General features: G+C 30.6%; 3 protein-coding genes across 3 annotated transcripts; 1 reads left to right on the plus strand and 2 right to left on the minus strand.

The window, feature by feature from the left end:
• The first annotated feature begins 2,666 nt into the window (after positions 1–2,666).
• Positions 2,667–3,548, plus strand: LOC143236513 (uncharacterized). The gene has a single exon (XM_076474814.1). The coding sequence runs from the start codon at positions 2,667–2,669 to the stop codon at positions 3,546–3,548; it is 882 nt and encodes a 293-aa protein (XP_076330929.1).
• Positions 3,549–6,650: 3,102 nt separating this feature from the next.
• LOC143236650 (uncharacterized) lies at positions 6,651–11,264 on the minus strand. The gene is made up of 5 exons (XM_076475023.1): positions 10,946–11,264; positions 10,138–10,240; positions 8,274–8,435; positions 7,664–7,768; positions 6,651–7,149 (listed from the first exon to the last, which is right to left on the minus strand). Exons 1-5 carry the CDS (start codon positions 11,056–11,058, stop codon positions 6,997–6,999), a joined length of 636 nt encoding a protein of 211 aa, XP_076331138.1. The 5' UTR covers positions 11,059–11,264; the 3' UTR covers positions 6,651–6,996.
• A 625-nt stretch (positions 11,265–11,889) lies between these two features.
• On the minus strand, positions 11,890–91,198 carry LOC143236514 (telomerase protein component 1-like). The gene is made up of 47 exons (XM_076474815.1): positions 90,965–91,198; positions 89,112–89,400; positions 87,256–87,371; positions 83,272–83,552; positions 82,565–82,699; positions 81,620–81,781; positions 80,638–80,734; positions 78,937–79,043; positions 77,214–77,356; positions 74,772–74,929; positions 70,943–71,052; positions 69,468–69,658; positions 68,697–68,880; positions 66,980–67,141; positions 64,371–64,472; positions 62,995–63,146; positions 62,344–62,406; positions 59,916–60,083; positions 59,319–59,495; positions 58,765–58,780; positions 58,362–58,603; positions 56,669–56,782; positions 55,145–55,265; positions 53,681–53,854; positions 51,328–51,482; positions 49,925–50,075; positions 45,861–46,145; positions 45,337–45,469; positions 44,636–44,822; positions 42,319–42,428; positions 41,175–41,487; positions 39,166–39,322; positions 38,309–38,404; positions 36,135–36,259; positions 34,193–34,342; positions 32,876–32,984; positions 32,442–32,561; positions 30,581–30,679; positions 29,919–30,066; positions 26,782–26,903; positions 25,725–25,873; positions 21,940–22,039; positions 21,512–21,649; positions 17,906–18,013; positions 16,396–16,522; positions 15,019–15,110; positions 11,890–12,280 (listed from the first exon to the last, which is right to left on the minus strand). Exons 2-47 carry the CDS (start codon positions 89,378–89,380, stop codon positions 12,053–12,055), a joined length of 6,846 nt encoding a protein of 2,281 aa, XP_076330930.1. The 5' UTR covers positions 89,381–89,400; positions 90,965–91,198; the 3' UTR covers positions 11,890–12,052.
• Between the last annotated feature and the right edge of the window lie 44,121 nt (positions 91,199–135,319).

Here is a 135,319-nt window from a genome sequence, read left to right on the forward strand (position 1 = left end):
TGGCCAAGTGGGTTCAGACGTTCGACTCGTAATTTGAAGGTTGGGGGTTCGAATCCCCGTCGCACCAAGCATGCTGGCCCTTTCAGCAGTGGAGGTATTATAATGTGACGGCCAATCCCACTATTCGTTAGGTTTCGAGTAGCCCAAAAGTTGGCGGTGGGTGGTGATGACTAGCTGCCTTCTCTCTAGTCTTACACAGCTTAATCAGGAAGGGCTAGCACAGATACCCCTTATGTAGCTTTGCGAAAAATTAATAACAAACAAAAAGTTTTATTCAGTTTAGTTTAGCATGTCTTAAAAATTTATAATCCTCTAAAGTTTTTGTTTATTGTATATTACATATTGAGAATAGATTTAACATCATATTCTTTCACCCCACTGAAAACAGTTAAAAGGAGAGATTTCTTCATTACTTTACTTTATTATTTCCAAGGTTGCATGTAATGTCATATACCTGTGTATTAATCGTACATTATTTTCTCATACCTTGACGACAAAATATCACAAGTGAATTGAAAAACCTACAGCAGGGTTAACAAAATTTGAAATTTCAGATTAAAAAAGAAGATAATACAATACTATTTTTAATTTCTTTAATATAATGAAGTTTAGATAATTTTTAAAATCTTATTTAAACAATAAAAAACACCCAAAAGGTTAAAATTTCTTTACTGGGAGTCGGTCCGCGTTAGAGACAAAGGAAGGTGTTGTCCAATGCTGCCAGAAACATTTTATTTCAATGTTTTTTTTTAAATTTTCCTTCGCATTTTAAGCTTGACCCGACATCTACTATCGTTATTTAAACTAACCATGTGTTCATATGTATGTTTAGGAATCACAATATTTAATATCTTGTTTAACAAAAACGTAAAAAAGGTAATAGCCAATGTGCACTACACAATAAGGCTGAAACTTAAAACAAAAAGATATACACTGCTGGCCAAAATCTTAAGGCCAATAAACATAAAGAAAAAATATGCGCTTTGCGTTGTCAGACTCAACCACTTATTTGAGCTTCGAAAGATGAAAATAAAAAAATGGAAAATAAAAATAAAATACCTTTTTGGCATTTAATAGGGAAAATGTGAACAATATGAAATTAGCCTTAATCGATAAACACGTAACGAAATTCAGTCATTTGTGTTCAAGCATTAGCGTTGTCAACATCTCCTGTGTTACAATTGGTAAAACATGGCAAAGGCTAAAAAGTTGACAGAGTTTGAACGTGGCAGAATTGTCGAGCTGCAAAAGCAAGGTCTTTTTCAACGTGCCATCGCTGGTGAGATTGGACGTAGTAAACCTGCTGTTGCAAATTTTTTAAAAGACTCTGAGGGATATGGAACGAGAATTTCAAGTGGTCGGCCCAAGAAAATTTCGCCGGCGTTGAACAGGAGGATTCGAAGGGTTGTCCAGCAAGATACCATCCTATCATCGAACTAGATTAAGGCCCTTATGAACTTAGAATGCAGATCAAGAACAATAAGACGGCATCTACAAGAGAAAGGCTTTAAAAACCGTAAGCGTCTTCAAAGGCCACGCCTCCTTCCACACCATGAAACAGCTCGGTTAAACTTTGCTGAGAAGCACTAAACATGGGATGTAGGAAAGTGGAAGAAGATTTTGTTCTCTGATGAGAAAAAAATTAAGCTGGATGGTTCACATGTCTTCCAACGCTACTGGCATGATAAGGATATCCCACCTGAGACATTTTCTACTCGACACAGTGAAGGAGGTTTCATCATCATCTGGGGTGATTTATCCTTCCATGGAACAATGGAGCTTTAGGTTATACAGGGACGTCAAACAGCAGCTGGCTACACTGGTATGTTGGAGAGAGCATCCTTATTTACTGAAGGCCCTCGTTTGTGTGGAAATGACTGGATCTTTCAGCAGGACAATGCTGCAATCCATATGCCTGCAGGACAAAGGACTTTTTAATGGAGAATAACGCGATTCTTTTGGACCATCCAGCGTGTTCGCCCAAACCGAACCCTATTGACAATATTTGGAAGTGGATGGCAAGGGAAGTCTAGAGAAATCGATGTCAATTCCAAACAGTGCATGATCTTCGTTAAGCCATCTTCACCACTTGGAATAACATTCCAGCCAGTCCTTACAAACGCTTATATCGACCATGCCAAAATGTATGCCAAATTTCTCAGCTTTATAAATATAAGACAAAACAAAGAAAAAAAGATTTAATCTTTCGAGATTAGGTATTCAAATTAGCCTTAAGCAGGATTACTTGTTTATTCATTCATGATAAAATAGTAAAGGTTTGGTTTGTTTTGAATTTCGCGCATAGCTACTCGAGGATTATCCTTCCCTAATTTAGCAGAATAAAAGTAGAGGGAAGGCAGTTAATCACTACCACCCACCGCCAGCTCTTGGGCTACTCTTTTTACCAACGAATAGTGGGATTGACCGTGATATTCTAACGTCCCTATGGCTGAAAGGGCAAGCGTGTTTGTGTGACGGAGATTCGAACCTGCGACCATCGGATTATGAAAGAAATGGTATGTACTGTAGTAGTTTCTTCTTTCAGTTGGTTAACTTACACTAATTTACTTTGTACTTTATGTTTCAATGATTTTATCAAAAGTAAATTTAAATTATTCCATGTTTTAAGGTCGATTACTCGAATAAATACAAGAGATTTGTTGGCGATGGAATCCAGGTTGACCAAAGAAGAAGCCCTGTATTTTGCATCTAAAGTTCTTGAGATACCAGAGGCTAAGAGAAAATTGGCAACAGATCGCAGTGCTTTCCTAGATCATCTTATAGAGACGATCCACCAAGTAATTCCTTATCATAATATATCTTTCCTTTCACTGGAACCGGAACATCGTTACATACCAACATGGGCTGGAATTAAAGAAGCCATGATGGCTAAACAAGGAGGATCGTGTTACATTCTCAATGTCTTTGTGAAATATTTGCTTCAAGCTTTGGGGTTTGACGTGTATCATACTGCATCTGCGTTTGGATTTCCAAACAATCATATTGCCACAATTGTTCGAAACTTGTCGGCACGTGGCACTAAACATCTGGTGGATTTCAACGCCTTCCCAACGTTCAAGGCAATCCCATTAGATTTCGAAGAAGAATCACCAGTTTATAGCATGTCATATCTCAAATTTAAGTTTGTTCGTCAAGGAAATTTAATAATACGAGTTCATAAAACTTTAGACGTTCTTGTACCCGAGAATCGGCGTGATAAAGACGGTTGGTCTGATTATTTTATTTTTGATCTTGAACCTCGAGATCTTTCTTACTTTGAAGAACACATGACTAAAGCATACCTCGTTGCAGAAGTGAACCCTCCAGTCTTAGAAAATTTATATTTTATTAGCTTTCCTGGACTCAAACTCTGCGGTATCAAAAATAAGTTTGAGCTCTCAGAAGGAGCCGATCAGAAAATTCAATACCAGCAGCTTTCATCAAAGTTCGAAGTGGTTCAGTCAATTATTAACAAATGTCCACAAATTCCCGAAGATCAAATCATCTTAGCGATTGACAGAATAAATTTGTTCACTGTTTACAAGTAAAGACGAAACGTGTTGCTTCATCCTTTTATTACTTCCTGAAGAAAATAAAAGATTCAACTTTCTTATTGTATTAAATGTTTAAATCATGTGTCGAAATGAAGTTGCGTATTTGTAGCCTTAGGCAAAGTTTTATTTTTTTCTTATCAATAAAAGAAATGTTTTAACCGTTTTATTATATAAATTGTTTAGCATTACATTTAAAGGTAACTGTATTTACCATTCCTTAAAGTTGTAAACTATATGAACGATATACTGTAATTTTTTTTATTTCCAATAAACTCGAATATTTTTCCCCAAAATAGTTTCTTTTCGCATTTACTTCGATCCTGTGAACATCACTTTACTCTTTTGTGAAGACTGGGTGGTACAAAACACTTATATAAATTGATTTATTTTTGGGCAAATTATCTCTTCGACGTTTTGTTAACATAATAATTACAGCGCTGGACGGTGAATCGAAGGCTCGAGACCAGTACTATTTTACCTGCTTTATCATCCTTGGATAAGTTATGAAAGTAAATGTTTATTCTGGTGTTTGGTTCCAAAGGCCTAAAAAATCCACTGTACTAGCTGATTCTACTGGGTTTTTGGTTAATAAATCAAATTAAGAACAGCTACTAGTACGTGAACTCTAAAGGACTTTTTTAACCTGCCCGTTTAACCCACATGCTCAAAAGATGGGAGTTCAGGTTGAGAATTCCAATTCCTTTCTTTGATAAAACGTTTTCATTGGACTGTTTGTTTCTTACAAAACTGTCAAGGTAATGAAAGAATGCTTTTTATGTATTTATCTTTACCATAAAAAAGAAATGATTTAGCTAACCCAGAAATCACTACAATCAACCATCCGCGATGCTCGTTCCAGTCAGCACTGGTCCCTTCCCAAAAATAATATAAACTAATTGGTGATCATACAAGCTCGAACTTATAATTTCTTGCAAAGTTACTATTGGATGTTTGTTTTTAAATTTGCAGTAGTCGTCCCTAATTTAGCAGTGTAAGACTGGAGGGAAGGCAGCTAGTCATCACCCCCCTCCCCAACGCCAACTCTTGGGCTACTCTTTTGCCGCCAACGAATAGTGGAATTGACCATGACTTTATAACGCCCCAACGGCGAAAAGGGGCGAGCATGCTTGGAGGGATGGGTTTCGAACCTACAACCCTCATATTGCGAGTAGAGAGCCCTGCAAAGTTATTTTATTGGTGGGAGACTTTTGGAGCACACTGACTGCTAATTAGCAGCATATATAAAACCCAATTCAGAATCATTTTGACTAAAACAATCAAATAAACAACAAGCTAACGTTTAACTCCATTTTGTTTCCAACTAACGTCTGGCTATCTGTGCTGTATCCATTACAGATATCTTACACAGATTATAGGGTTAAAAGCTCTCAAGCTGATAGGTTAACTATCAGATAAAAGTTTTGTTTGACAAATAATAATTTTTGGTAACGTTTTTACGAAAATTTCTGTTACACACATGTGTGTTTTATCTGTTTTCGCGAAATGCCTCAAAACTGGTAATATTCTATTTTAACTGTTTCAAATACAGGATGGGGCCATTTGATTTCGAGCTCAAAGGGCACCTTAAATTTAAACACTCGTTAAAGATTTTAGCATTAGTCAAGTTTCTCGACTTATTTTTGGCACCCTTGGCAAACCAAAAAATATTGGATGTAACTTCGTAAACATACACATATGATCACTGAACCATGGCAACTAACTGTACCTCTCCTATGTATGTCGTATAATTTTATATCTTTTGGACAACAGATACCATCCAGTTTTGAATTCTGACCACAATTTGTCATTTTTTATAGAAGAGTTAACACAAAAGATCACAAAATCACTATATTGAGAAATGGGAAGACAACTTGTGACAAGAATACAAGGACACTACAAGATTAATGAAAATGGAGAGATTAGCCATTGTTGAACATACTACGTAAACTGGACACAATAAAGACTCCGCCAAAAATAGAATAATCTACTCAGACAACGTTTGGAAAACAAGAAAAATAAAGGGCTCTTGTTGTATCAACAAAATAAAATGTTAGTTAAACAAAAAACTTTAGCGAGCCTAGAAATGAGAAACTTATGGCTACCATTGGTTGAATTCACATTCAGTTGCTCCACCAATCAAAATCAAGAACGAACAACCAATTAAAGCGCATCAACCTGAATAATATGTAAGGCCTACAGTACTTTGCATATGGGTCACTTAGTATGTCAAATGTACAGGATTTGTATAGTTGATGTTTATGAAGATATTATGAGCATATTGTAAGTTCTGTTTTTTGTATAAAGTTTATCACTATGCAACTGACTTTATGAAAAATTGTAATCTGTAAATGTGATGAAACAAACGCTGGGGCTGGCGTTATGTCTTCTCTAGAACTGGAAGCACTGACCTACTGATGCAGGTCTCTGCCGTCTGATTCTGCTGATTGTAATTAGTTCATCGGTTGTCAGATTAAAAAAGTCTAAAACATCTCATTTCAAACCAACATCATGAAGACAACTGCTCCTCTGGTTTTCTTTAAGGCTTTTACTTGCATCTGTAGAACGAAAATCCAACTGTCCAGAGAAACCACTATTAACTGGTCAAAATTATCAAAAGCCTAGGATATGGAAGGAAGTTAAGGGCACCCAGGTTGCTGACAGTGTTGAGATCACAATACTAATTTAGGGGTTACATGCACAGTACTGGGGCTCTACCCTAGAGCAGATGTAAGGCCCATAGATACCATGCATACTTACCAATAATCTGGAAGCTTAATGTTCATACCCCATAATTAAAACTTTGTATATTATCTTAAGTTTTATTCACTCTGGTACACTTTATGAATTCACCTACAAATAACTTTTAATTCTGCTATTACGGTGAAGAGGAACAGAAGTTTCTGAGTGCCCCCTGGTTGTCTAATAGTCCCTTTATTAGATTTTACACCCATAGTAACTGTCAAGTCGATATAATATGCATAAACCAGTACATTAATTTTGTTCCTTCACACAGTGTAAATGCCCAACCAAGTCATAGGGTAACCTTGGTTAAACTTACTGAATAATTTTTGGATTAAAAAATGAAATTCACATAACTTTATTTAATTCTATTATTTAATGTGTCATGAAATTTCCATAATTTTACTCAGAGATTTTTCAACTAAGAAGCCGAGTCCAAAAAGCAATCTACAAGTGATTAAAATGTGGTTCAAAACAAAATCAAAATGTACATCGTCATCAACTGAAATTATTGGAGATTTTATACAGTATTATCTGTTCTAATGTAAAATACAGATAATTTACAAAAAAATATTTTTTATATCACGATATTTAATCTAGTATCACATAAATAATTTATCACAAGATTACTGAAATCAAATTAATTTATATGTATATCTGAAGTGATGCAGTGCCTAACAAATAAGGGTTTTTTCTCCTGGTATTATTCCAAACTGGTTTTCCACAGAAGCAGATGAACGTGACCACTGGCTGTGCCACAGACAATACGAATGTTGTCCACTGTTCTTAACATTTTACGGCCAAAAGTATGTACAGAAACTGCACTGATAGGTACTGGCATGTGAAACTGTCCCAGCTGTAAAAGAAATTAGGTGAGAACATCAAGTGGATTTCTAGTCTATTCTTCATTTTGAAGTTTTCCATGTGAAAGCAAAATTCTCATCAACAAGAGAAAACTGTACAATTAGAGCAAATCATTTGTAGTATTCAGTGATGTTGAGAAAACCCACTTGTAGAGAATATATATAAAATCGGTTAGCGGTTGAGAACATTTTTACTTAAGAGGAGTGAACAACGTTTCAACCTTCTTCGGTCATCTTCTTCGGAACCTGATGTTGACCGAAACATTGTTCACTCCTCTACTGAACCCAAACGAGCCGACATATAATATTTGTAGTATTGTTTTCAAAGAACAACATTTCTCATGAAAATGTAATGTGACTTTAAATTTACCATTTTCAAAATCTGTAGTGATAAATGACATGTTTAAACAATTAAATAATTTGTTCTTAGAGAATGAGAGTACGGCTATTCAAAGTGTGCCATTAAGACAAACATATTATAAGAGTACAAAATAAACTAGACAATACCTGTTTCTGACTGAACAGATCCCACACCTTCAGTGTTCCATCAAGTGAAGATGTAAATAAAAACATTTCTGTACAGCAAATAGCTGTCACAGACTTTGTGTGCATCTGTAAAAATACAATGCAGATAACAGACTATATACAGTCAAATCATAAATTATGTTACGGCTAATAAACAAGTATAGGTCAACTGGGTCTTGAAGACAAGATTGTACTGATGATTTACAGAAATTAAAAGTTTTTTTTACATTTTTACAAGTAATGTTAAACCAAAACATAGATTTCTCTCAAAAAAACGTTTTTACTACAATTTCTCTTGTTTGTCATGGAAACAAAGCATCAGAAGAGTTAGTTGTCTCCCAAAGACCAACCTGTACAAAAGTATAATTACTTCTCAAACAACATCCAACAAAACAGTTGCTACCATACATTTTTATAAATGTCTTTCAAAGCTATACTAAACAGAATTTCTTTTCAATGTTTATGTCTCCTAATGATGTTGAAACAGATTATTTCCTCCAAATGAGTTTAATTAGGATTTAAAGAAATCTCTCGGTGTTTGAGAATAGAATCAAAATATAAGCTAATATATTTAATAAAAACTATAACGTACCCTAACAACTGTAGTGCCACCTTCCTTGATTATTGTGACAAAGCCGTGCACATCTCCGACAAACACAGCTCCATCAGCAATGGTCAAAAGTGCTGTTGGCCATACACCTACTGTAACTTGGTCTTTTGTTGAAGTTATCTGTGACACCAGTTTGCACAAAGGCTACCAGAAAGGTTGATTTTAAATTAAGGAAATAGAATAATTATACAAAATCAAGCGGAAGCAACAGATACTGCAGTTAAAATCTTATATAGCCTTTCCACACAGAACTAATACAATTAGGAAGGATGTTGTGTTTCCACATCAAAAATAACAATACATACAAAACAAACTTAAAGACTTTTACTTCAGTTAGAGAAATAAAGGTTAAAGATAAGTGTTAGAGAAATAAAGGTTAAAGATAAGTGCAACTAAAAACCTAAATTAGCTAAAAATTCTGAAAGACTGAAGACATTTCTTTTAAAATTAAATTGGTTTATAATCATCTCTACCAACACATTAATTATATCTCATTATAGCTTCATTTTGAAACAACATATTTAACTGACCAATGTCTAGATAGTTTTACTTTACTCTGACTGAACATACACATCTTTTAAAATAAATGTTTTGAAAACCTATAATAGCTAAAATTCTGAATAATTGCTTTCTATAAAAATCTAAAAGTTCTAATTTCACAGCCTTAAATTAATAAAGAAAAAAAAACGTGTATTAATTTACAAAGGTTTTCTTTCATAGCAGAGAAACCTGATTGGGTTCTAAATTGGAAACGTAATTAAAACATATGCATATACATACATTTTATATACTAGTGGATAAACCACAAAGTACTTAGTTACATCTATATGTATCACCATGGTTATCAAGCTTCTACAAGAGTTAATGCCCATACCAGCCATCCTGAGATACATTTTCACTTCAAGTGGGTTCCTTGTTATAACAAATCACTGATAAATTATCATCATATGAGGTGAACGAACAGTTGTAGATGCCTGTATTTTTTAGTATTTTGTGTTTTATATCTGAACAACAACTTACATGACACTTGTTAAACAAGGTCACAGACCTTAAATATTCAGGAACAGACATCCCTTATTAAAACTGCTAATCAGATGAAGGTTAACTGGCTGTTAGCACCTGCCACCTACATAGCTACTTTTAACCAAATCACAGGGCTGACTGTCATGGCTACAACATGTCTACAGAAGATGATTAATGGCATACTGTGACTCAAACCTTAGTCCTCACAACCCATACCTCAGTGTGATAACTACAGAAGATTAATGGCATACTGTAGCTCAAATCTTAGTCCTCACAACCCACAGCTCACTGTGATAACTACAGAAGAAAATTAAAGGCATACTCTGTCTCAAACTTTGGTCCTCACAACCCACAGCTCAGTGTGGTAACTACAGAAGATTAATGGCATACTGTGGCTCAAATCTTAATCCTCACAACCTGCAGCTCAATGTGATAACTACAGAAGATTAATGGCATACTGTGGCTCAAACCTTAGTCCTCATAACCCATAGCTCAGTGTGATAACTACAAGGTCATATTAACCAAAATACAAAACATGGATCTAGAAACTGTCCAAAACTTTAAAGGATCTCGGATATTACTAACAGCTTTTCTTATAACTGCATTTAAATAAATATAATAAGTAGTGGTCAACCTTCAGCTCAGTTTAAACTTATCACCTGTTGAACACTAAATCAAATCTGCAAGGCAAAGATGTTGAGCAACCATACCACTCAAAGATTATTTTAGTAGGTTACTTCTATAGCAAGTCTTCTGTGAAAAGAACAGATGTCAAAACACATTTATTTTTTACAATATATCATTCTGTTAAATTTCTTTTTACCTGAGGATTACTGCAGATGTCATCACAGGATAATATGTCACCTTTTTCATCAGCAAAGAACATACCTAGGGTGTCTCCTGGTACTAAACATGAAGCTGTGAGCCTGATAAAAAGAACATACATATATCACCAAGTTTCTGCACAACTCAGCAGCTTGTTTTAGAATTTTTCTGCCCAATCAAAAGCACATGTAATTATTATGAAATTATTACTCCTTAAAAAAGTAAGTATTAATGTTTTGTGTCTAACTTAATATTCCTTCTTTTTACACATATTTTATTAAACATAGCCTACAATTCCACCCATTTATCACCTCCTACTGTTGAGTAGAGACCTGTGAATAATATTTGTGAGTTTTAATACTTGCCCCAATAACCTTAGTTAGTGTATTCAAATTAGTTGTTTGTTTTTGATTCTGTTTGGAAGAACGACTGAATGTGGTTTCAACCAATGGTAGTCACAGGTTTCTAATTTCTAATGATCCTTAGGCTTGATGTGGTTAACTAATATAAGCTGCAAAATTTGAAAACAACACCATGAACTTAGTGAAAACACTTAAATCCAAATGAAAATTGTAAGTTTTGCAACTATAAGGTCAGATCCTCTAAAGATGGAATTGAATGTTACTTAATAACGTCAACCCTTAATTAATTCACACTGTACAATAAAACTTTGTTCATTTAGCATGAAGGATAACAATAATAATATCAAACAAATTTAATATTGTAATTTTTAACAAGATATTAATTTATATGTATTTTGAGGAAGTATTTTCACATAAACAGCAATAAAGAACAAGAAGGTATACCAGTTGTCCGTTAAATGGACTATTCTTAGACTTCTACAAGTTCTGTCTGTCAGATAGAGATCACCTTGTTGGGTGCCTATGGCAACACAATCTCCCTTTGATGCATAATTCATGGTGGTAACTTCACCCAATAACTTGTGCTGATTCTGAACTCTACAGTAAAATAAACACTGAATTAATCTTCAAGTATAACACAGTCAAATAACAAAATAGTTGTTTATTCTGTGAAAATTATTAATAATTATAATTAATTTTCAATTACTAATTTGTTCATTGTTTACTGGTGTACATATAAATAATTTAAACATTTCATCCAACACTACTTTCCTGTATATTTATATTAAACAATTTTACATAAATCTATGAATTAAAAAAAAATAACTGAAAACTATAACACCTTTGAAGAGTTGACTATATTTCTTCTTCCCAACCAAAAATAATCAATTATTTGAATATTCAAGTTTTTAGTCAATTTTGAAATTCTCTTTCATATGTGATCTTGTGTGTTAAATCTTCTATAAAAATAATATAAATCCAGATCAGAATACCACACAGGGTTGTCCAAAAGTAATGACTCTATGACACACACAAAAAATATACATTTTCTGAGAGCAACACCTATTCACAGTTTAAGTACAAACAAATATAAATAAAAAGAAATAGATCAGTTAGAAACCATCTTTTTTTCTTATGGGAATTCCTTATGACACCTTTCCTTTACTGACTGAAAAACCACATAGTAAATGAGTACTATTACTTTTGGGCAATTCATATATTACATATACATGTGACAAAAAGCTAAAAATTATAACAAGACCTATGTAAAGGTTAGTTAATGTTGAAGAAAACTACAAGATATTATGACATGATGGAATAGGTTTAAATTGTATGAAATATCAATGTAATAATTTATCTATTTATGATCCACACTCCATTAACCATACAAGTCTTCTGTTTTCTTAGTGACATTTAGAGATTCATTCTTTTACTTTCATAGTGAGTGTATCATAATTATTTTTTTGTTTAACTGAATCTGAACCGAACCTACCTCTTCATGGCCACAGTAACTAATGGCAGATAAGCTACCGTTTATGGTCAACTCCCATATTACCAGCTTTCCCAACTCATCCCCACTGAGAATGTGACGCCATTGTCCGAAATCCTAACTATGTTCACTCGACCCTTGTGGTGTTTAGAATTATCATCTGTTAAAGTCTTCAAGTTCCAAAACTTCACGGTTCGATCTTGAGAAGTTGAGATTAACTGTTCATTGTTTATCACAGCACATCCCAGTACTGGCTCACTATGTCCATACAAGGTGCACTTTTCTATTCTCTTATAATATGAAAGGATATGAAACAACTTATTACCTAATTCCTTAATATGTGTAAGAGAGTTTAAAATTTATGAATTACTTTATAACTGTTTAATTCATTAAATATATTGAACATTTATAGAACAAACTCCAAATTGTCTGGTTACGTTTTTTTTCACATGATAAGAAAGAAACTTATTTTTAATAGGACTTTTCTAAATATAATGAGAAGTCAAACACAAGTGCAGTTTAAAATACAATTACTAATGAAGCAGTAAAATAGAATCAGTATATAACAATTAAAAAAACCTATAAGTAACGTGTAGAGAAAGACATAAGATTTAAACTTCTTTGCAATCACAATAATTAACCAGTGAAGCAAAGACAACGTCAATTACAATGCTCTAAATAGTCTTATCTGCTACAATATAGTGAATATTAAATGAATAAGAAATAAAAATACCACCTCCCAAGACTCAGAATATTTGATTTATTACATCACACTGGATATGCATGATGTTTATATTTTCCACAGAGGTTCATAATATAAATTAGCTTGTTAAGTATTATGTGTGAAAAGATTTGTAATTTAAGTCATTAGAATAAAGATAATGTGTCTAAATTTCCAAATAAATATACATCAACAATTAAATATCATGTGTGTATTGGTATGTAATACAGATAGTCGAGTACATTATATCAAAATGATTTTGGGGCTACTTCATCTCAATAAAGCACACATTGCCATGTTTGTTTATGATTTATCTGAGGACCATGCACCTTGACAATGGCTCAGAAGTGTAGTTGCTATTGTAAAAGGCTCTGTTGTAATACTTTCATGTCAACAGTACACCATTCTTCCTGAAAGTTTCTTGTAAGATGTTAGTGTACAAGGATGATGGTTTCCTAGTGTCTGTTCAACAGACTGGTCACATGTAAATTCACAAGCATTGCATTGGCATGTCTTCATATAGAATAGCAAGAATGCTGTTTTATTCCTTAGGTGCTTGAAGTATAGAACCATTAAATGGGAGTTACAACTGGAAACCTTATATTGATGAACTTACAACCTGTTGCCCTTTCCAACGAAGATACTTCTTGATTATGTTGTGCACTGTTGCCTGGGGCACATGGAAAGCTACCCTCATTAGTCTTTATGTACTTGGATTCTCACCTGTTACAAGAGACAACACACTTTGCTTTCCATGCTTAAAGAATGATTTATTGCAGGTCTTTTTCTAGATGGTCCTGGTACCCCAAGTTGATCAATAATTTTTTGCTTTCTGTGTAGTTAAGTACATGGAATATCTCTGATGTAAGTACATATTGAAAAGGACTGTTACATACCCTTCCCCAAAATTATTTATTTTTGGTGGCATCACACTACTTACAAAGTGTCATGCAATGTCAAAATGAAATTCTATTACATGTCATTCCACCACAATTTTATATCAACCACGCTTGTCACAATTTTCTGATTTAAACATTCAAAGTCATTTTAACATAATGCACTCAATCCTTTATCAGCACATTAAATACCAAGTGTGAACATGATTGTGATGTGAATCAACACAGTATGATATATGAACTAGTTTGTAACATACATCAACATATTAAGTATCATTCAAGAAAGAAACAGCTATTATCATCCCTAAATTATGTAATAAACAACAACTTTAAAATACATTGATAAATAAACAATAAAAGAAAAAATGTATCAGGTACTTTTTTATATTTAACAGGCTGAGATATCCTTCTTCATTCAATTTACGGGATTAAAATAATGTGTTGGTGGGTTTATGATAAATAACATAAAAATTCTAACTTTCACACAATTTATTTATTAAATATTATTACACTAATCATTATTAACTGATCAAACGTTTTGTATTGGCTTTAAGAACTCAATATATATGAGGTAATAGTCTAAATATTTACGGGAGGTGTGATTTCTGTTACATGCTTTCAACACTTAACTTTTATGTCTCTCCACAGTGTTTCACATGCTTAATTAATCTGTGGTCATTCACTTCAAATGTGTCTTATGGGACAAAGTTGAAAGGTCATGGGTTAAAACAGAAAGTGGTCATAACTCAAGAAATGTATTTTTCATATCGGCATTATGATGGGTGTTGGATTAGAAACTTCATCTGAGCTGACATATTATTGCAACAGTGATGTCCATTGTTTTTTCATTCCATTCTTCCATTAAGAGTGCTAGCACACTCTTTTAAATATAAGACATTCTGTGCCTTCCCCAACACTGTATATTGTGCTAAAAAAAATATTTTTTTTTTTCAGGTGTAAAGATGTGGCACTCCCTACGAATGTAGTTAACATTAATTTCTCCCAAAGATAACAAGTGTTTAATAACATCAATGTTGGGGGGTGGAGGGAGTTATAAACTTTACTAAAAAGTTACAAGCTACCATTCCACAAAGTTTGAGATTGGGCTATTGAACTAGTAGTAGTTTGACAATGGACAGAGAAACAAAATGTATATACACACACACACACACACAATGTTTTATAAGTGTGTGTGGGTGTATAAATATCAAATCTTAAAATGGATCATAACTGTAGTTTTGAAATTTAAAAAATGTTTTATTTAATAGACCACATCCCTCTTTCCATAAGAATAATTTAGCTTGCGTTTATACTCTGCTGTTACATGATCTGAGAAAATAAAAAGAATAGATTTTACACCATGCACTTGTCATGCCATTAATAGTAATATATAATGTTTACAATTACTTACTGCAAAAGGTTTTCTGATTGTAATAGAACCATCTTCTTCTTCTGTTGCAATCAGGCCCCTGAATCGACTTTCTTTGCCCAAGTTTTCATTCTCTATTAAAGGAAGAAAAATACAACAGTAAACCTGATGTGATAACATATAATAAAAACTGCTGAGGAATATACAGATTCATAATATTTTAACAACTTCTTTCTAGAGTTTGGGAAACAAAATACTAAAACAATACATTATAACAGGCTGTATCCCAGGACGACTGGTATTAACAATTTTACAAAAAGAAAACAGAGAATAATATGAAGATGACCTAAGAAGGTCAAAATGTTGTTCTCTGTTTTATTGTGGTAAAAGTGTTCACACCTATACAAGAAGTCAATAGATTCATTTTTACTTCAAGTGAGTTTCTCGTCATTATGAATCAAAGCAGACTTCTACAAAATACACTGTTTGTCTTATTACATCTAATAGAAATAAGTATGAAATTGCATAGTATGGGACTACCAATATATGTAAATTTTAATGTAACTACTGCATGGATATCACCAAAACACTAAGGATCTTGAAAGAACATTCCTATAAAAACCATTTAGAAAAACAATTAACATCCAATATACATCATTCATGGTATATAAAATTAGTGTATGTCATCACAGGTAATCTAACTGATGCAGCTTCTTAGGCTTATGCCATCCCAGGTAAGTATTTACTAACAGAGTAATCGCAGGTTTTATTCTATAACCCCTACATTCAACAACCTGTGGTCTTTTTTGTGGGTTTTTGTTAATTCGTGGCACATCTTGCATAGGAACTTGTCACTGATGGTTTCAAGAGGTTCATTATCAAGAAATTATAAAATTCAAATATGATTTAGAATATGTGAGAGAAAATACCACTTTGCTACGAGCTGAACAACACAAAATATGAAAGATACCTACAGGTTAAATGGAAAAATTCACATTAACTAACAAGCTCAACAGTCACTAATTGTATCTGATGACCATAAGATAACCACTGTATCTTCTCAGTGTTATTCATGTAATATCCAGGCAATTTGTACATACACATCTTTTATGATTTTCTCTGAATCAATCATCTCTCCTTTAACAGTAAAGCACCAAACTGATGAAACAATGCATTGTAATCTTTGTAAGCAAGAATATATTAACAAATATATTTGATTAGCTATGCTCATTTAATCCAGGTTTATTTTTAGATTTTAGTTCTTCTCCAAATAGACAGCTTGCTGTAACTTAAGTTAATACTAAATCTTCAATTGTTATAAATATATTATTGGCACATTTGTCATTGTATGACATTATTAAACCTTTGGAAAGTAGAAATCATAACAAAAACAAACTTTGAAGAATGAGTACAATTTACCTTTCTGCAGGGTAAAAGCTGGGTAGCTTTTGTGGGAATGTAACGCAGGTAGACTGGTAATCAAATTTCCATTTATATTCCACAATGCAGACGAACCATCTACACATCCAGCAAAGATGTAACCTCCCTGAGAAACAGATTTATTTATATATTTACATTTGAGTTATAGCTTATATATCTGCCTGTCTGTATCTATATAAAAAAACACAAGTCCACATTATAAATATAATAAAAATGTTCTGAATTCAGCTTTAAGCCATGATTGTGAATATCTATTCTGTCATTTCTTATTTAATCATACCAGATTTCCTGTAACTCAAGCCATCTGGACAGTCAAAAATGACTGTCTCAGATTCATACCTAAAGAAAAATGTTTGGCAGAAATAAATAAATTATAGACTATACATGATTTCAATAATATAATTTTTTTTTTACTGCAAAGTTAGACAACAGGCTATCTCCACTCTGTCCATTCTGGGAAATCAAATCCCAAGTTTTAGCACTATGTTTGTAAACTTACTGTTGAACAACTGAGAGAAGGCTTAAGTTATGGAACATTTAGTAGTAAGTAAAATAAAACAAATGTTACTGTAACGACTTTAACATGGATTGAAATAATGACATTTATCAAGTAATGTGTTACACATGGCAAGATAACTTTTAAGTAGATCAGTTACAGCTCTCTGTATTTGAAATAAATCATACATAATTACTTTATCTAAAATATTTTATAAATGGTTAGAAAGACAATCTTATCAATAAGATAAAACATTTAATAATACCAGTTGTTCCACTTTAGTCAGTATATTTATTGTACTTTCATATCGATTCCTGTCATCTGCAGAAATGTAATTTACTTTTAACTAAACACTGTTTATTCATGAAAAATCTCATGAAACTGAAATATATATATATATATTGTATGTCTTACAAGATTCATATTATTATTATAAAATTAATGCAGTTTAAAAATGTTGTGACTATAATTCCAATCTCAAAACTGCATTACAGAGTTTTTAATACATAAAATTGGTATCTTAACAGAAACAACTATATGCTCATATTAAAAAGAAAACAAGTATTGGTTATGGGTAACTAAAGTTAATGCATCTCAGTGCTAATTTAATTAACTGGCATTTTCTACCTGTTTAACAATTTAAGCAACACAAGATAAACGACCAAGCTAAAGACCTCAAGGTTCAGGTAAAGTCATCCCAAATTTTGAACTTCAAATTGGAGAAAAGGGCAAATTAGAGCTGTGGCATGCATTTTGAAACCTCAAACCTTTAAATATGAAGCACAACATGCTAACCACTAGGCCATGCATGGCCCATTCTTACTGACATATACCACCAATATTACCTTCTTCAGTTTTACTATATGATACAGAAACAAATGTGACACTTGTATATTTAAGTAATGTATTTCTTATACGAGATATTAGTAGCCAAGTAAACATGGGTAATCATGTCTGAAAAACAGCAACATGGAATACACACAAAATCAGCACCTCTTTTGTTACATAGACAATAGACGATTGAAGTCCATACAACACACGGGGTTCCTTTTCTGTTTTAATATCCCAAACTCTCACAGTAGCATCTGCACTTCCAGTAACCTATTAAGAGAAAATGTGTTATAGAGTGGAGAAACAAAACTAAAAACATACTTTACTAGATTAGACAGTTTAACAGTAAATGCTTCAAAACAGACACAACACGTTATAATCAGTAGGCCAAGCTGATTAGCAATAGTCCTAGCACTATCAATTCATGTTCTTTACTAATTGTCTGCTGGTAAATTTAAGAAACTTGCTTACTGATTTATAGTTAATAGTATAAATACACTATGGCACAATGGCTGTATGACAGATATACATTTTTGTGTTTACGAAGCCAATGTAAATTCCTTGTTCAGGTATAGTTCTTCAGTTTACAGAAAAATATGTTTATAATATGTACACGAATCTTAGCTAACGATTACAACTCATCTAACAATGGATCATTACGCACACAAATAAATCCTACCTGACAATAACAACTTCACTGGCAGTGGGTCATAATGCACACAAGTGAATTCTACCCAACAATCACAACTCAATTAACAATGGGTCATAATGCACACAAGTGAATTCTACCTAAAATTTATCACAATTTGACTAACAATGGGTCATAATGTGCACAAGTGAATCCAACCTAACAGCCACAACTCAAGAAACAATGGGTCACAATACATACAAGTGAATCCTGTCTAGAAACTGTAACTCAACTGATAATAATTCTGAAGATACATTTACACATGCAAGTTAAAACATACTTATGTATCCATGCATGCACATATATATTACTCTTTTGTAGCTAATACTTCTCTCGTCCTGATGTAAGGTATAGAAAAAACTAAATCTTCCTTTGAAACATTTACAAAATTTCTAAGTAAATACTTCAAGGGTTACCATTAAACAAAAGTAAAAACACTTTAATGCCTTCAACACATTTGTCAATAAACCACAAAAATAAAATTAAAAAATAAAAAGGATTTATTGGAGAGCAGAGATACCAGTAGGGGATATATCAACAATGGTGATAGTTCCCAACTCTTGGAAGGAGCCAATCACAAAATGTCTTCAAGTTTTCTTAAGTGCAGAAGTTAATATGTATTTTCATTGACAGTATTTAAATTTGAAAAATTTAATACAGTTTTTGAAACAGTATTTAAAAGGCATACATTTTATAATCACACTTTTTCTAGAGCACTCTATCCAGTTAAAGTTATACTATAACTACATCACAAACACACTTTTTTTTACACAATGAATTTTGAAGAAAGGAAAATAAAGACTTCATAACTGCTTCTGTTATACTGACTGGAAAACAAGATCCCAGCATGAGGTGCAGCTTACCAAAATTGTTAAATTTTAATGATTTTAAACATGAATTATTTCAATATTATCTGAATAAATTGTAAAAAGAGAACACATTTAAATAGGGAACCATAGATATATTTGGTACTAGGTCCACTAAAGAGTCTATCTCTTTATTAACATAACTTAAAGTTTCAACCTGCAGAATATGAGATGAACACCCTAACCACCAGGCAATGCCAGGCCTAGGAGGCTCGAAAATAAAATCTGAAAAGAATGGTGAATTAAAACATTAAATACATATATAACTCTAAGAATTCACCAAGTTTCTCAAATCAAGGTAATGAGCATCTAATAGTAAACAAAGCAACATAATGGTACCAGAAATGGCTTATATGGCTCAGGCATCTTTCAAACAGTGGCAAAGCATTTAGAAGGAAAAGAATTACATTACACGTTATCCTTTAGTTTTTATTAATGAAGATTTAATCAGTGTTTCTCAAACTAAACAGTTTCTAGATTGAAACAAGGACTGAATTAGAATGATCACATCAATTCTAAGCTTGTTAAGAAAACATTTGGAAGTTTAAAGAATGATAAAGCTCCTGGATACAGATGTTTCTTCAAGAGTTTTGAAAGAGATTAAGTCATGATCATGTGAGCCATTTTCTTTAAATTTTTGTAAATCTTTGAATATAAGATTTCAAGTTGGCTAATGTCACTACCCTTTTCAATGGAGGTAATAGAAATTGTTCCAGTAATTATTAATTATAAGTCTATTAGTCATATGTCAGTGGTGATAAAAGATGCTTTGGAAAGTCACTTAACAAACTTAAAAATTTTGTTGAATAGTCAGCATGGTTTTACTGGGGAAAACCTTGCCTTAATAAATTTTTAACATTATATGAAGAGGTTACTTTTTGTGTAGATAAGGGTAAGATGGTGTATCTGGATTTTCAGAAAGCATTTGACAAAGTGCCACATAAAATGGTTGTTGAAAAATGTTATCTCAGTCGCTGTCGGGAATAGGTTGGCTCATTAGATAGAAAGCTGGCTAGACAGAGGAAAGCAAATAGTTGTTAAAAATACAGCTAGGTCAAACTGGACTAATGTCACAAGTAGAGAACATCAAGACTCAGTGTTAGCACATTTGTTGTTTTTTATTTACTTCAGTAACATAGATGAATAAATAATCTCTTGATATTTTAAATTTACTGACATTATTAAAGTTTTGGGTGTTGTTAACTGTGAGAATGATGCTGTTGCTTTACAAAAAAAACTGGATTAGTTAGTGAGCTGGGCAAAGAAATTGCACCTTGTTTTTAATTCTAATAAATGCAATGTAGTACATATGGTGTATCACAAGCTGAAATTTAATTTAACATTAAAAGTATTACAGAAGAAAAAGACCTCAGTGCCTTCCTTATTGATCATTAATTTTTTAAGCCATCCAAACACTGTGCTGTTGTTAACAGCAGGAAAAATAGGGTTTTAGACTGTATCTATACTAATTATAAATACATATATAAAAAGGTTATAATGTCATTCCACAGGTCACTGATTAGGCCACATATTGAGGTCTTTACTTCAGTAAGAATATTGAATAGTTGGAAAGGACATCAGAGGAGAAGTACTACTTTCAGATATAAATGCAGTTAACATCAGCAAGTTTAAGGGAAAGCTTAAAATATATTTGAGCGATAATGGCTAGATTTGAGTTTGAATCTTTTTTAAGGTTTTAGTTTAATTTAGTGGACAAGACAGTCCAGATGTATCAAAAATTTTCTCCTTGTCCTTTAATGTTATAATTAATATATAGAGAAAAAATACTTTCCATTCTATTCAAAGGTAGAAACGTGTTTGGTGGTTTATTTTTAAATTTCAAAGTTCTTCACTTTTGCTACACATTTTAAGCATTATCACTTATAAACAGTTGGTTATTGGTGATAACACACTTAACCAAGTGTTTATAACAACACACATCAAAAAGATAAAAATTAACCAAATGCTTATAAGTAATAATACATATTATAAAGATAACAATTAACCAAATGTTTATAAGTGATAATACACATTAAAAAAGATAACAATTAACCAAATGTTTATAAGTGATAATACATATTAAAAAAATAACAATTAACCAAATGTTTATAAGTGATAATACATATCAAAAAGAGGCAAGTTTTAACTTGTTATCCTATTCATCAAAGTATAGACAATCTAAAGCAAAGCAAAAGAAACTTGTTCTGTACTTACCAAGAAATTATCCTTAAAACTGCAGGATGTGATCCAATCTAAGTGGTAGTCATTTAAAGATTGTTCTAAAACAAGGTTTACAGATGCACTTCCTTTTGCATCAGAATTAGCTACAGCCACCTTCCATTTCTTCACTGTCTAGAGTAGGGATAAAGCATTTTATCCTAGAGACATTCTAACAACACATTTACCTGTGCTATAAGTTTATAAATCTAAACATTCCTTAACATAACACCAACCATAACGTAATGCATACACTGTTTCATCTAAAATATATGAGAATACAAATTGTGGCTTTCTCCACAGAAAATGAAAAATCTATATATATAAACTGTAATAGTCATAAAAAACAATACTTTGATATTTTTACTTTAAAAATTATTTCAAAACATCTCTAAAACTTAAGATAGTCTAAAAACATTACTCACTCGATCTAAGCCTGTTGTGAAAAACAAGTCATCGGTCAGCACAGCAAATCCTGAAACATGACCTTCGTGTGCAGTGACATTACTGAGTAGAGTACCCTGACTAAAGAAAGAAACACCCCAAAAGATGTAACTACCATGTGCACGTATACAAGTATTTCATACATAAATGATGAAATCAAGTTTATTTTACTATCAATCTGGTGTTCTCAAGTATGACCATTCACTTCCCTACAGTCAGGTCCAGTAATCACTAACAAGAAGTTTTAGCAGAAGACTGGACAACAATGAAGTGCTGAAATAAAGTACCTTATATACAAACAGCCTTGGATATCATTCAAACCCCAAATACAGCTATTTCTTACAAAGATCCTCACCAACCACATCACCTTTCAAGAGAAATATGAAAGATTGAGTATTCCATACCTCCATATTACCATATGGATAATGTGGCCATAACACATGTTAGGTCAAGTTCACATATACAGGGCATCCTGATATGAATGCACCAAATATAATGTTAAATAGGTTTTTAATTACTTGGGATAAGAACAAAATTGAAAAATAAATTTCTGAAGACTTCTAAGTTTTCTAAGTTTATTATTATTCTTATTACTTACATTATTTACAAATGTATTTTATTACAGATTTCAGAACTAAACTCTGTTTTTGATTAAAATTATAATACTTGAAGCATTCCTTCAGCTTAACTTTGGAAACAAAAGTCTACCACAATAAACCAATGGATCTTGAGAAAATGAAATTTCGTATCCACAATGCTGTTGTATTCATCCATACAACCGTGTTAGAAAATGTGTTCTGAGAATGTGAACACAAAATTAGATTAATTGTAACTAATGATGAGAGATGTGTACAAGTTTATTAATTAAATAAAATAAAATTTATGAGCATTTAGAAGACATTTTGTTTTGAATTTTGTTGTTATCTTAAACAATATAAATATTATTCAACTTTCCTTTTGGTATATGCATTTTGGGACACCCTGTATTTCCCACTATCATCAACCCTGGATTAACTATCACCAATGTGTAATTGGGCAGTTTGTTTTTCACAAGGGCTATCTCCACTAGCCCTTGTGAAAAACTACAGGAAAGACCAGCTAGTCATCACCATCCACTGCCAACTCTTAGGGTACTTTTTCACCAATAAATAGTGTGACTGAAGTCACATTGTAACACATCCATTGCTGAAACGGTGAGTATATTTGGTGGGATGGGGATTCAAACCCACAACCCTCAGATTGCAAGTCAAGCACCCTAATCACTTAACCATGCCGGATAATTAGTCAGTAAATGGTAATAATAACATCAACATATTTTAAAGCTGGTTATTTATAAATAACCATGGTGAAACCAAAGCATATACTTGTGAAAAATATTCACCTTTCTTTTCATGTTCAAAGGAAATGAAATACATGTTGTTCTTTTTTAATTCAACACTTACAAACCTAATACTGGATATGTAAACATATATATATATATATATATGCATGACACAGTGTAAGTTTTAATATTTGTTACAGGTTAACAAAAATAAATATGTAACTTTTTCTTCCCTAATTCTGATGGCTTGATTAATTTATAAAATTTCACAAGCATTGGTTAGTATTAATTAAAAAAAATATTTTTTAGTGGTTTTAGTAGTGGTTAATAAATTAAAAGCTAGAATAGAAAATAAAGAAATAATTTGATAACATATGATAACATTACTGGTTGGATCACATTTTCAGTCTTAAAAGTTCTTGTGAATTTTATATGTGTATAATGATTAAAGGTAAACTTTTTAATGAATGTAAATTTTCTTTTTAAAATATAATTTAATTATGATATTCTAATAAAGGTTTGAGATCCAGGGTACAAATGAAATCCATCTGATACTATCCAGAGACATATGATGGTACCATTCAATAAACACAACAATAAACAACAAGAGAGACTTTTACAGGTGCTTTATGTATGTATAGTAATTTCTTAAGATTCACAATTCTATCGAGATGAAAATGGATAAAGGACCTGAGCACTAGAAAAACTACAGTAAGTTTCACTCACATGTACAAGATTAATAAAGAACAACAGTCAAGTTCAATTTCTCTCTTACAGTTTTAGTTTAGTTTCAATACCTGAGACATTCCTGTATTAGTATGGGTTGTTTTAATAATAAAAAATTCATTATGCACAAATAAATATATACGAAACTATTCTTTCACTTGAATATATTGCACCAGCAGAACTACTTTAACTTATTCTTTCACTTGAATATATTGCACCAGCAGAACTACTTTAACTTATTCTTTCACTTGAATATATTGCACCAGCAGAACTACTTTAACTTATTCTTTCACTTGAATATATTGCACCAGCAGAACTACTTTAACTTATTCTTTCACTTGAATATATTGCACCAGCAGAACTACTTTAACTTATTCTTTCACTTGAATATATTGCACCAGCAGAACTACTTTAACTTATTCTTTCACTTGAATATATTGCACCAGCAGAACTACTTTAACTTATTCTTTCACTTGAATATATTGCACCAGCAGAACCACTTTAACATATTCTTTCACTTGAATATATTGCACCAGCAGAACTACTTTAACTTATTCTTTCACTTGAATATATTGCACCAGCAGAACCACTTTAACATATTCTTTCACTTGAATATATTGCACCAGCAGAACTACTTTAACTTATTCTTTCACTTGAATATATTGCACCAGCAGAACTACTTTAACTTATTCTTTCACTTGAATATATTGCACCAGCAGAACTACTTTAACTTATTCTTTCACTTGAATATATTGCACCAGCAGAACCACTTTAACATATTCTTACATCTTCTCAAGTAAGAATATTCCTATATTTTTGAAACGTGTACACAAAGAAAGTTATATTGAACAAAAACATTATAAAATAAAATTTAAGAAAACAACAAAATCCCAGGTTTGAGGCTTGTTCCTAAGTTTGTAAACTTCACATTAAAATCCTTTCTTTGATACCATCACTAGTCACTTCTCAGAGATCATACACAACTTTTTATGTAAATAATATTTATTTAACACTGAGTTAGATAGAAAATAATCTTTTCTATCCATTCATGTTTAGCCTATGGTTTTATCTTGTTTCAAGATAATATATACAAAAGTAGAAACCTCCATCAGTTGCCACGTATGCTAAAGTTCAACCACAATGCCCATGAGAAGTGTGTTTTTTGACCAGTGAGAACCCCAGTATAACTGGCATGGGAAAAGGTATTCAATCTTTAGTCTTGTTATGTAATACTGCCAGTGTATAAAAACAAAAATAATAAATATCATAAAAACAAAAGTTTCACTCATCAAATTAAGTGCAAATGAGAGAAAAAAAATGACATATCCGTTCAATGCAGTGCTAAGAATGAAGTTATCACAAGTGCATTGGAGGAGTTATTGCACATGAAGGATGTGTTGTTTTCCTGCTGCTGAAGGACTGTTTTTGCATGATGACATCATAATGCACCAGTGCAGTTCATATGAGTAAGTTCAAGTCTAGTGTCATGAAAACCTCATAGGAGATGCAAGAGAGGAACAACATTTGTGTGTTTGTGTAAAGACATAGATTACCATCTCATAAATATCATTATCGAATTAATAATCCAGCTACTTTCTGAAACAGTATAAACAGTGATAAAACTAACTATTGTAGTTATTCTACTAAAAAAATACTTGAGTTTTTCTAGTGCTTTATAACCTCAAATTTAATAATCATAACAAAATAAACCATACTAACTTTTTGCCTTTACAACTGAACAAGCAAACAGTTCCATCCTGGTAACCCACTAGCAGGTTGCTTCCAACCTGACTCAAACTAGTTACCATTCTTTTCATTTTCAGAGCTTTTATGTCTAGCATGTCCAAGCCATCTTCTAGCAAGACCACCTAATAAAGTAAACACAATATTCATTCACATAAGTTTAATGTAGTTCTCTACCTATTGCCTCAAAAAAATGCTACAAAAAGGACATTCTAGAATTGTTGTAGAATTTGTAATTTGAAACAAGATAAGAATCAATAAAACAAAATTTGTACTTTGATTTTAAATCCAAAAACCTTAGAAAAAGCATTTTAAATTTTGAAACAAAATTGGCGTTCACTAAATGTCTGTAGTTAATATTAGGTTGAGGAATAATTCGTGAGCGTTTTTAAATAATTTCATTCAAGCATTACATGCAAGACTATACAACACTTCAATGCATGAACACATTACACCCAAAACATTTATTATGATACTTTATTTCATGTAATACCTAGGTATATAGTATGCATTGTTTTAAACGAAATTGCAAGAAATTAAATGCGAAAAGCAGATGGTGTCGAAAATGCTCAATTTTGTCCACTTGACATTCCATTTAATGAGCTGAAAATGAAAGCAAAAATTAAAGACATATGAAAATCAAACACACCGTCTATTAGAGCAAAAAATTATCTACCAAATGACATGAAATATTTTGCGAAAGCGTTTCATTTATGAATATATTTTGTTAACTTAAAAAAACGCCCACGAATTATTCCTCAACCCAATATATTTCAACCAAATATAATATACTTTTCACATTATACAGCCTTATTCAGTATCACTTATTACTCAGTTTATGGAAGGTTAAATCTTCAGCCAAGCAGGTTCGATGCTTATATTTACACAACAAAAACTGAATGGATTACAGACTTACATGTAGTTTTTGTCACTGAGCTTAAAAGGTAAAATAAATTATAAGTGGAGGTATATAAACAACTTGATTTTACACTGTTGATAAACAAAACCAATATTTTTATTATTCGAACCTCACCTTTATATCTCCAGTTTTGGATGCAACACACATTCCACATAGAGCTCCAGTAGAAGGTTTCTTAAAAGAGCTGATGCAACTGACAGAGTCTCTAACTATCATTTTTTTCCAAAACAGAGCACCTGGTAAAAATTTATTACACATAAAAACCTTGAGTTGTGTTTTATTTTAAAGGGAACAAAAACAATAAATGTATTCACATAAAAAAAAGAATAAATTAATTTAACTTTATTATTACACAACAAATTACACCTAGGACACCAAATATATTATTGTAACAAAGTAAAAAAATAGCTCTCAAAGTTTCACTTAAGATTTATAATTCTTAAAAGTACAAATTAATTGAAGAATTTAATTTTCACACAGTAACCTTTCAGAGAGATACATGTTTAAACTAAATTATATAAGCATTTCACACACCTACCCAGGTATGGGGGTTTGGTTGAACTCTCAGTTTTTATGATGCACAAAAATTATGCTTATATAATTGTAGCACGGCTGTTTATAACATTTAATGATTTTTACACAGTCATGTTCTGATGAAGCATTAGAAGTTTTCGATTTGAAACAGCCACATAAACCCAAACTCCTGTAGAATTAGCATGCTTTGCAAGATGGTTGTGTTTTGCACAATGTGTATTGGCTCTTGATCTCACAAATCAGACCCCTTCATTCAAGTGTTCTGCATATGCACCTGCACTTTTAAAAAGAAATGCCAACTCTTTCTATACAGAGTTAGTCATAGTAACCAATCTTTTCATCTCAAAGTAACCATCAGAGTTTCCATACTATAAAGTTTAACATGTTTTATGTATGTTTGCAAAATGTAGCAAGCTTTTAGTAAACATTACAGACTTTTTGTATAAAAAAAAATCATATTTTTTAAATTAAGTGTTTTTATTCAAGATTTATCCTTGAGTATATATGGAGTCAGAGTTTTGACTACTCAGAATGTATGACTTTCATGTTAATATTAAAAATACTCTTCTTTATTTGAAAACTGTAAAATGTCCTTTGCATAATCTTTAAAACCTCCAAAATTAACATCCAACTTTTTTCCATAAAACTATATAATTTATCTGAAATTTTTTCTACACAAACTACAAAGACTTGGTCAATTTAACCAATCTTGTAACCACCACAGATTGGAACATATAACTACAGTTTTTACATGAAACAGTTTAAGGCTTGTAACATTCTACACCCATTTACATTTATTGTTTTGTTTGTATATACTACCCTGTGAATTGTATCTAACAAATTAATCCTGCCATACAAGTTGTAAATTGCTCAATGAACACATGGCTCACACTGCTATTTTAAATAAAGTAATGCACAAAGTGGTAGCAAATCTACATCAAGAAGACTTATGATATTGTTGTTCAATATCTTATCTCATGTAGTCTAGAAAGTTTCTAATTTTTACATCTTAGTTATTTTTGTTACAAAATGCGAAAAATGTGTAAGAAAAACAAAAAATATAGTGCTTACCTTAGCACACATTTTTTGCTATTAGTTGCAGATGAAATTTAAATCTATTTTTTTTATATGTAGTGATGGAACTAATACCCTAAATAATTCTTATTTACTTAAATAATACATCTAAGAACATACAATAACATTCACAGAGCAAACAAATGTCTTATAACTATCATAACATAACTAACTTTCTAACTAAGGCATTAAAGCCTTAAATAATTCTTTGAGCTTCTATGGCTGAACATTGAGAGAAACTTTTAAACTGAAGACAACAGAATATAATACATAATTTCAAAGACTAAAACATTTGTTTTGTTATTGGTTATACATTATATTGCATAAAGAGCCAGAAAAACTCATTGGTAATTTGTGAATAATGTTTGTGATAACAGGTTGGAATGGCAATTGGATGTGATTTTCTAGTTTATAACATTCTAATCCAAATTAGAAAGCACAATTTTTAGTAACTGAATGTGAACCCATTGGATTCATAATCCAGTACACTAAGCCAACTCTAACCAAAACATAACTTCAAAAAAACATGTTTTTTTAACAATATTGGCTGATCCAATTTTTCAATAGAAATAAAATTTAAGTAGGAATAACTACAACAAACAATAATTAAATATAATGTATATTTCAAAGTTGCATGCACAATTTACTCATGTATTTCGAATAACGAACTAGATTTTGGGTCATCTGAGATAAGCCTACAAAAAATGAAATTCATAAAATCATAAACTCTTGAATATATACAGAAGTTTAATTTTTGAAATAACAAATAAACTTTATTGATCAAATGACATTTTAACAAGTTAGGGAAACGTTTTGTTCTAACTCAATAAATGACATTTTTAATCAAACGAACTTTTCATCTTAATTTCTTCAGAAACATTAAATCCATTGTTTTCTCTACAACTGAAGGACAGAGTGTTAAAACATACAGTAGTCTCTCTCTCTCTTTCAAGTAAAAATTAATAACGGTATATTTTAATTAAAAGTAATAACAAAGATGTTAACACAAACTATTATTCCTACATCTATAGAGGTTGAGAAAACAGGGGATGACATCAACATCACATAAGTAGAAACACTAGGCACAAAGCTGGACGTATCAGACAAGTTAAGGGGAACGTCTTGAATAGCTCTCATATGCACGTTCAAAAATTATGAAGCAAGTAGTTAGAATAAATATTAAATAGATAACTTTTATGAAACTAAAACAAAAATAGAATGAAAAAACTGAAGACGAATTTTAAGAAAATTAAATATTATGTCTACAGAATAAAGTAAAAAAAACAAACAAATTATTTAAAGCAAATTTATCAAATATAATCTGTAATTTTACGAAACTAAACACATAAATGTTATGCACAAATATTTACAACACAATATGTTTTAACAGTATTAGAAAGAAATGTGGTTACTTCAAATTTATCAATTTTTCAACTTGAATTTGGATACTAGATTTCTCTTATGCAAGGTAAATGGCTCAACCAATTGAACTAAACGGTTAACCCATTAGTGTTTGATGTTAGATGCTTTTTAACAACTCAGATCACCAAAGAATGTTTGGTGAGCTACATACAGTACCAAAGTAGTTATCCTATTATAAGTGTTTTCTTCTTAATCTAATTCTCACTTTCAATGATTTTTACCTTTTTGTATATCAAACAAAAAGACTTCTCCAGTTTCTTGTCCAATAGCAACATAAGAAATATCCAAAAAGATCATGCAAGTTGGACTTGAAGATAAAACTGATTGAGATATGGTGTGTACAACAGCCTTGCTGTAACTGATCCATGCCTGCAATTATAGCAGTTTTAAAACGTTAAATACAGAAACTCTAGGGAGGTGACTTTATAATAATATGATAATAAGCTTATTAGAACATAGCAGTTATTTCTTCTTCTGATACAGGTAAAAACAAAAACTCAGCACTTTAGGAAAGACAATACTATCAAATTATTGGGTGTAATTTTAAAAGACAAATGAACAATAACCAAAGCTCTAAAACAACAGTTGTAACATCATAAAATCTTTACTAAAAATATTGTAAAGTTACAATCTTTGAGCACTCTGCCCTCCCACCCCTGAAAAAAGTTAAAATTTTCACATAAGCAAGAAATAAAACTTTTTTAATGTAATATTTACAAACATGTAAAACTAAATAACCCAGCAATGAAGCAATATTTCAGAGTATGTGTAACGAATAAATTTAAGTCTCTGTAAACAAATTTGAAATTAATTAAATAGTTAACAGAATTTTGATAGTAGCATGTAAAAATATCACAGTTTTAAATATATTAATATCAAATACCTTTAAGGTTCTATCTTTACTCCCTGTAATCATAATATCCTCCAGAACTGAAAAAGATGCACATGTGACAGGAAGAACATGTCCTTCCATCTTACCAATCTGAAAAATGCCAAAACATGAAAATTATAATTTAAATTTTGTTTATTAATAACTTTTATTCCAAGTTTGTATAATAACCTTACAAAACTTTTACTTCTAGCTTGCAGAATTAAGTTTACTGGAATAATTTTAAAACATTCAAGTAATACTAACACAATAGTGAATGTAAAGACAGACAAAAAGATCAGAAACACAGATTCCGGAATTACAAATTTAACATTTCTGAGATGCAATTCTATTCACTGGTCACTAACCAACCATGAGAACATAGAGGTACAGCTGGTAATAAACTGAACAAATACTTTTTCACCAGATGATAACCTTACAAAGAAACAATGTAAGGAGTGAGAAAATGCACATAACATCAATGTAAAATATGCCCTATTTTTCACTTAGTCAAGTTTTAGTTTTCATAGTCCAACAAAAACAACTTTCATTCATCAGGCAGAAGGATAAAAAAAACAAACCTGGCTGCTAATGGTGAACAATAATACAACTACTCAGCACACAATCCATAAAATTAACGAGTAAATCTGAAGAAAAATACAAAATGTCAGAGGCTTAGAATACAATACAAACACACTAGTTTACAACGTGATGTAAACAGGGGCGTAGATCCTGGGGAGATGGGGTATACATCCCTCCCTTCATTTTAGGTGGGGGGTTGGTGCATACAATCATCCCTCCCCTACAGTTTGGTCTGTTGAATTGTTTTATTGCATCACAGGCCTACAATTTGTGTGTTTGTTCTTGAGATTCTCGTGATCTTACCAATCAAATTACATAATTAGGCCTAGATGTAGGCTTTTGCAGTAGCCAAAATGTACATCTTTAATATAGGCGTGCTTCTAAGCTTTTCGATCTAAGCGATAGTTCGTAAGTATCAGTCAGTAGGCCTAAGTATACATGCAAGTATCGTGGCAACAAGATTACTCTGTGACTGCATGTTTACAGCTTTCAGATTCACGTAATCAGAGATTACCAATTTGTAAATTGAACAATCCACCCCATCGGGTGTAAAAAATCTACGCCCCTGGATGTCAACCAAACAAGTTAAAAGTCCTATCACATGGTGAAATTGATGTAGAAAGAAGTTTAAACCACGTTGTCCTTGACACTGTCTGTAATACGTCTATTACAGAAATACAAAGAATGGTAAAGTCCACATCATTCGAACTATACTATTTCAACCACTTAATCAGACTCACTAATCATAAGAAAATAATGTTTAGATTCAACACATGACACAGCTGACATGTGAGGGCTACAGGAAGATCAGAATAAAAGTATTACTAACATCTATCCTAGCCTAACTACTTTGTTTAATCACATGCAGAAGAGTTCAAGACATGCAATTTAGAATTATTGGCTACATACATTTGATAAAAATAACAAGTATATCTTCTAATGCAGTACATTCACCAAAGATAAAGTAAAAGGTTCAATATCAGAGCTGAAAACAAAATATAAGCCAAAACTGTGGATTTTTGTTTAGTAGTATTAATGCTATTGGTTATATGAACAGATTATGCAAATCACATAGCAGATGAAGTACTAGAATCTCATTTAACAAATTTGCTGTAAATGGATTTATTACTAGTGAAGTCAGAAATATTTCTTATTGTTGTATCTATATGTTTCAGAAAGCCTAAAATTTAAGTACCTACACAACACCTTTAATTTAAGAATAGCCCACGATTTATTTAATAATAATAATAGTGAGCCATATAAAACTAAAAAAATAAGTTATAAGTTCACTAACCTGAGTACCTTGAGATGCTGACCACAGGAACACTTCCATCCTGGACGATGATGACACAATCTGTTGACCACTAGTGCTAAAAGTCACAAACTGCACTGACCCTTTATGACCATGGAGGATCTACAAAAATTATATAATACTTTAATAACAACAATGCCCCAAGAAGACTACTGATTTTATACTCAGACAAAATGTGTCCAGAAAACTATACTAATTACTATATTCTTTGGCATCAGTTCCATATGTTTTATCCAACAAATAACAAATTGGCTCAGAACTGCTTTTACAGTAAATACATACAAGGTTAAAAAGGAAGTTAATATGTATGCTTTAAGAAACTGAGTTTAAACTATACATGAATAAATAATTAAGAAAACAACTTATGCCACTTTTCAATCTGATTCTCAGTAATTTCTATAAGAACAATGACTCACTGCTTTTCTTCTAACTGTAACAAGATCCCATAATTTAACTGTTTTGTCCCATCCTCCACTAACAAGTAACTGCTTCTCTGGATGAAAATCTATACAACTGATTGGTTTCCTGAAACATAAGTCAGTTGTATTCTTATCCTATTATAATGTATTTCAATATTTTTATAAAACAGAAGTACTTTAACTGACAAGGATTTACAATTCTTCATACATGTACCATGACCAATGAGGATTGAAATTTCAAACTATGTTAGTTCTATAACTATGGCCATCTCAGCATCAACCTTCTTATGTCTTTACACATATAGTAATAGAATTTATTCATACATATTTGTAATCTTGCAGTTGGAATGTGACTTCATACTGCAATTCACATAACCAAACATGTTGGATTAAGTCTTAATAAACACTAAGGAATGACAAAAGTATTTAGCTAGTATGTACATCTGTAAGAAATTTTAAGTACTTATTTAGCTTATAGATGATTCTAACCATCTGTAAGTTTCAAGAACAAAACAAAGGAAGTGTTCCGATAATCCACATAAGTAACTAAAAAAAGTTAGTTTTTATTCAGTGTTTCTGTTTTATGCATTGAATGTAAGCTTAAACTCAATATTAAACAAATAATTCTGATACGTAAAGAGTCTGCATCTCTTATTTTTCACCCAAATTTAAGAATTAAGATCCAACCTGCATTTCTAGTACAGTGAAAACTATGTAATTTTGAATGTACATCAATATTTTAAATTTGACCTTAATGTCAAAGTATACAAATGATTAAATACATGTGCTATCATATTATGCCTTATTACTTCAACTGTAATAGTAAATCAAAATCTATGCACCAAGAAGAAAAGGAAACCAGTGCACTTTCAACAGCTGATTATTGATTATTTTTATGAAATTAATAAATGTCATTTGTTTCTCAAGGTAATTGATAAATAATAGTATAAAGTTCACTGCTCAGTTGTAACTGTATATAGCACTGAAAATATATATATACTTCATTTGAAAACCTTACTTTGACCATAAGTTAATGTCTATAAACCACATGTAATGTGTAATGTTTTTGTTACTCTGTTTGATATTTTTACTCCTTACTTAGGAATTAAACACACCAGAAAAGACTGAGTAGTTTGGGGCAAATCTTTAACAGCTCGGTCTATTATGTGGCTGGAATGCATTTTTGACTATTTGGTTTTAATTCTACTTTTAGAACCTCACAAATTACTAGTTTACATGTGCCTAATACATACATGTTTTCATAATTATTTTACTTCATTAAATCTTACTTTTACTTGTGTACTACAGCCTTACTTGTTCTGTCTAATACAGGTAATTTCTCGACAATCTTTCCCACTCCAGATTCTTATTGTTTTGTCCCATCCTGTAGAAACAATGGTGGTTCCATCAGGATCAGAAACACAGGATGTTACACTTCTTACATGGCCCTCTAAAACACCAATTCTGTTAACACCAGAAAGTTAATTGAGTAACTCAAATTATTTTAATTATGTCTTTTAACAAAACAAAGCAATACAAATGTAAAAAAGAATTCTTTTGGAAACCTTAGCAAAATATTCAACAATTTTTAAAGAGATGAATCTGCAATGAATAATTAAACATTACATATGAAAACCTCAAGTATTATACAAGACATATACAACACTTGGAAAACAGTTCTTTCTGATCATCAAATTTATCAATTAAAATAGATCTTTACAACACGAAAGTCTCCAAATTGCAAAAAGTAATCTTGCAGCTTGCATATAATTGCTGTTTTCAACCTGAGTGGCAACTTATGTAACATATGTTATACAGACAGGACAGACATCAAAAGGTTTAGTGACTTCTAATTTAACATTGCAAATCCAGAAGAGTGACAACCAGTTAGAAGCACCTACTGCAATGGTGTGACAGTCAAAACCAGTTTACCCACAACTGAAAGTGCAGAGCATTCAGAGAGGCATGCCATGGCTAAAGCCTTGAACTTTCCAAACCACATCCTGGTATACTAACTACTAAACCATGCCAATCCTATGATCCTTAAATAAGAATTTCTAAACATACACTAAAAATACAGGAAAAGAACCACAGTTAAATGATTTCATCAGCAGCTATCAGAAATCATACATAAATTTCTTTATGTATTCTAGATATCTTTAAATTTATCAAGGTACGTTAACTACATGAATAGTCTAACCACTGAAGGATGCTAATGGCACTTGGCTTTTATATACCTTTATTTACTTTGAGCAATAACTACTGTAAAAGCTTAACAAAAATACATTTTCTGTTTGAAAATTAGTTAATTATGAGGAAAAATCTAAAAGCAATAGAAGTAGAAATTTTAATACATGTTAACATGTTGGCTCCCACACGACCCATAGGTAGGTCATGATAGTCTTCCAGTAAGACCCACATGACCCACCAGTGTGTTGTGCTCTATTTTCTTTTTAAAGGACCACTTATTGGCTGGAACACAACAGATACATACACACTCTTCCTAAAAAAGTAACTGTACAATGACCAGTGGGACCCTGGAAAGCAAAATTATTTTATCTGTAATTATAATTTATGTGCTTAAGGTTTATGCAAGTTCTAACATGCAAATTGTTCCTATGGTCAGATGTCAAAGGAGATGCCATCACATCTGTAGAGTTACATTTTGTTTCAATTCATCCAAATCTAATTTATCACAGTTACACACTATGCCTGGTCTTTACAAAGCCTTCTAGAATACTGAAAATTAACAATTTTTAAATAATGTTCTTATCCTAAAAGTTTAACCTCCTACAGCAAAGTTTCTAAAATGGCTACTTATTTCACTGAAATGTTTTGTAATTCAAAAGTAATGTTAGACTCTGCTCATCTTTTCTTACACATTTCTAAATATAAAAATGATTTAATCACATTCACGTGCAAGCCTCTATAACTAAGAACCATTTGCAATGTAAAGAAACATATGTACAAACACTGAGATCAATACAGCTTATTGATAATATAATATTCTATTTAATTACTTTTGAAGAGAAGAGAATCAAAAGAACCAAATAATCATTATTCTTCTCACAAAGAATTCAATTTCCTACTTCAAAGATGGAATAATATTTTGCAAATTATTCATAGTAAAGCACAGTGGTTGAGACTATAACTTTCTTTCTGATCAACATCTTGTCTTTTGTTAATTCCTTTTAATAGATATTACTTCACAACAGACAATTTTCAGACACTGAGTAGCTAAAAAAAAAATTCTTACCTATACCCTTTTGCTATGTCCCACAAACACAAGTTTCTGTCTACTGAAGAACTGCATAACTTATCATTTCCAACAAAACAAATACTTGTTACCTTCTGAATGTGGCCCGTTAATGTACGTTTTATCTGTAATAAAGACACTGAAGATATAAGGAACAGTAACTATTTCTACAGGAGAGCAGCATACACTCTGCTAACCAATTCCAAACATCAGGTATTAAGTGTTGAATTAAACCAATAACAATACACACATCAACATATGTTTAATTTATTTCTTTATGAATGATCAAATTCATATGTGTCTGGAGAAAACCTCAAAACGTGAAATAACCAATTGACCAACTAAAAAAAAAAAAGAGCAGTAGGTGGCTGATCCAAGTCAGCCTCATGAGAAGTTGATCTAGTATATGAAGGTGATGGAAAAAGAAACTCCAGATTCTCTCCATACTATCACAAATCATCGCAAAACCCCTGGAGAGATACCTCAAGACCAAATATATATCTCCATCTCTTATGAATAATATTACAGACAGCATCCACTGAGTGTAATGTATCATAACCAAAATACTGTTTCATTAGAAAAAAACCATAGACAGGTAAATTTCTAAAGGCCAGGTTTATACTAATGGATACAGTAACATAAGTACACATGTACCACATCATTGCATCTACTACAATATTAGTTAGGCATGAAAGAAAGTTCAATAAAATAAATATACAGAGATGTATAATAAATGCTATGAGATTTAAGCTATTTAGATGAAACATTTGTGGTTTCTTATTATAATTTGTAATCACTCAAAAATGAAAAAAATGCATAATTTATATCTCTTTCCTAATTTTTTATGTTCATTATGAGGTTGATCAAATTGATTAAATCCACATACGGATATAACATGAAAATAACAGATAAAATGCTGTTTTTCCGAATAAAACATTGATAATTATCTGGTGGTTATTAAGAGATTATAGAGATTTTGCATATGAAATGTGACAATTTTCTGATACAAAAACAAATATTTTCAATCTTAAAACCAAAATTACTTTGGATGTTGGATGGTCAACATTTGAAAAACAAATGCATGGGCAAATTATACCATAAAAAAATCTTGAAACTTAATAACAAATATCTGATATTTTGTGTACTAAATCCTTGTAATGTTTACTGATAATCTGAAAATTTTGTGAAAATACACATATTGCATTAAACGTTATAGTATAAAAACTGTAACAAACACAAAATGGTTATAAGTCTCTACGACTGAGCTGATAGTTAGAAAGTTAATTTTGAACTGAAAGACTAGATGGATGGCAGCTCATGGAATTATCCACTGCTATCTTTTTAGTTACTCTCATCAAAGTGAAATTTTAAGTTACTTTTATAATGCATTTGTAACCTCAAAGTTAGAACAATTTACTGCAACTGGATAATCCAGAAAGGTAACCACTTGACCACTGCTGGTGTTATGTGAAAAATACCTCACAGAAACACTCATAGTGGTACCAAGGTTTAGCCTATATAACTGTATGATATGCAAATTCTTTTCTAATGCCAAATAGTTATGATGAGCACTTAAGAAAGAAATTCACAATGAAAAGATAATTAATAAATGTGGGATTGTGAATTTGTTTTTGTATCTTAATAGCTTAACATTATTATTACTTGTCATATTGAAACATTTGATTACAAATAATTTTTTTGTTTTACTTCCTATATTACAATTATTCACGAGAGCAGTCATATCAATAGGTACTACAATAACCGGAAAATAATAGTAAGATCACAGTATGGGCTAACTGTTGTGTAATCTCATATTGTCATGTCTACAAATCTATATAAATGATACACTTGTATTTGTCTGTCCAGAACTTTTCTTGTAAATTTCTTGATCAAACAACAACAAATCTCATATTATTAGAAAAACCATTATCCTAGCAGTCTACTTTTCCACTCAGAATCAGCTTATGTATGTATTTTCTTTCAGCAAAGCCATATCATGCTGTTATGTCCACTAAGGTGGACTAAATCTGAGTTTAGCAATTGCAAGCACAAAGACTTACTGTTGTCCCACAAGGGATCCTGAATCACTTTACCTGTTTTACTATTACATTCACCTTAAAAAGCTGCACATTTGACACAGTTCTCAAAATCATAAAAAAACAACAAAAACTTACAAAACCAGTTTGGACATCTATAACTCTTATCACACCATCCTGTCCTCCTAAACCAGCTATATCACCCTTCCTTGAAACTGCCACACACTGTACTGGCTACAGAAGGAGAGAGAATATATGAGGTATAAAAATAAGAACCAAATGCAGAGATTTATTTACTATGTTAGTGTTTTTATACAAACAAACAAAGCTTTATTACCAAGTTACAAAATAGAAGACAAGTATTACGATGTTAGTGTTTTTCTACAAACAAACAAAGCTTTATCACCAAGTTACAAAATAGAAGACAAGTATTACATGTTAGTGTTTTTCTACAAACAAACAAAGCTTTATCACCAAGTTACAAAATAGAAGACATTTATTTACTATGTTAGTGTTTTTATACAAACAAACAAAGCTTTATTACCAAGTTACAAAATAGAAGACAAGTATTACGATGTTAGAAAACATTAAGATTGTCAAACGAGTATTGCTTTATACTTAAAAATAATGATGGAAAAAATCATATTTACTATAACTGTAACATTGCTTCTTACTCTAATGAATGTATAGTAAAATTTACTTCCATGACTTCAATTCTGTTTTACTGGATCAGATACATTATTATACTATTCCAAAAGGCATATCAATGCACATGTGTGAATTTCACCAAGTTAAAATGTCAATTATATGTTAACAAGGCCACTTAGTTTCTCATCTTCTTTACCTGATTTACAACTTTATATGTCACATTTATTCCCATAAAATATGACTCTGTGAGGAAAAAGCCTTAAAAGCAATATTTCCATCACCATCTTAAAGTATTAATGGCAAGACATAGAAATAAGCTTAAATGCACAGAAGTATCAACCATGTACCTCTCTGAATTCAGATAATGTCAACCTAAGAGGTCCATGACACTGAGGTCTTGTTAACCAGTGGATGGCACAAGCAGATGTATTTTGTATTGCTTCAATATATACGGATGATGAGAATGGTTCGTTCAGGGCCTGTTGTCGTACCAAACTGTGGTACCTTTCAACACCAAAAACAAATACATATCTTAATATATAATATATACACACACACACACACATATATATCACAGTTCTTGTCAGTGTAACAATTTACTACTTAATAGTTGCTTTATATAACAAAACCAAGCTTAACAGCCATTGTTGTTAAGTTATATATAAATAATGAAATATTCAAATGTAAAAATTTTCCCAACATTATATAGCTGTTCTTTTGTTATTAACTGTACAACATTAATAACGTTACAACAGCAATTACAAATATTCTAAAAACATTATTTTAAACTAGTTTTTTGACAACACATGGTTTTACGGTTTGATGTTTCTAACATAAGACTCTTCTCCAAGAGGCTTTTGTGCAATTATATATGTAATAAAGTCTTTGTAATTGATATTTCTGATTTCATTATAAGTAGTCTGGTACATACAGAAATCACACTGTGTGTGCAGTAGGCAGGGATGCTTGTGTGTCCTACATATTAAGTAGGTAGCGCTTGCATCATTAGAACAGTAGTATTATCATTTCACGTACAAAACAATTTAATTTCTTTAGAAACAGCTTTGGTTTTAGATTTTATGTTGTTTTTTTTGTTCAATGTACTTTCAAATTTGCTTCAGGATTATCTGCACTATTCTTCCCCATTTGCAAAATGACAGACTATATTAAAGACAGATAGTCAGCACTACCCATTATCTCTTGGGCTATTTTAATTAAATACTGCCATGGAATATTAAATTATAACAGGATGAACATATCTGGCAATGGGATTTGAGCCCCTTACCTGCACAATAAGAGTTAAGATAGACTAGATCATTTTGTTTTTTATTTAATGCTTTTTTTATCTGAAATCTTTGCTTTAAAGGTGTCACAAAATATACTTTTAATTTGATTACTTTGTTTCAATATTCAGTAGAGGTCATTTCAATATGTTTCATTATGCATCCACTCTTTTCTTTAAATTTAGTTGAGATCAGAGAATTCAGACTCACACTACAATAGATTTTCTGCTAAAACCTCCTGATATCCTATGGCTCTTACTAAAATAATCTTAGATGGAAGTCAGTGAACTTCAAAATACACACATTTCTTGAAATTTACTGGACAAGGACAAATCAAAAGGGGTAATGATGAGGGTTAGAATCCCCCATAATTGATATAAATTAGTGACAACTGGTAAATCAAATGATAGGTTAAGCTTCAGATATATTTTAGAATATTTTAAGCAGTTTGTCAGCTAAATAATTCAGAAGACTAAATTAGTAGCACCAATGATACTTATGCTTGAGATTCCTCTGTAAACATAAGATCAAAAAGAAAAAAGTCATATCATACATATAATGCTTTTTCTAATAAAAAACAACACAAACATGATAAGTATCCAAGAAATGGAAGTAATGGAATATTGAGTTTTCAGAAACAATTTGCCATCTTTACAATTTTTCTTAAACAGTAGGACAAAACACCTTTCATATTTTATTTAAAATTAACATGCAATGGTACAAGGACTATAACCGTAAACACAGATATGAGTTTGAAGTTGGAGGTGCATACTGTAAATATTATATCCTTGATGACTGAGAAATGTGATAACATCTCTTACACCACAATTCCCACCTCCCTGCTTCGTAGTCAAAAAACAATTTATTATTGTGTTTGAGAATGACAAAATCACAGGTTGTAGAACTTAATAATTAAATATCACTAGAGCGTTAAACACAAAATGTACTTGTACATCTCTAAAAGTAATGCATATTTCTATACTTACTCAACAGTCACACTGGAGAGCATATAAAATGATCAACATTACATTTTTATCAGAGTGACAGCCGGAAGTAATACTGAAACTACTAACCTCAACAAAATGTGAAGGTTTCGAGATATAAACTGGTAGTAATCTTCAACCTTTTTGTTCAGATTCTCATCTCTATTGAACATTTCTACTGTTGATATCCTAGTGTTAAATAAAGTGTTGAAACTGTCCAGCAAACATGCTCCTTGACCAAGTCTAAAAGAAGCCTCAATAAAGCTGAGATCACAGAGAATTTCTGATAAATATCTAGTGCAAGAACCTCTGCTTAGATGGTAAGGAAGGGCCTGAAAAGCTTCTGGCCATTTACCAGTCCAGGTTTTAGAGCCTTGAGGGTCAGCTTTATGTAGCATTAGAGCTACAAAAAATATATCAAATATATATAGCCAAATTAACTAATGAATATAACTACAACATGACAATCTTAATTTGAAGATCACTCAGTTACAAACTATAGAAAAAGTTTTCAAGACATGAAAAGCTAATATTAATAAATAATTTCTCATTTCACTAATCATGGCCTAGATTTCCAAGTTTTTGTTCAAAAAAGTGTAAAAATAGCAACATGTGATATAATTTATACACAATCCTGTCAACAGTTGGTACACAATATTTATTACTGTTAAAAAATGAAAAATACATTCAAATTACAAGAAGGCAAAGTTTATATACAGCTACAAGTCACATACTAATAACAAACGTCAAGTAAAAAGATGTTACAGTATTATTACATGTCCTTTTAAACATACGTAAGATCTAAATGACAAATGTAGATTAAATCTGTGTGTGTATATATATATTAATATATATAGTGAAATTAAATAATTACATTTAAATGAAGTTAAATAAGTAACCAAAATCATGAGGAAGGACTGTGTTAAAAACAGCAAATCCCATCCTCTGATTAACTATATTATAAACATAAATTTTTAAGCCAAATCAAAACACATTAAAATTAAACAAAATATACTGCATTAAAAAAAACACAAAAAAACAGGGTACAAGCTACAATGTGGGATTATAAAATGTATCCCTGGTTTTAGAGATGACCGCAGAAGTAGGACCGTCTATCAGTCTTAACCTCAATTTCGTTAGTCTCACATAAGATTAGAAATTAGGAGAGCAAGATGTGGGTGCTCAAGCCTACAATGTCCCACATCTATATCACCCTTCACAGAAAAAATCTTACCTGCTAGAATAAAATGGAGATTAACATTCTGTTGTTTTCTAAGAGAGTTTAGGTATCGAACTTGTAAAGCTTTTTTAATTTCCACGTGAGACAGACGTAGTGCATCTCCACTAACAGTAGAAAACAAGTAGACTAGATTACAATCTGTCTCTTTTAAACAGATAACATTCAATACAAAATTCTTTAAAAGAAATAATGACATGTAATAAGTAATAGAATACATACCAGAAAGATATGATGATCAACATTAAATTGTCTTTCACTTGATGTAAAAACAAAACAGACCATTGATCAAAATTAATTACCTGTGCCCAAAGTATTAAAACAACCATAGCTGACAAGATTTAAACTTTCACAGTGAACAATTTAGAAACATAGCATCATCAGAAAGAAATCACTTATCAGTACAGCAGCAGCAAGAAATCATTTGAAAATACAGCAGCATAAGAAGAAAATCATTTAAAAACACAGCACCATCAATAAACAATCATTTAAAAACACAGCATCATGATAAAGTAGTCATTTAGAAACACACAAGTTGAGAGTAGAATCGTTCAGAAGTATGGCAGCACCAGAAAGAAATCATTTAGAAGCAATGCATCATCAAAAACAAATTACATCAAAGAACAACATCAGAGAAAGCAGTTTTTTTTAAACACACAAAACCATAAGAAAGCAATCATTTAAAAGCACAGAATCATCAACCAGTAAGTTAGAAACAAACAGGTATCAGAAAGTGTCTAGTTATGTATAAAATTATGTATTTAAAATGTTTTCATTTAGGAAATTTGTTTATAGCAAAGCTACTACTTAAGACTCTCTGATGCCACTATGTAATTCTAAGCTGTAGACCACAGGGAAGGTAACTGTTTATCGACACCCACCATCAACTTTTGGAATATTCTTTGTCAATGAACAGTAAAATTGACTGTAAAATAACAACTTCCTAATGGCTGAAAGGGAGAGCATGTATGCTGCCAGATGGAAAGTACCACCAGGCTATGCCAGGTCCCCTTATCATTTAATAGTTGTACTAGATATACAAATTATACTGTATTATAGAAATTGATAAATACTGCTAAAATAAAACTTTTGATACTCATCAGAACAGATTAATTCCTTTTTTGCTCATAACATAAGCTAAACATAATTTTTTTAATGTTTACAGTTCAGTTCTAAAATATACATATAAGCAGTGGTTATTGCTATAGAAAACTAGATTAATACATACAGTTTCACAAATATTTATGATTCCACTGTAATAAACAATATACCAATCTAGTATCAACAGACAAGAGGTAGTGAATGTACAAATTCTTATCACAAGTTATTGTCACAACTTAAATGATGTAAAGACTTACAAATTTGACAAAAAATTTCAAATCTATAAAAATGTAACATACTAATGAAAGTTTACAAAAAAAATCAAAATATCCACTTCTATTATACTACCCTTTTTATCGTGGGTATCCTTCACTGAGCATTCCTCAAAGTTTCAGTGTCTTACATTCAAAATTATATATTCAAAATATATAGAAATAGGGGGAGAAAATAACAGATAAAATATAAAATTTTATTGAAAAGGAAAAAAAAAACCGTTTGAAATGTACTTATGTAGTTTCAGAGATTACACAAACAAAATTTGAGATTTTTGAGGTGAAGAAAAGTATTTTTATTCTTAACATGAAAATTACTTTGCATATGGACCATTCAAAACTAATAGTATATATATTTATTCATAGGTAAATCTATTTTTTGTTTATTAAAACCTTCACTAAAAATAATTTTCTTGTATGTGAAAGAATTATAATGTCATCTGAAAGACTTACAAATTTTGTAAAGATATACATCCACTATATAGAAAGTTTGAAGTATTAAACCTATAGACTTTAAATGAGTACAAGGAGCTCATATGGTCATTTGAAAGACTTAAACATATGAATAAATAGCAGCTACAGAGAACTATCACACAATAAAGAAATTTTCTTTTTAGTGTGGAAGTGGGTCATTCTTTCTTCAATTCAGTCAGTATCACACACTAACTACTTTTTAGGTTAATATGGTATTTTCCATCTACAAATTTTGAGTCATGAGACATGATAAAGAAAGAATAATTATGCTTTGTAAGGTACCAAATTTCATAGAATATGTACATGTAGCATATATTTTGACAAATAGAAATGTTAATTATCCTGGAATGTACTTAAAAGAGTATCTCTTTGGAACCTACACTGATTGAAATTTCAAACAAATATTGGAAGAGACAATATAAAAACATTTTTAATATTGTTTGGTAATCACTGATAATGCAACCTACCACTGGTCTCCTGTAGGATGCAAAAACCTATGTAGTGACAAAACCAACTTGGAAAATAATGCAGGAGGAATCATGGCATCTGGTTTCAGTGTACTAATTTTCTGCTTAAAGGCATCCACATCCTGACCAATTGAAGGTAATGTGCCTTGGATGCTGAGCAGAGTATGAAGGTCTCTCTCTTCCAGACCTGGAAGTTTGGTGAAAGAAATTATGTTCATTCAGAGACATAAAAGAAAAACAAGTAAAAATATTAACCACAACATAAAATAATTGTGCAAATTAACTGTGTAATATTTTACAAAACAAATCAAATTCAAATGATTGTATTTATCAAAAGCAACACATTAAAAAACATATATACTAAAACAAAATGTGACAACTTCTTCTGTTAATCCTGCATATCTTAATAAACCATAGTAAAAACTATGTCAATAATGGTTTTTATTTCACATTAAACTGTAAAAGTACCAGGAAAATTTATGTTAGGTTAAAAAATTATTCAATGGTTTCCATGTTTCAGATATAGTATTGTTTATAAGCTATAAATTTTTACAAATGCAGAATGGGCCAGAATAATACCTCAAGATTAATAACATTCCACATAAATAATGAAGTTCTTTCAATCAATAAGAACAGAAATGTAACATATTAACCACATACTAACTAATTATACAAAACATGTAAGATATTATAGTTCTGACCATAAGGTGTCAATGCCAAGTACAAAAAAGCCATCTGAACCAGTTGAAAACCATGTTCTTTCTCTATGTTCTGTACCATTTCTTGTAACAATGATGGTAATGTTTGAGGCAAGCTCCTTAACTGGGCAGTAAGCTAGGAAATTAAATATAATAGTAAATACATATCCTTCTCAGAGGATTAACACGATTAATTATTAACATGAACAAGAAAACAGTATGCCCTTAATGACCGTATCTGCAATGTTAATTTTCATCCTTTATGTACATACACACACACTTACTTCTCCGTATTTTCTTAACTGTTTCACTATGAACTATATAATCTTTGTTTTGGCTTTGAAATGTGTGATATTAACCACATGTAAGCTTGTAATTTTGTCCCATCATGAAAAAATGGTATTCCTCTAAGTTTCTCAGAGTTTACAAGTTTCAGTTTTGGGATAAATAATAAAAAATTAAGCTATCTTGTTTGTTTTATTGTGTGTCTAGAAATAGAGTATCTGTAAAACTTTTATTTCACTTACATTTTCATAGCCTCCAAAAGCTCGGAGCTCCTCACAAGCTAATGAAAGGTACAAAGGTTGTGATGCATCACTCTTACTAACTAGTAGTAGCATTTGATTATTAAATGGGCTTTCATCCAATGACTTACGATGTGGCTGAAGTAGCACGGTAACAACACTTTTACGTTCTGACAAACAAAGCTGTTTCAGTGAAATGAACCTAACAGAAGGACCTGCTTTCATTCTATCTAAAAAGGTGCGATATGTAGAAGAATCTTCTGATACACTACAGACTATCTTCACTCCCTGCCAAAGAAAGTCAGAGAAACACATTTGGAATAAGAAAGAGCATAAATTCAAAACATTTGAATGTTTTTAACAGGAACAAAATACATATCAAATGCTTCCTTCAGAGTTTTACAGATTTATTGACAGATTAGTCCTATTTGTAAGTAACGATGAAATAAAAGATGCGTATAATCCAAACAAATACTTTCTTTGTCTACCTATCTATATGAATGTATGTATAATTCTTTTTACATTAGTTTACAATTAATATTAAAGTGCTAGTATTAAAGAAAAAATTTAAAAATTCAAACTGCAAAAATACTAAAGCTATTAGGCAAATCTTGAACATATAGATAATTGCAGCATCTAAAATACACGTAGAGTTCACAAGCACTCCTAGTTGTACAATACTGATATTAAACAACTTAATGGGATAGTGGATAGATTCCATATACAAAAGCTCAGTCAATTTGAAACCATTTCATTCTCATTGAAGTAAATAACAATTTACTCAAGGTAACTGTACACTTATATGCACTGCTGCACATTTTGTTCCTCGTGTAAAACTTGAAATTAACACCAGTCCTGTCATCAGTAGTGAGTAAAAGTTTAATATAGACAAGACAACTTTTGTTTCTTTAACACATCTAAATAACGAAGTAACTACTTCCAATGTAAATTTTATGTTTATTGTGGACCTTTTTAATAATCAATTATGTTTTGCACAATTATAAACAAAAACAAAAATCTAAAAATTTTCAACAATGACAACAACAAAAATAAAAATTACATTACCCAATACCAGAGACAGTAAACTTATTGTTTTTTTCTTGGATGATACAGTAAACATATAAACATAATATAGTAATGTCAGAGTTGAATAAAGAAGGGTAAAAATGTCTTGTGATTAATCGTCCATCTCAGGTCAAGACTGCTGAAGGGAATGAGATGATACACAGATCGTTATAATACTTTACTAAATATATAGATTTTATGTGGTTTTAAAGTAAAGTTCTAAGCAAAAAAAAATAGAAATAAAAATAAATTTTTGGGATATTAAAAATACTTTGAAGTAGCTATAGAACGTAATAAGTGTTACTACATGAGCGTTTCTGAAGAGAGTTATAAAATAAGGCTCTAAAGACACATTCAAGTATGTACACTTTTTTCCTTCTCTGCAAGACTATTACTTATATCTCTACTGTTAATATGGCTTAAAAAACATATAAAGTGATTATTCAACTGGAATTAATTTCTTGTTTGACAGAATCATAATTACTTCACAAATTACTAAAAACTATGTGTTGCAGTTATATTTAAGTAGAATAAACAATTTCAAGTTGTTATGGAAACAAGGGTTTGTATTTATTACCCACAACGGTTTGTTTTACAATCACTTACTACTTACTGAGATGTACTCTTTTCATAAAATACTGTTTTCATGTACTATGTTATCTCATGTTTTGGAATACAAGTTTTGCTTGCAGATAGTTGATGGTTTCTCTTGCATTAGTTCAAATTATGAAAAAGTAATAATGTTTATACTTACTGTATCATGACAAAGTATGAAAAATACAGCTTTGTTGTGAAAGTGTTGCATGTGTCATATTTTCAATATGTTATGAAAAACTAAAAACATGATTTCATTATAGATTTCTTCATCACAAAATCATACTTTACAACACAGTATGTGTTTTGGAATTTATATGCATAGTTAATTTTGAGCTACTAACTATCATAGCAAATAGCCTAAAAATATAATAAAAATGCCATATTCTTTTAACAGTCCAGTTGAATGATTTGGAGAAGGTTCAGAGAAAAGCCACTAGGATACCTAGGTTGGTGGGAGTGTCCTATGAGGAGCAACTACAGTCTCTAAACTTGTTTTCTCTGGAGAGGAGAAGATAACTCACGAGGTAATTTGATTGAATGTTTAAGATTATTATGGTATTGATAACACAGATCCATCAAAATGTTTTGTTTACCAGTGAAAACAATAGGACAAGCTCTCATAAGTTCAAGTTTTGGCAGCATAGCAGTCGTCCACAGTTTAGATAATATTATTTTTCAAACAGGGTGGTTGGTTTTCAAAATGAACTGCTTTCAAGGGTGGTGGAGGCAGAAAACTTGAATACAGTTCAATAACACACTGGATGAATACATGAATAGTAAGGGTTGGTTATAGTTGGGAGATGGAAGGGACATCCTTGATGGGCTAATAAGCTCATTTTTGTCCCTTTAAAATTATAGGAAATTTATGAACAGGTTTCAATATAAACAGATAATGCAAGCACTAGCTATGTACAGAAGTGTTGTCAAGAAACTACTTTTTGTATTAGAAAATACAATTATTATCAACAACTTATTCTCTTTCTTCTATGGATGGATGTGGCTTAGTGGTTGATGTGTTGAACCATGACTCCAAGCATCATGATTTGTGCCCCACTACCAAAAAACAGTATTCCTTGTTTTGGGATCACAGATACATTTTAAGAGGAGGTTTCAAATCTCACATTTTATTAGATTAATGGGTGCTGTTGATTTCTTGCATTTCTTCCAGTCCATCAATTCAAAATAACTGATAGCTAGTGTACATAGTCCTTGTGTTGCTTTTAATTAATATCAGAAACTATTTAACTTTCACCAAACACACTTTTTCATTTTAGAATTTTATATGCATTCACATGGCATACCTGTTAAAATTATCATACACGCTTGTTTCATTGAATAAATTAACTCTTTTTTCTTGACAATCTATTTGAAAATATTGTTCAGATGCAATAAAAATACTTATTCATTAGCATAAAAATATACTCATGAAAAACTACACAAAGGCTGACTGCACCGACCATCCCTACTTTTGAACTTATGTACAAGAGGAAAAACAGCATCCACCATCCACTCTCAGGTATTCTAACTGAATAATAGAACTAAAAAGTAACTTTAATAATCCATGTCTCCTTATTCCAAAGTGCAGCACCACAAACCATTGACCTTCCTATTCACACTTGACATATTCACCACGATTCCACATTGAGCCTTTAACAGAAATTAACTGGTTCAAGTAGTTTATATTTACTGTATAAAAGTGAATTCGTGAGAGAAATTTGGTGAAACAGCCTACAATGTTGACTAATGCAGAAATTCACTTTATAAAATATTATCCCTATTTATTACAAGTAAAGGAGGAACAAGTTCTAATTCTAAATGGTGTCAATAAAGTTCTTACACTTTAACGAGTTTGGAGATTTTAAGAGAAAAATAATTAAATAAAGGACAATTTCCAAAAGAAAAAAAACTATTTATTTTCCTCTTGTATCTGTTAAATAGCTAGTTATTTATTTATAGCTATATGAAGAAGGTTTCAAAATCCAGGTGCACAATCTATAAGGAATAATTTATATGAAGCCTAACTGAAAAGTATTTTTGAATACAAGAAAACAAAAAGGTGTTTACTGTGTATGGCACTGCTTCTATGTCATTACTTAAAAGTTTTGTTGTACATATACAAATATATATGATAAATGTATTACTTTCACTAAGCTAACAAAAATTTAAATGAAGTTCAAAGCTAAACAAGATACCTACTTATATTAAAAGCAAGATTTAAAATCAAGCCAGTAATGAGTTCAGTTAATTAAATGAAGATACAGTAATTTTAATTAAAGTTTGGCTGCATGTTGTCATGTTTAAAACTACTGAACATGTAAATGCCTTGCAGAAGTGTAAGCAGCTACTAAAATGAAATATTCTCATAGGTGTGTCATTAAATAAAATAAACATGTAAAGCAACTTACAGTAGGTAAGTCATGAGGCAGCCAGTCTAAACTTGGAGACTGTCCTTCATCTGATAATTGGTCTAAACCATCTATAAGGATTAGAAGTGTCTTACTTGAAGAAACAGAAACTGCTTCTTGTAGAATTTCCAGGAACTGGTGTTGTGCTTCTCTGGTTATTAAAATTGTGTAAAAGAAAACAAACAATTACAGCAACACATATGATCAATATCTAGTCCTAAATAACACCTACACTGTATTATCTACAGTAGCATTAACAGATAACCAAATACACAGTGCTGTAGAATTAATGAAAATTAAAAACTAAAACATGGTATTTTACTACTTAAATATTAACTATTCAAGTTTCAAACTCAGTAATATTTGGTTTAAAAAGAAAATAAAAGCACAGTTTTTGCTCTCTTACCACAAGCTATATTTTAAGAACTGTACTGATATAAATATAAAAAAATTATCTTCTAATGTCCAAGTATAAACAACAACAAAATTCAAAATGCAAAAGTGATGACAACATCATTTAGAAATTAGCTTTAATATTAAGTATAGGAACATTAATACGAACATTTTATAAAAATTAAATTCTAATAAAACAGAGCACAAGTTTAGACAAATATTAATGAAGCAAGCTAGTATTCAAAAATATCAGTTATGAAATATGACATAATGTGTTGAAAAATCCATAACTGTGATAATTAAAAAAAAGTTATTACAAATGACATACAGTGATGCCAATCTCAGTTTCATGTCATAATCCTTACAAAAAAAAAAAAAGAAATTTTTGTAAATAAACTTTATTAATTCAATATTTCACTATTGCACCTTTGAAGCTGGAGATATAGGTAATGATACAATTTACATTTATAAAAGTGTCTCACCATAAACCCAGCTTGCATTGAACAAGTTACAGTTTTAACGAGAAATGAATAATTAAGACATACAAGGAATTTTCATAGCATAAAAATGTCCAAGAGAAGTGTTTTACTATATTACTTGCTGCTATTTTTTATGTGTGAAACAAATCACATACCACAGCACGTTTGAGACTCGTAAGAACAATCTTAATGTTTCTGTACTGATACATAACAAACTCAAATCAACTACTAAATTAATATAATACAAAATTTATAAACCCTACAGGAGCTATTCCCAAACATTGTTTAATATGTGTAGCAAAATTGACTTACCTTAAACTCAATATAAATAATTTGTTTTATTATGCTTTAAAAGCAACCTGAAACCCATTTACATGAAAACATTGGAAAAAATGAAAATATTAAAACTAGCAAAGTTACAACTTTATGGGTTCTTAAATATACACACCCAATACGAGGTAACTGTAACAATACATTGTGCTAGTAAAGTAAAGAAAAATAAAGTACATCCAGTAACATTATGAACCCTACTCTTTGTTTTTGGGCAGGGAACAGGTGAGATTCAGCTTGGAACAGATGCTGTTCAAAATATGCAGAAGAGTGTTGTCCAGAGCAGCAGACTGGGTATTTGTGTCTACAAAATGCGTCACGATGGGATGACCTTTGATCTTTTTACTGAGATGTGACTGGAGTAACAAAAGAAAAAAAGACGAAGTTTACTTCAAGTTCATCTATCAAAAAGAGGAAACATTATTATACAAGGTAATAGAATTTAATAAACCCTTGATACAAGGTCTTTTCATGTGGCCAACCTCTTAATGACAGTGTAAATACCAGAGTTTGCATACTATAACTTTTAATATATTTTGCATGTCTCCACAAAATTTTGCAAGTTTTCATTACACATTACAGCTCTTTTGTACTCAAAAAATCAGATATTTTTAATTCAGTATTTTTACTAAAGATTTGTTTACGAGTACATGGAATTAGTGTTGACTGTTCCAAGTGCAAAGTAATTTTCACGTTAAGATTAAAAATATTTTTCTTCACTTAATACTTTTTATTCACATAACCTATAAAACCATCTTTAAAAAAATATTAAACCTTTTTTTTTTCTTCAGTAAAACTTTTAATTTTATCTGTCATTTACTTTACCCAAACTCTGCATGTACTCAGTTGATTTGACTGACCTTTTAATCAAAATAAAAGAGAACCCAAATTATCCTTTATTTCTCTCTCAAATAACTGCAGATTATAACAAAAAAATACAATTGTTTGTTCTGAATAACTTCAGGCTGGTAACAGTCTACATCTAATTATAATTAACTTCTTTGTTTTACTGCCATTTGAACTGTAACTGATGTTCCCACCATACAAGCTACACAATAATTGGCTTATGTTACTGAATTATATATAATACACAAGCTGTTCACAAACATGTCTTGTGAATAATTTATTTTTTCCATTTTCTTACCTAATCTAACCTAGCAGGTTTCTAATTTTTACATTTTAGTCACCTTTACATCACAAATAAAGAATTACATGAAAAGCAATAAAAATAGTACTTATCTTTAACTTTTTGTTAGTTACAAATGAAATTTGTTTTTACAGTGATAGTACTAGTACACTAAGTAAATTTTGTTACTTAAATGGTTTGCTTAACAGCACAGAATAATAACACAAATAAAACATACAATGTCCTGTAACTACTATAGTTTAACTGGTTTTCAACCCAGGACAAGAGGAGTTTACATTGATTCCTTTTGCTGCTTGATTTGAAAAGCACAAGATAAACTATCAAACTGAAGTTAATACAAGTAATATTACATACTGAAAATAACACAGCATCATACCTCATTCAACAGTTTAAAACTTTGTCTTTCTATTAGTTATAAATAATATAACAATTCTGAGAGAATCACCTGTAATTTAAGAATGAAAGGATGCAACAGGTGAACATGGTAAGACATTCTGTTTTTCTAGTTTATAAATCTCTAAAGAAATATTATTAAAGGTTATGAACATTAGACTCTGTCTTAGTAATAGTTATATTATAATAAGTAATGTATATTAACTTCCATACTTCAGAGAGAGGGAATACCCAGAGAACAAACATCACACATTCTCATACTAGGAGAAATCAAGGAACTTTTAAATATTTCCTCACAGACATAACTTAAAAATTATATTAAAACTTGATTTATCAACTGTGTTTTGATACCAGGTTTATTTGTATACGTTGCTATTTAAGTAAATTAATCAAATTTTAAATGTACTGCAGTGAAAAGTCGTGCACTTTGACCTATTCATTGCAAGAAAGTTAGTAATTCCTGGAATACACTCTATTTAGAAATGCTCTGGAAATAATTCTCTATCAACTGCATTACAACAAGTAAAACATAAGTGAGTAATGCATAATTTATTACAAAATTTGGAAGTTAAATTATGAAAGTATTGCTTTATGTTTTAATCGGTACCAGCATTATATTTCCAAGATTATACAATTAGAAATTAAAATTCATTACTATTATGATATTGTTCTACATGTTCATTTATTCTTGAATACATGAATAAACAAATGAAACTTACGGATTATCTTTTATTGTATGGTTTAGTAAAAGGTTCTCATAACAGCTGTATTATTTTAAAAATTAAGCAACAGTTTTTAGTTGTGTGTGTGATTCAAATTGAGATAAAAATCATATTTATCTACATCTTAAAAAGAAATACCTCATAATGCTAAAAAGTACATCCTTATAAACACATTATTTGAAAAGTTGAATTTCCACAACCTTTACAGGAAATTTATCTATTTTATGGTAGATCCAAATATATAAGAAAGTCCTCTAACCATATTTCTGAAACCAAAAACTATAACATTTACCATAAAAGTTGTCTTTCCACTTCCAGGCTTCCCAGAGATAACAAAAATTCCATCAAAACTTTTCAGTTCATCAAGACACTGTTTAAATTCTTCTTTCCAGCAAGCTGGGTACCTGAGGTATCTCTCAGCAAAACACTCATGAATAACATCTTCACTTGATTCTTCTAGTGTATCCTAAAGCAAAATGAAATAAAACAAAATTTTATAATGGCATGAAAATAGTGGTGTTAATAAAACTGCAACCAAGACGTCACATGGTAAGATTAACAATGTCCCCTGTTGTTAAAGAACGTGAAGGTCACATACAGATGAAAACAAAATGATAAGCAATCAAAATGGAAAACTCTTTGATAATCAAATGTGTATGTTTGCACAATTACAAAAATTAACTTAAACAATCAGTTCTAAATAACATAATTCAATCATCTACAATCAAATTAAGACTTTCAACATTCTTGTCATTAAATAAACCAATTTTTAAAACATTCTAAGTTAAAAGTATGTTTCTAATATACAAGTTTAAATTTTCTATCAGAAAAGTGTTAATTATATTAGCACAAGTTAATTACAGGCTCAAATGTGAATGCCTGCAACAAAAAAAAAATTTATTTGACTCAAGATTAAAAACTAAACAAAAAGTAATAGAAAAATCACAATAATCAAGCATTCACAAAACACTCAAAGAACCCTTATTATAAAAATCAATTTCATGAAATTCTGATTACATTTGGAACACATTCAAAGTTAATTATGTTTTCAACCATTTCTTTTTATTTCACCAATGCATGATAATTTACTCCAAGAATGAACTTAGCACATACAGACTGGTGGTTGATGTGATAATGACGTAATTTATGAAAGAGGTGCTGCTATATATTTGCAAAGACACTGAACTACATGATTCAAAAGTAAAAACAAGAAAATACACAGTCCTCAGAAACTACGTCACTTCAGAAGCATAGTTTTACAGAGAATCTTTCTCTTTGCAAACAACTGAACCAATATGAACATACAAATTTTGCCACTTTTTTGATACAGTATTGCACCAAAACAATGTTACAGAACTACAACATAGTATATCTGATAAGTTCAATACAATAAAAGATGTGCTTTAACTGCTCTGGCTGTCAATTAACAAAAGATGAGAATAACAACCAATTACAGACTTTATGACAGAAGAAACATGAAAAATTTGCTTTCACATTTATAGTTTACCTTTTCCATTCCTTTGAACCAGCGAAGCATTTTTCTACAAAACAAGCATGACAACTGAGACTACAAGTTTGACTTTAAGCATTTTATAAATGACACTAATCAGGAATTTTGTTTTTCTTGTCACCCCTGATTAAACTACTTTACCCATCAACAATTACCATACATTATTTAAACATTAAAAGAAGATTTGTAGAGATTCTATCATAAACTGAAATAAAGAAAACATGTTAATACACAAAATTATTTCACCTTTGGTGAGTAGAATTTTCCCACTGCATTCCACAAGTTATCCAACACCCTCTGTCCAAATTCTTCTAGACTAGCAACTACAGGGAAGTCACCCACAACTCCACCCCATCTACATGGGTAACTGTGAAACAATGTAATGTTTTGAATTTCACACAAAGCTACATGAGGGCTATTTGCTCTGTGAAACAATGCATATAGTAATTAAATATCATTGAATATTCAAATCTTTATGGATTGATATATTTCATCATATATTATTCCAAAGTAATTCTCCTGCTTTCACATATTGTACTTCAAAGAAAAGAATGCTGTCATACTTAACCCTTTCCCAGTACGTCAGTGTTCAAAGGCCATATCGTGTTTGTCGACTTGCATTCAAAATTTTATTGAACTACTATTTTATGAATTTATGTCAATAAGTTTGGAATCAAACTGTAGATTATAGTTCAAATTTGATATTATATACGAGTTATTCTCAATTTAAAATTTCACATTAAAAGAACACATATAAATATAAATTTTAGTGAATCACATGTTATGTTGAATGTAACACTGTTTCAAATTAAATGTTTGTGATGTCATAATAATAAGTCCTATAATTTCATACAAATTCAGAAATAAAATTATTAATATTGACAAGCTAGAATATAAAATAAGAATCTCATATCTTTTTACTTTGCTAAAATATTGTTTATGTATTAAATCAAACACAATGGCCCTGTTCAACTCTTTCAATTTTTGAAACAGTCCCTTATACAGTACATGACATATGAATAACCAATCAACAGCTTACAGTGTCCCAAATGTGGGTTTTTCAGCCATTTTAGTCTTTGAAAAGGCCATCACAATCTTTTGTTCCAAATTTTCAAAGAGGTAAGTTGTTTCTTTAGTCCAATCGAAGTTTCATAATTTTTAAAATCTCAATACATCACTGTTACTCAATTTAATAAATTATAGTGGAATTTTATGGTATCAGTGTAGTTATTTATGGTTTTTTTTTTTATTTAACTCTATATATAAAACCTATAAAAATTTTGTTTGATATCTTACATATACTAAATTGTAAAAGGCTTAACAACCTATGTCCAGCAAAAACAGAGTACAAAAGTCACAGCAATCTTGTTTCAACTGTGATCCACCTTTCATTTTACTTTGCAAGTAACCTGAAATCTAATTTTTTACTTTGTTCTAACACTTTTGCACACTACTGAAAATAAAACTCAAAACATACAATCTCAGAAGGAAATAACAATTGCAACACAAGGTTTTATTTCTTATAAACTTATTGCATATCTTGTCAGAGATATGAATTTGTTACATATTATCTGCTTGTCTGTGAATAACAAAAAAAGCAGTATTTATCATAATATTTTAATTATTTTAAATGAAATCAAAGACATAAAACAGAAGATAAATATTAAATTGTTGTAAGTAATTTACCTGTATCATTCTTGAAATTAAGAGCTTTCAAATTAGTACAATAACTTATCATCATTATTAGAGCTAAAATAACAAAAGCCTGACCTATCAAATACTTCAAAACCACTTTTACGGATGTTTGTCTTTAGCTGTGCCATCTTCTCTTTAGAGATTGAATCCTCAGCTGTGAAATCTTTTTTCCAATTATTTGGTACTGTACTATAATAAAAAAAATTAATATTTCGAGATATAAATTTTAAAACAAGGTGACCAATAATTACAGTAAATAGTATCAGAAATTCCAAGTACACCACGAAACAATTTTGAAGTAACTAAAGTATCTGAAATCAGCGACAATGTTACGGGATGTTCAATAATAATTAGCAACAAAAGAGTTTAATTTAAAATTGTTGGGATCTAAGAATGAAAAAAAAAACAAAAAATAAACTAGGGAGCATTTGGAATGGGAGGAAAATAAGCATTATTCATTCAACCACTCACAGGGTGGATACATATATAAAAGTTAGGTGGTTGAACTCCCAAGTATTTTACTATAAAACCATTAACTATTACTTTCTGGATTTTTTTTTTTCTTTTATGATTAGTATTTATGATTAGTGGTGCCATCTGTTGATTGATATACATATTGAGCTATTTTAAACAATCTGTATCACTGCATATATTTTGGGCTGTGACTAACCTATTGTGGATCACTACAGGTTTTAGATTCAACAGGTTATCTCAAGGAATAGTGAAGTGTTTAGGTATAGAGGCTGGAAGTAGACACTATGGTTTACAAGCTATAACTAATGTAAAGGAAGAAAGAAGAAAAGAAAATGAGAACTGGACTCATCCCAACAAAGACATTGGTGCTTTGCTGCCTGATAATAAATAATCATAAAGATATAACAACACTGATACTTTAACCCATTGAGTTCCTAAATTCATGCACCTTACAATATCTCAAATAACTGGAAAATTAAATACATATTTCTTGATGATGAGAAACTCACTTGTAATAAAAATGTATCTCAGAACAACTGGTATGGGTATTAACAGTTTTATTGATAACTGTTCGACTGAAGATGATCTAGGAAGGTTGAAACATTGTCCTCTGCTTTTCAGTAAAAGTATTAATACCTATATCAGATGTTCTAAGATACATTTTTAAATACATATTTATTATGAGTTAATGATGATAATATGGACAAATAATAGAAAAAGTGCATTCTCACTATGAATGTTTCAGATTTGTATTAATTCAGTTAGCTTTTAGTGCTGATTTGATCATCTTTTTCAAATTAATTAGTTTAATAGTATCAGAACTACCAACTTGTGTGTATATCTCATACTCAGAAATTAACAGTATCATAAATTAGTTTTTATTAGTCATTTTGCAATTTTAAAATTATTCAAAATACTTCAAATGTGCATCAAACTTGTCAACAAAAGTAAATTTTTCAAGCCAGTTATACAAGAAAGATAACTCAGAATCAGAAAAATTGTCTCTCAGGAATTTCTAAGAACAATAAGAATAGAACAGGATAAATCTTTACAGGGGTAGAACCATCAGAATGGTTAACAAAAAATAACACAAAGCTTTATAAAAAGAAGGTAAGATAAACTTCACTAAAAATTAACAGTATCTCTCTCTATCATTCTACTACTACACAATAACTCTGTTCTGATATGTCAGGATGCAAAGTTGAAGAACACAAACACACAAAACAAGAATTTCTTTCATTATCATTGTTATATAAATTTAGCATCTTAGTAAAATGGATAAAGGAAATTATACCTCTGAAGCTGAGGATCTCTGAAGTAAAAGAAAGCCTTTTCTCTTGCAGCAGTTGGATTAGATAGTGCAGCACAGTATATTTCTAGTTCTGTAACAGAAGCCCCTTTAGGATACTTTCGAACCCAATCAAATGTTGGATCTTCTGGGACCTTATAGGAACGTGGACACCATCCGTAACGTTCTCCCAGTATTGCTACAAAAAGTTGACACTGGCTGGCTTCAGATAAGCAGACTCCAAAGAGCTATCCAACAAGAAAAAAATTTAAATATGTTAAACATAAAATGCAAAAAATGCAGCTTCATGAGATATGAAAGTTCATAAAAGTCAAAATAATTTTACAACTGCAAAAGAAAAGTCAGTAAACAGTGAAGTATGCTACTTCAAAATTTAAATAATAGTAACTATAATTCCTTGAGCACTGTAAAAGTATAACATAAATCAAACTTAACAATTTTGTTCCATTTTTTAGATTTTGTAATTTTAAAAAGGGAGATTTTTATGCCATATTTATTTATTAATAATTAGTTTCTTCAAAGCTACGAGGGAAAGTGAAAAAACAACTGGAAATAACCTCATTCATGTTACAAACAATTTAAAAATATGGTTTTCACTAATAAAAACTCAGTTTCTTGAACTAAAATATTACTTTTCCTGACAATTTTGACAGTTGATCTTTTTTTTAAATATGTTATTCATAAAATTTATATATATTATACATATATATACACATGTAAATAAGAAGAATGACTCCTTTTCACAGTTCCGATAAAATCTCTTTACTAGAAACATGAGAAACATAATTTCAAAAAAAGAAATTATATCATTAAAAATTATGGTTTTGCTAATAATGGAATTGCTAATAGTTACTCTTCTGTTACGTAGCTTCATATCTTCAATTAGGCTTAATGTTTTGACAATGTAAAGTGAATTAGGTGACAAATTTAAATATTTTTTACCTTTCTTTTGTGGCCTCAACTTCTGTGATTCCCCATCGTAGGTCTACTTCATGGATGTTAACAAAAAGTGACTGTGCTCGAGATCGAAGTTCTGGAAAGACATAACGAACCAACAAATCCCTCTCTCCATGCATGTCTTTGAATGTTGATGAGATGAAAACTTTGACTGTTTTCCATCTGGTAGAGAAGCAATAAACTTTAAACATTGCAAACAATACTTGACAAGAATAAAAGCCAGTAGTTTTACTCATTTGATAAATTTGATTTACATGCATTAACTATACATCCATCAATTTTAGTATTTGTTTCTCTTCTTATTAATTACAATTATACAACTTACAGTTCGATAAATATATTTTTAAAAATATTCAGTGGTAATTTTTTGGTAGATTATACATTTTTTGTTCAGCACTAAGTTATACCTTAAAATATACTATTTGGTGCTATTTGAACTCAGAATATTGTTATGAAATAATTTTGGTACATTAAACACAAGTTAGGCTAAGAATCCCACTACTAATCAAATTTCTTTGATACATTACTCAGTTTTGGATGTTATCTTACTTTGGAGTTATGTGTTTTTGAATACTAACTCACTTTGGAATGTATGCTAGATATGGAGTGCTTAATGTATTAAGTTGTTGTTCAACATGATTCTCAGTTCTTTTCATTAGTGCTGGCTTTGGAAGTGATCTCAGATTGTACTTTTTGTCAATGTTTTCCACAAACGTCAGCTGTGATCCATTCCTTCTTTCTGCAACAAAACTAAAGAAAATACAGGTGTAATAGCTTGCATGTAGAAAAATTTGAAGCAAAAACTGAAAAATGGAGGATATGTAATAATCTATAACCAACACTAAATCTGTTATATCCAGTGAGGCTTTTTGCCCATTACCAGCAGGGCTAATCAGATGATATTAAAAAACACAAAAATTATTAAAACAAAAACATTGATCAGTAATAGAAGTATAAAAAACGTTGCTTGCACATTTGATTTATGAATATATTACGATTTCATAAAACAATTTATACAATAAAATATGTTAAGAATGCTTAAAACAATAATTTGGACAAGTGCTAAGTTTAAGTATTAACCATTTTAAATACCATAAAACGTATAACACTGGTTTTAGTATTAAAATTAGCTTGCTTCAGTCTTGTCTGAAAATGTAGAAAATTAGCAACTGAATGTATTGTTTAAATATGATGCTAGGGCCACTACATATAAACACATTTGTTTCAGAGTGAGTAAATAATTACTCTATTCTCTGTTTATCAAGTTAATAGTAAATAATTACTCTATTCTTTGTTTATCAAGTTAATAGCAAATAATTACTCTATTCTCTGTTTATCAAGTTAATAGTAAATAATTACTCTATTCTTTGTTCATCAAGTTAATAATTACTCTATTCTCTGTTTATCAAGTTAATAGTAAATAATTACTCTATTCTTTGATTATCAAATTAATAGTTAATAATTACTCTACTGCTTGTTTATCAAGTTAATAGTAAATAATTACTCTATTCTTTGATTATCAAATTAATAGTTAATAATTACTCTACTGTTTGTTTATCAAGTTAATAGTAAATAATTACTCTATTCTTTGATTATCAAATTAATAGTTAATAATTACTCTATTCTCTGTTTATCAAGTTAATAGTAAATAATTACTCTATTCTCTGTTTATCAAGTTAATAGTAAATAATTACTCTATTCTTTGATTATCAAATTAATAGTTAATAATTACTCTACTGTTTGTTTATCAAGTTAATAGTAAATAATTACTCTATTCTTTGATTATCAAATTAATAGTTAATAATTACTCTACTGCTTGTTTATCAAGTTAATAGTAAATAATTACTCTATTCTTTGATTATCAAATTAATAGTTAATAATTACTCTACTGCTTGTTTATCAAGTTAATAGTAAATAATTACTCTATTCCTTGATTATCAAATTAATAGTTACCCAATAATCACATATTTGCTATTTTGCAGTGTTAGTTACTACGTTTAATTGGGAAAAAAGAAAAATATATGACAACATTCATAACAAATGCAACTATAGTACATATGAATAGCCAAATTATATTATGACCTTTATAACCTATTGCTTACTTTGAATATGTTAAAAGATGACTTATGATGTAGACATTCAATAAATATTTTTCATAATTAAATTTTACCAAATTTGATCGAGAAGCATTATATTTTTGTACTTACATTAAAATGTTAGGCTATAAATACACATGTTCAAGGAATACTGTAAATTATAAACTGCTAATAGTTTACCAAATTAGAAATTAAATGAAACTTCTGCTCATATTGAACTCAATTGGAAAACTGTTTCTTAATGGTTTGAATTATTGAAGTTTCATTATATGCAAGCTAGTTGTGCTTTCTTTATAAAAGGGTTTAATAAATTCACATCTTAAAAGAATGCTACAAAAACATTCACACTAAAAGTACTTGGAAAAGTATAAATATGTTTAAACTAAGTGACTACAAATTATAAGACTTTGAAAGAAAGTACTATAACATAACTTTTCAAACAGAGGGTCATATAAACTGAATTCCAAGAACAGGGTCATGGCTTTTGACCTCTCTAGTCACAGCTAGGCACAAGTAAGTGACTGAAAATCAAACTAAGCACGAAAAAAACCTTTGGTATAATCTACTAGAAATAAAGTTATTTGCTCTATGATAACTATCATTAATGTGCAAAGAAAGGTAAACAGGAGTTCACTGTAAAGACCCTCAAGTCTCTGTGTGCTATTCATTTTAAGGTTGAAGTTTTACAATAATCAAAGTGTATAACCAGGTATGTCTTTCAGCAGCTGTGTGTGTATTTCTTATAGCAGAGCCACATAGGGATATTTGCTGTGTCCACCAAGCAGAATCAAACCCTTGATTTTAGAGTTGTAAATCTAAAGATCTACTGCTGTCCCAGCAGGGAACTAGCAGTTATTGACAATTTATAAAATATCTAATACATCAAGTACTTAAGGAAAATTAATACTACTTACCGAAGTAGTTGGTCACTGAATCCAGAAATGTAAACATCATTTTGATGGGCACTTGGAGTTAGACTGTTAGAGAAACAATAGAATTAAATATTTTCAGTATTCTATTGTTTAAAATAAAATCTTACAGTTAAACATATAATTATTTTCTTCTGTGAATCTAACCTTCTTACAGCAGATTGTTTTACTAATCCATGAAGGAAAACATAAAGAAGTAAAAATACAGTACTGAATTTAATTCAGACTCAGAACCTCAAAAGAACAAGTATTTTTTAAGAAATCTTTAACCCTTAAACAGCAGGAATGTTGTAGGTAGCAGCAACAATTGCCATTTAAGGGATAATACATGAAAACAATAATAATATTTAAGTAATGTAGGTACTTCTAAGTTACACATTACACTCTGGCTGATTGTGGAATAGGTTGTCTTGTAAAAGTAAAATCACTCACTCATTGTTTTTATCTTTACATTAAAATTACTGCACAAGAGTTTGGGTGGATTCATAACACAAATATACATATCACTTTGTGATTATTATGAACTGATTGTAAATATTTAGTTACAGAAACAAGTTTCCTATTCTTTCACCTCTAAAGTCAAATAGAAGTACATTAATAAATAAAAAAAAAGCCGTATGATGAGGTTAAACATACCAAGAATGCGAGGAACCTGTTAAATCAACTTGGACATAAAGAAGATCTGGGTTTACCAAGTGACGGTACCTATACAAGAATTTCTGAATCACCTTGTGCCCAGAAGTTATTTCAAAATGTTCTCCATTTGTCAAGAAAATAATGTTATCTAGCTGTATGAAAGAAAATATAATTAACACAATTTAAATACACATGTAAATACTGCTTAAACAAACACAAGCAAACTTGTTTTGGTACCATGTTGACATTTCTGCATAGAAAAACTGTACAACTTTCTTTCTGTTAAGCTTCTCAGTCACCTACAAATAACATAAGTTATGAATTTTTCAAAATAGATTTATTCTGGTGATAGCAACTACCAAATTATTTTTAACTTGATTTAAACAGCAATAATAGGTATGAACAGCTGAACTTATGTTAGCACAACAGGTCACTATGTGCATAAAGATGAGACTTTTTTTTCACAGTTTCATATTCTAGTTCCTCAAGTCTGAGTCTAATACCAAGTGTATTAATTACAGGTAAATATTATTTTGTCTTAAAAATGCAAGTAAGAATTTTAAAATGTGGCCTTTTGAAACAAATTAAGCAGGAAACAATGTAATGTGTTTTCATGCTTTGTTTTTCATAAAAATTTCAGTAAACAGTAAGTGAATTATTTTTATATTGAGATACAAGAATTGATACTTATTTTAGGAAAGTTATTTGTACGTAATTAGAATGAACAACTCAACTTATAACTTATATAAAATAATGATGAATCAGTGACATTTAAATTCTACTAGCTTAATATCCCCACACTCTTCTACAGGGTTCAAAGGCCCTCTTCAAGATTTTCAGAGCCTCCAATGTACCATTCATTGCTTCTTTGTTGTCCACAATTATTTCTACAGCTACTCTATGTGGACAAACATCTGTACTTGCAAAAAAAAAAGATTATATCCCATCTGTGGTACACGAGCATTTGTGCCGTGTTATGTCCCATTAGCTTCTGAGTCAGGTATGAAAACAATTTTAGAAACAGTGCTTTTGAGATGCCAGATTTGGGTACCTTGAAACTGATGACCTACACCTAAAGCCCCATCATGCCTGGATGACCAAACAGGTTTCCTGCTTAATTTGTTTCAAAAGGCCACATTTTAAAATTCCTACTTGCATTTTTAAGACAAAATAATATTTACCTGTAATTAATACACTTGGTATTAGACTCAGACTTGTTTTTGCATATAAAGGTTAATTTTATCTTCCCTTACAAAAAGAATGAGAAGTTCTTTATTATATCTTCAAAAGTTATATTATTAAAAAAACATGTATATTCATTCATGGAAATTAAACTCAAAATCCTAACCATAGTAGAATGTTTTAAATATACTAACCCATGTCTTCTTAGACGTAGGAGAAAACAAGTATTCTCCCAGTAGCTTCTCAAAATGACAGTCATAAAATTCTTCTGGACTGCAGGTATCTTCATCTTCATTCTGGTCCAATTAGAAGTGTTAATACATTCTTTCATGAAACTAAACATTTATTATCACAAGTCACACAATCTTACAGAAGAAGCTTTTTCTTTATTAGCTGACATTTGACCTCTGAGTATCTTTACATGTGTAATAACTAAAAAAAACAGTAACTTTTAAACAAGAGACAAGATGCAATTTTAATAATTATGTTAAAAACAACATTGTAATTAACAAAATCAAAGCTTGCCCATTGTAAACATCACTGTTATTGTATTTTTAACTATTTTGGTTCATTGAGTTTCTCTACAAAAACTAACTTTGTGTTTGTGTGCTAGAAGCTGGAGTTATAGGTCATTACTGCCATAGGAAGCAATTTGGAGTGGAGGGCCATTGCCATCTTGCTATTTCTAGGATGGTTTGGGGCATGCTCTCTAGAAAATGTTTGAAAATTTAATGTTATGAGATTTTATCTTGAACCATTTTAACTACAAACACTACATACCTATAATTAATGTACTGAATTAAAAGAGGTAAGTTTTAATACAACAGTTGTAGCTAAACATATCATAAAAAAAAGTAGTCGGGCCATGGACCAACAGGCCTTAGCACTTCCTATGGCTCTGGAGATTTTTGTTGTTTCTATTTACATAAAAATTAGCAAAATACAATAATAATTGTGAAGTACTTAATTTCTTCAGTTTGAGAAAATAATTTCCTTTTAATTTTGGAAAATGACATAAATATGGAATGTTTTCACACGTCAATTCTATGCAAATAAAATATTAACTAATATTATCACCTGTATTTACATAGTAAATTAATTACACTCTTCTAAGCACATCATAATATTTACTTAAATATTTCTATTAGTTGTTTGTTTGTTTTGAATTTCGCACAAAGCTACATGAGGGCTATCTGCCCCTAATTTAACAGTGTAAGACTAGAGGGAAGACAGCTAGTCATCACCACCCATTGCCTACTCTTAGGCTACTCTTTTATCAATAAATAGTGGGATTTACCATCACATTATGATGCCCTCACAGCTGAAAGGGCAAGCATGTTTGGTGTGATGGAGATTGGAACCCACAATCTTCAAATTACAAGTCAAGTGTCTTAACCACCTGGCCATGCTGGGTCTATTTCTATTGAGATATCAAATTAAATACTGAAGCAAAACATGTCATAATAAGTAAACATTGTAAGAAATGGAGGAAATTCAGCTGTTAAAAGTATTGGAACATACACCAATGTATTAATTTTTCCTTTACTCTAATACAAAAGTTAATTTTTAATAACAAAAAAAAAAGTTTCAAATATTAGCCCTAATTCTAGAAAATAAAAATTATACTTATAAGGATGAGATTAGAAAATATCAGTACATACAGATCTTATATCATAACACAAGATTTTAAAATTATATTTGGCTATTTTTAAAAATCTTCAGTCCAAAAGCTAAAAGTTATAATACAAACATAAATAATAGGCAGACTTAATATACTTTGTTTATTTGTATGAATTGCACACAGAGGCATTTAGTATCATTATATTCACTATAAAAGCTCCAACATTATAAGAAAGTTTCAATGGATGAATATACTCTACTGTGTGCATGTATAATACATTTTTTAAGATATGAAAATGGATATAATGCAAATTAAATAGAATTATACTGTGCCTCAAGTTTGTGAAACTAAGAAGCCAGGATTTCAGACTACCTGTACATATGTAGGACCTGAAGCATGATAGTCAGAGAAGCAATTACCCAGTTATTCACAGATCCACATAATGGAACATTTGAAACTTTTACAACTTCATAAATCTATATAAACTGTTTCTAAAATGTAATTCCCAATATATTGTAAATTAAATGCATAAAGAACAAAACATGTAATAATATCCACCATGTTTCAAAATTGTATCCCAATTTTATCCACTGAAAATTAACAACGATTCTTTTCTCCATTCAGTTGCAGGTAGCTATTGTCAAATGCCTTTGTATACCTTTCTTATATCCTCATTGTTCTCTCATTTCAAAATATTGTTAGAATTGTCAGGATTTCAATATTGTGACCTCAAGTAGTACAAACTAAAATCATCAAACCTGTTTATAAAAGTAATAATAAACTTCTACAATGGTTGTAAAATAAGATGAGATTCTTACATTGATATCACAAACAGTAAATCATTCCAATTGTGTCAAATAGTGGAAACTGTTTATTTAATTTCTTTTTACTGTTCTGGTCGTTTTTAAACTCTTATTTCCCAAGGCTTTGATCACTAATAATAACTAATTTTTACTTTAAAAAAAATAATAAACATATATACAGACACATACTTTCTCCCTCTTTTAAAGCTTTTGTTCTCAGATTATCACTGATCTCAAAAACGCCATCAGCAAAGTAAAAAAAAAAAAAAAAAATTCTAAGGGTCCATGAAAAATTCACATTTGTGATATGTAGCACTGAATAGTACATTTGTTTAGTAATTTAATTCATAGCCTACCATCTATAACAAACAACAACTACCTCATAATATTTGGCCATATGAAGAACATTTTCTAGTATGGATGTATCCTGTAAAAATGCAGTTTCCCAGCCTTTGTTTACAGCACCAGTAATAATTTTCATTTCACACTCTTCACAAGTAAATAAGCACATCAGCCCTAACAACAAAGCTCCATGGTACACCTATAAAATAATGCACACACTTTAATCATTTACAAAACTCTCAAAAGGAAATGTAATATAACTAGTGCAGAGGGATAACTCAAACAATTTTTTGTTGCTGGGTTATTCACTCTTGGATAACTACTTACAAAAACCTTCATTTAGTTTTGTTGTTGGTTGAAATGGTTCTTGAATGAAAAATTATTATAAATATTTTTTATGTTTGATTTCTGAGTTACTAAGTAAGTTTCAGATTTTTAAAAAAATGTTCAAGTAAATACAGCTTCCAAAAGTAGAAAAGATTACAGTGTAACATTATTAATGGGTTAAAAATCATATGAATGTGCAAGAAGTACAAGGTTCAGAAGAATATATTTATAATATAAACACAATACACATAAAAGCAAAAAAATGCAATAACCTATTTTATTAGCTCTTAAAAAGATGAAGAACCTATGAATGATAAAGAGTTATGTAGTTCATCTGTCATCCAGATACCAGATTTAAAAATTAGGAAAAATGTCTTTTCTGAAACTGCTGTACAAAATGACACTTTTGACATCACTGCTAGAATAAATTTATATGTATAGCATCATCAGTCATCAATGAGAATTCATGTTTGATATCTAATAAGCTGTATTTCAAATCTAAACATGACAGAAACACAAGTTTGCAAATAAATGCTCAAATATTTAAAGTAAAATTTATATTATTCAAATGAATTTTAGAAAATTAAAACTAACATTATGGCATGCAAAATCTTTCCAGTAGCCCTGTATTTAAATCATGGACACAGCTGATAAACCTATATTTAACATATTCTTTTCATTTATGAAAAATAGCTATAAGCAAAATTTAAAATGCTCTCTCATTACATTACATGATTATTTTGTCATATTAATAACGTAAGTCAACTGTAGAATAACTTACATATGGAACAAATATTGTATATAAAAGCAAAGACAAGGTTTAAGTATACAAGCTGATATACCACTTATTTCCAAACAAAAATTATACAAACAAAATTTTAAAAAATTTATATGTAAATGTAACATTCATGTCTGAGATTCTTCATTGCATTTGGACATTATGTACATAAAACATCAAAGGAATACCTCAAAACTTTTACAACATAGAACACAAAAATCATCCAAAAATTAAGTTCTGGACTAACAACTATTAATGCTAGCTGACATAACTATTCCATGCAATGGAAAATAAAGGAAGGTCAAATCCAAATGCTGGCCCTCCATGTTATTCCCTCTAATGTTGCATGCCATGTTTAGTAATAATCAGTCCAATATTCTGCCAGTTATAAGTGGATATATACAGACTTTTATCAAAAAATAAATCAGAGGCATACACGTACATGTGGCATGCAAACTGTCTGGGATATGCATTTATTAGCATAAAAATACTTTTCAACTGCTATCTCAAATTAAATGTAGGTAAACTATTTATAGTCACAAGTTATATGTTGTACAGTATCTAAGATAGTATTGTAATCAAATAATCTGGAAACTCATAACGAATATCAAGAAAAATTAAGACTAATTATTGATATTTGAGTGTTTACCTTATTCATATTGCTGGGAGATTTCTTTAAAGTCTGGTGTTCTTTCCCAGCAGATGACATAATACCACAGATAATTAGAGTATTCCCTGAAATTGGATCAAGATTATGTTGAGCTGCAATCTCAACTGCACTATTCACTGCATTTCTGTACTGTTCCAATAGGCGATGGTCAAAGTGTTTCATTCTATATAAACAATATTGCATTGTATAATTACAAATGAGCTTCAATTTCTCAAAAATTAACAAACCATGGGAATTTTTTGTTTTGGCATAAACTGAATTTATTTCTTGCTCTATAGTCTAAATAGTCTTGATGTAGCATTACCAAAATATCAGACATTGGAGGAATGAAAATGGTTTTAGTGATTTAGTTCTCTATATACGTCCTAATTTATTTTACCTATCACAAATCTTCATTGTACAAAATATTTCCTGTCTTGCTGTAAGTAACAAAGAAGAATATTACTTGCATTTATAAAATTCCTCTAGATCACACATTACTAAAAAAACACAGCTTTTTGAAGTTGAAACTAACCAATCACCCTGTTTGCCGAAAATTGCTATACTGATTAGTTTGGCTTCAATTTGCAGCCTTTGAAGCTGTGGTCATGTGGCCTACATAACAAAGTTGTACTTTTACCCCAAGTTTGAAATTTGTAGCCTTAAAGATATAACTGTGCACAAGGAACAGGCCCAGAGATGAAGAGAGAGAGAATATAAAGAAATATTTGCAATTATCTATATTTCTTTTTTTTTTTTCTGTTAACTTACCTCTTTGATATTTTTTCCTGTTGTTTGATTTTCCATTTAGGAGGAGTTTTCATAGACTTCAGTGATGTGAAAGTTACAAAAGATGGATTTTTCTTAAGATTTCTACTCTTCAATAACTTTTCCAGCTCACCTATTGCCTGGTATGCAGAGAAGAACTGAAGTGGGAACTGACGACTTCTGATAACAGCATCCTATAATAAATGAAAAATGAACTTCATGATATATAACTTTTGAATGCTAATACTGCTTCAAATAACCAACATACTGGACATCTAATTAAAAAAAATTATGAAAAAAAAAAAAAAACACAGCCATACTGGTTAACTTAGATCAACAATTCTCTCTAACTCTGAACAATAGTATTTGCAACTATGATTCTTCATAAAGTAATAAATAAGTAATTTAAAATAACATCTTAAACCTATGAGTAATCCAAGAAGGTGAGAATACATCAAAGAAACCTTCAGAGCTAAATATCCAATGAAGATAAATCTTAAGCATGTTAACTAGAGTCACAACATCTTGAAACACCCATCCATGTACAAACATTCAAACATCCAAGTTATAAAAATTATTATAAAATCAAATGTGTTACACTGTCATCTGCTTCCAAAGTATTAAAAATTGTCTTGCAATGAACAAGATATCTTAATTCTAAACAGCAATGTATGGAGGATACAAAGGAGGAAATTTGCTAAAATATTAAACAAATACTAAGATATATAACTAGCTAAATTTGCTAAAAATTTGTTTTTTATTTATGAGATTGACCATCACGGTATAATGTCCTTGTAGGTCGTGAGTCAACTGCCCTAACCAACAAGCAATACCAGCCCTTTATAATGGCCAATAACCCTTCAGTTTTGATTCAAAAAAATTTCAAAAGACTGCAGAATCATCAAATAAGCAAAAAATAAAGTAACCCTCATGTTAAAAGGTAGGTTATATCACATTATCTTGATCATATAATGGAAACTTATAAGAACAAAAACAATATACTGAAACAATTCCTGAAATAATAACCAAGTTAACTGTTACTATAACATAACTTTTAAATATCTATAAAAATTATAAAATCAAGAAGATCTGGAATCCCCTTAATTCTCTGTCACAAGCACAAATAAATTAAATGGCTTAAAACAGTAACCTTACAACTACAAATTGTTTCAGCTGAAGTATACAAGGTTTCCTAGGCTTCTAAATAATAATTAATAATAATAATCCATTAAGTGTTTTAGTTTTTGAATAAACTGATCTCCCTTCATTTCTGAATTAGAACATCCAAACTTTTCCTGATCTCACATGACAATGTTATGCACAAGTTGGAGGGTTATGACTAGATATAAGAATGAAACACAATTTTTAGCCTAACTCTTCATTTCCTGTTTAGCTTTATTAATAATATCTTTATTTACAGATTTAATGGTTATCCTATAAACTACGTGCATCAATAAATCATAATACTGGAACCTTACTTCACTGGATATTTTCTGTACAACCTTCCTGTGATGAGATTTTGAAATTCCTACCACCAACAAGTTTCTCAAGTTGCGTAACATTGCCATGTATGGTAACTTATTATGGTCTGTAATAAAGAAGGAGGTTATTCCAGTCTTAAAAATATGTGCCTGTATTTTATACTTTAATTAGTTGTCTTTTAATAATAATTAATTTATCCTTTTTTTAATTCTTATCATACCAATGAACACATGAAAGAACATGAAATATAATACTGCTTATTTTATTATCAATATAAGGTTTAATCTCTGAGTTATATTTACAGTTATTCATCTTAAAGTAAATTCTAGAGAAAACCCTACTTGAGACAGCCAAAATTCTAAAAGTTCAATTAAAAAAAATTCACATTTCAGGAAGACAGTGACCCAAAACACAAAGCCAAAGACACTGGAGTGGTTTCAAATGAAAATGAATGTCCTAGAGTGGTTTATACAATCACCTAATTTCAATTTATGTATTTTCTTGGAAGGTTTTACTGACATCCAACCTCCTTCACACATAACCATTTTAAGTATGATCATCAGAGTTTTGAATAAAAACAAGTTTGATACAAAACAATTGTTTACATTATTTGTATTTCATCGAAATGTGACATTATTAGTAAAGAATGAATACTTTTGCAAAGACTGTATGCAGAGTGTCCAAAAATTATCTGGCCCATTTTAAAAATTAGTAACTTAAAAATATTATAGATAAAACACCTCTGTTTTATATAATGTGACATCAAGCTCATAAAGTTCTTTTTTCCTTCCCATTGCAAATCCATTGTACGAGCATTGTTAGAATAGGAGAGAAAAAGTGACAAAAAAAAATTGTAAAACTCCAGGAAGAAGCACTGTGTGGGTTTTGTTTACTGAATCCAAATCAATTGTGTCAATGCAACAAAATTACAGATGCATTTCTGAAAAAGATATACCAATCAAGAATAATATAAAAGCTTAGTTTGAAAAATTGCCAGCAACTGATAGCATATTACAACAAAAGGTGTCTGGACATCCAAGTGTATCTGATATAATAGTTGATCATGTGCTAGAAGCAACAAACAGTACACATGTGGAATTATACTAAGACAAGGAAACACTTTGAGTTGTTCATCAAATTAAATAAAACAAGAGTGATATATCTATAATGTTTAATTTTTAAAATGTGTAAAATAATTTATAGACATCCTGTATGTTATCTTTTGCTTTCTCTACACTTATACTAACTTTATCAAAACCATCAATGCATGATAAAATGAAGAGTTGAAAAAATATAGAGAAAAAAGAATACATTTTTGATATAACATTTTTCTATGATTTTCAGTTTACATATATTTACAATTTAACACCTTTCTTCTGATTTTATTGTAAATTTTGTACCCACTACTAAACATGAAAAGCTATAAACCACAGCAGTAGTCTATTAGGTGGATCCGTTGTAGGGAGTTTATGTATATAAACACCTCTCTGGCTGGTATGAAGTTTCATGTACGGCATTAATAACACAAACAATTTTCAACATTTTATTTTAGACTGAAAGTTCTATAATAACTAAGTTTCAGTTGCATTTGTTAAAAATATTTAACAATAAATAAAAATTTACATGAGAAAATTGAAATATGGCATCTACTCCTTGGTTTAGGCCTTTTGCTCTCAGTAATAAAACATTTTTATTATTTAGTTGTCCAAAAAATAATTGAGAGAATTTTCAAATATGCATTTTCAACACAAAAAAATGTACAAGCCACTAGAGCAGAATATTGCTAATTTAAATGAGCAGGCTTTTTAAATAAGCTATAAATAGGTTTAAAATTTTCCTTTAATGCTCAGAGCACATGATAGGCCTCATTTACAAACAATGAATTACACTGAATTTGGTTTTATAGTACAAATCAAAGGATTCATAAGATTTACACATAGGAGAACCTGCTATTTCTATCGATTATAATGACAACATACAGATGATTGTGAATTTGTTTCAAAAGAGAAAAATATGAAAAATATTTCTTTGGTAGATTTGATAAATTTATTGGTATCTCAGTAAATTAAAATAACAGAAAATCCAAATTTTATATTCTTGGTTGCAATTACGTATAATTTGTGTTTTTATTTGTTTGAACACTCTCAAAATCATATTACTGAAGACATTTAACATCTAATGGAAAGTATTCAGAACAGAGAAGTGTCAGATGATATAGAGAAGTGAACACTGGAAAGTTTTTAAATGTATTACATTTTGAAATTAAAACTGAGATATTATACAATTTGGGTTAAAAACTATGTTTCAATGCCAAGTATACTAACTCACACTGACAATAGATTTATTAAAATAAATTTTGAATAAAACTCTGTTAGAGTTTGTTTGTTTTGTTGAATTTTATAAAAAGCTACTCAACTGCAATCTGCACTAGCCATACAAAATTCTGAAATGACAAAACTACAGGGAGGTTAACTCATCAGAAATACCTACTGTTAACTCATGAGCTATTTATTTAACAACAAAAAGTGGGATTCACTGTCACATTATAATGACTCCATGGTTGAAAGGGTGACTATATTTGGATACTGAATTCATACCCAGAGATTACAAGTCAAGTGCGCTAACCACCAGGCCATACTGAGCTCGTGTGCACTTTCACTAAGTTGTAAGAAAAAAAAAAAAAAAAAAAGAGTTAAATTTCATGATGTTTTTCAAACTTAAGTTAATTACTTCTCAAGTCTTTCATGATGGAATTAGCAAAAAACTCCAAAATACCTGTCTTATAGATCTTTTAATATTACACTGATTTTTTATATTCTTATAACTCTCCAATCTGACTCTTATGAATTTTTTTTAATCTTTGCAAAGAAATCACATAGCATCATCACAGCTTTTCTTGCCAAAAAGTAAACATTTTACTGTCATTGTTTTTATAGGAATGGCACAAACGTATTTCCACTGAATTATATATCATGTTTCACACATTGTAACCAGTCTTCACTAAGTTTATTACACGAGATCTAAGGACAATTATTTTAACAAAGAATTACTTTATTTAGTTTTAGTACAGTAACATCATGAAACTTTGTAAAAAGAAATTCAGGAAACAGTATTATTTATGATGTTTTCAGACTGTTACAGCTTGTTCATACTATACTGCACATATATGTTTACATGGAGAATAGTTTAGAGATAAAAGAATAACTAAACCCTAAGCTGTTGTACTCGAAAATGTATTAGACAAAGGATAGTTCAAACCTTTCTTTACAAACTCCCAAAACAAGTTGGAAGAAGGAAGATTAGTGTAGAGTGAATAATCAATTAGATGAAAGTAATAGATCAAAGAACCAGATTAATTTCTTAGTAAATCTCATTAACTGCCTAGCTCTAGTAGTGACAAACAACTTATACATGAAATTACATAACAAATTTTATGTAACTTTGTATAGAAATCCTTTGTGAAACACTTGAAAACAATGAGTAAACTATTTTTGCACTGATAAATTAAATTTCTTTCTAATATTAATGAATTGTTAGTTTTGCCTTTGGATACTTTTAATTTTAGTTATTTAAAACACCAAGCTGCTGGGGAGGGTTCTGAAAAAAGTAACACATTATGGGGAGATAAAAGATGGAATTAAAATACTATTTTTTGAAATTTTGATTGAAAATCTTTACCCAATTAATTATAAAAAAACATATAAAAGTAGGAACTTTCAAACATTACATTTGATAACATTTGCTACAAAAGACTTCTTGACTTTCCAAATATGGTGCAACATTGCAAATTTTGATTCTCACCCAGTCCTTAAGTAAATCACTCACCAATCAATTCCTGCCACACTTCGGCATTATTCCCACGTGCTGACACTTGGGTTTCCCATGTTTCAGGTACCGGTAGTTTCATCCTTACTCCTGCCCGATCTTCTTCCCATACACCAGGAAGCCCACTTCTTCTAAAGAGTTCTGGGTCCTCAGGATATCTGCAAGTGTATCACTTCTTATTAACAACTACATTATTATAAAACAAAGTTTGTTTGATTTTTCCAATTATTTGGCACTCGTATAGTGTTCATCTGGTAGTCAGTTGTCAGTGGATGGTGTGAAGTTATTCAATATGTATACTGATAATCTAGTAACTGTATAAATAAGTTCTTGTTTTTTAAAAACGTTACTCTCCTGAAGATGACAGACTGATGTACATTGAAACATGTAGTGTGTGTGAAATGGTTTTCCAATCTCACAGGTTTTTTGCTAATTCTTACCCTGTACAGTAAGTTATTTATATTTCATTGTAATTTGGAGACTGGAAATTGTCTCATTCTTAGAACTGTATAAATTAATTATTGTTTTTTAAAAATTGTCAGTTTTTTAACAAAGTTATTTGTTAACAATTACATGGACACTTTTAACACTCAAAACTAAGGCACAGTCTTCAAGTATGGTTCAACTTTTATTGTTGATTGACCTGAAATGCTTCAGGTAGGGTTATATTTTCCTGTAATTAAAATATATAGATACAGTAGGAATGAATAAATAAACTTAGTGATAAGATGGACATTGTAAGAACAGAAGTTAAGTTTTGTTCTACAAAACAAGGTTTAAAGTTCTATACTGAGTATGTCTTTATGTTCTGATGTTTTACAATAATCATAAAAGTCAGTCACACAGTACAAAAAACTTTATTAACTATGTGAACAAACTTTGGGTGTTATATGTGATTCACACTGTAAGACACTGGTCTCTTCTTAAATATCACAAACATGAAAATATAACAACATGTAAAAATTTAAAGTAAAAATAATAACCTATATTACAACATCATTCTCTGAAATCTTTAATAACAGAAAATTACTATATAAAATCATCAGATATAGTACTGATATTACATCAAATTGTACTACAAAAAACGAAAAATATCATACAATTTATTGATTTTTATAATATAGCTTTATAATTCCTTTGTTCGTTTTAAAACACAAAATTAAAAAATATTAAATTTAAGCAAAAATATGAGCATTTATGTTTTTGTTACATTTTAATTACTGCAAAAAAATGTTACATTTAATTACTTAGTATTATACAGTTCTAAGCAATCATTGAAAGCATACAGTAATATAGTCAGCTCTCTGAAGATCAGTTGCCAAAGCTACTACAGTGTGAATTATCCACCTATATAGGATCACAGATAATTACATGTTGTATATAGTTTTACAAAATTTTAATTTTAAGGTCATGAATATTAAATATAATTACAAGTCTTACACATGACATAGAGAAACTACCATACATATTAAAATTATGATAAACAAAAACCACATAGTGTTTACTTTCTGAATTTAACTTGCAAGCATTAATATACACCATTTATAATTAAGATAGATTAAAATTTGTACTACATTACACTATTTAACACATTTTGTTCTTGGATAGTATGTGTTATTTCTTAATTGCTTATGTTGTAAAAGTACAGAAAAAAGCTGTTATTCCCTTCAAACTTTGCTTTTGTGACCTGTATAACACAATTTATAAAATTAACCTATTTTCCATGTAAAAATGGGCAAATTTGCACATTTTCATTTACATGAGGTCTGAATAAAACAACATATGAATTAAGATTTACGTGTATTTATACGAAACTTATACAAAAATGTTTAGAAATGAGCAGTTTTTCGAGATTTGCAACTGTAATGTAAATTGCTTTCATGTATCGGCCCCCAAATATAGTCTCCCGTCATGTTTTCGTTATACGCTCCCAGGTCATAAAAGCAAAGTTTGAAGAATAAAATAGGTCTTTTCCATTTATTTTATGTATAAGTAATTGGGAAATAACACTTTCTGCCCAGGAACAAGAAAAAATAAAACTTCTGTTACATAGTGTTATATATACTTTTACAAGTTTAATAATTTGTAATTTCTCTATAAATTATAAATTTTCCCATCTTAGAATTTTGTGGCAGAGTTCCAAATAACTGACAGTGTATGTATGCACACTCTAGCACACCTTAAAAATTACACCTAAGCCTAGAAAATATTTACAATTTCTAAAGTTTTAAGATGAAGGATCTCTTCAAAGAGGGTATCATCTAACACAATAAGTTAAATAATTTTAAAAAATGTTCTTTTGTTTATTTGTAATCTAACTGAAGTTGAAAAAAAATGTATTTGAATAAAGTGTCTTATTTTCATTTTAATTCAAAAGTAAATGACTTAATTTTAATCTTTGTTTTAAAATTCACTATTTAAAAACAAGTAATTAAGATATACTTCTTTCCAAGTAAACACATCACGTGGTCCACAGGCTGGGTAATGTGCAAGAGTCGAATGAGTTGTTTCAAAGTAAATTTGCACTGTGTTACTTTCTTCTCAGTTTCCATCTCATCATTTATAGTGTAGATTTTTGCTTTATTCTGAATTTAAAAGAATACAATATTGCTTAAAAAATCCACAAAGATGGCAAAATCAACTAATCATTAGGCTACATCACTGTATCTAATTAGTAATTATTTTAAACTTTAAATTTTGTTTTTTACAGTAAGAACAATAATAAGGTATTTTTGTTGATTTAAATTACTTTTCTTTACTTAAAACCTGAAGCTTTTTTGTTGAAACCCTGAAGTATTTATTTAAAAGAATTCCAGTACCTTTCTTAGGATTCCACATACACAAACAAGTATTTTTAAAGTAATACACTTACAACAGGATAAATTTAGGGCACCTCTATTATTTTTCACATATTTCTGTTAAGGAATATCAAGCTGAAAATTTCTTTAACTGGTGACTTTTTTCACACATGTTTATTTCTTGTACATGATCAAAGAGAATCTTATGCAGAAGAAAGATTAAATATAATTCAATAATTAAGGTCTAACATTAACAATTATTACAGTAGATAAGCTGATGAATTATTTCTTTAATCACTTGGTCTTACTGCATCACCCAATCAAATCTAAGCTCCAGTTAATACTTTAAACATTTTTATGAAATGTGATATAATTATAAAGAAATCAAGTAAGGTTAGCAACCAATACTTTATTTTAGAGAAATGTGTCTCACATATTTTAATTCACAATGTTTTGTTCATATAACAGTGTAGCATAAAAACTGTACACAGCGTTACACCATTTGAAATTGACATGTATAAGAAAACATTCTCATTAGCAAAGATAATTAGTGAAAATAACCAGAAATAAGCCTCATTTTAACATGATCATCATTCCCAAGAGTTAACAGTAATTCCCTCATAACCGTGAATGTTCAGAAACTTATTAAATTTTTTCATATGTTTCCTTTGAAACTTTTCAATAGATTTAAAGTGCAATCTATATATTTAACAATTTTGATAGAAAATAATACATTTTAATGACCAATTTCATCTTCTAAGAATGATAAATTCATCAGTCCATCTTTATCAAACAGTGATCTCAGACTTAGATATAAATACCTCCACAAAACTTCATGTACATACTTATAAGAGCTGAATCGAATTATTTTAATAATTTGTCATGTGTATCTCACCACAAAAACATAGACTCAATGAAAAGTTGTGCAATGTTTAAATAACCAGTCTAAACTCGACCAAAAGAGAAAAAAACCTTTCTTAAGGACTTCCAACTGACCATCTGATAAAAAATAAAACTGCTGCTTAATTGTAGAAAACATAAAATGACAAATGTAAATTACAACTGACAATTTAATTCATACATTTAACAACATTACTAATCAATTAAACCTACTGTTTTTAAAGTAGGTTAACATTTTAATATATTCAGTAACTGTAACAAAGTATGCTAAGTTCAGTGGTCTATATCTAGCAGAAATAGACAAGATTGTATGCAATAGTTTAATGAAGAAATGTTTATGTTTCTGATAATCTAATAAACCTAACAATTTTTTTTTCAAATAATACTACATCTACCAATTATAACAAACAATTATATATTCATTCTCTCATCAAAATCTCACAATTCAAAAGCAGAGAATTACTTACTTCCTCAGATTCTTCATGTTCCCTTTTAACCTTTATGTTTTTATTATAAGCATTTGGAAATGTTGTAGCACATTTCTTTTTTCTATTTTTGCCTCGATTATATTTTGCTAAGAAAATAAAATACAAATACTAAAATCAGCCATATATATATATACACACACACACACACTATATTTTTCGCCTACTATTTAAACCATAACATTTACAACATTTTCATTCTTGAAGTTGAAATGCAACATAAAATATCTACGATATTTAATAAATAACAAATATATTTTCTTACTTTAAAATACAAAAACACTGAATACAGTCTCTATAACTAGATAGTTTTAAAATTTTATGAAATTATTATACACTATCATTAGTCACTATACCAAAATATAAACTTGTGTGTTAGTAACAAATTATTTAATGATTATGAGAATGGTTCTTTATTAGTACTATCTTTCATTCATTGATATCAATACCCATATTTAAGACAATACTGGAATTCTTTGTTATCTTTCAAAATTTGATATTTCAATAGCAAAGTTAGTTTCAAACAGTACTACATTTGTAACGTGCTGAGCATGTGAACCAAAAAAAATATTCACAAAGGAATAAATGAAATGAATTATTTAAAAGACTGATGTATGCAAATGAAGAGAAAATTTTTCTCGGTTAGTTATTTTGACTTCATTCTTCAAACCTTTTTCTTCTGAAATACCTATTTTTAATGTTAATAAACTGCTCCTTAGATTGATTATATTACAAACATTTATTCCTTATATGATAAGATACTTACACAAAAGTACACATTTGTACTTGAAAACAAAATGTAGTTATGCACATAAAACCAGCACTAAAGAAAACTAATAAATATCGCACTAGAAATGCTACAGATAAACCTTCACAGAGTATTTCATGCAACAGTAGACTTTGTCTCATCTTATTCTCAGAAAGACTTTAAAATTTACATATTTTTAATTACCTCAACAATAATTTCACTGTACACAGAGAAAATCAAAATGAAAAACTATTATATACTACTTGGAGTACATCTGTAAACCATGGAACCAAAAATATCAAAAATGTAACTTTCAATTAAATGGAAAATAAAATAATGTAAATGTCTATTGATTGAGTCACCTTAATATTCCTTAAAATAAAAATATGTAATTTCTTATTACTGATATGTACAGCATAAATAGCAAATATGAAAGTTAACATTTTCTTACAAAGAAAATGTATTTCAGAGAGGTACTTACCTACTCTCACCCAATGTTATCTCAATCCTGGACTGTCCAGTGAGCATTGCTAAAGTTTTTCACAAACAGCACACCAGTCTTTTATATGCTATCAGTTTTTATCCATTTCAGAACGTGTTGACCAATCATACTGTATCCCCTACACTAGTGTAGTTTGTTCTCTTTATTAGAGCAATCCCCACATTTTCAACTGTCATTCTAGTGTCTGGACATGCATTTAAATTTACCCTCCACATGATTATTTTTTTTTTTTGTCCTAGATGCTCTCCTTGGGTGTGTTTTTTTCCCTGAAAGGACCACACGTCTTGATGTATGTCAATATATTTTGCAGTGTTTCCATTGGATGTCTTAATGAAAAATTTTGGGAAAGTTTCAAAGGCAATCCAGAATTGAGACAGCTTTGAGTGAGAGAAGGTCAGGCTGTTTCAGAATATAAAAAATTTGGAATTCTTACCAAGTTGATACTGATCAAATTCTGAAAACTTTGCTTTCATGGCCTTTCTCAAACATGCTGGTAGAGATCGCAAACATTTTCCTTTATCTTGAAAACTCTTAAAAATCATAGAAGTTTCAAAATATTTTCATCAAGCTTAAAAAAAACTGCTGTGATATAAAACTAATTAGCTTTTAGTCAGTTTCATTTGATAACAGACACAAATACATTTGTTATCTACAAACTTGATTCTTGAAGATATAATACAATAGAGAGAAGTCATTATTCACACCTAAATGTCACTGGATCTCTATATACAACAAAATTCTTTAAAGACAAACTCTTAACCCTTTCACTACAACTGGGAAGTATATTTCCCAAATGCTCCCAACCTCCACTCACCGTGTAATTTGGACAAACACTTCCCGTTGTCATTCAGAATTACCACACATGATATACTGGAGTAAAATGAGTTGGAAACAATTTATCAGCATCCCAACTACTGTTGATATTTGGTTATTCTCAATGTTTTCCACTCAGCTCTTCAGTAACCAAGAAGAATGTATGGTAACTTCTTGCTGACTAAGCCCACATTGCTATAGCACTGAGTAGTAACCCTAATTATTATGTAAATATGCTTGATGTACTCAACTCAGCTTAGAAGATAGTGAACATGAGTTAAGTGATGTTTAAATGTGTGATGACAAAGAGACAAGAGGATGTTAGCTCTTCATGTAGTGATGATAGTCAAGGTGATGGACCTGAACACAGCAGATGAAGATATAGGCATGCATTGAGAATGAGAAACATTTATTTATGTGTGTGAGAGAATGGGAGCACTGGAAAGTATATGTCCAAGCTGCAGTAAATGAGTCAAATATAGTGGTTGTTTTGTAAATGTTTTTACATTGGAAAGATGTGTACCAACACTTTGAAAACCTATCCAAGAAAGTATAAGTTTCAAAAGCCATTTTTAATGAAACCAATACAAGATATAGCTTACCAAGTACAACTCAGCAACTTCAATCCAGTCTGAAGGAAGCCTGATAGATGAAGTGAAGTACTTCATTAGGAAAGGCCTACAACTCTCTACGTATGCAGCATATGTTACTAAGAAGTTTGCAGTAGTGCGAATGTTGAGTTCTTGTCGGGTATACAATGCTACCTACAACAATCATGGTCAGTTACCTTTTAATAATTGCAATTATCAAAAGACAAGGCACAAAAGATTTTGATATCAGATAAATCTTGAAAGAAAAAAAAATTACTTTTCCAAAAGCAAGCTGATTAAAAAATGCTGTTGATGCACGAAACATTACAAGTAAGATTTACAATAAGATTTTATAAGATCTGAAATATTATAACAAATGAAATACAAAAGGAAATTTCCAAAACAAATTTAATAATGAATAATACTGACTGTTAACATTTCTAACAACAACAACAAATTATCTGTTTTTCACTGCTCCTGATGGAACTCAGTGAAAGTAATATTTAAGCATGTGATTTTGATGAATATTTCATTTATTAAAAACACTTAGAAACAAAAAATACTTTATGTTAGTGAACTCCTAACATAAGATAAGGTATGAAAATTATATTATGTAATTCAAACTACAATATGTAAGCTGGGTCTTCCAAGGCAACAGACAAAGAGGAAGGAATAATTAGACTATTTTCCAGCATTCTCTCAACAAAAGCAGTAAGGCTAGTTTGAATAAAATATTCCAGGAAATATTTGTTACTGACAGAATGTACAAAAGTAACTAACATTATGCCTATTGTTATTAAATTGTTTCATGCCCTTTTTTAATATAAAGTATACAACATTTTACGATAATGTTCTTCTATTGGTTTACATAAGTCAATGAATTCATGTTTCTCATTTGGTTATAACTGCTGGGTGAGAACAAATTAAATAAAAAAGTTACATTTTCTTTATATTTACCTTTAGAATGAACTCAGGGTCAAAAGAGGCCACAGCTGCAGCTTGAGACATGAGAACTTTTCTAGTAGTATCTTCAGTTGTTCTGAAGTTTGGGTTGTGGATAAGAGAGGTGCTCACAGTAGTTAGAAGTTTAACCTGTGTAAAGATATTTTCTCACATTTGTTACTGCCATTCACATCTTATTTCATTAGTTATCCATTATTATTACTCAGTTTAACAAGTTATCATTATTTTACATGTATAATAATGCAGTAATTTCAAAGAAAAATTTAGCATAATCTCTATGACAACTAGAAATTCAAGGGCCAAGAATTTTAACTTGGCAGATGCATTGATTTGTTGAAAAGAACAGAAGAAACGATCAATAATGTTGAGTTGAAAAGTAAAATAAACTGAAGTTGAAGAAAGATAGCTCATGTGATCAGTGAAAGTGGTGGATGAAATGTTTAAACATGGGTAAAAACTTGACACCTTCAAGACAGAAATAAATTCACCACAAATTTCTTGCATATTGCTTTAAGCTTTTGATCAAGAAGTTGAGAATGGTAATAACAACTATTATTGATCTCAGAAACTGAACAGTGATTTGAGCTACATCCTTACTCCTAAATACTAGAAAACAAAATCTCTGGTTAACACCTAATATTTCTGTCAAATATTGTTTAAATCAATCAGGTAGGTTATAAAAATGTATTTATATACAATACCTTTAATGTATCCTTGAAAGATGCTCGTTGTCTGGAAATAAAGGCAATATCTTTTTCAATATCAGGAAACTTTTCTATTTCAGGTTGTTTCAGAACCAGTGTTTTGAAATCATATACTGGCATATCTTCTTCAAGATGTGTTTCTCTTTCATCATCCTGACTTTTAGTGGCAATGCCACTAGCTTCTGTATAAATATCTTCCCTGAATGAGTCTTTTACTTCGTATCTGGTCAGCTCCAACTCATCTCTTCTGTCACATGTGTTCGATGTTCTTGTAACGCCTAAAAGATTTAGTTTTTGTAGCTTCCATAAATTGAGTCTTAGACAGTAAACAATTTTCTGTTCTGATTAAACCACTCATATTTATTTCTACTAAGAAATTTAACATTGTTTTATGTGTATTGTTACACAAGAAACTTTGGATTTTACTTGACATAAACTGAATTTATATACTTTGAAAATTTACAGCATAAATTATGATATAACTTTCTCTCAAAAAATAACAATGCGAAAATACAAGTCAACTCACATTATATACTATACACTCATACAAGCTGACAGCTACTTGTAGCTCTCTGTTTTTTAATAAACAAAAATAAGACCCACTTCATTACAAGAGGATAAATACAACAGAAATTGACATACTACATTAAAAAAATACTAAAGTCTATAGCCTATAACAAAGTAAATTCTGGTACAAAACAGAATTTATGTAGTGAAAATAAATAGTCACATTTTTTTCTATATCCTATGATTATTGCATTTTGTATTAAATAATTATCAATAACTAACAGTACAAATAGAATTTCAAAAAGACTGAGTGCCCTAATACAACCTCTCTTGTGAACTATGATATTTAGTGAAATAAGCTCACCAGAAAAAAAGGATAGTTTAAGAGCTGTTTCTATTTTTATTGTTGCTAGAAACATTTTATGAGTCAGTTACAAGTATATTTGAAATATAAAATGAGTACTTTTATTGTTATATTTCATCATATGTGAATTTATATGCTATACATATATATAGCATTAGAAAATAAGCAAAGATTACTTTTAATTTTTGATAACAACGTATAATAATAGGAAAAACGGGCATGTCTGTGAGTGTGACCACCATAGCTCCAAAAGGAAACTACTCATAAACCTGAAATTCTGCACACATACTAAGTGAACCATGAGAATGTGTCACCTGGATATTATTACTTGTCCACTTGCATGCAATCAATGCGCGTCTTTCAATGATGTAAGCCAATCCAAAAAAGATATAAGAAAGAAATGGTTCTGTATATTACAAATAGGAGCCATAAACAGACAGCACACAGATCAACACACTCATTTTTAATGAGGTAAGTTTGTGAAAAAAAAAAACCCACAGCAACCTGGTAACATTTTCCAACAATAGCTTTTATGTCACGTCTCTTAGTAAGAAAAATAATAACCTAACATTGTTGTTAGTCCATTTACTGAAAGTACAAAATAAATTATATAAACTACAAAACTGAAATAATTTGTTGATTTCTTAACCATTTTGCAATGTTTAGGGTTTAAAGGCCATGTCATCATGTTTGTTCACTTTCATTCAAAATTTTATTCAACTAATATTTTATGAATTTATATCAATAAGTTTGGAATATAGATTTTAATGAGTCACATGGTACGTCAAATGCCACAGTTTAAAATTAGATGTTTGTGATGTCAAAATACTAAGTCTATAATTTTGCACAAATTAGGAACTCAAATTATTAATATTCACAAGCTAGAATATAAAATAACAACCTCATATCTTTTTATTTTGCTCAGATATTGCTTATGTACTGAATCAAACACAGTGACCCCATTCAACTTTTGAAACAGTCCCTTATACACTCATACTATAGTACATGATCTGAACAACCAATCAACAGCTTAGAATGTCTCCAGAGTGGTTTTCCCTGTCATTGTAATCTTTGAAAAGGCAATCATATTCTTTTGATCCAAATTTTCAAGAAGATATGTCTTTAATCTGCTTGAAGTTTCATATTATATAAAATCTAAAAAAAACATCTTAAGTTACTAAACTTACTAAATAATAGTGGAATTCTATGGTATCAGTGTAGTTATTTATAATTTTTTATTTGTTCAACAATATACATAAAACCTAAAAATATTTTGTTTGATATCATCCACTTGCCAAACTTTAAAAGACTTAGCAACCTGTTTAGCAACCAAGTACAAAGGTCATAGCAAGAATAGATAATTGTTTGCTTTAATTCTTGATATACTGTTCTATATTTTAATATAAATAAGTGTAATAATTTATTTATAAATAGGAACAATCTATATACATATATATAATATATACTTGAAATGTGACTGTATATTACAATATACTAGTTGAACAAAACACAACCAAGACAGGATGAGTAAAGTCCAGTTTTATATTACTGGACATGTGGCCTGAGTGGACACGCACTGCATCAATGTAAGCTATGTAATGTTAGGTAGGCATGACTGTAAGGTCAATAAGAAATAATAAATATATATGTTTACATATAGCATTATGAGACTTGAGCTGCGTCGACTAAAGATTTGTATTTTCATGTTATAATATGTAGACATTCTAGTAGTAAAAAAGCATAGTTTATATTTATTTCCTAATTTTTTTATGGTGGTTACAAGGTTTAATAAATGACAAACACCACATGAAGTATTAGGTTGAGGAATAATTCGTGAGCGTTTTTAAATAATTTCATTCAAGCATTACATGCAAGACTATACAATACTTCAATGCATGAACACATTACACCCAAAACATTTATTATGATACTTTATTTCATGTAATACCTAGGTATATAGTATGCATTGTTTTAAACGAAATTGCAAGAAATTAAATGCTAAAAGCAGATGGTGTCGAAAATGCTCGATTTTGTCCACTTGACATTCCATTTAATGAGCTGAAAATGAAAGCAAAAATTAAAGACATATGAAAATCAAACACACCATCTATTAGAGCAAAAAATTATCTACCAAATGACATGAAATATTTTGCGAAAGCGTTTCATTTATGTATATATTTTTTTAACTTGAAAAAACGCTCACGAATTATTCCTCAACCAAATATATAAAATAGCATAAAATATAAAGTTTCACTGAAAACAAACAATTGAAATGTATTTAGGAGTCTTAGAGATTATACAAATAGCATTTAAGATTTTTGGGATAGAGAACAGTTTATTAGATATAACATGAAATCACTTTGCACTCAGACTAGTAATGAAACAGACTATTTTCACAAACAAATCTTTAGTAAAAACATTTAATTAAAAAAATCTCAATTTTTTGTGTAAAAATATTTATAATCTTTACTAAAAGTCTATCAAATATTGCAAGATGCACATGCCTGTATTAAAGGTTATAGTGGAAATACTTAGTGTGCAAATGTGTAGATGAACTTGTGTACCGTTACGCTAAAGCGTTAATTTACAGTCTTTGTTGATTAAATTCAGAAGCGATTTAAGCTTAATATTGCATCAATATTTCTACTTGCATGATAAATTTTGTGCATTTGGTTCTAGACTAGGTTATCTCACACTATGTATCTACTTTACGTTTATTTATTAATTTATTTAAACCATACCAACATTCACTACACTTACAAGGTTTCATGGCAACCTCCTTCAAGGATCCCTTGCACTTGTCATTAAAATCATAATTTGTAGACATTAAACAAATTATTCTATCTGGATAAATGTATTTTGGCTTTCATGATTCCTCTTATTTCGAGAAATCAATATTGACACTATGTGACATATACACAGGAATTTATAGAGGTTAGATAGTTTGATATATGGTGCCATCTAAAAGTATCTATAATAACTTTATTAATACAGTACCTTTATAACTTTATGTTTCTTGGAAATAAAAATATATTTAAAATATTTTTTACTAGTACATACATGCAAACAAATACATAATAAATAATACACATACAACAAGATTTACTTACTACCAGAAAGCAGTCTGTTTTGCAGGGAGAAGTTAGTACTATACAATTGTTTTCCAATAAGACTTTTTTTTCCTTCAGGTTTGATACTGGTATCATCACACTTAACATTCTTCAGGCTAGGAGAAAAAAATTCACAGGCTACAATGTAATGAATGCAGAGATACTGTAACACTGATTAAAGTCTTGGAAACTCAACTGTACAAACTAATTATATGTATATACATACACACACACACACACACACATATATATATATATATACGTAAATGTTTAATTTATTGTATTATTTATGAAAACAATGACCAAACTGAAAGAATAGTATGCCCACTGAATGCACATGGAAACATTTATGTAATACTGAAATTCAATATAAGTTTGTAGCTCAAAACTTCAAGAAAACTGGTCACTTTATAGCATATTTTATGACGACTGCCCTATGAAATGTCCTCTCAAATACCACTCATAGAATCAGGATCAAACAGGAAATAATTTCTAAATTAAAATATAAAAGTACATCTCATATTGATTTCTTGCTTTTTAAAAATTAAAATAATTTTGTATTTTAAAACCATTTTTCATATTAATGTTTTGTGTATGTTTTCTTAATCTTTCCTTGGTTTTAATTAACAGTTCATTACTCTTGTATTTAAATTTCTTATATTGACATTACTATATTTTTTACATTTCTTTCTACTTTATTCAACTTTCTTTTCTTGTGTATTGCATTCCTTTTAGAATATTCAATGGTAACTTGTCATTTATCTACATGGTTGTTTTGGTTTGAAAAATTACTGAAAGTATAAACAAATAAAACTAAAAATGTGTCAGGTGATTTATTCCCAAAAGTCTAATTTCATTACTTTATCATATTAACAGTTCTGGTACAAGAAAATAAAAACAATGGTTTAGTACCTCAGAAAGAAATATATTTCCAAAATAACTGGTAAGAGTATTAAAACTTTAATTAAAATGAAGTAAAAAACAATGTTTCAACTTTATTAGGTCATCTTCAGGTTAACAAAGAGAGTTTGCAACTATTTGTTAAACTGAGGATGACCTAATAAGGTCAAAACATTGCTCTGTACTTTATTTTAATTAAAGTTTTAATACCCATACCAGCCAATTTAAAAATAAATTTTTACTACAAGTGGGTTTCTCATCATTATGAAGAAAGAAATATAAAATTCAAAAAATAACTATACAACAGATTGGATATTAAAACCATGCACTGATATCCTTATGATGAATGATAGTGAATTATATATGTGTGTGTAGCCTAAGAGTTGTTTACATAATTCTTTGTAGTTGCAAAAATATGATAATGGTATAAATATCAAAGTGAGAAGAATTATTCAAAGCAAGTCTTCAAACAGTTTAATAAAGCAGATGACTAAAGTACTTGTAATTGCATTCCTTATTCTTACAATAAATGAAATGTGAAGAATTTTTTTGCATTGTTTTTTAAATTAGTAACTCAAACAAAGGTTATGTAATGTGTTCCAAGAGTTTGTGTTCATGACAGTAAATGAATTAAAAGTTTAACCTTTAAAAAGATAAATGCAAAACCAAATTTGCTACTAAAGAATTCACTTGTATAATTATATCACTCTCCACTAGAAGAAACTTATAAAAGAAGTAGTGAATACTAAATCCTTGAAAGTTCACACTTTTGTTCATGATGGAACATAAACCTTGTAGTATTCTGATCTTTATAAATTCAAAAGGTATATTACCTTATTCAATAAAACTATGAACATCTATACATACAATAAAACATGCATTTTCACTGATAAAGATATTAATTTTATCATACAATATATCTGGTGGAACAAATTATATGCATTTTCATGATATACCTTTTGGTGTCACATAAAAGATTGTTCTTTACTAAATTAGGTCCTTTTGCAAGAAGGTTAAAATGCTTTTCCTCTCCTAGCTTCAAGTGGGATTTAAAAAGCTGTTCTGAACAAATCTTTGGCTTGGAATTGAGCAGGTTCAAAGTTACAGGTGAACCAATACATGACAACGTTAATGTTTTTGAAGCTGATGTCCCTAGGAGACGATTATTTGTGTCTGTCAGGGACGATGTGGGACAGTTGGAGATCAGATGTTGATTATTCATCATAGTTCATACCACTTCACCAGCTATAAAATATTACATGTATAATAAGTAAACATGAAGAGATTTATTACCATAAGTGAAAAGAAAATGGTAAAAGTTTGAATAATATATAATTTGGCTACTGTTTATAACCTTTACAAGATATTCTTGGCATGCTTATAATATAAAATTACAAAATACATAGGGTTAATTCAGCCAAGAAATTACTAAACTGCTAAGTTTGTCAATCTTCAGATATTAAGGTTATCATAAACATTATCATAGAGAAAAAAACATTAACAAATAGAACTATTTAGAATTCTAGCATAAAAATGCACCTTGGTCATTTTAACAAGCTTATCCACTCTCTAGTTACAACTAGTACCTACAGAATTATCTCAACTTTGGTTTATATGATTTCCATCCAGTATATCACAGCTTTCAACACTCACTTAATCTTAAAGTTACTGTTTTTCATACCATTAACTAGTAGCAGGATCCACTTACTGCATCACATGAAGTAATTTTATATCTTAGATTTTTACAATATACAATGTAAAAACCAAACTCACACTCACTTTTTATGTAAAATACCCAAGTGTCCCCAGTAGTAACTGGTGGGATTACTTTCAGTATTGATGGTATCTGTACTTATTTATTTATGTGTATTTAATTCTTTAAGGCAACTCTTATATTATTAAGAGCCCCTGTAATCAATAAAATCATGAGCTCACAAGCAATTTGGTCCATGAACAGTTCAGAAAAATCCCAACATCATATCAACTCATCCTCATTCAAAGCAAAACATATAAACAAAGATAAGTTATCTTTCATTCCCCACATACTTGTTCACCAAAAGTATAGAAGAGTTTTGAGCTGCACATGAGACTTGCCATCACACAAACCATTCTATAGGTTTTAAAACTTTACCAAAAAGTAGACTTATGAACATGTCTACATACAGATTTCCAAAGTTTAACACAATTACTTCTGTTATTCATGTTCATGTTTGTACACTAATTTTCTTTCTTGTCATTTAACAATTCTAACAAGTTGTAGAAACTCCTGGAAATGTTTTAAAACAAAATCTAGCCTATTCTTTTTCACACAAATTTCACAAAATAACACCTCACAGAAACTTGTTTCAACACTGCATCTGTGCTGATAGCCTACCTGTAAAAAGGAGGAACACACTACAACAAGTTTGTTTTTATTTTTTCACACAACATCAGTACTACTTTCATTCAAGCTAGTTCTTTCAAATTACAATATTCAATGACATGAGCAAAAGGATAATAGAAGGCCAATCAACTAATCTGTTGAGTATTGTAAATTAACCACAAATCCCCTAACTGTACAAATAAAATATATAAATAATAAAACAGCTGACAACATCGTCTACACCAACAAGCACCACTTCTTATTACATGCTATAAAAGTATGCTATCCATGGATTCCTGTGCATGCTTAGTATATTTTTTCATTTTACACACCCCTTCAAATACAAATTTGAAAGTTAATCTCATATAAATAGAACATCTGAAATCTTTCTTTCATTAAACATAGCCTGGAATTCAAAACTGTAAATACTCAACTCTGTATACTTACCATCGTAAGCCTTAAAATAAATTCATCTCAGATATCCTATTTCTAGATTTTCTTTTGTACTTACTCAACAAAGATTTTTTTCCCTCCTAAGTTTAGTAGATATTGCAAATATCATGTATAATTTTATTCTAAATTATAATAATATTAATTACATAGCAGCAAGGGCAGTTGAGACGAGCCCGTTCACACTCAAATCTCAATTCCAATGCTATACTTAAGCTGTTAACTATCAACGACACAGTATTAAACTAATGTATCTGTGGTCAGAAGGTCTATCACAGTATCAGGCTTAACTAAACAATTATTGATTGTATTGTTTTATGGCCTTTCCTCGTTTTGTACATACTATTATTATTTGTATAATTGTATGGTCTTACGTTTTGAAAACCAGCTTTGTACTATTGAATAAAAGGTTGTACTAATTAATTGAAGTAATACATAAACAACTATAAGAATGACTAACAAATAGATATTTCATATATTATGTTTACATTATTAGGTAGTCCTACAGTTTACCAAAAAACTACTTCGGTTACCTGTTACACTTTTGTTGCACTTCCGAGTGCAATCGTTTATTACCGGTTATTTCGTCTACACTGAGATAGCTAGATATCGAAAGTACCTCAATCTCAGAGCAAAAAGATAATTGGAATGTAATCGTGGGAGTTAAGAAATATATTTATTTTCAATGCACTCACTATTTAAAAATCATTCTTACGAGGCTTTTTGTTTTTTTGGAATTTCGCACAAAGCTACTCGAGGGCTATCTGTGCTAGCCGTCCCTAATTTAGCAGTGTAAGACTAGAGGGAAGGCAGCTAGTCATCACCACCCACCGCCAACTCTTGGGCTACCCTTTATACCAACGAAAAGTGGGATTGACCGTAACATTATAACGCCCCCACGGCTTGGAGGGCGAGCATGTTTTGGCGCGACTCGGGCGCGAACCCGCGACTCTCAGATTGCGAGTAGAGCGCATTAACCACCTGGCCATGCCGGGCCTTAAATGTTAACAGGTCCCACCGAGGCATAAAATATTTATATATTTTAAGATATAATATCTACCATTTTATGTTATGTTAAAATACTTTATTACACAACTGAAAATGACTGTACCTGTGATTTGTTGGTGATAAATGTCAACAATAAACGAACAGCACACAATACACTTCTTTTAAAATAAAATATTCAAAACAAGCCAAACCTATGTACAAGCATTCTTTTCACTATTAGTTATCAAAATAATGCTCAAAACCTTAAACAATTCTTTTTCTTATCAAAAGAGTACACAGATTAGTTCAATTATTTTATAAATAATTCAGTTGGCAAGATGAATTATTTGTCTTCACTCTGCTACATTTCTTACTGTACGATCTATGATAGATTCACTTAACATAATGGGTTACCGCAGTTGAATCCAGAAATACAAATAATTATATTATTTTCATCAGAGTTCAAACATTCTGGTTTAATTAGTTTAAAATGCCCTTTGTTAAGACAAATTGTTCTCCTTTTCTCTATTAAACTGTGAATCACATTAAATATCGTCCACTACGTCTAAACTAATACTCATGCAGTCTAACTGCACTTTTATAATCCTAAATTTTTCTGAATGGCGCTGATTCGGTCGCCTATATATATTTTTTTCCACATGATGCTAAGAACTTTCTACAAACTACAAGACATTGTGATGCAACAATACTCACTTAAGGAAACCATAAGAATTCAAAAGGTTTGAGTAATGTGACGTCCATTTAAAACAATTCAGTTACATACATAACGCAAAAGTCTTATCGAGTTACGTAACCAAAGTTGTCATTACTGTCCCTTCAGAATAGTTAACTTTTAATACTCTTATTATGAAAACTACATAATCGTTGAATATTAAATCATTAAATGAAGTAAATAATAACACTTAGACTAAAGAGTTGAAGTTTTTCCAATAATTTGTTTGTTTGTTTCTGAATTTTGCGCAAAGCTACACGAGGGCGATGTGCACTAGCTGTCCCTAATTTAGCAGTGTAAGGCTAGAGGGAAAGTAGCTAGTCATCGCCATCCACCGCCAACTCTTGGGCTACTCTTTTACCAACGAATAGTGGGATTGACTGTCACATTGTAACGCCCCACGGCTGAAAGGGCGAGCATGTTTGGAGTCATAAATAATATATAGGTCTATATATATATAATACATAATTTAAAGCTATCGGACCCAGCAAAGTATGCCTACAGTCCAGTCATCAACATATAAAATATAGAGTCACTCAGGAGAGTGCAAAATATATGTGTTTTGTCTATAATCTGTATTCAAATATCATGGACGGTATATGTTCAGATGCTCTGGATTTCAAGAATTAATTTCACAAATAAACAGTGGGTAGCACCGTGGCAGGCTGGCAGCACCATGGTACTGTGAATGTGACGTTGACGTTGACAAACAGAAGTTGAGATAAACAGTCATTCACCATGTCAAGCCTGAAAAAGCAAAAGACACTGCATTGGTTCTTTAAACTCATTCGTGATGCTGAACCTTATCAATTTGCTGCAGCCAATCAGGTTGAATCAGAATTGTTAACTGAATTGTCAATGTCATCACCATGGCCTTCTACCACTGCTGCCACTACCACCTCAGGTCCAGTCTGGGACATTGGTAATTACATTTATGATGATTTCAGCATTGGTAAACAGGTAAGTCGACTCCTCATTATATTAATTATGTACTAAAAATCATGCAAACAGTCTGATGAGTTTTAGACTGAATATTCATTGCTGCTAGTGATTGTAAACCTACAGCCACAGGATGTTAGGCCTGCTCTGTGAAGCACAGCTCTAAGCCTTTCTCTTTGAAGTTATTGTACTCTCATAACAAACTTTCCCATGTATGAAATAACTTAATTAGAACTATGTCTTTCTGTCTCTTTTAGATAAACGCTGAAACCAAAAAATGCCTCCTTGAAAATGCCTTGAAGCCAGGGAGTGATTATGTTTTACCCCAGAGTGGTCCAAGAAAGCTGCGTTTTCAGCATCGTTGGCTTTCACAGTGGAGATGGCTACTCTACAGTCAACATGCAAAGGGTGCTTTCTGCAAGTACTGCTGTCTTTTTGCTCCTGATGGTGCTGGTGTTAGAAGCCAGAAATTGGGACAACTAGTGAAATTTCCATACACAAACTGGAAGAAAAAGCTAACAATTTTCTACAGGTCGTAAATACAAGTTCATCTGTGCATTTGCAGCTTGATGCAACTTACAAGTAAGAAATTAAAAAGAACCGGCAATATTTAATGCTTATTATTGATACTGTATTGCTGTGTGGGAGACAGGGTTTAGCTTTGAGGGAAAATGATGATCCTGGTCCAATGTTTGTTGGTGAAACTGATGAGGAGCCTATCAATAATGATGGGAATTTTTGGGCAATTTTCCGCCTTAAGAGTACAAAGAGGAATGCCACGTATCTGAGTCCTCAAATTCAAAATGAAATCATCAATGCCTGTAATACTCATGTACTTGATGCTTTGGTCAACAGGATTAATGCTGCAAAGTGTTTCTCAATATTAGCTGATGAAACAACAGATATTTCAGGCATTGAACAGTTTTCGCTGTGTTAAATATTTGCATGCTAATGACAACTCTACTGTAATGAGAGAATATTTTTTGCAATTTATACCTGTTTATGATGTGACAGGCAGAAACTTGGCTGATGTTATTATAACCAATCTGACAAAATATGGTATTGACATCTTACCTGGGAGGACAAGGGTACGACAGTGCTGTCTCTATGAGTGGGAAATTCAATGGTGTCCAGAGACACATAACTGATAAATTTCCACTTGCACCCTCTGTACACTGCAGTGCTTATTCCCTAAACTTGACAATTTCTGATGCTTGTAAAGAAGTTCCTGTGCGAAATTGCATGGGAGTAATTTCTAGCATTGAAAACTTTCTCAATACACCCAAACAAAAGCACATTTTGGCTCTTTCGGTGGAGAATAAAGCACCTGAATCGAAAAAAAAGTTTGAAAAGTCTCTGCCCCACCCGGTGGGTTGAGAGGCATGACTCAGTCATTGTCTTTCTAGAATTAATCCATGCAGTTGCAGATGCCCTTTAGACCATATCAGTTTGGCAAGACAGAGATTTTGTCACGCAAGCCAATCAATTGTTGTGTTCTATAACACAGCCAGAATTCATCATTACTCTACTTACCAATGCTAAATTGTGTTCCTTTAGTTTACCTCTGTGAAACTTACTGCAGCAACAGAACATTAATTTAGGTGCTGCGATGCATCACGCAGAAATAGTGGAAGATTTAATCCGTTCACTCAGGAATAATACTGTGAATGAATTTAACAACATTTTCTGTGAGGCTCAAACTCTGTGTAGTGAGCTTCAAATTGACATCATAATGCCAAGGCAGGCTAAAAGACAGATGTATCGTGCTAACCCACAAACCACTAGCCCTGAGGAGTACTTTCGTATTGTTGTATTTGTACCATTTGTTGATCACTTTCTTTCACAAATATGTGACCGTCTGTCCAGTCACAAAACTCTCATTACAAACCTCATGTGTCTACTACCATCAGGATCTACCACAGAATGGTCAGAACCTACAACACAACAATGTGACCAAATTAAAGAGTTGGTCAATATATGCAAGGCTGACATTGACAGCACTTCACTAGCTGCGGTAGGTGAACTTAGGGTTTGATACAAATCACTTGCGAACAACAGACCAAAAAATGTCATAGATGCATATGCAATGTGCATTGCAGAAATGTTCCCAGTCATTTCTAGACTCTTGAAAGTATTTGCCAGGCTGCCTGTGTCAACGAGATCAGTGGAGCGTTCGTTTTCAACTCTCAGAAGACTGAAAACATATTTGAGAAATACCACCACTGAAGATCGATTGAATGGCCTGGTCTCATTATACATTCACCGTGATATTAAAGTTGAACCAAACTGTGTTGTAGATGTCCTGGCAAGAACAAACAGGCGTTTGAGCCTTTCATAGATATTCGATTGTATTTCTCTGGTTCTGACAAAACTTGCTGTATTAAAAGAGTGTTCAATCAGAAATTTGCATTTGACCATTTGTTGTGTGTGAAATTATCTGCTATGCAATCACGGATCTTTATGAAACTTCACAGGTGGCAACTAAACTTGTCTAAAAAGTTTGGGTCCATGGGGGTTAACCCTCAACCCCCCTGGCTACACCCCTGGTGATCTTCGTACTGAAAGACGGGAAATTTGTGTACTCGCATCGAGTTTCAAAGATTCATTCTTCGATGATTAATTAGTAAAACAGCAAAATGTACCTTTAACTTCTTTAGTTATGACTGTATGTTAAGTATTATAATTTATCTCAGACGGGTCTCTGATTTATTATGTTACAGTCATTATAATTGGAAGTTGGACTGAGAAGTTAATTGAAAGCTGATATGCGTCATATTTTGGATATTTGCCAATAAGAATAATACACACATTTTACTTTCTTAACACAAATATATTTTAATATACAAACAAGAATATAATTTATAATAACAATTATTACAAAAAATTATTTACATTCAAATGTTTTACCAACTTGAAAAGAATACTGAGTCTTCTATCTGGTCTGGAACTGAATACTTTATCTACTGTTCACGAGGCGCAAATTAGTTTTATGTCCAAAGTTAACGTCCGAAGTTAATTCTCTGAAGTTCGAAATAATGTTCGAAATCTATAAATGTTCCTGGTCAAATATCTCTAGTTTTTCGATTAATAAGCGTTAATCACAATTACAGCTTCCAAAGCTTATAGTATGTTGACTGTAGCTGACAAACAATATCATATTTGCCTCCCAACGTTTTGCGATAGCTTCCTTTTATACTCATTAGGCGAGATTCTCGAAAATTAATTGGCAACAATATTCGAAAATAAGCTAGTGCTTTCGTATATATATATTGTTGATTCTCATACTCGAGAATCTTCTACAAATCTATAGAACATGCGGGACTTGTGCGACACACATTTAATAGTATAAGTTACACACATTTCTAAATAGTTATATATTAAAGTGAAACAAACATAGATATTAAAATAATATTAAATCATTTACTGATAGTTTACTGAATCTTGTTAATAATTAAATATACGATTGAATTCGATAATGAATAATTATAAACTATCCTAATAAATTAATAGATGCAGAACTTTGCTTAAGTTTATACAAGTTTACTTTTAGATAAGTAGTGTATTTTTCAGACTCTCCTTAAATATAAATGTATAAGTAATTTATACTCTATACATTTTATACAATTAACCATAATTAGTTGTATTTCAGTTTGTTAGCAAACGATTTTAAAAAATTCAATTTCAATTGTGTTTTACTTTAAGTTTGTTTATGCACATATCATTTTTATAATAAATTATACTAAATTTTATTTTAACAATAAATAAAAGAAACTGTTAGTGATACTACTTTTGGTTATTAGTATAATGACAACACTACTAATATTTGTATTATAGTTTGAAGACTTGTTTGGAAATTTCGCACAAAGCTACTCGAGGGCTATCTGTGCTAGCCGTCCCTAATTTAGCAGTGTAAGACTAGAGGGAAGGCAGCTAGTCATCACCACCCACCGCCAACTCTTGGGCTACTCTTTACCAACAAATAGTGGGATTGACCGTCACATTATACACCCCCCACGGCTGGGAGGGCGAGCATGTTTAGCGCGACGCGGGCGCGAACCCGCGACCCTCGGATTACGAGTCGCACGCCTTACGCGCTAGGCCATGCCGGGCCAGTTTGAAGACAAGGAACAGGGATGGAGGGTATACACCCCCCATTTATTTTAGGTGGGGGTGTGGTGCATACAATCATCTCCCCCCTACAGTTTGGTCTGTTGAATTGTTTTATTGCATCACAGTCCTACAAATTGTGTGTTTGTTCTTGTGATTCTCGTGTTCTTACCAATCGAATTACATAATTAGGCCTAGATGTAGGCTTTTTCAGCAGACGAAATGTACATCTTTAATATAGGCGTGCTTCTAAGCTTTTCGATGTAAGCGATAGTTCGTAAGTATCAGTCAGTAGGCCTAAGTATACATGCAAGGCTTGCAAGTACTATCACAGAATCTACATACGTCTTGTACGTAGTGTAAGATTAAGTAAAATTTTCATCACAACTGATTGAACATAGCATGAAATACGAAAATATTACTCCCAAGCGTAAACTCCTGTGATCTAGATCTGGCAGGCCATTTGTAGCTTGTAGCTGCATCAATCTTAAGTGTATATTGCGCGGTTTTCCTACGCCATTTGTTCTTATGCATGTCTAGCCGGTTTTATTGTCGAACGCCTTACTCTCCTTAGCTGCCGAATTCGCTGACCATAGTGTACGTTTAGCGTACAGTTAACGACAGGTCGGGTCGCTCGGATCCAGACGCGCCCTACATCACCCCCGTCCGCTCCCTTTGGTCTTAGCCTGGATTTTATGACAGGGCTCATTAGACCTGTGTTTGTGGCCCTCATAAAATTTCAGATTATCACCGCCCTCTAATAAAGTGCTGGTGCTTTATGGTAGAATAATAAAATATATTCTTTTATCATAGATAGTAAAAATATTATATTTTCTTGTATAATTAGAACATGAAAGGAGCGATTTCAACGGTCTGAAGCCTCTACTCGAATTGTATTATTGGTTTTTGTTTAGGTGTTTTTATTTAATAGACGTGCTTATAGACATTATATCACAACGTGTTTGCCTTTTGATGAGCTTTAACACAAATATAATATATTTGTGATTGTTTAAGTATTTTTCGAGAAACTCGCAATTACTTGTGTTGTAATTAGCACACATTATTGTCCCAGCGATGCTCAGGCGGTCAGGCGGCTCGGTAGTCACTGTGAGGTTCGCACGTTCGACTTAAATACATTGTACAGTTCAGTCCTACTTCCATCAATCCTAATTCTATTGATGAGTATCTATTAATCATCACCAACACGATAATTAATGCAATGAACACAATAATTTCTAAGCGCCGTATCAACAATGACCCATCTTCATGGAAACTTACTAGAACAGTGCATTTACTTATCACTAAAAGACGAAGACTCCGACGCCAATTCATGATCTCCCGCGACCCCGCGATTAAACATCAAATCAACCGAGTAACTAATCTTATCAGACGTCGAATTAATGAACAAAAAGATCAAAATTAGTCCGAGTTATGTGCGTCAATAGACAATTCATATACAGATTCGGCTACATTCTGGAGAAAGTTCAAGAACATATGTAATGACAACTCAACCAACAGCATTCCTAATTTAAAACTTGATAGCAGCTCAGCAACTAGCGACCTGAAAAAGCCAACTTATTAGACGATTACTACAAACAGATTTTCACTACTCCGAACTCGCCACACTTTGATAACAATCATTTTTGCACAATTCAAAATTTCGTCAAAGATAACAATCAAATAACACTATTTAGTAGGAATTTCCCATGCTATTTATCACACAATAGCAATGTCCGCCTTAACGACCTTCAAAAACTCACCAGATCAATAACCCGGATTGAAATCAAACTAGTAACCAAAACACTTAAAAATAGTGCCCCAGGTGAGGATAGAATACGTAATATCATTCTTAACAAAGCCTCTACCTCGTTTATAGTCATCTAGTCAGCCTTATTTAACCTTTCTTTTTATTCAGGGTACTACCCGCCTCAATGCAAGTCCGCCATAAATAAAGTTATACCTAAAACAAATCCTGCATCTAATAATCCAAAAGACTATAGGCCCATCAGCTTAATTAATAGCATTGGTAAATTATTGGAAAAAATCTTAGCCACTCGCATTACACGGTATTTGGAAAGCATTATGTTACTTTCTGAAATACAAAATGCCTCCCGAAGAAAAAGACGGACTGCCGATCATTTAGTTCGATTAACCGAATCCGTTATTCAAGGTTTTAATAGAAATCACACCACTGTGGGCTTATTTTTGGATGTCAAACAAGTCTTTGATTCTGTCTGGCACCAGGGTCTAAGGTTTAACTTCCTTCAGTTTAACCTCCCGTCCACCCTAACAAGATGGATAGCTAGCTTTCTAGATAACAGGACAGCTAAAGTAAGAATAAACAACACTACATCCTACACTGTTCAGGCGTTCCCCAAGGTTCAGTACTAAGCCTTCTGTTGTATGTATTATATGTTAATGACATCCCCTTTCCTAAGTTCAAGTACACCTATGCGTCGCAATATGCTGACGACATAGCAGTATGGAGCATGCCACGTGAACCCCTTTTGGCCGCCGCTAAAGTCCAATCCACACTAGATAGCATTACCACCATGTGTAACACCTGGCGGGTCGCGCTTAATGCCACTAAAACGCAGGCTATAATATTCAAACGCAAAATCTCGAGGAAAAACAAATCTATCTCTGAACTTAATATAATGGACAATGAACTTAAATTTTCTTCAACTATAAAATTCCATGGCATTATGTTCAACAAGTAGCTAACTTGGACCGATCACTTTAAAGCCATTCTCTCAAAAGTATATAAACGAATCTCCTACCTCAGAAGAATCAGTAGTATCGTCAGAGGATGTAGAACAAAAACGATTCTCATAATATACAGAATTTACATTCGACCGATCATTGAATACGGCAACATGATCACTGCAAAAGCACCACTCTTACATCTTAAAAAATTACAACAGGCCCAGAATCTTGCCATTCGACTAGCACATCGAATCCCCAGGTACACACCGTGATAACGCAAGCACCTTCCCAACACTCAAGAAAAGACTTACCTATCTAGCAGCTAAATACTATAAAAAAGCAAACAACCGTACACCATCAACAAGACAATTTCCACAACTAGCAGCCACCCCACGATCTTGGCAGCGATACCTCTCACCACATAATTACATACAAGCCCTGAATGTAAACTCAAATGACTAACCATATATGCCTTTTTACTTCCAGCATTGGGTGCCCCACCAGTGAAAGTGTGTTTTCTCGGGGTACTCCCGTTTCTCCCCACATCAAAATTCTTTTCTCTTAGGATTTATAGATCCCAGCCCTGAAAATAGGCCAGTTAGAACGCATCTTAATCATCACCAAATTCTAGTACCAAAATTTCAGGTTAATTTAGAACATGAGTTCTAACCAAGCTGACGTACTGTTTGCATCTCTCTGCTCGTCTCAACTCATCTTTCTTCGACTACATTTACGTTTAAGAAACCTTTAAGTGGATGAATGAGTTGCTGAATCTCTCGCCGTAGTCTTCGTTCTCTCTCTCCGACTCGGGGGCCTCCTCCGCAGCTTTTTCCGAAGCTCCTTAAGCAGTCACACAAGTATGTTAATTTCAGGGTCATCTGTGATCACCATTCCAGATTAACAAATATCTTGCCACTCAAGTTCACTTCACCAATCACGTACTCCGTTTAATTTTATCTAGTCGCGTGTGGGGTGAAGAGAAACAGTAGTTTTTGACCACCCCTGGTTATTTTTCGTTCCCTTTGATGAACGGAATTATAAATTAACCTAAATACCTATCCAGTATCCACTCCTACTTCCATTCTGTTCTATCTTCGTTCGTTGTACGTTAGAGTTTTTCAATAAAGACTGTATTTTAGTCTGTGGAATCATCTGGGAAACAGATTCCAATTATGACAAGCAAGCGTCTGAAACTTTCTGATATTAGACAATTCTATAAGCCAGTTACTAGTACTACAAGTGACAATGCAGATGCAGATAATCCAACAACCTCAAGCAAAGGAATATAAACTTGCCATACAGAGGAAATACCATGTTCATCAGAGGACGAGTGTGAAAATGCTTGTGCAACATCATGAACCACCAGATAGTTGTGAAATATGTTTATGCAGCAATGAAAAATCTGACACTCCACAGATACAGTGTGGAAAGCCATATCATCCAGATGCACAACTAATACCACGACAGAAAGCAAAATCTCAAAATATCAACTTCCAGGGCAAGTGGTTTCATGAGTTCCCATGGTTGCACTTCGACAATCAGACTCAAAAAGTCATATGCTTTCATTGCGCCAGGGCAGAAACTAGAGGCCATTTTACAGGAAAATTGGAGAGGCCAGTGGAATATACCTTCATATCCACCGGTTTTTTGCAACTGGAAAAAGGCAAAACAGAAATTCAACGAACACAAATCCTCCTCTCAGCACAGATTCGCTATATCTCCAGAAGGTTCACTTGATGTAACTCCAGTGACTGTCCAGCTACATGATGGAAAAAAGAAGCAGCAGGAAGAGTGAAAAGAAGTCCAGCCAAAATATTCAGAAGTTTACGTTTCTTACTGCGTTAAGGCTTAGCATTACGTGGACATACTGATACGGAGGGGAACTTCCTGCAGTTAATGAAGCTCCTGGAAGAGGAAGATCCTGAGTTGACAGCCAACTTGTCAAAGAAAACCACAGTCACATCATCCCAGGCTCAGAATGAAATAATGGAGATGTTCAGCCAACAAATACTGAGGAACATAGCACAGGAAGTGCATCAGAGTAAAATATTTGCATTAATGGTTGATGGCACTCAAGATGTTACAGGTGCCAAACAGGAAGCAATATGTGTACGATACGCAGATGAGAACCTTGACGTCAATGAGACATTTCTTGGTTTGTACAGTGTTTCCAATACAACTGGTGAAACAATATCCTCGACTATATGTGATGTACTGACAAAACTCAATTTACCACTGGCAGGATTAAGAGCACAAACTAATATTTGTATTATCGTTTGAAGACAACGAACATCCCTCTCAGCTACTTTTGATTATTAGTATAATGACAACACTACCAATATTTGTATTATAGTTTGAAGACAAGAAATATCCCTTCCAGCTAATTTTTGTTATTAGTATAATGAAAACACTACTAATATTCGCATTATAGTTTGAACAGAAGGAACATCCCCTTCAGCTACTTTTGGTTATTAGTATAATGACAACACTACTAATATTTGTATTATAGTTTGAACAGAAGAAACATCCCTTTCAGCTACATTTGATTATTAGTATAATGACAACACTACTAACATTTGTATTATACTTTGAAGACAAGGAACATCCCTTACAGCTACTTTTGGTTATTAGTATAATGACAACACTACTAATATTTGTATTATAGTTTGAACAGAAAGAACATCCCCTTCAGCTACTTTTGGTTATTAGTATAATGACAACACTACTAATATTTGTATTATAGTTTGAACAGAAGGAACATCCCTTTCAGCAATTGTTGGTTATTAGTATAATGACAACACTACCAATATTTGTATTATAGTTTGAAGACAAGAAATATCCCTTCCAGCTAATTTTTGTTATTAGTATAATGAAAACACTACTAATATTCGCATTATAGTTTGAAGACAAGGATCATCCCTTTCAACTACTTTTGGTTATTAGTATAATGACAACACTACTAATATTTGTATTATAGTTTGAACAGAAAGAACATCCCCTTCAGCTACTTTTGGTTATTAGTATAATGACAACACTACTAATATTTGTATTATAGTTTGAACAGAAGGAACATCCCTTTCAGCTATTGTTGATTATTAGTATAATGACAACACTACTAATATTTGTATTATAGTTTGAACAGAAGGAACATCCCTTTCAGCTATTGTTGGTTATTAGTATAATGACAACACTACCAATATTTGTATTATAGTTTGAAGACAAGAAATATCCCTTCCAGCTAATTTTTGTTATTAGTATAATGAAAACACTACTAATATTCGCATTATAGTTTGAAGACAAGGATCATCCCTTTCAACTACTTCTGGTTATTAGTATAATGACAACACTACTAATATTTGTATTATAGTTTGAACAGAAGGAACATCCCTTTCAGCTACATTTGATTATTAGTATAATGACAACACTACTAACATTTGTATTATACTTTGAAGACAAGGAACATCCCTTACAGCTACTTTTGGTTATTAGTATAATGACAACACTACTAATATTTGTATTATAGTTTGAACAGAAAGAACATCCCCTTCAGCTACTTTTGGTTATTAGTATAATGACAACACTACTAATATTTGTATTATAGTTTGAACAGAAGGAACATCCCTTTCAGCTATTGTTGGTTATTAGTATAATGACAACACTACTAATATTTGTATTATAGTTTGAACAGAAAGAACATCCCTTTCAGCTATTGTTGGTTATTAGTATAATGACAACACTACTAATATTTGTATTATAGTTTTAACAGAAGGAGCATCCCTGTCAGCTACTTTTGGTTATTAGTATAATGACAACACTACTAACATTTGTATTATAGTTTGAAGACAAGGAACATCCCTTTCAGCTACTTTTGGTTAATAGTATAATGACAACACTACCAATATTTGTATAATAGTTTGAAGACAAGGAACATCCCTTACAACTACTTTTTGTTATTAGTATAATGACAACACTACTAATATTTGTATTATAGTTTGAACAGAAGGAACTTTCCTTCCAGCTACTTTTGGTTATTAGTATAATGACAACACTACTAATATTTGTATTATAGTTTGAACAGAAGGAACATCCCTTTCAGCTACTTTTGGTTATTAGTATAATGACAACACTACCAATATTTGTATTATAGTTTGAACAGAAGGAGCATCCCTTTCAGCTATTGTTGGTTATTAGTATAATGACAACACTACTAATATTTGTATTATAGTTTGAAGACAAGGAACATCCCTTCCAGCTACTTTTGGTTATTAGTATAATGACAACACTACCAATATTTGTATTATAGTTTGAAGACAAGAAATATCCCTTCCAGCTAATTTTTGTTATTAGTATAATGAAAACACTACTAATATTCGCATTATAGTTTGAAGACAAGGAACATCCCTTCCAGCTACTTTTGGTTATTAGTATAATGACAACACTACTAACATTTGTATTATAGTTTGAACAAAAAGAACACCCCTTTCAGCTACTTTTGGTTATTAGTATAATGACAACACTACTAATATTTGTATTATAGTTTGAACAGAAGGAACATCCCTTTCAGCTACTTTTGGTTATTAGTATAATGACAACACTACTAATATTCGCATTATAGTTTGAAGACAAGGAACATCCCTTCCAGCTACTTTTGGTTATTAATATAATGACAACACTACTAATATTTGTATTATAGTTTGAACAGAAGGAACATCTCTTTTAGCTACTTTTGGTTAATAGTATAATGACAAAACTACCAATATTTGTATTATAATTTGAAGACAAGAAATATCCCTTCCAGCTAATTTTTGTTATCAGTAAAATGAAAACACTACTAATATTCGCATTATAGTTTGAAGACAAGGAACATCCCTTCCAGCTACTTTTGGTTATTAATATAATGACAACACTACTAATATTTGTATTATAGTTTTAACAGAAGGAGAATCCCTTTCAGCTATTGTTGGTTATTAGTATAATGACAACACTACTAATATTTGTATTATAATTTTAACAGAAGGAGCATCCCTTTCAGCTATTGTTGGTTATTAGTATAATGACAACACTACTAATATTTGTATTATAGTTTGAACAGAAGTAGCATCCCTTTCAGCTATTGTTGGTTATTAGTATAATGACAACACTACCAATATTTGTATTATTGTTTGAACAGAAGGAGCATCCCTTTCAGCTATTGTTGGTTATTAGTATAATGACAACACTACTAATATTTGTATTATAGTTTTAACAGAAGGAGCATCCCTTTCAGTTACATTTGATTATTAGTATAATGACAACACTACTAACATTTGTATTATAGTTTGAAAACAAGGAACATCCCTTACAGCTACTTTTGGTTATTAGTATAATGACAACACTACTAATATTTGTATTATAGTTTGAACAGAAGGAACATCCCATTCAGTTACATTTGATTATTAGTATAATGAAAACACTACTAACATTTGTATTACACTTTGAAGACAAGGAACATCCCTTACAGCTACTTTTGGTTATTAGTATAATGACAACACTACTAATATTTGTATTATAGTTTGAACAGAAGGAACATCCCTTTCAGCTATTGTTGGTTATTAGTATAATGCCAACACTACTAATATTTGTATTATAGTTTTAACAGAAGGAACATCCCCTTCAGCTTCTTTTGGTTATTAGTATAATGACAACGCTACTAATATTTGTATTATAGTTTGAACAGAAGGAACATCCCTTTCAGCTATTGTTGGTTATTAGTATAATGACAACACTACTAACATTAGTATTATAGTTTGAAGACAAGGATCATCCCTTTCAACTACTTCTGGTTAATAGTATAATGACAACACTACTAATATTTGTATTATAGTTTGAACAGAAGGAACATCCCTTTCAGCTACATTTGATTATTAGTATAATGAAAACACTACTAACATTTGTATTATACTTTGAAGACAAGGAACATCCCTTACAGCTACTTTTGGTTATTAGTATAATGACAACACTACTAATATTTGTATTATAGTTTGAACAGAAGGAACATCTCTTTCAGCTACTTTTGGTTATTAGTATAATGACAACACTACTAATATTTGTATTATAGTTTGAACAGAAGGAACATCCCCTTCAGCTTCTTTTGGTTATTAGTATAATGACAACGCTACTAATATTTGTATTATAGTTTGAACAGAAGGAACATCCCTTTCAGCTATTGTTGGTTATTAGTATAATGACAACACTACTAATATTTGTATTATAGTTTTAACAGAAGGAGCATCCCTTTCAGCTACTTTTGGTTATTAGTATAATGACAACACTACTAACATTTGTATTATACTTTGAAGACAAGGAACATCCCTTCTAGCTACTTTTGGTTATTAATATATTGACAACACAACTAATATTTGTATTATAGTTTGAACAGAAGGAACATCCCTTTCAGCTACTTTTGGTTATTAGTATAATGACAACACTACCAATATTTGTATTATAGTTTGAAGACAAGGAACATCCCTTACAGCTACTTTTGGTTATTAGTATAATGACAACACTACTAATATTTGTATTATAGTTTGAACAGAAGGAACTTTCCTTCCAGCAACTTTTGGTTATTAGTATAATGACAACACTACTAATATTTGTATTATAGTTTGAACAGAAGGAACATCCCTTTCAGCAACTTTTGGTTATTAGTATAATGACAACACTACTAATATTTGTATTATAGTTTGAACAGAAGGAACATCTCTTTCTGCTATTGTTGGTTATTAGTATAATGACAACACTACTAATATTTGAATTATAGTTTTAACAGAAGGAGCATCCCTTTCAGCTATTGTTGGTTATTAGTATAATGACAACACTACTAATATTTGTATTATAGTTTTAACAGAAGGAGCATCCCTTTCAGCTATTGTTGGTTATTAGTATAATGACAACACTACTAATATTTGTATTATAGTTTGAACAGAAGGAGCATCCCTTTCAGCTATTGTTGGTTATTAGTATAATGACAACACTACCAATATTTGTATTATAGTTTGAACAGAAGGAACATCCCTTTCAGCTATTGTTGGTTATTAGTATAATGACAACACTACCAATATTTGTATTATAGTTTGAACAGAAGGAGCATCCCTTTCAGCTATTGTTGGTTATTAGTATAATGACAACACTACTAATATTTGTATTATAGTTTGAAGACAAGGAACATCCCTTCCAGCTACTTTTGGTTATTAGTCTAATGACAACACTACCAATATTTGTATTATAGTTTGAACAGAAGGAGCATCCCTTTCAGCTATTGTTGGTTATTAGTATAATGACAACACTACCAATATTTGTATTATAGTTTGAAGACAAAGAACATCCCTTCCAGCTACTTTTGGTTATTAGTATAATAACAACACTACCAATATTTGTATTATAGTTTGAAGACAAGGAACATCCCTTACAGCTACTTTTGGTTATTAGCATAATGACAACACTACCAATATTTGTATTATAGTTTGAAGTTAAGAAATATCCCTACCAGCTAATTTTTGTTATTAGTATAATGAAAACACTACTAATATTCGCATTATAGTTTGAAGACAAGGATCATGCCTTTCAACTACTTCTGGTTATTAGTATAATGACAACACTACCAATATTTGTATTATAGTTTGAACAGAAGGAATATCCCTTTCAGCTACATTTAGTTCTTAGTATAATGACAACACTACTAACATTTGTATTATAGTTTGAAGACAAGGAACATCCCTTCCAGCTACTTTTGGTTATTAATATAATGACAACACTACTAATATTTGTATTATAGTTTGAACAGAAGGAACATCCCTTTCAGCTACTTTTGGTTATTAGTATAATGACAAAACTACCAATATTTGTATTATAATTTGAAGACCAGAAATATCCCTTCCAGCTAATTTTTGTTATCAGTATAATGAAAACACTACTAATATTCGCATTATAGTTTGAAGACAAGGAACATCCCTTCCAGCTACTTTTGGTTATTAATATAATGACAACACTACTAATATTTGTATTATAGTTTGAACAGAAAGAACATCCCCTTCAGCTACTTTTGGTTATTAGTATAATGACAACACTACTAATATTTGTATTATAGTTTGAACAGAAGGAACATCCCCTTCAGCTACTTTTGGTTATTAGTATAATGACAACACTACTAATATTTGTATTATAGTTTGAACAGAAGGAACATCCCTTTCAGCTATTGTTGGTTATTAGTATAATGACAACACTACTAATATTTGTATTATAGTTTGAACAGAAGGAACATCCCTTTCAGCTACTTTTGGTTATTAGTATAATGACAACACTACTAATATTTGTATTATAGTTTGAAGACAAGGAACATCCCTTCTAGCTACTTTTGGTTATTAATATAATGACAACACTACTAATATTTGTATTATAGTTTGAACAGAAGGAACATCCCTTTCAGCTACTTTTGGTTATTAGTATAATGACAACACTACCAATATTTGTATTATAGTTTGAAGACAAGGAACATTTCTTACAGCTACTTTTGGTTATTAGTATAATGACAACACTACTAATATTTGTATTATAGTTTGAACAGAAGGAACATCCCTTCCAGCTACTTTTGGTTATTAGTATAATGACAACACTACTAATATTTGTATTATAGTTTGAACAGAAGGAACATCCCTTTCAGCTACTTTTGGTTATTAGTATAATGACAACACTACTAAATTTGTATTATAGTTTGAACAGAAGGAACATCCCTTTCAGCTATTGTTGGTTATTAGTATAATGACAACACTACTAATATTTGTATTATAGTTTGAACAGAAGGAGCATCCCTTTCAGCTATTGTTGGTTATTAGTATAATGACAACACTACTAATATTTGTATTATAGTTTGAACAGAAGGAGCATCCCTTTCAGCTATTGTTGGTTATTAGTATAATGACAACACTACTAAATTTGTATTATAGTTTGAACAGAAGGAACATCCCTTTCAGCTATTGTTGGTTATTAGTATAATGACAACACTACTAATATTTGTATTATAGTTTGAACAGAAGGAACATCCCTTTCAGCTATTGTTGGTTATTAGTATAATGACAACACTACTAATATTTGTATTATAGTTTGAACAGAAGGAACATCCCTTTCAGCTATTGTTGGTTATTAGTATAATGACAACACTACTAATATTTGTATTATAGTTTGAAGACAAGGAACATCCCTTCCAGCTACTTTTGGTTATTAGTATAATGACAACACTACTAATATTTGTATTATAGTTTGAACAGAAGGAACATCCCTTTCAGCTATTGTTGGTTATTAGTATAATGACAACACTACTAATATTTGTATTATAGTTTGAAGACAAGGAACATCCCTTCCAGCTACTTTTGGTTATTAGTATAATGACAACACTACTAATATTTGTATTATAGTTTGAAGACAAGGAACATCCCTTACAGCTACTTTTGGTTATTAGTATAATGACAACACTACTAATATTTGTATTATAGTTTGAAGTTAAGAAACATCCCTTCCAGCTAATTTTTGTTATTAGTATAATGAAACACTACTAATATTTGTATTATAGTTTGAAGACAAGGAACATCCCTTTCAGCTACTTTTGGTTATTAGTATAATGACAACACTACTAATATTTGTATTATAGTTTGAACAGAAGGAACATCCCTTTCAGCTACATTTGGTTATTAGTATAATGACAACACTACTAATATTTGTATTATAGTTTGAAGACAAGGAACATCCCTTCCAGCTACTTTTGGTTATTAGTATAATGACAACACTACTAATATTTGTATTATAGTTTGAACAGAAGGAACATCCCTTTCAGCTACTTTTGGTTATTAGTATAATGACAACACTACCAATATTTGTATTATAGTTTGAAGACAAGAAACATCCCTTCCAGCTAATTTTGGTTATTAGTATAATGAAAACACTACTAATATTTGTATTATAGTTTGAAGACAAGGAACATCCCTTCCAGCTACTTTTGGTTATTAGTATAATGACAACACTACTAATATTTGTATTATAGTTTGAACAGAAAGAACATCCCTTCAGCTACTTTTGGTTATTAGTATAATGACAACACTACTAATATTTGTATTATAGTTTGAACAGAAGGAACATCCCTTTCAGCTATTGTTGGTTATTAGTATAATGACAACACTACTAATATTTGTATTATAGTTTGAACAGAAGGAACATCCCTTTCAGCTATTGTTGGTTATTAGTATAATGACAACACTACTAATATTTGTATTATAGTTTGAAGACAAGGAACATCCCTTCCAGCTACTTTTTGGTTATTAGTATAATGACAACACTACTAATATTTGTATTATAGTTTGAAGACAAGGAACATCCCTTTCAGCTACTTTTGGTTATTAGTATAATGACAACACTACTAATATTTGTATTATAGTTTGAACAGAAGGAACATCCCTTTCAGCTACATTTGGTTATTAGTATAATGACAACACTACTAATATTTGTATTATAGTTTGAAGACAAGGAACATCCCTTACAGCTACTTTTGGTTATTAGTATAATGACAACACTACTAATATTTGTATTATAGTTTGAACAGAAGGAACATCCCTTCAGCTACTTTTGGTTATTAGTATAATGACAACACTACTAATATTTGTATTATAGTTTGAACAGAAGGAACATCCCTTTCAGCTATTGTTGGTTATTAGTATAATGACAACACTACTAATATTTGTATTATAGTTTGAACAGAAGGAACATCCCTTTCAGCTATTGTTGGTTATTAGTATAATGACAACACTACTAATATTTGTATTATAGTTTTAACAGAAGGAGCATCCCTTTCAGCTACTTTTGGTTATTAGTATAATGACAACACTACTAACATTTGTATTATAGTTTGAAGACAAGGAACATCCCTTTCAGCTACTTTTGGTTATTAGTATAATGACAACACTACTAATATTTGTATTATAGTTTGAAGACAAGGAACATCCCTTACAGCTACTTTTTGTTATTAGTATAATGACAACACTACTAATATTTGTATTATAGTTTGAACAGAAGGAACATCCCTTCCAGCTACTTTTGGTTATTAGTATAATGACAACACTACTAATATTTGTATTATAGTTTGAACAGAAGGAACATCCCTTTCAGCTACTTTTGGTTATTAGTATAATGACAACACTACTAATATTTGTATTATAGTTTGAACAGAAGGAACATCCCTTTCAGCTATTGTTGGTTATTAGTATAATGACAACACTACTAATATTTGTATTATAGTTTGAAGACAAGGAACATCCCTTCCAGCTACTTTTGGTTATTAGTATAATGACAACACTACCAATATTTGTATTATAGTTTGAAGACAAGGAACATCCCTTCCAGCTACTTTTGGTTATTAGTATAATGACAACACTACTAATATTTGTATTATAGTTTGAAGACAAGGAACATCCCTTCCAGCTACTTTTGGTTATTAGTATAATGACAACACTACTAATATTTGTATTATAGTTTGAACAGAAGGAACATCCCTTTCAGCTACTTTTGGTTATTAGTATAATGACAACACTACTAATATTTGTATTATAGTTTGAACAGAAGGAACATCCCTTTCAGCTACTTTTGGTTATTAGTATAATGACAACACTACTAATATTTGTATTATAGTTTGAAGACAAGGAACATCCCTTCCAGCTACTTTTGGTTATTAATATAATGACAACACTACTAATATTTGTATTATAGTTTGAACAGAAGGAACATCCCTTTAGCTACTTTTGGTTATTAGTATAATGACAAAACTACTAATATTTGTATTATAGTTTGAAGACAAGAAACATCCCTTCCAGCTAATTTTTTTGTTATTAGTATAATGAAAACACTACTAATATTCGCATTATAGTTTGAAGACAAGGAACATCCCTTCCAGCTACTTTTGGTTATTAATATAATGACAACACTACTAATATTTGTATTATAGTTTTAACAGAAGGAACATCCCTTTCAGCTATTGTTGGTTATTAGTATAATGACAACACTACTAATATTTGTATTATAGTTTTAACAGAAGGAGCATCCCTTTCAGCTATTGTTGGTTATTAGTATAATGACAACACTACTAATATTTGTATTATAGTTTGAACAGAAGGAGCATCCCTTTCAGCTATTGTTGGTTATTAGTATAATGACAACACTACTAATATTTGTATTATAGTTTGAACAGAAGGAACATCCCTTTCAGCTATTGTTGGTTATTAGTATAATGACAACACTACTAATATTTGTATTATAGTTTTAACAGAAGGAGCATCCCTTTCAGCTACATTTGGTTATTAGTATAATGACAACACTACTAATATTTGTATTATAGTTTGAAAACAAGGAACATCCCTTACAGCTACTTTTGGTTATTAGTATAATGACAACACTACTAATATTTGTATTATAGTTTGAACAGAAGGAACATCCCTTTCAGCTACATTTGATTATTAGTATAATGACAACACTACTAACATTTGTATTATAGTTTGAAGACAAGGAACATCCCTTACAGCTACTTTTGGTTATTAGTATAATGACAACACTACTAATATTTGTATTATAGTTTGAACAGAAGGAACATCCCTTTCAGCTATTGTTGGTTATTAGTATAATGACAACACTACTAATATTTGTATTATAGTTTGAACAGAAGGAACATCCCTTCAGCTTCTTTTGGTTATTAGTATAATGACAACACTACTAATATTTGTATTATAGTTTGAACAGAAGGAACATCCCTTTCAGCTATTGTTGGTTATTAGTATAATGACAACACTACTAATATTTGTATTATAGTTTGAAGACAAGGATCATCCCTTTCAACTACTTCTGGTTATTAGTATAATGACAACACTACTAATATTTGTATTATAGTTTGAACAGAAGGAACATCCCTTTCAGCTACATTTGATTATTAGTATAATGACAACACTACTAACATTTGTATTATACTTTGAAGACAAGGAACATCCCTTACAGCTACTTTTGGTTATTAGTATAATGACAACACTACTAATATTTGTATTATAGTTTGAACAGAAGGAACATCCCTTTCAGCTACTTTTGGTTATTAGTATAATGACAACACTACTAATATTTGTATTATAGTTTGAACAGAAGGAACATCCCTTCAGCTTCTTTTGGTTATTAGTATAATGACAACACTACTAATATTTGTATTATAGTTTGAACAGAAGGAACATCCCTTTCAGCTATTTTTGGTTATTAGTATAATGACAACACTACTAATATTTGTATTATAGTTTGAACAGAAGGAACATCCCTTTCAGCTACTTTTGGTTATTAGTATAATGACAACGCTACTAATATTTGTATTATAGTTTGAAGACAAGGAACATCCCTTCAGCTACTTTTGGTTATTAATATAATGACAACACTACTAATATTTGTATTATAGTTTGAACAGAAGGAACATCCCTTTCAGCTACTTTTGGTTATTAGTATAATGACAACACTACCAATATTTGTATTATAGTTTGAAGACAAGGAACATCCCTTACAGCTACTTTTGGTTATTAGTATAATGACAACACTACTAATATTTGTATTATAGTTTGAACAGAAGGAACATCCCTTCCAGCTACTTTTGGTTATTAGTATAATGACAACACTACTAATATTTGTATTATAGTTTGAACAGAAGGAACATCCCTTTCAGCTACTTTTGGTTATTAGTATAATGACAACACTACTAATATTTGTATTATAGTTTGAACAGAAGGAACATCCCTTTCAGCTATTGTTGGTTATTAGTATAATGACAACACTACTAATATTTGTATTATAGTTTGAACAGAAGGAACATCCCTTTCAGCTATTGTTGGTTATTAGTATAATGACAACACTACTAATATTTGTATTATAGTTTGAACAGAAGGAACATCCCTTTCAGCTATTTTTGGTTATTAGTATAATGACAACACTACTAATATTTGTATTATAGTTTGAACAGAAGGAACATCCCTTTCAGCTATTTTGGTTATTAGTATAATGACAACACTACTAATATTTGTATTATAGTTTGAACAGAAGGAACATCCCTTTCAGCTATTGTTGGTTATTAGTATAATGACAACACTACTAATATTTGTATTATAGTTTGAACAGAAGGAACATCCCTTTCAGCTATTGTTGGTTATTAGTATAATGACAACACTACTAATATTTGTATTATAGTTTGAAGACAAGGAACATCCCTTCCAGCTACTTTTGGTTATTAGTATAATGACAACACTACTAATATTTGTATTATAGTTTGAACAGAAGGAACATCCCTTTCAGCTATTTTGGTTATTAGTATAATGACAACACTACTAATATTTGTATTATAGTTTGAAGACAAGGAACATCCCTTCCAGCTACTTTTGGTTATTAGTATAATGACAACACTACTAATATTTGTATTATAGTTTGAAGACAAGGAACATCCCTTACAGCTACTTTTGGTTATTAGTATAATGACAACACTACCAATATTTGTATTATAGTTTGAACAGTTAAGAAATATCCCTACCAGCTATATTTTTTATTAGTATAATGACAACACTACTAATATTTGTATTATAGTTTGAAGACAAGGAACATCCCTTTCAGCTACTTTTGGTTATTAGTATAATGACAACACTACTAATATTTGTATTATAGTTTGAACAGAAGGAACATCCCTTTCAGCTACATTTGGTTATTAGTATAATGACAACACTACTAACATTTGTATTATAGTTTGAAGACAAGGAACATCCCTTCCAGCTACTTTTGGTTATTAATATAATGACAACACTACTAATATTTGTATTATAGTTTGAACAGAAGGAACATCCCTTTCAGCTACTTTTGGTTATTAGTATAATGACAACACTACTAATATTTGTATTATAGTTTGAAGACAAGAAATATCCCTTCCAGCTAATTTTTTGTTATTAGTATAATGAAAACACTACTAATATTCGCATTATAGTTTGAAGACAAGGAACATCCCTTCCAGCTACTTTTGGTTATTAGTATAATGACAACACTACTAATATTTGTATTATAGTTTGAACAGAAGGAACATCCCTTTCAGCTACTTTTGGTTATTAGTATAATGACAACACTACTAATATTTGTATTATAGTTTGAAGACAAGGAACATCCCTTACAGCTACTTTTGGTTATTAGTATAATGACAACACTACTAATATTTGTATTATAGTTTGAACAGAAGGAACATCCCTTTCAGCTACTTTTTGGTTATTAGTATAATGACAACACTACTAATATTTGTATTATAGTTTTAACAGAAGGAGCATCCCTTTCAGCTATTGTTGGTTATTAGTATAATGACAACACTACTAAATTTGTATTATAGTTTGAACAGAAGGAACATCCCTTTCAGCTATTGTTGGTTATTAGTATAATGACAACACTACTAATATTTGTATTATAGTTTGAACAGAAGGAACATCCCTTTCAGCTATTGTTGGTTATTAGTATAATGACAACACTACTAATATTTGTATTATAGTTTGAACAGAAGGAACATCCCTTTCAGCTACTTTTGGTTATTAGTATAATGACAACACTACTAATATTTGTATTATAGTTTGAAGACAAGGAACATCCCTTACAGCTACTTTTGGTTATTAGTATAATGACAACACTACTAATATTTGTATTATAGTTTGAACAGAAGGAACATCCCTTTCAGCTATTGTTGGTTATTAGTATAATGACAACACTACTAATATTTGTATTATAGTTTGAACAGAAGGAACATCCCTTTCAGCTACATTTTGGTTATTAGTATAATGACAACACTACTAATATTTGTATTATAGTTTGAACAGAAGGAACATCCCTTTCAGCTATTGTTGGTTATTAGTATAATGACAACACTACTAATATTTGTATTATAGTTTGAACAGAAGGAACATCCCTTTCAGCTACTTTTGGTTATTAGTATAATGACAACACTACTAATATTTGTATTATAGTTTGAAGACAAGGAACATCCCTTTCAGCTACTTTTGGTTATTAGTATAATGACAACACTACTAATATTTGTATTATAGTTTGAACAGAAGGAACATCCCTTTCAGCTACTTTTGGTTATTAGTATAATGACAACACTACTAATATTTGTATTATAGTTTGAAGACAAGGAACATCCCTTTCAGCTACTTTTGGTTATTAGTATAATGACAACACTACTAATATTTGTATTATAGTTTGAACAGAAGGAACATCCCTTTCAGCTACTTTTGGTTATTAGTATAATGACAACACTACTAATATTTGTATTATAGTTTGAACAGAAGGAACATCCCTTTCAGCTATTGTTGGTTATTAGTATAATGACAACACTACTAATATTTGTATTATAGTTTGAAGACAAGGAACATCCCTTCCAGCTACTTTTGGTTATTAGTATAATGACAACACTACTAATATTTGTATTATAGTTTGAAGACAAGGAACATCCCTTCCAGCTACTTTTGGTTATTAGTATAATGACAACACTACTAATATTTGTATTATAGTTTGAAGACAAGGAACATCCCTTCCAGCTACTTTTGGTTATTAGTATAATGACAACACTACTAATATTTGTATTATAGTTTGAACAGAAGGAACATCCCTTTCAGCTACTTTTGGTTATTAGTATAATGACAACACTACTAATATTTGTATTATAGTTTGAAGAGAAGGAACATCCCTTTCAGCTACTTTTGGTTATTAGTATAATGACAACACTACTAATATTTGTATTATAGTTTGAAGACAAGGAACATCCCTTCCAGCTACTTTTGGTTATTAGTATAATGACAACACTACTAATATTTGTATTATAGTTTGAACAGAAGGAACATCCCTTTCAGCTACTTTTGGTTATTAGTATAATGACAACACTACTAATATTTGTATTATAGTTTGAAGACAAGGAACATCCCTTTCAGCTACTTTTGGTTATTAGTATAATGACAACACTACTAATATTTGTATTATAGTTTGAACAGAAGGAACATCCCTTTCAGCTACTTTTGGTTATTAGTATAATGACAACACTACTAATATTTGTATTATAGTTTGAACAGAAGGAACATCCCTTTCAGCTATTTTTGGTTATTAGTATAATGACAACACTACTAATATTTGTATTATAGTTTGAACAGAAGGAACATCCCTTTCAGCTATTGTTGGTTATTAGTATAATGACAACACTACTAATATTTGTATTATAGTTTGAACAGAAGGAACATCCCTTTCAGCTATTGTTGGTTATTAGTATAATGACAACACTACTAATATTTGTATTATAGTTTGAACAGAAGGAACATCCCTTTCAGCTACTTTTGGTTATTAGTATAATGACAACACTACTAATATTTGTATTATAGTTTGAAGACAAGGAACATCCCTTCAGCTACTTTTGGTTATTAGTATAATGACAACACTACTAATATTTGTATTATAGTTTGAACAGAAGGAACATCCCTTTCAGCTACTTTTGGTTATTAGTATAATGACAACACTACTAATATTTGTATTATAGTTTGAAGACAAGGAACATCCCTTTCAGCTACTTTTGGTTATTAGTATAATGACAACACTACTAATATTTGTATTATAGTTTGAACAGAAGGAACATCCCTTTCAGCTACTTTTGGTTATTAGTATAATGACAACACTACTAATATTTGTATTATAGTTTGAAGACAAGGAACATCCCTTCCAGCTACTTTTGGTTATTAGTATAATGACAACACTACTAATATTTGTATTATAGTTTGAACAGAAGGAACATCCCTTTCAGCTATTGTTGGTTATTAGTATAATGACAACACTACTAATATTTGTATTATAGTTTGAACAGAAGGAACATCCCTTCCAGCTACTTTTGGTTATTAGTATAATGACAACACTACTAATATTTGTATTATAGTTTGAAGACAAGGAACATCCCTTTCAGCTACTTTTGGTTATTAGTATAATGACAACACTACTAATATTTGTATTATAGTTTGAACAGAAGGAACATCCCTTTCAGCTACTTTTGGTTATTAGTATAATGACAACACTACTAATATTTGTATTATAGTTTGAAGACAAGGAACATCCCTTCCAGCTACTTTTGGTTATTAGTATAATGACAACACTACTAATATTTGTATTATAGTTTGAACAGAAGGAACATCCCCATCAGCTACTTTTGGTTATTAGTATAATGATAACACTACTAATATTTGTATTATAGTTTTAACAGAAGGAGCATCCCTTTCAGCTATTGTTGGTTATTAGTATAATGACAACACTACTTATATTTGTATTATAGTTTGAACAGAAGGAGCATCCCTTTCAGCTACTTTTGGTTATTAGTATAATGACAACACTACTAATATTTGTATTATAGTTTGAAGAAAAGGAACATCCCTTACAGCTACTTTTGGTTATTAGTATAATGACAACACTACTAATATTTGTATTATAGTTTGAACAGAAGGAACATCCCTTTCAGCTATTGTTGGTTATTAGTATAATGACAACACTACTAATATTTGTATTATAGTTTGAACAGAAGGAACATCCCTTTCAGCTATTTTTGGTTATTAGTATAATGACAACACTACTAATATTTGTATTATAGTTTGAACAGAAGGAACATCCCTTTCAGCTACTTTTGGTTATTAGTATAATGACAACACTACTAATATTTGTATTATAGTTTGAAGACAAGGAACATCCCTTCAGCTACTTTTGGTTATTAGTATAATGACAACACTACTAATATTTGTATTATAGTTTGAACAGAAGGAACATCCCTTTCAGCTACATTTGGTTATTAGTATAATGACAACACTACTAATATTTGTATTATAGTTTGAACACAAGGAACATCCCTTTCAGCTACTTTTGGTTATTAGTATAATGACAACACTACTAATATTTGTATTATAGTTTGAACAGAAGGAACATCCCTTTCAGCTACTTTTGGTTATTAGTATAATGACAACACTACTAATATTTGTATTATAGTTTGAACAGAAGGAACATCCCTTTCAGCTACATTTGGTTATTAGTATAATGACAACACTACTAATATTTGTATTATAGTTTGAACAGAAGGAACATCCCTTCAGCTACTTTTGGTTATTAGTATAATGACAACACTACTAATATTTGTATTATAGTTTGAACAGAAGGAACATCCCTTTCAGCTATTTTGGTTATTAGTATAATGACAACACTACTAATATTTGTATTATAGTTTGAAGACAAGGAACATCCCTTTCAGCTACTTTTGGTTATTAGTATAATGACAACACTACTAATATTTGTATTATAGTTTGAACAGAAGGAACATCCCTTTCAGCTACTTTTGGTTATTAGTATAATGACAACACTACTAATATTTGTATTATAGTTTGAAGACAAGGAACATCCCTTTCAGCTACTTTTGGTTATTAGTATAATGACAACACTACTAATATTTGTATTATAGTTTGAACACAAGGAACATCCCTTTCAGCTACTTTTGGTTATTAGTATAATGACAACACTACTAATATTTGTATTATAGTTTGAAGACAAGGAACATCCCTTCCAGCTACTTTTGGTTATTAGTATAATGACAACACTACTAATATTTGTATTATAGTTTGAACAGAAGGAACATCCCTTTCAGCTACTTTTGGTTATTAGTATAATGACAACACTACTAATATTTGTATTATAGTTTGAACAGAAGGAACATCCCTTTCAGCTACTTTTGGTTATTAGTATAATGACAACACTACTAATATTTGTATTATAGTTTTAACAGAAGGAGCATCCCTTTCAGCTACTTTTGGTTATTAGTATAATGACAACACTACTAATATTTGTATTATAGTTTGAAGACAAGGAACATCCCTTCCAGCTACTTTTGGTTATTAGTATAATGACAACACTACTAATATTTGTATTATAGTTTGAACAGAAGGAACATCCCTTTCAGCTACTTTTGGTTATTAGTATAATGACAACACTACTAATATTTGTATTATAGTTTGAAGACAAGGAACATCCCTTACAGCTACTTTTGGTTATTAGTATAATGACAACACTACTAATATTTGTATTATAGTTTGAACAGAAGGAACATCCCTTTCAGCTACTTTTGGTTATTAGTATAATGACAACACTACTAATATTTGTATTATAGTTTGAACAGAAGGAACATCCCTTTCAGCTACTTTTTGGTTATTAGTATAATGACAACACTACTAATATTTGTATTATAGTTTGAACAGAAGGAACATCCCTTTCAGCTATTGTTGGTTATTAGTATAATGACAACACTACTAATATTTGTATTATAGTTTGAACAGAAGGAACATCCCTTTCAGCTACTTTTGGTTATTAGTATAATGACAACACTACTAATATTTGTATTATAGTTTGAACAGAAGGAACATCCCTTTCAGCTACTTTTGGTTATTAGTATAATGACAACACTACTAATATTTGTATTATAGTTTGAACACAAGGAACATCCCTTTCAGCTACTTTTGGTTATTAGTATAATGACAACACTACTAATATTTGTATTATAGTTTGAACAGAAGGAACATCCCTTTCAGCTACATTTTGGTTATTAGTATAATGACAACACTACTAATATTTGTATTATAGTTTGAAGAGAAGGAACATCCCTTTCAGCTACTTTTGGTTATTAGTATAATGACAACACTACTAATATTTGTATTATAGTTTGAAGACAAGGAACATCCCTTCCAGCTACTTTTGGTTATTAGTATAATGACAACACTACTAATATTTGTATTATAGTTTGAACAGAAGGAACATCCCTTTCAGCTACTTTTTGGTTATTAGTATAATGACAACACTACTAATATTTGTATTATAGTTTGAACAGAAGGAACATCCCTTTCAGCTACTTTTGGTTATTAGTATAATGACAACACTACTAATATTTGTATTATAGTTTGAAGACAAGGAACATCCCTTTCAGCTACTTTTTGGTTATTAGTATAATGACAACACTACTAATATTTGTATTATAGTTTGAACAGAAGGAACATCCCTTTCAGCTACTTTTGGTTATTAGTATAATGACAACACTACTAATATTTGTATTATAGTTTGAAGACAAGGAACATCCCTTTCAGCTACTTTTGGTTATTAGTATAATGACAACACTACTAATATTTGTATTATAGTTTGAACAGAAGGAACATCCCTTTCAGCTACTTTTGGTTATTAGTATAATGACAACACTACTAATATTTGTATTATAGTTTGAAGACAAGGAACATCCCTTCCAGCTACTTTTGGTTATTAGTATAATGACAACACTACTAATATTTGTATTATAGTTTGAACAGAAGGAACATCCCTTTCAGCTACTTTTGGTTATTAGTATAATGACAACACTACTAATATTTGTATTATAGTTTGAAGACAAGAAACATCCCTTCCAGCTACTTTTGGTTATTAGTATAATGACAACACTACTAATATTTGTATTATAGTTTGAAGACAAGGAACATCCCTTCCAGCTACTTTTGGTTATTAGTATAATGACAACACTACTAAATTTGTATTATAGTTTGAACAGAAGGAACATCCCTTTCAGCTATTGTTGGTTATTAGTATAATGACAACACTACTAATATTTGTATTATAGTTTTAACAGAAGGAACATCCCTTTCAGCTATTGTTGGTTATTAGTATAATGACAACACTACTAATATTTGTATTATAGTTTGAACAGAAGGAACATCCCTTTCAGCTACTTTTGGTTATTAGTATAATGACAACACTACTAATATTTGTATTATAGTTTGAACAGAAGGAACATCCCTTTCAGCTATTGTTGGTTATTAGTATAATGACAACACTACTAATATTTGTATTATAGTTTGAACAGAAGGAACATCCCTTTCAGCTATTGTTGGTTATTAGTATAATGACAACACTACTAATATTTGTATTATAGTTTGAAGACAAGGAACATCCCTTCCAGCTACTTTTGGTTATTAGTATAATGACAACACTACTAATATTTGTATTATAGTTTGAACAGAAGGAACATCCCTTTCAGCTATTGTTGGTTATTAGTATAATGACAACACTACTAATATTTGTATTATAGTTTGAAGACAAGGAACATCCCTTACAGCTACTTTTGGTTATTAGTATAATGACAACACCACTAATATTTGTATTATAGTTTGAACAGAAGGAACATCCCTTTCAGCTACATTTGGTTATTAGTATAATGACAACACTACTAATATTTGTATTATAGTTTGAAGACAAGGAACATCCCTTTCAGCTACTTTTGGTTATTAGTATAATGACAACACTACTAATATTTGTATTATAGTTTGAACAGAAGGAACATCCCTTTCAGCTATTGTTGGTTATTAGTATAATGACAACACTACTAATATTTGTATTATAGTTTGAACAGAAGGAACATCCCTTTCAGCTACATTTGGTTATTAGTATAATGACAACACTACTAATATTTGTATTATAGTTTGAAGACAAGGAACATCCCTTCAGCTACTTTTGGTTATTAGTATAATGACAACACTACTAATATTTGTATTATAGTTTGAACAGAAGAAACATCCCTTTCAGTTACATTTTGATTATTAGTATAATGACAACACTACTAACATTTGTATTATACTTTGAAGACAAGGAACATCCCTTACAGCTACTTTTGGTTATTAGTATAATGACAACACTACTAATATTTGTATTATAGTTTGAACAGAAGGAACATCCCTTTCAGCTATTGTTGGTTATTAGTATAATGACAACACTACTAATATTTGTATTATAGTTTGAACAGAAGGAGCATCCCTTTCAGCTACATTTGGTTATTAGTATAATGGCAACACTACTAACATTTGTATTATAGTTTGAAGACAAGGAACATCCCTTTCAGCTACTTTTGGTTATTAGTATAATGACAACACTACTAATATTTGTATTATAGTTTGAACAGAAGGAACATCCCTTTCAGCTACATTTGGTTATTAGTATAATGACAACACTACTAATATTTGTATTATAGTTTGAAGACAAGGAACATCCCTTTCAGCTACTTTTGGTTATTAGTATAATGACAACACTACTAATATTTGTATTATAGTTTGAACAGAAGGAACATCCCTTCAGCTACTTTTGGTTATTAGTATAATGACAACACTACTAATATTTGTATTATAGTTTGAAGACAAGGAACATCCCTTCCAGCTACTTTTGGTTATTAGTATAATGACAACACTACTAATATTTGTATTATAGTTTGAACAGAAGGAACATCCCTTTCAGCTACTTTTGGTTATTAGTATAATGACAACACTACTAATATTTGTATTATAGTTTGAAGACAAGGAACATCCCTTCCAGCTACTTTTGGTTATTAGTATAATGACAACACTACTAATATTTGTATTATAGTTTGAACAGAAGGAACATCCCTTTCAGCTACTTTTGGTTATTAGTATAATGACAACACTACTAATATTTGTATTATAGTTTGAAGACAGAAGGAACATCCCTTTCAGCTACTTTTGGTTATTAGTATAATGACAACACTACTAATATTTGTATTATAGTTTGAACAGAAGGAACATCCCTTTCAGCTACTTTTGGTTATTAGTATAATGACAACACTACTAATATTTGTATTATAGTTTGAACAGAAGGAACATCCCTTTCAGCTATTGTTGGTTATTAGTATAATGACAACACTACTAATATTTGTATTATAGTTTGAACAGAAGGAACATCCCTTTCAGCTATTGTTGGTTATTAGTATAATGACAACACTACTAATATTTGTATTATAGTTTGAACAGAAGGAACATCCCTTTCAGCTATTTTTGGTTATTAGTATAATGACAACACTACTAATATTTGTATTATAGTTTGAACAGAAGGAACATCCCTTTCAGCTATTGTTGGTTATTAGTATAATGACAACACTACTAATATTTGTATTATAGTTTGAACACAAGGAACATCCCTTTCAGCTACTTTTGGTTATTAGTATAATGACAACACTACTAATATTTGTATTATAGTTTGAACAGAAGGAACATCCCTTTCAGCTACTGTTGGTTATTAGTATAATGACAACACTACTAATATTTGTATTATAGTTTGAACAGAAGGAACATCCCTTTTGTAGCTACTTTTGGTTATTAGTATAATGACAACACTACTAATATTTGTATTATAGTTTGAAGACAAGGAACATCCCTTTCAGCTACTTTTGGTTATTAGTATAATGACAACACTACTAATATTTGTATTATAGTTTGAACAGAAGGAACATCCCTTTCAGCTACTTTTGGTTATTAGTATAATGACAACACTACTAATATTTGTATTATAGTTTGAAGACAAGGAACATCCCTTTCAGCTACTTTTGGTTATTAGTATAATGACAACACTACTAATATTTGTATTATAGTTTGAACAGAAGGAACATCCCTTCCAGCTACTTTTGGTTATTAGTATAATGACAACACTACTAATATTTGTATTATAGTTTGAACAGAAGGAACATCCCTTTCAGCTACTTTTGGTTATTAGTATAATGACAACACTACTAATATTTGTATTATAGTTTGAAGACAAGGAACATCCCTTTCAGCTACTTTTGGTTATTAGTATAATGACAACACTACTAATATTTGTATTATAGTTTGAACAGAAGGAACATCCCTTTCAGCTACTTTTGGTTATTAGTATAATGACAACACTACTAATATTTGTATTATAGTTTGAAGACAAGGAACATCCCTTCAGCTACTTTTGGTTATTAGTATAATGACAACACTACTAATATTTGTATTATAGTTTGAACAGAAGGAACATCCCTTTCAGCTACTTTTGGTTATTAGTATAATGACAACACTACTAATATTTGTATTATAGTTTGAAGACAAGGAACATCCCTTCCAGCTACTTTTGGTTATTAGTATAATGACAACACTACTAATATTTGTATTATAGTTTGAACAGAAGGAACATCCCTTTCAGCTACTTTTGGTTATTAGTATAATGACAACACTACTAATATTTGTATTATAGTTTGAACAGAAGGAACATCCCTTTCAGCTACTTTTGGTTATTAGTATAATGACAACACTACTAATATTTGTATTATAGTTTGAACAGAAGGAACATCCCTTTCAGCTACTTTTGGTTATTAGTATAATGACAACACTACTAATATTTGTATTATAGTTTGAACAGAAGGAACATCCCTTTCAGCTACTTTTGGTTATTAGTATAATGACAACACTACTAATATTTGTATTATAGTTTGAACAGAAGGAACATCCCTTTCAGCTACTTTTTGGTTATTAGTATAATGACAACACTACTAATATTTGTATTATAGTTTGAACAGAAGGAACATCCCTTTCAGCTATTTTGGTTATTAGTATAATGACAACACTACTAATATTTGTATTATAGTTTGAACAGAAGGAACATCCCTTTCAGCTACTTTTGGTTGTATAATGTTATTAGTATAATGACAACACTACTAATATTTGTATTATAGTTTGAAGAGAAGGAACATCCCTTCAGCTACTTTTGGTTATTAGTATAATGACAACACTACTAATATTTGTATTATAGTTTGAACAGAAGGAACATCCCTTTCAGCTACTTTTGGTTATTAGTATAATGACAACACTACTAATATTTGTATTATAGTTTGAACAGAAGGAACATCCCTTTCAGCTACTTTTGGTTATTAGTATAATGACAACACTACTAATATTTGTATTATAGTTTGAAGAGAAGGAACATCCCTTTCAGCTACTTTTGGTTATTAGTATAATGACAACACTACTAATATTTGTATTATAGTTTGAAGACAAGGAACATCCCTTCCAGCTATTTTGGTTATTAGTATAATGACAACACTACTAATATTTGTATTATAGTTTGAACAGAAGGAACATCCCTTTCAGCTACTTTTGGTTATTAGTATAATGACAACACTACTAATATTTGTATTATAGTTTGAACAGAAGGAACATCCCTTTCAGCTACTTTTGGTTATTAGTATAATGACAACACTACTAATATTTGTATTATAGTTTGAACACAAGGAACATCCCTTTCAGCTACTTTTGGTTATTAGTATAATGACAACACTACTAATATTTGTATTATAGTTTGAACAGAAGGAACATCCCTTTCAGCTACTTTTGGTTATTAGTATAATGACAACACTACTAATATTTGTATTATAGTTTGAAGACAAGAAACATCCCTTCAGCTAATTTTTGTTATTAGTATAATGACAACACTACTAATATTCGCATTATAGTTTGAAGACAAGGAACATCCCTTCCAGCTACTTTTGGTTATTAATATAATGACAACACTACTAATATTTGTATTATAGTTTTAACAGAAGGAGCATCCCTTTCAGCTATTGTTGGTTATTAGTATAATGACAACACTACTAATATTTGTATTATAGTTTGAACAGAAGGAACATCCCTTTCAGCTACTTTTGGTTATTAGTATAATGACAACACTACTAATATTTGTATTATAGTTTGAAGAAAAGGAACATCCCTTTCAGCTACTTTTGGTTATTAGTATAATGACAACACTACTAATATTTGTATTATAGTTTGAACAGAAGGAACATCCCTTTCAGCTATTGTTGGTTATTAGTATAATGACAACACTACTAATATTTGTATTATAGTTTGAAGACAAGGAACATCCATTCCAGCTACTTTTTGTTATTAGTATAATGACAACACTACCAATATTTGTATTATAGTTTGAACAGAAGGAGCATCCCTTTCAGCTATTGTTGGTTATTAGTATAATGACAACACTACTAATATTTGTATTATAGTTTGAAGACAAGGAACATCCCTTTCAGCTACTTTTGGTTATTAGTATAATGACAACACTACTAATATTTGTATTATAGTTTGAACAGAAGGAACATCCCTTTCAGCTACATTTGGTTATTAGTATAATGACAACACTACTAATATTTGTATTATAGTTTGAAGACAAGGAACATCCCTTACAGCTACTTTTGGTTATTAGTATAATGACAACACTACTAATATTTGTATTATAGTTTGAACAGAAGGAACATCCCTTTCAGCTATTGTTGGTTATTAGTATAATGACAACACTACTAATATTTGTATTATAATTTTAACAGAAGGAGCATCCCTTTCAGTTACATTTGATTATTAGTATAATGACAACACTACTAACATTTGTATTATAGTTTGAAGACAAGGAACATCCCTTACAGCTACTTTTGGTTATTAGTATAATGACAACACTACTAATATTTGTATTATAGTTTGAACAGAAGGAACATCCCTTTCAGCTACATTTGATTGGTTATTAGTATAATGACAACACTACTAATATTTGTATTATAGTTTGAACAGAAGGAACATCCCTTTCAGCTACTTTTGGTTATTAGTATAATGACAACACTACTAATATTTGTATTATAGTTTGAACAGAAGGAACATCCCTTTCAGCTACATTTGGTTATTAGTATAATGACAACACTACTAACATTTGTATTATAGTTTGAAGACAAGGAACATCCCTTTCAGCTACTTTTGGTTATTAGTATAATGACAACACTACTAATATTTGTATTATAGTTTGAACAGAAGGAACATCCCTTTCAGCTACATTTGATTATTAGTATAATGACAACACTACTAACATTTATATTATACTTTGAAGACAAGGAACATCCCTTACAGCTACTTTTGGTTATTAGTATAATGACAACACTACTAATATTTGTATTATAGTTTGAATAGAAGGAACATCCCCTTCAGCTACTTTTGGTTATTAGTATAATGACAACGCTACTAATATTTGTATTATAGTTTGAAGACAAGGAACATCCCTTCAGCTACTTTTGGTTATTAGTATAATGACAACACTACTAATATTTGTATTATAGTTTGAACAGAAGGAACATCCCTTTCAGCTACTTTTGGTTATTAGTATAATGACAACACTACTAATATTTGTATTATAGTTTGAAGACAAGGAACATCCCTTCCAGCTACTTTTGGTTATTAGTATAATGACAACACTACTAATATTTGTATTATAGTTTGAACAGAAGGAACATCCCTTTCAGCTACTTTTGGTTATTAGTATAATGACAACACTACCAATATTTGTATTATAGTTTGAAGACAAGAAACATCCCTTCAGCTACTTTTGGTTATTAGTATAATGACAACACTACTAATATTTGTATTATAGTTTGAACAGAAAAACATCCCTTTCAGCTACTTTTGGTTATTAGTATAATGACAACACTACTAATATTTGTATTATAGTTTGAACAGAAGGAACATCCCTTTCAGCTATTGTTGGTTATTAGTATAATGACAACACTACTAATATTTGTATTATAGTTTTAACAGAAGGAGCATCCCTTTCAGCTATTGTTGGTTATTAGTATAATGACAACACTACTAAATTTGTATTATAGTTTGAACAGAAGGAACATCCCTTTCAGCTATTGTTGGTTATTAGTATAATGACAACACTACTAATATTTGTATTATAGTTTGAACAGAAGGAACATCCCTTTCAGCTATTGTTGGTTATTAGTATAATGACAACACTACTAATATTTGTATTATAGTTTGAAGACAAGGAACATCCATTCGAGCTAGCAACATTACTTATTTGTATTATAGTTTGAACAGAAGGAGCATCCCTTTCAGCTATTTTGGTTATTAGTATAATGACAACACTACTAATATTTGTATTATAGTTTGAAGACAAGGAACATCCCTTTCAGCTACTTTTGGTTATTAGTATAATGACAACACTACTAATATTTGTATTATAGTTTGAAGACAAGGAACATCCCTTACAGCTACTTTTGGTTATTAGTATAATGACAACACTACTAATATTTGTATTATAGTTTGAACAGAAGGAACATCCCTTTCAGCTACTTTTGGTTATTAGTATAATGACAACACTACTAATATTTGTATTATAGTTTGAACAGAAGGAACATCCCTTTCAGCTACTTTTGGTTATTAGTATAATGACAACACTACTAATATTTGTATTATAGTTTGAACAGAAGGAACATCCCTTTCAGCTATTGTTGGTTATTAGTATAATGACAACACTACTAATATTTGTATTATAGTTTGAAGACAAGGAACATCCCTTCCAGCTACTTTTGGTTATTAGTATAATGACAACACTACTAATATTTGTATTATAGTTTGAAGACAAGGAACATCCCTTCAGCTATTTTGGTTATTAGTATAATGACAACACTACTAATATTTGTATTATAGTTTGAAGACAAGGAACATCCCTTCCAGCTACTTTTGGTTATTAGTATAATGACAACACTACTAACATTTGTATTATAGTTTGAACAGAAGGAACATCCCTTTCAGCTACTTTTGGTTATTAGTATAATGACAACACTACTAATATTTGTATTATAGTTTGAACAGAAGGAACATCCCTTTCAGCTACTTTTGGTTATTAGTATAATGACAACACTACTAATATTTGTATTATAGTTTGAAGACAAGGAACATCCCTTCCAGCTACTTTTGGTTATTAATATAATGACAACACTACTAATATTTGTATTATAGTTTGAACAGAAGGAACATCCCTTTCAGCTACTTTTGGTTATTAGTATAATGACAACACTACCAATATTTGTATTATAGTTTGAAGACAAGGAACATCCCTTCCAGCTAATTTTGTTATTAGTATAATGAAAACACTACTAATATTCGCATTATAGTTTGAAGACAAAAAACATCCCTTCCAGCTACTTTTGGTTATTAGTATAATGACAACACTACTAATATTTGTATTATAGTTTGAACAGAAGGAACATCCCTTTCAGCTATTGTTGGTTATTAATATAAGGACAACACTACTAATATTTGTATTATAGTTTGAACAGAAGGAACATCCCTTTCAGCTACTTTTGGTTATTAGTATAATGACAACACTACTAATATTTGTATTATAGTTTGAACAGAAGGAACATCCCTTTCAGCTACTTTTGGTTATTAATAATGACAACACTACTAATATTTGTATTATAGTTTGAAGACAAGGAACATCCCTTCCAGCTACTTTTGGTTATTAATATAATGACAACACTACTAATATTTGTATTATAGATTGAACAGAAGGAACATCCCTTTCAGCTACTTTTGGTTATTAGTATAATGACAACACTACTAATATTTGTATTATAGTTTGAAGACAAGAACATCCCTTCCAGCTAATTTTGGTTATTAGTATAATGAAAACACTACTAATATTTGTATTATAGTTTGAACAGAAGGAACATCCCTTTCAGCTACTTTTGGTTATTAGTATAATGACAACACTACTAATATTTGTATTATAGTTTGAACAGAAGGAACATCCCTTTCAGCTATTGTTGGTTATTAGTATAATGACAACACTACTAATATTTGTATTATAGTTTTAACAGAAGGAGCATCCCTTTAAGCTATTGTTGGTTATATTTACTAATATTTGTATTATAGTTTGAACAGAAGGAACATCCCTTTCAGCTATTGTTGGTTATTAGTATAATGACAACACTACTAATATTTGTATTATAGTTTGAACAGAAGGAACATCCCTTTCAGCTATTTTTGGTTATTAGTATAATGACAACACTACTAATATTTGTATTATAGTTTGAACAGAAGGAACATCCCTTTCAGCTATTGTTGGTTATTAGTATAATGACAACACTACTAATATTTGTATTATAGTTTGAACACAAGGAACATCCCTTACAGCTACTTTTGGTTATTAGTATAATGACAACACTACTAATATTTGTATTATAGTTTGAACAGAAGGAACATCCCTTTCAGTTACATTTGGTTATTAGTATAATGACAACACTACTAACATTTGTATTATAGTTTGAAGACAAGGAACATCCCTTTCAGCTACTTTTGGTTATTAGTATAATGACAACACTACTAATATTTGTATTATAGTTTGAACAGAAGGAACATCCCTTTCAGCTATTGTTGGTTATTAGTATAATGACAACACTACTAATATTTGTATTATAGTTTGAACAGAAGGAACATCCCTTTCAGCTACTTTTGGTTATTAGTATAATGACAACACTACTAATATTTGTATTATAGTTTGAACAGAAGGAACATCCCTTTCAGCTATTGTTGGTTATTAGTATAATGACAACACTACTAACATTTGTATTATAGTTTGAAGACAAGGAACATCCCTTTCAGCTACTTTTGGTTATTAGTATAATGACAACACTACTAATATTTGTATTATAGTTTGAACAGAAGGAACATCCTTTCAGCTACATTTGATTATTAGTATAATGACAACACTACTAATATTTGTATTATAGTTTGAAGACAAGGAACATCCCTTACAGCTACTTTTGGTTATTAGTATAATGACAACACTACTAATATTTGTATTATAGTTTGAACAGAAGGAACATCCCTTTCAGCTACTTTTGGTTATTAGTATAATGACAACACTACTAATATTTGTATTATAGTTTGAACAGAAGGAACATCCCTTTCAGCTATTTTTGGTTATTAGTATAATGACAACACTACTAATATTTGTATTATAGTTTGAACAGAAGGAACATCCCTTTCAGCTACTTTTGGTTATTAGTATAATAACAACACTACTAACATTTGTATTATAGTTTGAAGACAAGGAACATCCCTTCCAGCTACTTTTGGTTATTAATATAATGACAACACAACTAATATTTGTATTATAGTTTGAACAGAAGGAACATCCCTTTCAGCTACTTTTGGTTATTAGTATAATGACAACACTACCAATATTTGTATTATAGTTTGAAGACAAGAAACATCCCTTACAGCTACTTTTGGTTATTAGTATAATGACAACACTACTAATATTTGTATTATAGTTTGAACAGAAGGAACATCCCTTTCAGCTACTTTTTTGGTTATTAGTATAATGACAACACTACTAATATTTGTATTATAGTTTGAACAGAAGGAACATCCCTTTCAGCTACTTTTGGTTATTAGTATAATGACAACACTACTAATATTTGTATTATAGTTTGAACAGAAGGAACATCCCTTTCAGCTACTTTTGGTTATTAGTATAATGACAACACTACTAATATTTGTATTATAGTTTGAACAGAAGGAACATCCCTTTCAGCTACTTTTGGTTATTAGTATAATGACAACACTACTAATATTTGTATTATAGTTTGAACAGAAGGAACATCCCTTTCAGCTAATTTTGGTTATTAGTATAATGACAACACTACTAATATTTGTATTATAGTTTTAACAGAAGGAGCATCCCTTTCAGCTATTGTTGGTTATTAGTATAATGACAACACTACTAAATTTGTATTATAGTTTGAACAGAAGGAACATCCCTTTCAGCTATTGTTGGTTATTAGTATAATGACAACACTACTAATATTTGTATTATAGTTTGAACAGAAGGAACATCCCTTTCAGCTATTTTTGGTTATTAGTATAATGACAACACTACTAATATTTGTATTATAGTTTGAAGACAAGGAACATCCCTTCCAGCTACTTTTGGTTATTAGTATAATGACAACACTACTAATATTTGTATTATAGTTTGAACAGAAGGAACATCCCTTTCAGCTATTGTTGGTTATTAGTATAATGACAACACTACTAATATTTGTATTATAGTTTGAAGACAAGGAACATCCCTTCCAGCTACTTTTGGTTATTAGTATAATGACAACACTACCAATATTTGTATTATAGTTTGAACAGAAGGAACATCCCTTTCAGCTATTGTTGGTTATTAGTATAATGACAACACTACTAATATTTGTATTATAGTTTGAAGACAAAGGAACATCCCTTTCAGCTACATTTTGGTTATTGAAGTATAATAACAACACTACTAATATTTGTATTATAGTTTGAAGACAAGGAACATCCCTTCCAGCTACTTTTGGTTATTAAGTATAATGACAACACTACTAATATTTGTATTATAGTTTGAACAGAAGGAACATCCCTTTCAGCTACTTTTGCAAAACTACCAATTTTGTATTATGATTTGAAGACAAGAAACATCCCTTCCATAATTTTGTTATCAATATAATGACAACACTACTAATATTTGTATTATAGTTTGAAGACAAGGAACATCCCTTCCAGCTACTTTTGGTTATTAGTATAATGACAACACTACTAATATTTGTATTATAGTTTTAAGACAAGGAGCATCCCTTTCAGCTATTGTTGGTTATTAGTATAATGACAACACTACTAATATTTGTATTATAGTTTGAACAGATGGAACATCCTTTCAGCTATTTTTGGTTATTAGTATAATGACAACACTACCAATATTTGTATTATAGTTTGAAGAGAAGGAATATCCTTCAGCTACTTTTTTGGTTATTAGTATAATGACAACACTACTAATATTTGTATTATAGTTTGAAGAGAAGGAACATCCCTTTCAGCTACTTTTGGTTATTAGTATAATGAAAACACTACTAATATTTGTATTATAGTTTGAAGACAAGGAACATCCATTTCAGCTACTTTTGGTTATTAGTATAATGACAACACTACTAATATTTGTATTATAGTTTGAACAGAAGGAGCATCCCTTTCAGCTATTGTTGGTTATTAGTATAATGATAACACTACTAATATTTGTATTATAGTTTGAAGAGAAGGAACATCCCTTTCAGCTACTTTTGGTTATTAGTATAATGACAACACTACTAATATTTGTATTATAGTTTGAAACAGAAGGAACATCCCTTTCAGTTACATTTGATTATTAGTATAATGACAACACTACTAACATTTGTATTATAATTTGAAGACAAGGAACATCCCTTACAGCTACTTTTGGTTATTATAATAATGACAACACTACTAATATTTGTATTATAGTTTGAACAGAAGGAACATCCCTTTCAGCTATTGTTGGTTATTAGTATAATGACAACACTACTAATATTTGTATTATAGTTTTAACAGAAGGAGCATCCCTTCCAGTTACATTTTGGTTATTAGTATAATGACAACACTACTAATATTTGTATTATAGTTTGAAGACAAGGAACATCCCTTACAGCTACTTTTGGTTATTAGTATAATGACAACACTACTAATATTTGTATTATAGTTTGAACAGAAGAAACATCCCTTTCAGTTACATTTGATTATTAGTATAATGACAACACTACTAACATTTGTATTATACTTTGAAGACAAGGAACATCCCTTACAGCTACTTTTGGTTATTAGTATAATGACAACACTACTAATATTTGTATTATAGTTTGAACAGAAGGAACATCCTTTCAGCTATTGTTGGTTATTAGTATAATGACAACACTACTAATATTTGTATTATAGTTTTAACAGAAGGAACATCCCTTTCAGTTACTTATTAGCATTTGATTATTAGGTATAATGACAACACTACTAATATTTGTATTATAGTTTGAAGACAAGGAACATCCCTTTCAGCTACTTTTGGTTATTAGTATAATGACAACACTACTAATATTTGTATTATAGTTTAAACAGAAGGAACATCCCTTTCAGCTACATTTTTGTTATTGGTATAATGACAACACTACTAATATTTGTATTATAGTTTGAAGACAAGGACATCCTTTCAGCTACTTTTGGTTATTAGTATAA

Source organism: Tachypleus tridentatus, chromosome 13, assembly GCF_004210375.1.
Source record: "Tachypleus tridentatus isolate NWPU-2018 chromosome 13, ASM421037v1, whole genome shotgun sequence".
Classification (NCBI taxonomy): domain Eukaryota; kingdom Metazoa; phylum Arthropoda; class Merostomata; order Xiphosura; family Limulidae; genus Tachypleus; species Tachypleus tridentatus.

Bases quoted from the DNA above. Each gene is read 5' to 3' on its own strand.
- LOC143236513 (XM_076474814.1), top strand. From the start codon at position 2,667: ATGGAATCCAGGTTGACCAAAGAAGAAGCCCTGTATTTTGCATCTAAA.
- LOC143236514 (XM_076474815.1), bottom strand. From the start codon at position 89,380: ATGATGAATAATCAACATCTGATCTCCAACTGTCCCACATCGTCCCTG. The intron at 67,142-68,696 runs GTAAACACTCAA...ATTATTTTATAG, and splicing joins CTCCCAGCAATATGAATAAG to GTGTACCATGGAGCTTTGTT. The intron at 21,650-21,939 runs GTGAGTAATGTT...TCCCTACTCTAG, and splicing joins TCACAACAGGCTTAGATCGA to ACAGTGAAGAAATGGAAGGT.
- LOC143236650 (XM_076475023.1), bottom strand. From the start codon at position 11,058: ATGAATTATGCATCAAAGGGAGATTGTGTTGCCATAGGCACCCAACAA. The intron at 10,241-10,945 runs GTATACCTTCTT...TCTTTTTATCAG, and splicing joins GTCCATTTAACGGACAACTG to GCTCACAGCTTCATGTTTAG. The intron at 7,769-8,273 runs GTACGTTATAGT...GTATTTTTACAG, and splicing joins GTGGCACTACAGTTGTTAGG to ATGCACACAAAGTCTGTGAC.